This window comes from Pseudophryne corroboree, chromosome 8, assembly GCF_028390025.1.
Source record: "Pseudophryne corroboree isolate aPseCor3 chromosome 8, aPseCor3.hap2, whole genome shotgun sequence".
In the NCBI taxonomy this organism is placed as follows: Eukaryota; Metazoa; Chordata; class Amphibia; order Anura; family Myobatrachidae; genus Pseudophryne; species Pseudophryne corroboree.
In genome coordinates, this window is record NC_086451.1 from 219,740,324 (window position 1) to 219,884,502 (window position 144,179).

Below are 144,179 nucleotides of genomic sequence, written 5' to 3' on the forward strand. Positions count from 1 at the left end.
TATTCCACAATGTTTGTGGTACCGAAACCGGACGGTTCGGTGAGACCCATTTTAAATTTGAAATCCTTGAACACATATATAAAAAAATTCAAGTTCAAGATGGAATCGCTCAGGGCGGTTATTGCAAGCCTGGACGAGGGGGATTACATGGTATCTCTGGACATCAAGGATGCTTACCTGCATGTCCCCATTTACCATCCTCACCAGGAGTACCTATTTGTGGTACAGGATTGTCATTACCAATTCCAGACGTTGCCGTTTGGTCTATCCACGGCTCCGAGGGTCTTTACCAAGGTAATGGCCGAAATGATTATACTCCTTCGAAAGAAGGGAGTTTTAATTATCCCGTACTTGGACGATCTCCTGATAAAGGCGAGGTCCAGGGAGCAGTTGTTGGTCGGGGTAGCACTATCTCGGGAGGTGCTACAACAGCACGGCTGGATTCTAAATATTCCAAAGTCACAGCTGGTCCCTACGACACGTCTACTGTTCCTGGGGATGGTTCTGGACACAGAACAGAAAAAAGTGTTTCTCCCGGAGGAGAAGGCAAAGGAGCTGTCATCTCTACTCAGAGGCCTCCTAAAACCAAAACAGGTGTCGGTGCATCACTGCACGCGGATCCTGGGAAAGATGGTAGCTTCCTACGAAGCAATTCCATTCGGCAGGTTCCATGCAAGAACTTTTCAGTGGGACCTGTTGGACAAGTGGTCCGGATCGCATCTTCAGATGCATCGGCTGATAACGCTGTCTCCAAGGACCAGGGTGTCTCTGCTGTGGTGGCTGCAAAGTACTCATCTTCAAGAGGGCCGCAGATTCGGCATACAGGACTGGGTCCTGGTGACCACGGATGCCAGCCTTCGAGGCTGGGGGGCAGTCACACAGGGAAGAAACTTCCAAGGACTATGGTCAAGTCAGGAGACTTCCCTACACATATATATTCTGGAACTGAGGGACATTTTCAATGCCCTAAGTCAGGCAAGACCCCTGCTTCAAAACCAGCCGGTACTGATCCAGTCAGACAACATCATGGCAGTCGCCCATGTAAACCGACAGGGCGGCACGAGAAGCAGGACGGCGATGGCAGAAGCCACAAGGATTCTCCGATGGGCAGAAAATCACGTGTTAGCACTGTCAGCAGTGTTCATTCCGGGAGTGGACAACTGGGAAGCAGACTTCCTCAGCAGGCACGACCTCCACCCGGGAGAGTGGGGACTTCATCCAGAAGTCTTCCAACTGATTGTAAACCGTTGGGAAAGGCCACAGGTGGACATGATGGCGTCCCGCCTAAACAAAAAGCTAGAAAGATATTGCGCCAGGTCAAGAGACCCTCAGGCGATAGCTGTGGACGCTTTAGTGACACCGTGGGTGTACCGGTCGGTTTATGTGTTCCCTCCTCTTCCTCTCATACCAAAGGTACTGAGGATAATAAGGAGAAGAGGAGTAAGAACTATACTCATTGTTCCGGATTGGCCAAGAAGAGCTTGGTACCCGGAACTTCAAGAAATGATCTCAGAGGACTCATGGCCTCTGCCGCTGAGACAGGACCTGCTGCAGCAGGGGCCCTGTCTGTTCCAAGACTTACCGCGGCTGCGTTTGACGGCATGGCGGTTGAACACCGGATCCTGAAGGAAAAGGGCATTCCAGAGGAAGTCATTCCTACGCTGATTAAAGCTAGGAAAGAAGTGACCGCAAACCATTATCACCGCATTTGGCGAAAATATGTTGCGTGGTGTGAGGCCAGGAAGGCCCCAACGGAGGAATTTCAGCTGGGCCGTTTTCTGCACTTCCTACAGTCAGGGATGACTATGGGCCTAAAATTGGGTTCCATTAAGGTCCAGATTTCGGCTCTATCGATTTTCTTCCAGAGAGAACTGGCTTCACTGCCTGAAGTTCAGACTTTTGTTAAGGGAGTGCTGCATATTCAGCCCCCTTTTGTGCCTCCAGTGGCACCTTGGGATCTCAACATGGTGTTGGATTTCCTAAAGTCACATTGGTTTGAGCCACTTAAAACCGTGGAATTGAAATATCTCACGTGGAAAGTGGTCATGTTGTTGGCCTTGGCTTCGGCCAGGCGTGTATCAGAATTGGCGGCTTTGTCATGTAAAAGCCCTTATCTGATTTTCCATATGGATAGGGCAGAATTGAGGACTCATCCCCAATTTCTCCCTAAGGTGGTATCAGCCTTTCATCTGAACCAACCTATCGTGGTGCCTGCGGCTACTAAAGACTTGGAGGCTTCCAAGTTGTTGGACGTAGTCAGGGCCCTGAAAATTTATGTTTCCAGGACAGCTGGAGTCAGAAAGACTGACTCGCTATTTATCCTGTATGCGCCCCACAAGTTGGGTGCACCTGCTTCAAAGCAGACTATTGCTCGCTGGATCTGTAGTACGATTCAGCTTGCACATTCTGCGGCTGGACTGCCGCATCCAAAATCAGTGAAAGCCCATTCCACGAGGAAGGTGGGCTCTTCTTGGGCGGCTGCCCGAGGGGTCTCGGCTCTTCAACTCTGCCGAGCAGCTACTTGGTCGGGGTCAAACACATTTGCTAAATTCTACAAGTTTGACACCCTGGCTGAGGAGGACCTAGAGTTTGCCCATTCGGTGCTGCAGAGTCATCCGCACTCTCCCGCCCGTTTGGGAGCTTTGGTATAATCCCCATGGTCCTTACGGAGTCCCAGCATCCACTTAGGACGTCAGAGAAAATAAGAATTTACTCACCGGTAATTCTATTTCTCGTAGTCCGTAGTGGATGCTGGGCGCCCATCCCAAGTGCGGATTGTCTACAATACTTGTATATAGTTATTGTTTAACTAAAGGGTTATTGTTGAGCCATCTGTTGAGAGGCTCAGTTGTTGTCATACTGTTAACTGGGTATTGTATCACGAGTTATACGGTGTGATTGGTGTGGCTGGTATGAGTCTTACCCGGGATTCAAAATCCTTCCTTATTGTGTCAGCTCTTCCGGGCACAGTATCCTAACTGAAGTCTGGAGGAGGGTCATAGAGGGAGGAGCCAGTGCACACCAGTTAGACCAAAAGCTTTCTTTTAGTTGTGCCCAGTCTCCTGCGGAGCCGCTATTCCCCATGGTCCTTACGGAGTCCCAGCATCCACTACGGACTACGAGAAATAGAATTACCGGTGAGTAAATTCTTATTTTTTGGCACAGTGTATGTGATGTCATGCTGTCATTGCTGCTGAAGTGAAGAGGAGCCATGAAAAGGAGCAGGCTCTGTGCATCTTGAAGACAAAATGAGAGGCAGCTGGAGGGACAAGAGAGGTGGGGAAGCTGCTGGATGGACACAGACAGTGAACTACTGGAGTCACAGAGGCAGAAATGTGTATAAGGGGCACTAGTGTGGTCATTATGTGTAAGGGGGAACTACTACTGTGGGCATTTTGTATATAAGCGGTACTTCTATGTGCACTATGTGTATAAGTGGCACTACTGTGGTCATTATGTGTAAGGGGCACTACAACTGTAGGCATTATGTATAAGGGGCACTACTTCTGTGGGAATTGTGTATAAGGGGCACTACTGCGTGGCATAACATGTATAAAGGGTACCATTGTGTAGTGCAATGTTAATAAAGGGCACTACTGAGTGACGTAACCTGAATAAGGGGCATTACTATGTTGTGTAATATGAATCAGGGGCACTACGGGGGTAATTCCAAGTTGATTGCAGCAGGAATTTAGTTAGCAATTGGGCAAAACCATGTGCACTGCAGGGGAGGCAGATTTAACATGTGCAGAGAGAGTTAGATTTGGGTGGGGTGTGTTCAATCTGCAATCTAATTTGCAGTGTAAAAATAAAGTTGCCAGTATTTACCCTGCACAGAAATAAAATAACCCACCCAAATCTAACTCTCTCTGCACATGTTAAATCTGCCTCCCCTGCAGTGCACATGTGTTAGGTGCGGCGGTCTTCGGCCGTGCCCTGACTGAGCAGCGGTCACGGCCGCCGTGCCTCTCTCCTTCCCTGTCCCCCGCACGGCGCCTAGCAACGCCAGGACGCCGTGCGCACGATTGCCGCCGGGTCCCTGGCAACGCAGGACGCCGTGCGTGCAGGGCCGCCGGGTGCATAGCAACGGGGACGCCACAGGTGGACTGCGTTCCCCGTTGCTAAGAATAGTTAATTAGGTTGCTCGTGCAGCAGGGCAGCTGCACGGCAACTAGTAATTAGGGTCTGGGGGCTGGTCCTGCTGGCCCTCCTGTTATTGGCCAGCAGGGCCTTTTTATGTGAGCGAGCACACTGCAGCCCCGCCGGTGATAGCTTCTTGTATGCTGTTCCTGCCTTGCAGAACTCTGTTCCTGTCAGCCGTGTTTGGTGGATCTTGCTCCCTGCCCTTTGGTACTTTGGAGGTCCGAAGCCGGTCCTGGGAATCTTTCTAGTTCTTGTGAACCTGTTTGTCATCTGGGGTTCTCGCCCGGTTTCGTGAGTAGCGGCTGCTGCCGCGTGTTGCGGCCTATGCCGCTTAGTGTTTACTTTACTTTGAATTGGTGCATTTGCGGAGGTTTCCGCTTTCACTGTCCTCCCCGGAACTCGGCGGTGCCGTGTAGGGGAGTGGACAGTGGTTTCTTTGTAGTTCTTTTCCTTTGGCGGCGTGCCGCACATACGTTTAGTTTTTAGGTAGATTATAGCCCCTAGCGTAGTTGTTTCAGTTAGAGGTCCCCTTGTTATTACCCTGTCTCAGTTCACGCCTTGTCTCTCTTTAAGACCTGAGGGGGCATCGGAGTTGGGCAGACCTAATCCGCCCTTCAAACGCGGCTGCCATGGGCCCAAGAAACCATAGTCGTTCAGGCGTGAATTGATAACACGGGTAAGACAACGGAGGTAGGGTGCTAGGGGCTATTTCCTTCCCATTTCCCAATCCCAGCATTCCGTCTTGGTGCTCAGGACTCACTACATAAGATTTCCCCTGTCCTGAGCATCAGGATCGTAACAACATGGTTTTGCCCAATTGCTAACTAAATTCCTGCTGCGATCAACTTGGAATTACCCCCTACATGCGGTGTAATGTGAACAAGATTGTGCTACTGTGTGGCACTGGCTTCACTTAATGTAGGGGGGGGGGGGGGATTGGTGGTAGTGGTGGGTGGAGAGGTACTGTAAATCAGTTCCACCACATCTCCAGGACCACTTTAAGCCCTGTCTATAGTTATAGAGGTTTCTCTCCACAAGGCTAATTCTATCCACAGAAGCCAATAAAAGGTCTGTTACGAGATTGCTGTGGCATATTAAACTTCGGGAAAGAACAATTATATATATATATTCACCCATAGAGTTTTTTTTTTTGCTACTTTCTCTAAGATGTAATTCAAAGTATCTGCATCTTCTTAGTCATGTCAATTTTTATCCCAGTCTTCCATCATTTATACATGTATATCACTATTTAGTCACCTTTGATGACATAAACTAACTGTTTACAGTTATGCCAAAATAATAGGTTGATGTTGGCATGTTATATAACAAGTGTGGAGGTGGATAGATAAAGATGGACACACATCCTGTTATCTTACCAGTGCACAATTAGACTCGTCAAGATGCAATTTACAAAATAAATGATGTTTGTACATTGCTGCTAAGAAGCCATAACCCATCTGCCGCTTTTTGTTCCATCTTTGCACTCTCATTTCTCTGGAGGTGACAATAGCTCACCTCCCAGCACTGATGCATCTGAGCTGGAGAACAAAGCAGGAGGGGAGATGGATACACAGCATTCTATCTCTCATGTCTTTTTTCAGCATCAGATTATTGTTTCCGTCTATAGGTAAGTCCCCATGTTTGTACCAGAGCTGCTCCCATGTGTTTAATTAATTTAGAAACACTTAATACAATGTGCACATATTTGTTTGTTTGGATTTGATTTCCACAAGAGATAGAGAATAAAGCACAGCCAGGAGGATAACATATGGAGACAGACCATGAGAAAGATAACTCTGTGGGCCAAGCCTATTAGTGGATGCTGTTTACAAATATTGTTCATGAGCTTGTAAAGCTATTAAATGAAATGGCCTGCAATAACTTGTCTATAACAGCCCTTGTAAATCACCATGGCAGCTACAGCAGATGAGGATGGTGTGTGTAATACCAGCAGAGCTCTTTCCTCCTGGCTCATGAAATCTACTATTATAGCAGTAATGTTATTGCAGGACTGGCGGTGTAAGATTGGCAGGGGCACTGCTTCCCATATTGTAGCCTGCAATCTCATTCCATGTGCCTGAGACGACATGCATGATAATAGACAGAGGCTTGAAAAGCTGATATTATAAGGTGAAAGGACACGGTCCATAATGCTAACTGACAACTCACTTATAAATATTCACCAGGGCTTCCACTAAGAGGAAATGCTTGTTCATTTGAATATTGTGAATTCTACTTAATGCATCCTTCTCCACGGAACAAATCCTTACAAATATCACCAAAAATATATTTTTTTAAAATGTTATTCATTCTAAAAACTTAAATTGTCAGTCACCATGGATGATCTTTTTTAAGGTTGGGTGATAATGACACTATTGTGGAACTTGCCGCCTGGTTAAGCTTTATATACACACGGTACATGGAAATATCCCCTTTTCAGCCTTTGCTGACCCTATGAATCTTCCTCCTAAGCTTTATACTGATTACCGTCAACCAGTTGTCAATATTTAGTTTCTTGGCCATGGAGCCGTATAGTTAGTAAGTTATCACTTTTTCAAACCTAGCAATATTGTTAGCAACCTTGTTTATGCTAATGAAGGACAGAACATGATCATTCTGTCCTTCATTAAACTTGTTCCAGTGTGTAAATTCAATCTGGGCTCAAGGGCTTTTGTTCTAAACGAATGCCCGTCATTCCAGTGCATACCCAGCTAGAGTAGAGAGGTTCATGAAAGTTTAATTTCTAGTGGGAATGAGGGTACAACTGAGGAGAAACACTGATGGGTTGAAGATTGGAACAGGAGAGTATTACCCCTTTCACACTGCCAAAATAACCGGGGTTATTGCCGGGTCGACTCCGGTCGAGGTGCAGTGTGAAAGACCCACTTAACAAATTCCTGTGTCGACTGATCCGGCATTTCAACCAGCGATTAAAGCAGGGTTATACACGGGTATCATTCGGGTTGAAGCGTGAAAGGGACATCCTCGGGATATCAGGAAAAGGCGCTGACTGTCTGTTCCTGTGTCTCCCTTGGCTTAATAATGTCAGCAGCCATAGCCCTGACATCCATAGTGTTTACAGGGCTAAACCGGGTTCAGTGTGAAAGGAGAATAACCCATGCTGAACTGCAGTGTGAAAGGGGTCTGACCTGGGTTGATGTCGGGTCGGACCCGTGTTCAAATTCCTGGGTCAGACCCGAGTGTGTAATGTGAAAGGGGTATTAGTGTGTGGGAGTGGTGGAAGTGAATAAGGTAATTGTTAACTAGGCTTCAGAGGATAGGTGTTTTTTCGAAGACCATTTAAAGCTTTGGAGACTGGAAAATCTGGTGAATTAAATGACAAGGTAGTGGATCAAGAAAAGTACTATAGATGGGAGTGAGATGTGATTATGAGGGAGGAGAAGAGTTACTGTAGGACAGATGCCAACTGGAGAAGCAGACATTGTGGTGACATGGAACTGGAAGAACAGTCTTGCATCAGAATTTAAGATGAATTTAATTGAATTGAATTGGGGATAGATAGTGAGGGGAATGAAAACTAGAAGAAGGCTGCAGTAATGAAGAGGGAGGTGATGAGGAAGGGGATTACTATTTTACTTTCAGTAAGAAAGAGATATACTGTAGGCGTAGACAGGATATTGGAAAATACTGCATGTAAGGACTGAAAGAGACGACAGAGTCAAGGTTGACCGCTAAGCATTTCTGGGGCATTAATAATTTGTTCAACAATCTTATTTGTCAGATTGAGGACATTTAGGAAGTATTGGAAGGGTAATTCTGGGACAAGGGAAGGATTAAAGAGGATGGACAGCCATAAAGGAGCTATGTCACATTAGTAAACCGTGTGCAGGTGAAGAGGGTGATCAATGGCATCAGTAGCAGCAGAGAGGTCTATTAGTATGTGTAAGTGGATGTACTCAAAGCCATTGAGAGCAATGATGGGCCTGACGCAATGGGGAGATGATGACAAATCCTGGGGAGATGGCAACGCCCAAATAATAATGAAAACTGCATTCTACCCCCCCCCAGATAGCTTGCCCCTTAAACAATGCTATGCCAAGGTCATTATTAACCACAACCACCCCCAGCCTTTGCCATTTTGGCACCCCTGGATGGATGTCGGACTTTAAAATGAGTATAGCACTTTGATAGCAAGTCAAGAATGCTGGAGGTAGTATCGTGATTTCACATGGCCACAGGGGGAAGTGAAAGGAGATAAGAAGTAATATGCAAAGGTAGACAGCATATAATTAAATAGTTTGGAGGCAAAGGGGAGAAAAGAGATGGGCTGGTAGTTGTAGAGAGTTTGGGTAGGGTGATTATTTCATCAAGATTGGTGAGCTCATGTTTGCTGGAATTAAAGGTGAATGGATTGTGCTAGTACTGAGAGAAAGAGAATGAAGAGATGAGTGGAGGAGAACACAGAGAAGTTGCAATGGCAATGAGGGTGGAATAACCTTTTTACCGAAATTATTGTGAGAAACTCTTTAGCAATTGCCACATTCTCTGCTTTACCCTATTTGAGTCCTGCAGAAATGTGGATATATTTTATGTATTTGATTGTGATGGGAAATGCCTCCATATAAACACCTTACACAACCAATTGTCTGAGATGACATGATGGAATAAGATAGAACTTCACATTCCAGCATTTCATTGCCTTTGAACTACTCCCTTAAATTACAACTTTCACATTTATACCCTAAATACCACTTATCAGAGCCTCAATTATATTTAATTCAGTCAGGAGGGTAAAGGGACATCAAAGATGTATGTGTGTAATGTGTGACATTATTGTGTTAATGTTTATCATACATTGGTGTTTGTGCACATATAAATGCACTTTTAAGTATGCAAATGGTGTCTCGTCTACACTCATGCTAACAGCTTCTGGGCCCCCTGCAAGCTCACGTTCAACAGGGTCCCGCCCATCTTCTTCTTTTATGAGCTAAACTTTGTAGCCCACTAGTTACCCCAATACTGCTGCACTAATCCATGCACTTTCCATATACACAAGTGCAATTATGCAGAACCAGGCTAATGATGTCTTAGGACAGAAATGACACTGCAAATTCCTAACTGACAGTTTCGGTTTGACAACCTCCTGTAGTCATCAGTCTAGCAAAATACATATATCTACATATAAATAGTGCAGTCTATACAAGCATAGCAGTGCTGTCACGGATGCTGGGAAGGTGAGCTGGCAGAATGGAGGGCTCAGGGAAAATACATGTTTACTTTAAAGAAAAATAGACTGGAGGATACAATACAAAGGCATGGGTAGCAGCAGCCATTTATCAGAGTGTGAGGCTGGCAGGACAGAGCTTGCATCGGGATCATAAATCAGACACAGAGCTTCCTGTAAGAAAGATAGATGACTTGAGATGGGGGCTAATCTGTCCTCACCACATCCAGCCATGATAAACAAGGTTTACTGTATGTCTCTGGCAAAAGGCAAGCACATCAGAAAATACACAATATCATTCTCTACATGTCTATAGGGCACAGAACAGGAGCTACAGGCAGTGGACCCACACACACGCTGAATTAGATGAGTAATATTTAATGTTACTATTGAATATTGAAATACCATAGCAAGTTATTAAACTCTTGTACTTTGCTTGAGTAGGCATTTTGGTCTGTATGAATTTCCCAATGGTAGGTGATTAAACTTAGGGATTCCATGGCACAAACTGGAAACCCCTAGGACATGAAATTTCGTCATGATATAAAACTAACCTTGTTTTTGTCTTTGTCAATTAGTGACGAGTTTTCCAACAGTCGGAAAACTGGCACTAATTTGACCATTGGCAATTCAGTCGCAGGCATTTTCAACAGGTTTTTGCTCCGTTTTCGCCATGCCTTTTGGGTTTTCTTTTGTCGAATCGGCATGGGTGAAAACGGACCAAAAAAATCTAAAAAATGCACGCAAATTTGATAAAACATGTGGATCGATGGTGAATTCGCCGATCCATGTGGTTTTTGCCTGGAAGGGCGAAAAAAAACGGCACTAATTGAATACCCCCTTATAATGTTAAAAAAAAAAATGCACAATACACTAGCTGTGAAATTATCAACTGCCTTTGCTATTTTTTCACATTTTCTTACATCATGGAATGAAAATACTCTGCAATGTTAAATAAAAAAAGTATAACTCTTTATTTGTTTGAGAGCATTATGACAGTTTGTTCTGCATAGCTACTACCTGGTGTTACCCTCAAGTCACCCACTCAGAAGCTCATTCTCTCCTACCTCAGGATGTTGTGAGTCACTGTCAGTAACTGCATAGTAAGGGTTGGATAATAGGAGAGCAGAACAGAAGCCATGCAGATGCAGCAAATGGTAGCTAGATGGGTGCCGGCATCCCGATGCTCAGGATCCCGACACCTACTAGGTAAGGATGCTATCCCTAATCCCTAACCCTTCTTACCCGCAGCCTGACCCTAACCCTTCCCCCCACAGCCCAACCCTCCCCGGTGGTGCCTAACCCTAACCCCTCCCTCCCAGCAGCCTAAACCTAACCCTCCCCTGCAGCCTAACCCTAACTCTCCATGTTTGTGCCTAACCCTAACCCTCCTCACCACAGCCTAACCCTACCCCCCCTCCCCTGCAGCCTAACTCTCCCCGGTGGTGCCTAACCTTAATGCCCCTCACCACAGCCTAACCCTCCCCCCTCCCCTGTAGCCTAACCCTAACTCTCCCTGGTGGCGCCTAACCCTAACCCCACTCAACACAGCCTAACCCCACCTCCCCTCCCTCACAGCCTATCCTTACCCCTCCCACCAAAGCCTAACACCCCCCCCCCCCCCCCTTCCCGCACACATCCCAGCATCGGTATTCCGAGCAGTGTCGAGATTCCGGTGTCAGTATTCCGACTGCCGGGATCCTCACCGGATCCCAGCTAGATAAACTTGGTTGGATTAATAAATAATATCTATATATTATATACAGTCTCAATAAACGCAGTTGCATCTTGAGTTCACAAATGTATTAGTACAAATCACATTGCAGTAGAATTAATCACTTTGTTCAAAAGCTAAGACTGTACAGTATGTGCCCTGGGACTATCACTCTCACTGTACTTTCTCCTCCGACACTATGGCTTTTGGGCAGCTGATCTTCATTTTACTAAATCCTGCTTGTACAACTGTAGCTAGATGATCTTGCTGATTCCTTACTCGCTGACACATAACCTTAACCCCCACACAGATTCCAACTCAGGGCATGTTTTAGAGATGGTTGGTAATGCAGTCATAATCGCAGTTGCTCTCTCTCTCAATAGTGCTTGCGGAAATGGAATGCTAATCACTGCCTTCCCTTTGTGCTCCACTGTTTGATGGAGTGTATGGGTGCTAAGACGCCAACTTTTGTGGCTGTGTAATTGCAATGGAGTTCTTTTAAACACTTCAACATCGACGCAACATTGGTGGCACCATTGACATTTACGGGAGCCTGGGGTCTACTCTAGCTACTCTCCTCAAATCCAAATAAATATGGCCTCTGATGCAGTGGATTTGTGTTTGGGAATGCAGCAGCATTCCCAGACATGCCCGTGACACTCCCATAACACGGCCATGAAACGGGCCCTTTTTGCATTCACTTTAGGTCACCTTCCAGTCTCCACCTTTAAGTGCCCAGGTGCTGCAAACGCCTTCTTAAGCGTTATGCATTTGCGAACACCATCGGACACAGGTTTGCGCTTGCACTAAGGGTTTCCAAAACTTTTTGTTCATGTGCAAAAAATCTCTCAACTGCGGGACATCAACACTATGGGCCCAATTCAGATCTGATCGCAGCAGCAAATTTGTTAGCTAATGGGCAAAACCATGTGGTACTGGGACAGATATAACATGTGCACAGAGAGTAAATTTGGGTGGGGTGTATTCAATCTGAAATCTAAATTTCAGTGTAAAAATAAAGCAGCCAGTATTTACCATGCACATAAACAATATAATCCACCCAAATCTAACTCTCTCTGCAAATGTTATATCTGCCTCCCCTGCAGTGCACATGGTTTTGCCCATTAGCTAACAAATTTGCTGCTGCGATCTGAATTCTGAAATACCCCCAATTATGACCACTGTCTCTGAATCAGGCCCTAAATCTTAACTTGTGCTCATCCATAATAATTGCACAGGTAATTGCAATCTTAAATATCTCAGGTAGTCCTCTTTTTTTTTTTTTATCCTTTATTTATATGGCGCCACAAGGGTTCCGCAGCACCCAATTACAGAGTACATAAACAAATAATCAAACAGGAAAACAGCAACTTACAGTTGACGACAATATAGGACAAGTACAGGGTAAATAAACATAGCTACATCAGCAGATGACACTGGAATAAGTATCAGGTGGCAGAAGACTGCTGGATTTGGTGCAGCTGAAGATTATTAAAGTAAGAAAAGGGTAAGCACATGAGGGAAGAGGGCCCTGCTTGTGAGAGCTTACATTCTAAAGGGGAGGGGTAGACAGACAGGGGTGAGACAGATGGGGTACATAGAGAGCATGGAACAAAGGTTTAGGATGAGATTTGGCTGGGTTTGGTGAAGAAGTGGGTCTTGAGAGCCCGTTTGAAGTTTTGTAGAGAGGTGGAGAGTCTGAGGGGGAGAGGTAGGGAATTCCAGAGAAGTGGTGCAGCACGTGAAAAATCTTGGAGGTAGGAGTGGGAGGAAGTAATCCGTAGGCAGGAGAGTCGGCGAGCATTAGCAGAGCGAAGAGGATGGGTGGGAGTGTAAAGCGAGATAAGATCAGATGTTCTAAGCATTGATCATTGTAGCAGTTCTCTGTGCTATCATCTCATACAGTATGTTGCACTTGCTGTGCCCTCATATTCTTATCTTTATCTGTTTCGGGAACATCCCTGGCTCCTCTCTAATATTCTCATCACTGCTATCTTGATTTCTCAACCTCTATCCAAACTCAACTTTACTTAATAATTTAAAACTGGACAGTTTATTTGCTTGCACCAGTCTGCATTTACACTAACATTAGCCGAGGTGCAGAGTATAATAAGATCACTGTTGGGGCCGGATTAAGCCTTGGTGGGGCCTGGGGCACTTAACACAGGGGGGCCCGGGGGAAGGGAGTGTGTGTGGATGGGGAGGGAGGATGCTCTCTACCGGGACTTCCCTCTTAATATATAATTGACATCACCTGTGTTGAACTAGTTACTTGATAAGAATGGTATTTCAATACAGGTGATAGCAATCATAAAATAAGAGGGAAGTCCAGGTAGAAAGCATTTTTTCTCTCCGGGAATGGGTCATATTGGGAAGTATGGATTGTGTATTTAAAATTTAAACCATTGGTGCAATAGTTTAATAATGCCTGGGTACTGTTTATAGCTCCACATAATTGAGAGACAACTAATTTATAAAGTTTCTCTTACGTCCTAGAGAATACTGGGGTCCATTTAGTACCATGAGGTATGGACGGGTCCACTAGGAGCCATGGGCACTTTAAGAATTTGATAGTGTGGGCTGGCTCATTCCTCTATGCCCCTCCTACCAGACTCCATTTAGAAAATATGCCCGGAGGAGCCAGTCATGCTGAAGGTAGCTCATGAAGAGTTTTCTGCATTTTCTATGTTTGTTGTTTTCAGGGACTTAGGAGTGGGGGGGACAGGCCAACCTCTTGAAGGGTTAATGGTCCCGTTCCCAGCTGACAGGACACTGAGCTCCTGAGGGAGCTATTCGTAAGCCCCACCACGGCGAGCGTACATTCCCGCAGCACGTTGCCACCCCTAACAGAGCCAGAAGAATGAAGAGTGGTGAGTACTGAGCCGGCGTCCCGGTTAGCGGGGCGCCGGCCATTATGGCGGCATGAGGGTATGGAGACGCACGGCTTCTAAATGGGGTGGAATGCGTCTCCAGACACAGTACACAGCTGCGTCTCAGTACACTATACACAGTACATAGACAGGCAACACAGCCTTAAAACGGTTTCTCTCCATTTTAAGCACCAGATTCCTCAGCCAGTATAAAAAAAGTGGGAGGACCACACTTCATTGAAGGGGCGGGGCATCACTATGAGATGTCAAAGTCTAAAAATATTGTAAAACACACAGCACGTACTAACCACACACACATGCCCGCTGTGCGTGCACTTGTTCCGCCGTGCGTGCACATATCTGCAATTTGCGTATGATCGCTCCCGCGGTCCTGCGCGTGGTATGAGTATTTACGGCGGAGTTTGTGAGCGCATAGAGGGTTATCAAAACATTACATATTTAACACAAATAGTGCACATTGTACACATAGCCCCCCTGCACCACATCAGCAAGTATCAACAGGTTAAATGATTCCAGGACTAAGGGATTCGCCTTTGCATGATAGGAAGGGACAGACTAAGGTTATAAGGTGATGTCTAGTATCCAGCTGTAGGGTATTTTAAGGGTAACATTCCGGTGTTGGTTAGAGGAAGATCGCATGTTCCTGCGTATAGTTATGTGCAGAAGTAGAATATAGATATAAACTGTATTTACTGTATATTATGTATGCGGCGGGAATCCAGAGGAGACCACCCACAAGAGCAGTTGGGAAAGACATCGCCCACCTTTTCAAATCAACCTATGACCTCTCCTGTAATGTAAAGATGCATCTCTGTGTCCAATGGACAAAGGGATTACAGAAACCCTTGTATTGTTTATGGAAGTAGTGTACAAAAAGCCTGTTGCTGCCTGGCCGGTCAGAAGACTCTGAACGCTATCTACCTGATGAGCGGAGGACTGGTCCAGGTTGCGCAAGCGAATATTCTCACATATGTACATTGACTGTAGCCATTTTACTCTGTTGTATTTTGTAGTGTATAAATTGTATTGTTATCCCCTTCCAGATATATATGCTGCGGTTTCGGAGCCCAGTGTTTAACTACAAATCGGTGTTGTGTCCTCTTTTCCCTGCTAGGGTTTAAAGCGTATTACATTACCTAACTGTATAAGGTTTAAGAGTGTATTGATAAGGTTTGTACGCACTGCGGGTACTTTATACCATCAGCGCTGCGTAAGGTTTAAGGTGTCACATCATTGCATTGCATTACTAATAAGGTTTAAAGTTTATCAAGAGTGTGTGCGCGCGCTGTGTGTACTTTGTACCCCCAGCGCGGTGTTTGTACGCTAAGTCCGTACAAGGTACGGGACTCTGTACGCAAATAGCGTGCAAAGTGCGTAGCCTGTGTATTAAGTCTAGCGGCCGCAGCGGCTCCATGGTAAAAGAGTGTTTAAAGGTATAGCTTTATGGTTTAAGATAATATCGACATTATCAATTGGGGGCTCGTCCAGGATTTTCCTCATACCCACAACCTAGCAGGTTAAAGCAGACTTTATCTATCAGCAAAGGGCAGACAGGTATCCTACGTAAGCCTTTTCCTGGCCGTAGAATACACTGGTAAACCCTATCTCATTGCTGATAAGATGGCGTCTGCTCTGCATGGTTTGTAGGGATGCTGGTGGGATCCGTAAGGTAAATACGCTAAGCTATTTTAAAAGTCTGTGAATTCCTGTTTGGCGCCTAATGCGTACACAACACAAGCATACACCCGTACTTTGTATACCTGCTCGCATTGTTGCCATAAGTATTGATTATTAGATTTATTTTGACCTGTACTGAGAAATTTGTGGCTATTTAGTTAAGACATAGACTAGATATTAAGGAAGTAAACGTAAAACACAAATACAGTTTGGCCTAGTTAAACAGGTTTATACAGAAAAATACTGTGTTGTGTTAAGTAAACGATTATAGGTTATATGTAATATCGCTTACATTTATAGAAGTGTGGGATTTGTGCTATTGCGGACGTACGGTCTTTGTACACGTGTCTCGGACAAAGTACGGGACTGCGTACGCAACGTAAAGACATACGCACGGTCGCATGTTTACGCAACGTGCGTAAGGGTACAGCCGCTCAGTACAAATTACACAATAGCAGTGTTTAGTTTAGGCGCGGGACGGTAGCAACGCGACAATAGCACAAATTGCTCAGTTTCCAAGACTTAGTTTAAATAAATTATTTTTTACTGTATTACCTCTGGTACTAAGGCTGTTTATCTGAATGAAAGTTAATTTTCTGTACAGAAAAAAACCAAAGTGTATTTGAGTGAACGAACGTGAGTGTGCAAACATAATAAAGGTTTTGTGGACCCAGTGAATTCGGGATCCCGTAGGAGACCACACCAGTTGAGTGGAGACTTGGTGGCGTGAGAATAGCTAGCTCACGTTAATATAAATTGAAGTACAAAGGAGCAAGGTAGCAGATACAGCAGGCCAGAAGGTCAGCGAAGGTTTAGAGTACCGCAGACCAAAGGTCAGTGAGGTTTTAGAGTACCGCAGCCCAGGGGGTTAGCGAAGAAACCCATTTAGTTTTTGATTGATACGCTCCGGCTGAGGTTTCGCAGCCTGAAAAATCGATTCCATTGGTCGTACGGCGGATAAGTAACAGCAACAGTTACCTATACGCTGTGCGATTGGACCGCGCGTTCGTGGGTGCAATACTTAGCGCAACGTGATACCCTTTTACGAGCTTTGCGTAAAATCGCGGGATCATTAGCGCTGGATATAACATACGCAAGCGTGATTTGTGTATAATAAAGGGAGGTTTTGCTGGTCTCTCTCAGGAAATCTCCAACAACCAATATTTACTGGAAAGGGTAAGTCACTCCCAGATACTTCCAGTAAATAGAGGTTACGTGGGGGCCCTAGGTTCGGTACATTGCCTGCGCTATCAACAGTGTCTGGTAGTATTGGCCAACGGTGGCGTGAGTGGGTGAAAGCACTCGGAGAACTTTTCACCGTTGCCTTATATTGAGTATTTTGTTTTTTTGTGGGATTAGCTGAGAAGGCAATACCTGCAAAATATGGGGGCCAGTTGCTCAAGTAAGGGACGGTCAACCAGGGTTCAGGTTGACATTCCGCGGCCCAGGGGGTCGACGAGGTACATAATGTGTGAGAAGCATGGATCACACACTGAAGTTTTTTGCAATGAATGGGAACGTATGACTGCGGAAGATAGGGAACCATTCCCTAAGGTAGGCAGTTTTGAACCAGAGGTATTGCAGAATTTAAGGATTAGGATATGTCTGATAAAATCCCGAAAGCAAAGGGTCAGACACACAAACTGTTTAAATTTATGGCAGCAAGAGGGCGATATGCAAAGAGAACTAGCTCACGCAGCCGGTTCCAAACCTAGCAGGAAATTGATGGCAACCGCACCACCACCACCGTATATTGTAGGGGAGAAAGTGGCTACAGACAATGGCATATTGGTATCTGATAAGAGTATAGTTGATAAATGTACTAATGCTAACCCGTGCAAGTTGTATCCCATTTTAAACTTTCCTCAGGACTGCGAGCAAGAAGATGAGCCCAGCACGATATCGGCACTCTCTCTAGCAGCCACCATACAGAACACTCAGGTGGGCATGGCCCAACCAGTAAGATCAGTAGTAAAGGCCCCTAGCGGAGGGATAGGTGAGGTCGTGTCCACAGGTAAGTACGGTACCGTACATTATGCAGAGACAAGAGCACCTCAGATTGTGGAGTCAACTCAGAATGATGTAATTGAACTAAATCCTGTCAGGGTGATCGCAGTCCCCAATGGGAAGACTGACGCTCAGGGAGTCACTCCCATCAGGAACATTGCTATGCATTGTCCTTGGTCCCGGATAGAATTGAGGACAATTATGTCTGAATTTCCCGATCCCAGAAAGGATCTAGTCGCATGCCAGAGGTTTATTAAAGAATTAGGTAATGCCACCGAACCCACAAACAAAGATTGGCGAACAGTGCTACGGAAATGTTTACCCTCCAATATTGACCCCGCGAAATTCATTACTGATTGTAAATTAGATGCAGAAGTACCTCTCACTGATGAGTACACTCAGGAGAATGTACGACAGATCAATCTGCAATTAGGAGTATATTTCCCTACTATTGTCAAATGGAATAAAATCTTTTCCATAAGACAAAAAGAAGGTGAAACGGCATCTGAATATTTCCACCGAGCACTGCAGGAAATGGCTAGATACACTGGGGTCGAGGACATTAAGGAAAATGTACATCACAGGGAGGTAGCTGTGTCAGTATTAATGGACGGGTTAAAAGAAACATTGAGAACAAGGGTACAAACCTCTCTACCTAACTGGAGAGGTATCTCGGTGGCTGCATTAAGAGAGTCCGCTATCAAGCACGATTGAAACATCATTAAGCACAGGGAGTCACAGGGGGATAAGCTGATGACAGTAAGTATAAATGCCCTTACAACCAAATCACATCAGCCAAAATCCCAGACCCTTGATGGTAAGTCGCATGTAGTAGTATGCTATAACTGCCAGAAGGAAGGACATTTTGCACGGAACTGTAGTTATAAAGGCACACATAAGGTATATTGACCCCCTAGACCAGGATATGAACCACATTATAATACACATAATAGGGATCAGGGATCGCATAGGAGAAGTTATGAACCGCATGCAGGGGAAACAAGGAGGTACCCACCTAGGAGGGACTGGCAGACCTCTGAAAATTCTCAGCTACCCCCCTCACATATTGTAGCTGCCAGCGCGCTGCGGGAGGGTCACAATATACAATAGGGATTGGGCCACACCTGTAGTCTGCAGCCAGTGAAGTTGATTGCTAGCCTTGGTAGTGAACCTGAGGTCACAGTTGATGTAGCTGGTAGATCATTACCTTTTCTTGTAGATACAGGGGCGGCCAGGTCAGTGTTAAATTCGACGGTAGGTATGAAAACCACGGGTAAAACAATTTCGGCATTGGGAGTAACAGGAGTAGTACAACACTACCCTTTGAGTAGACCAGCGGAGATTACAATAGGGCCTTTGCAGACCAAGCATTCCTTTTTGCTGGCTGCATCGGCTCCGACTAATCTACTTGGGAGAGATTTATTGTGTAAAATGAGGTGTGTCATATATTGTACTCCTGAGGGTGTCTTCTTGGATATACCCGAGAATCACGTTCACAGAAGTGCAGGATATGTTAGACACCCCACAAAGGTTAATGTCACACTCTGCTGTTATAGACAGGTGTCCATCCAAGGTAGAGGCAATGATCTCCCAGATACCGGAATCCCTCTGGACCAAAGATGGACAAGACACTGGATTGATGGCGAATGTAGCTCCTGTAATAGTGCAAGTAAAAGATGGTAGGATAGCTCCAAAAATCCCTCAGTATCCTCTGAAACCAGAGGTGGAATTAGGAGTGTACCCAGTCATAGAGCGCTTGCTACAACAGGGCATCCTAGTTAGGACGTCCAGCACTGCCAATAGTCCCATCTTCCCTGTGAAAAAGAGTGGGGGGAGGGGTTACAGACTAGTGCAGGATCTAAGGGGGATAAACAAGATAGTGGAGAGCCAATTCCTTGTAGTGCCAAATCCAGCTGTCATCCTCATGCAAATTCCCCCTACTGCAAAAATTTTCACTGTCATTGAACTCTGTTCTGCTTTCTTTTCTGTCCCTCTGCACTCTGACAGCCAATACCTGTTTGCATTCACATACAGAGGAGTACAGTATACCTGGACTTGCCTACCCCAAGGTTTCATTGACAGCCCAAGTATTTTCTCCCAGGCTTTGCATGACTGTTTACAATCCTTTCAACCTGAGAGCGGATCAGTATTAATACAGTATGTAGATGACTTACTGCTGTGTTCTGATTCACTCGAATCGTCCTTGAAAGACACGAAGCAGCTTCTGTTTCACCTTTCTAATACGGGACACAAGGTTTCAAAGGATAAGTTGCAGTTGTGCTAGACCAAGGTAAAATATTTGGGACATTGCTTGACACAAGGACTTAGACACCTCACCGCTGATAGAATACAGGCGATTCGCGACATGACTCTGCCACAAACCCAGCAACAAATCCGCACTTTTCTTGGAATGTGTGGGTACTGCCGAAACTGGATCCCAGGGTTCTCCATACTGGCTTTACCTTTGCAAGAAATGGTCTCCTCGAACAAACCAGATCGGATCTCTCACACAGATGAGTCCGAACTGGCATTTGAGAGACTCAAACAATGCCTATCACAGGCACCTGCATTAGGCATGCCAGATTATGGAAAACCCTTTGAATTGTACGGTACGGAAAGTGCTGGGTGTGCGGCAGGTGTTCTAACCCAGAGACATGGTGATGCCAGCAGGCCGGTAGCTTACTACAGTGCACAGTTGGACACCGTAGCGCGGTCTCTCCCCACATGCTTGTGAAGTGTTGCAGCGATAGCTTTGCTAGTAAGTAAAAGCGAAGACGTAGTGTTAGGACACAACCTGACCATCCATACACCTCATGCAGTGTCAGCCTTACTGAACTCTGCACAAAGCAGACATCTCATCTGCACGGTTTACAAGGTGGGAATTAGCACTATTGGCCCCTGTAAACATCACCATAAAGAGATGCAGCGCACTAAATCCTGCAACTTATCTACCGGGTGTGCCTGGACAGGCATAGAGGGTGGAGGATGAAAATGATGGTGAAGGAGGATTTAGTGCAGATACTGACACGCATGATTGTATGGAATATCTGAACCAGACTTTCACTGCAAGACCTGACATTAGTGACAACCCACTGGAAGGCGTAGATTTTACTTTTTACACTGACAGTAGTTGCCACAGACAGACGGACTCGGGAGACTTGTGTACTGGATACGCAGTCGTAGACAGAGGTATCATAGAAGCTGAACCCCGGGGCCCACCGCACTCAGCACAAGTTGCTGAGCTGGTCGCCCTAACCAGAGCGTGTGAATTGGCCAAGGGAAAGTCAGCCAATATTTATACAGATTCTAGGTATGCCTTTCGAGTAGTGCATGATTTCGGGGCCCTATGGCGCCTCAGAAATTTCATGACGGCAGCTAGCACACCTGTAGCGCATGCATCCCACATAAAAAGGCTTCTAACAGCGATACAAGAACCAGACAGAGTGGCTGTTATCAAGTGCAAAGCCCACACTTACAGTCAAGACCCAGTGTCACTTGGTAACAGCCGGGCAGACGAAGCTGCTAAATCAGCAGCCAGCACCCCCATACAAACAGATATCACATCACTGAGGATATTCAACACAGTCAACACACAAAAATTAATTGAGATGCAAAATTTGTGTTCCCCACAGGAAAAGGCAGTCTGGAGGTCAAAGGGATATGGCCAGGAGTCCTCAGGACTCTGGACAGGGTAAGCCAGTGGCCCCCAGAGCATATCTTCCAAGCTAAGCTGAGGCGGCACACGGTCCGACTCATCTGGGTAAAGAGGGTATGTGTAAGCTGGTGAGAGCCTACTGGTGTGCTCCAGGATTCTCTTCTCATGCGGGTAAGAGAGCAATGACATGTCTTATTTGCTTGAGGAAGAATATTGGAAAGTCAATACCAACAGAACCATCCCATATCCCGCCAACAGACGGCCCTTTTCAGGTAATACAGATTGATTTTATACAGTTACCACCCTGCAGGAATTTAAATTATGTGTTAGTCTGTATTGATGTGTTTTCCAATTGGGTAGAAGCGTTCCCTGCTGCCACAAATGCTGCTACGTTCACTGCAAAGAAAATTGTGCAGGAATTTGTGTGCAGATATGGTATCCCTAGCATAATTGAAAGCGATAGGGGTACCCATTTTACAGGTGAAGTCTTTCAGGTTATGTGCAAACTGATGGGAATTAATAGCAAGCTGCACACTCCGTACCGCCCACAGGCGAGTGCGAAGGTGGAGAGAGTAAACAGCACTATTAAGAACAAGCTGAGCAAAGTGATGGCTGAAACTGGATTGTTGTGGCCAGAAGCTTTGCCATTAGTATTGTACAGCATCAGAACCACTCCCAGGTCCCCACTTAACCTATCACCCTTTGAGATTCTTTTTGGTCGACAACCCCATGTAATGATAGACCCCCAGGATGATTTGAAATGCAATAATGAGGTGACTGTAAAATATTTGGTTAAGATGAGCCAGCAGCAGAGGAATCAAAATAGAAATCTAAAGCTGGTGATTCCTGACCTACCGAACAGTAATTGTCATGACATTGAACCTGGGGATTATGTAATGATTCGAAATTTTCTACGCTCAGGTTGCCTCATTGACAGGTGGGAAGGACCGTACCAAGTCTTACTAACCAGCACGACAGCATAAAAGGTTGCCGAAAGAGAGACTTGGGTCCACTCGTCCCACTGTAAGAAGGTTGCTGACCCAGAGAGAACCCGTGACAAAGAGCAGAGTGTAGAGAACATCGTATCACTGGAGTGTCTGTTCCGGGAAGGCTGATGGTCAGTACCTGAGCACGGAGAACAACAAGACCAGAGGCGGTTGTCGCACCAGTTTTTCTTTTTATTATTTTCTCCATCTCCCACTACCCTCCTTCTCTCCTTCCCTTTTCCTCCCCCTTCTTGTTTCCTTGCTCTTCCCTTAACAAGATGGACTTACCCCAAGAGACTGCGTTCTGGGTTTTTCCTGTTAACCCTGTTGTTGACCAGAACAGTCTGTTTCGGTGAGAGTCCCAGAGAGGTCGAGAAAGGATCTGGAATGGGTTCTGATGGCAAGGACGGATTTATAGAATTCCAAGAGCAACACATCACTCGAGCAAAGCCGAATATCAGAAAACTATCTGGTAGTCAGGGAACTAGGAGGCACTGTGAAGGGTTATTGGCTGAGGAAAATTGCACTTGTAAAAATTGTGAGAACATAGTTGAGGATGTCAGCCCAGCCTTAATATCAACATGGACCGTCATCCATTGAGGGATTACCACTCACTAGTGGGTAAGGTTTTAAACCAAACAGAATGCTGGGTGTGCTCACAAGTACCTCAAGGTCAGAGCAAGTCAGGACTAGTACCGTACCCTTTAGCAATAGATGAGGTACTCGAATTACGGGGTGGGAGACCAGTGGACTAGAAATTTAATATTTCTAGGCCCCCTAGTTTGAAGCTCCACCAGTATCATGTAGAAAGATCCTTGTTATGTTTCAACATTTCCAATTCCCGAAAACCAGGAAATTGGGAGGTGACATGGAATAATCAAACCATGGCCTTTTCGCATAGAGCTGATAGGATACCCGTAGACTCTGAACTTATACGCCAAATAGCCAACAGTGGTAGGTATTTTCGTTATAGGTATACTCAAGGAAGCACAACCATGCGAGTTGGAGAAGTATAACCAGGGTACTGTGCGCATATCATACAGCCTGATACTTGTACTGAACAGATGAGAGAACTAGGGATTGGGTTTTCCACTTGGAAAGTTTGTAATATGGTAATGTCATATTCTGTCCCCTATGTTCTCCCCGATGATGCCTATTTCATATGTGGGAGGAAGGCGTATAAGTGGCTTGCCCCAAACTCAGAGGGATTGTGTTATGTTGGAAGAGTGTTGCCAAAGGTCATGACCATAACCCATGATAAGATGAAAGACGTTCACCGCAGTGCTCAGGCTCCTTATACTCATACTCACTATGAACACATCGTTAAGAGACACCTCATAGATAGGACAGAACACGTAGCCTCTGATTTGATCCACGAATCCACCGGGATTCAATTCCTTCTCGCATTAGACATCACCCGTACTGCCAGAGGAATTATAAATTATAGGTATATCCATGCGCTAGCAAACCTCATAGATAATATCACTGAGATGTATGACGACACCTTCAGGTATACGGGTAGGGAGTTGCAAGCTTACAAAACGGAACTGATCCAGCACAGGATGGTCCTTAATTATATCACAGCCGTGACGGGTGGGTACTGTGTCACTTTGGCAACTCAATATGGTGTGAAGTGCTGCACGTATATAACAAACAGCACTGATGACCCAACCGAGATCATCGATCAAAAGATGGACGATATCTTGCAGTTGAAGTGGGAGTTCCGAAGGAGACACAACCTTACCCTGACTGCTGTGAGTAATGAACTGACCGGCTGGGTCTCATGGTTGAACCCACGCAATTGGTTCTCAGGTTTAGGAGAATGGGCTCAAAATGTTATTATGAGTGTAGGAAAGTTTCTCCTTTGTATCCTGGGAGCCGTCATAATTTTTGGTTTGATATTTAGGTGTGTTCGAATTCTAATGCGGCGCAAGCATGGCACAAAATTGATGAGTTTAAGGAGCGGGGGCATTGTTACAGCAGCAGATTTAATTTATTTGCAAATGAATTCCATGGCCCGTTTCTTTCACCCGTTTTTCCTTTGTCTCCCCCTTTGCCCAGATACATCGATCCAGAAAAGACATCAACTACACCCAAGAATGATTACGAAAATGTTATGTGAATGTATTTTAGATATGTCTCTTATCTTCATCTCTACAACTTTCAGTTAGTGACACACATAGTCGACAGGTGATATCCACATATATTAGCACTCACATATGTTCCCCCTCCATGTATCATCAACTAAATGTGCACCCCATTTGTTGGAACAAGAAGCCGAAAAGAGCTCGGTAGTGTTTGTTGACCCACTTACAGACCCTTAATACGGGATAAGAAGGATTTAATGTATACTTCGCAATACCTCGAAGCTTATCTAGAACATATACGGAACGATGATACTTGCCCCTCAGACATGGATTCATACATACATGCTTTTACTATCCCACTAGGTCATACATTTCCCACCTACACCTCTCCTCCTACCATCCAATCATCTGTAGATATTGTATTGTATATTTTTCTGTTTAGTGTTTAGATAGTGGCAGTTATTGTTGACTGCCAAAGGGTGGACTGTCAAAGTCGAAAAATATTATAAACCACACAGCACGTACTAACCACACACACATGCCCGCTGCGCGTGCACTTGTTCCGCCGTGCATGCACATATCCGCAATTTGCATATGATCGCTCCCGCGGTCCTGCGCGTGGTATGGGTATTTACGGCGGAGTTTGTGAGCGCATAGAGGGTTATCAAAACATTACATATTTAACCCAAATAGTGCACATTGTACACATAGCCCCCCTGCACCACATCAGCAAGTATCAACAGTTTAAATGATTCCAGGACTAAGGGATTCGCCTTTGCATGATAGGAAGGGACATACTAAGGTTATAAGGTGATGTCTAGTATCCAGCTGTAGGGTATTTTAAGGGTAACATTCCGGTGTTGGTTAGAGGAAGATCGCATGTTCCTGCATATAGTTATGTGCAGAAGTAGAATATAGATATAAACTGTATTTACTGTATTTTATGTATGCGGCGGGAATCCAGAGGAGACCACCCACAAGAGCAGTTGGGAAAGACATCGCCCACCTTTTCAAATCAACCTATGACCTCTCCTGTAATGTAAAGATGCATCTCTGTGTCCAATGGACAAAGGGATTACAGAAACCATTGTATTGTTTGTGGAAGTAGTGTATAAAAAGCCTGTTGCTGCCTGGCCGGTCAGAAGACTCTGAACGCTATCTACCTGATGAGCGGAGGACTGGTCCAGGTTGCGCAAGCGAATATTCTCACATATGTACTTTGACTGTAGCCATTTTACTCTGTTGTATTTTGTAGTGTATAAATTGTATTGTTATCCCCTTCCAGATATATATGCTGCGGTTTCGGAGCCAAGTGTTTAACTACAAATCGGTGTTGTGTCCTCTTTTCCCTGCTAGGATTTAAAGCATATAACATTACCTAACTGTATAAGGTTTAAGAGTGTATTGATAAGGTTTGTACGCACTGCGAGTACTTTATACCGTCAGCGCTGTGTAAGGTTTAAGGTGTAACATCATTGCATTGCATTACTAATAAGGTTTAAAGTTTATCAAGAGTGTGTGCGCGCGCTGTGTGTACTTTGTACAATGTACGGGACTCTACGCAAATAGCGTGCAAAGTGCGTAGCGTGTGTATTAAGTCTAGCGGCCGCAGCGGCTCCATGGTAAAAGAGTGTTTAAAGGTATAGCTTTATGGTTTAAGATAATATCGACATTATCAGAGAGGATCCAGCAGCTCACCAGCGCCATTTTCCCTCTTCAGTGGACAAAGACGCTAACAGGACAGGGATGCGCAGCTCCTCCGGTGTGACTCCAGATTACCTCAGCGGTACCAGGGAGTCATAGCAGGGGGGAAACGACTATTAGTGTACTAAGTCCCCTATCAGGGTACTTAGTCTGCGATCCAGCTAAGCTTGGCATTAGCGAAAAGGGCACGGTAGGGGCTGGCTCCAAACAACTTTGTGTCTCCCTGAAGGGCTCTTTGTGGGTTAATTGTGCTCAACCTTTTCCTGTGTGTGTGTGCTGTCACATTTACATTATGTCAGGCAAAGAGTGTGTTTTTTGTACAGCGGAGTGTTCCTCTTCACCAGGGGGCTCACTACTGGGTACTCAGGGTTCACAAGCTGGCAGGGCTGAACGGGAGTGGGTTAATTCTCTCAAAGGAATGATTTCCACTCTTTCAACAAAATTGTCCTTCAATGAGAAAGAGATGCAACACTTAAAACAAACGGTGGATGAGTTTATGAACAGAGACTCAGTCCCCAAAAAAGCGTCTCAGTCCCCTCCCAATTGTCCGCAAATGCGATCTCTGGCCCATATCCTGCAATCTGACTCTGACGCTGATGAGTCAGACTTGGAGAAGGGTGTGGAAGACTAGGAGGGTGGGGGGGGGGGATGTGGCTCTGTCACAGGGAATAGAGGCTCTTATAGAGGCTATCAGAGATGTCCTGCATATTCCTGATAAGGTGTCAGAGGAGAGTGAGAAATCTTATTTTAATGTAAAGAAGAAGTCCTCAGTTACTTTTCCTGTTTCAAAGGAATTGAATACCCTGTTTGAAGAACCATGGGTTAATCCTTATAAGATGTTTCAGATCCCTAAAAGTTTGCTCTCATCTTTTCCTTTTCCTCTGAAAGATAGGGAAAAATGGGAAAATCCACTGATAGTGGATGCATCAGTTTCTAGGCTGTCACGTAAAAATTGTATTGCCTGCTCCTAGTGCAGCCTCCCTAAAAGACACGGCTGATCGTAAAATTGAGACTACACTCAAATCATTGTACACAGCTGCTGGGGTGGCCCAAAGACCCACTATTACATGTGCATGGATCACCAGAGCCATTGCGAAATGGTCAGGTAACCTAATTGAGGGGTTAGATTCCTTTTCTAGGGGGGATGTTGTCTTGCAGCATATACAGGACTCTGCAAAATTTATGGTGGAAGCCATAAAGTACACAGGCGTGTTTAACGCACGCACCACTGCTATGGCAGTGTCGGCACGCAGGGGCTTGTGGCTACGCCAGTGGACTGCTGACGCGGACTCCAGGAATGGCGTGGAATGTCTACCATTCACAGAAGAGGACTTTTTAGGAGATGAACTAGACCATAGGTCTGCAAACTCGGTCCTCATTACCCCACACAGTGCATGTTTTGCAGGTCTCCGCACAGAATCACAAGTGAAATAATTAACTCCACCTGTGGACCTTTTAAAATGTGTCTGTGATTATTTAATTCACCTGTGCACCTGCTGGGTTACCTGCAAAACATGCACTGTGTGGGGTAACGAGGACCGAGTTTGCAGACCTATGAACTAGACAAATGGATCTCCACAGCTACTGCGGGTAAGTCTACGTATCTTCCTTCCGCAGCTCCCCCGACCAAGAAGACTTATTCAGCTTCTAAGTTACAGTCCTTTCGGATGGCTAAGTTCAAGGGCAAATTCAGAGGTGCTTCTACGTCCTCCAGCGGCGCAAGAGGTAAACCATGCAAACCAGCAACTGCAGGTGCTCAGGAACAGAGCTCAGGCTCTGCTTCCTCAAAGACTTCAGCATGACGGAGGACCCCAATGCCTGGAAGGCTGTCAGGTGGGAGCCCGATTACGATTCTTCAGTCAGATCGGGTCAAATTCGTGCCAGGATCCCTGGGTCATAGCTCTTATTTCTCAGGGCTACAGACTGGAGTTCCAAGAGCTCCCACCTCACAGATTATTCAAATCAGGCTTTCCAGTTTCACAAGAGGCAAGTATAACTTTACAGCATGCCATCCAAAAACTGGTACAGACTCAGGTCATTGTTCCAGTTCCACCTCTTCTACTAAACAAGGGGTACTATTCCAACTTGTTCATAGTACCGAAGCCGGACGGTTCGGTAAGACCGATTCTGAACCTCAAGTCTTTGAACCCGTACTTACGAGTGTTCAAATTCAAGATGGAGTCTCTGAGAGCGGTGATCTCAGGTCTGGAGGACGGGGAATTCCTAGTGTCTCTGGATATCAAGGATGCGTACCTTCATATTCCAATCTGGCCACCTTGTCAGGCTTATCTATGGTTTGCACTGCAGGACTGTCACTACCAGTTCCAGGCCCTGCCATTTGGTCTCTCTATGGCACTGAGGGTGTTCACCAAGGTGATGGAAAAGATGATGTTTCTACTCCGCAAACAGGGAGTGAACATAATTCAGTACCTGGACGATCTCCTGATCAAAGCGCCGTCCAGGGAGAGGTTGCTGGACAGCATTGATCTCTCAACCAAACTCCTCTAGGGTCATGGGTGGATTCTGAACCTTCCAAAATCTCACCTAGAGCCAACATGGAGGCTCCCATTCCTGGGAATGATACTGGACACAGAGTCACAAAAGGTGTTCCTTCCATTGGAAAAGCCATTGGTTATCCAGTCAATGGTTCAGGATGTCCTAAAGGCAACCCGGGTGTCGGTGCATCTGTGCATTCGTCTTCTGGGGAAAATGGAGGCCTCTTACTAGGCACTTCAATACCGAAGGTTTCACGCAAGACCCTTCCAGTTCGATCTGTTGGACAAATGGTCCGGATTGCATCTTCATATGCACCAGAGGATCCATCTGTCGCCAAAGGCCAGGATCTCCCTTCTGTGGTGGCTACAGAATTCTCACCTCGTCGCAAGCTTCAGAGGTTGGGGAGCAGTCACTCAGGGGGTGCAGTTTCAGAGAAGATGGTGAAGTCAGGAAATCATCCTTCCAATCAACATTCTGGAACTCAGGGCCATATACAACACCCTTCTGCAGACCTCACATCTTCTTCAAGATCGGGCAATTCAGGTCCAGTCGGACAATGTGATGACAGTAACGTGCATAAACCAACAGGGCGGAAATGAAAAGCAGAGCAGCAATGTCAGAGGTGTCAAGAATTCTCCTCTGGTCAGTAAGAAATGCTGTGGCGTTGTCAGCGGTCTTCATTCCGGGAGTAGACAACTGGGAAGCAGACTTCCTCAGCAGACGTGACCTGCACCCGGGGGAGTGGGGCCTTCACCCGGAAGTGTTCAGGTGCTTGACAAGTCGATGGGGATATCCACAGATCGACATGATGGCCTCTCGTCTCAACAAGAAGCTCAGGCGGTATTGTTCCAGGTCGAGATACCCACAGTTAGTGGCGATAAGCGCCCTGACAAATCCATGGGTCTATCAGATGGTGTATGTGTTTCCTCCACTTCCTCTGATCCCAAGAATTCCAACCATATATAGAAAAGGATTGTCTCTTTGTTGGCGCACTGGTAAGAAGAAATTTGTATTTAAAATATAACTTTTAATATATCCAATTAAAAAGCCTCTCAATGTGAAAGCTGTACAAAGCAAAAATTATGCACTGAAATAAATTACCGTATATATCGAACTTATTAAAACATGGTTCACTGTGTGTTATTTCTTATTTCAATCTCAGTCGTTTTACTATGTTAATAATTATTACATAATGTCTATTGACAATTGTATACTAAATTGTCAATTAGAACCAGTGATGTATATTGCTGGAATAGCCCATATAGTATGACATATTGATTGTATTCATGGAACATTAAAGGTGAGCAGTAACTATATCTTACAATAATGGTGCAAACCAAAACAATAATGTCATATAATTCAATGGGACTCTGCTGACAATGGCCAAGTATTACCCAATCCTATAGCTGATTGAGCTTTTGCAAGTTAATAGGCCATGTCTATTACACAGGTCTATCCACTGCAGGATGTCCAGTATAGGGAAGAGACATTGGTTCCACAGGGACTATTGGCAAAAGTGTGCTTCCATATGCCACACATATAACTTTCTCCCTGTGATGATATATAATCTCTATATCCTATAGCCTCGGTAAGTGGTTAAAGGCTTATCTGGCTTTATATGTCACCACAATCCGTGCTAATCCTGCTATTTAGTTTCCACCAAAAAATAAATCAGTTACTACTGACAATTGTAATTGTATTCCCCAAATGGCCAATCTAATTTATATTTCCAATTACCACTGCTAGTCACCTTTATTTCAACCAAATGCCTCTTGTTACCAAGCTAATATTAGAAAGTAAAACTGCATTTTAAAAGCATATATTTGTTCCATTGATACATACGTTCTATGTAGATTGGCAACATTATAACAAGGTACTTCGTTTCAAGTTGTTATTTAATCCTCAGTCCGTGGTGAATGAGCTTTAGGGTGTGTACACACGGTGAGATTCGGACTTAACCGATTCTCACTGTGCGACAGGGGCCGGGTCGGCACTTAGCCAGTATCGCAAGCACATAATGAGTGTGCTTGCGATCCTGGTTCTGTGCGATTTTGGCTAAGTGTCAATCTTGACTATCTCTTCTATAGAGATAGTCAAGATTGACTTGCCTGCACAGTCTATTTTTTCTGCCGATGCCGACCGCGCATCGGCATCGAATCGGGATCGCAAGGTGACTGTCACCTTGCGATCTGCACTATCTTTTCTTCCGATTCTAACTATATAGTCAGAATCGGAAGAAAAGATCTCACCGTGTGTACACACCTGTAGTTATGACTCATCAGCTCTCTGTGCACTGATTTAGTAAACATCGTTCACAGTATTACCACTTTGTTATTATCACCTGGTAAACAGTATCAGTGCATATTATTGTGGGCAAAGATTAAAGGAAATTATGTGTCCAGCAAAATTGTTACTATATATCTTTATTGTGTAACGCTGGCTCATTGGTTTTGCTTGCAATCAGTGAAAACCTCACTAATTCTTTCCACATAATTCCTGATATTGTGTCATACTTTATAGGTAAATTTTTCAAATTAATTAACAAGTGTAACCTTGGATATTTGGGTTGGATGGCAGCATTTATGTGTCTACAGTATCTCTACAAATAATTGATGGAAATAATATTACTTCTTTATGTACAATATGAGTAGACACAGTATCCTAAGGCAGCGTCTATGTATCTATTATTTATAAATGTTATCACGGTGATAGCATTCCTGCTCTGTCCATATTCTATACACACTGCTTATGGCTGCATCTCTCACACCTAAGTGTTTTCACGGTGATAGCATTCCTGCTCTGTCCGTATTCTATATATACTGCTTGTAGCTGCGTCTCTCACACCTAAGTATTGTCACGGTGATGGCAATCCTGCTCTATCGGTGTTCTATACACACTGCTTGTAGCTGCGTCTCTCACATCCTTCCCATATCTCTCAATGCCCTATGGCAATCTTACTCATAATAAATCGGGTACAAGGTTATTCCATAAACATATTACGATTCTTAATATTTAAAAAATGTTAACACAGTGAACGAGCGGGCATATCATCTTACCATCAGCATTGAGGAAGATGGATCAATCTCGACAGATATTTACAGAAAGCAAACGGCAACCAATAGCATCTTATATTCAAGTAGCTCACACTTACCAACTACAATTAGGGGTATTCCCAAGAGTGAGCTACTATGTACTAAAAGAAACTGTTCCAATGCAACCAACTACTCAAGGAGGGAACAACAACTGGTGGAAAGACTAAAACAAAGAGGGTATAGTAATAGGATCATCAAAACAGCAAAGGGGATGTTAAAACATATGCCAGAGAATCTCTAATTGTACCTAAAAATAAAATTTTGAAAGAGGAACCAGTGAGGTTCATAAGTACATTTAATAATAAATGGCGTGAGATCAATACCATTTTACAAAGACACTGGTCAGTTTTGCAAACTGATGATGACCTAAATGAGATATTACCAAAAAGGGTTAAGAGTAGCCTGTGAAGGTCCTGGAACCTGAAAGACATATTAGTTAGGAGCCACTTACTATCCCTGAAGAAACCAATCCATCATAAGACAGGTTCTTTTTGCTGTAGGCAGTGTAAGGCCTGTCAATTTATGATCCCAAAAACTAACTATACTGACAGAAATGGTAAATGATGGGATATTGAAAGTTATATTGATTGTACTACATCAGGGGTGGTGTACCAATTAATTTGCCCTTGTAATAGGGTATATATTGGTAAAACCATTAGACCATTTAAAACAAGATTGCTCGAACATGTGGGCAGTATTAGAAATGCCAGGCAAGATAAAATGAGATTCAAATCACTCACCCCTGTAGCTAATCATTTTTTTATATACCATAATGGGATCTCAAAGGGTCTCCAAGCTTTTGGTATGAAACATTTTGAGACAAACATTCGGGGAGGAGATATTGATGGAGATCTCCTTAGGTTTGAAAGTAAAATGATCTTTTTGATGAATAGCCAACATCCAAGAGGACTAAATGAAAATAATAGCTACTTACCCTTCTTGTAAGTTTTCTCAGAGCGAAAGTATACTACTTTAATCATGATCCATATAAGAAATGCATATTTGTTGCTTCATGAATATTAATATTAGTTACTTATCTTTAATGAAACCTGTTGAGTTGTAACGACTTAATTTATTTGTATGCTATTTATTATCTCACATCCACCATCTTATGATGGCTCCATCTGTGTATATATTAAAAAAATCCTTTTTTGAATATCAATGATTCTATGTGGCATACATGAATTTATATTTATCACATGAATTTATCACATGAATTTATATTTATCACCTTGAAAATAAAATCTCAGCTATTTACCTCTCTATGCAATCTATTGGAATATTAGAATATATTGTGCTTTGTTTTGGATATCTGTCTAATCAAATTGAATGATAATGGTCTGCCCATCTTGTTAGATTAGGAGTATCGGTGATTCAGTCTAATCACACATTATATTATTTACAATTGACACTTTATATTGAAATACTGTATCCCAGAGTCGTAACAACTACCTTATCATGCACGGAAAAATATCTGCTATGCTATAAATAGTATTATGAGTTATTTACCTTTCTACGTGGCCTATTAGGATACCAATGATATAATGAATATACTTACCACATAACAAATTGTATCAGATATCTTGTGAATACAGTAAAATAATTACCCTATATATTAAAAATAATTTATGATAAATTGTAATGGGGAAGTGAGCTAAAAGATGGTGGAATCATACATAGATGTATATGAATCTGGGATAATGTATGTATGTAAACCTGATAATGGAACATCGGAAATAATTGATCTAAAATAAAATTTATATATTAAATGAAATGTGCGATATTATTTGCATATTTTGTATGTGGTATAAATGGGATAATAGGGATAATTAATTATACATTTGCACGTTTTGGCACTAATATAATTTTTTTTATTGATTTAATTTGAGTTTTCACTTTATGGTTTTACCACTTATTAATTAATTATCTATAATTGAACTTTATGCACAGAGTATAATATTATTCACAGGTTCACATATTATTTATATACATATTTAATAAAATAATTAATATTAGCCACATATGAACATACACATATGCATTGAACATGCATATTTATCACATCATTACTATGTTAGGGTCACATATAGGGATTTTCTTTATATAATTTCACATAATTTACTAAGCAATTTATTTTGCACTATTCACGTATAGGTTTAGTATCCCTTTAAATAAAGGATATAATAATAAAAAGAAAAAAGAATATATTTATTATGGTAACACAGAACTTACCCTGGTATACATACCCCCATTTTATATCATAACTAGTATAGCGAATAAATATAATGGGAATTTCAGTCAATTGAAAGTTATGCAATTTAAGATTGTAATTCAAGTTACAAAGTAGTACGTTTTTTTATTTTAATAGATGCAATATTACAGGAAGTACGGGATAATTGTGTGAGGTACCCGGACTCCATGATAGGTCTATATTAGACTCTGCACATTGAAAGATGTGTCCGGACGTGATAGGATAGGAAAGTCACATGATCGGCAGCTGATGAGTTTGCGGCTCACCGGGATGTGACAGTTAGAAGCGATGCAGTTCACTGGGATATAATCATTTGAATATTAATCACATAATGTGGCATTAGGTTGTGATAGGACTGTTTACTTGTTATAGTCATTCCACAAAGGGCAATCGAGTCCGCCTTGATAAAGCAAATGTGAAATGTGCACGTCAGCGTTTTGGAGCGGCGCTGATATGCCTGCTCGTTCACTGTGTTAACATTTTTTAAATATTAAGAATCATAATATGTTTATGGAATAACCTTGTACACAATTTATTATGAGTAAGATTACCAAAGGGCATTGAGAGATATGGGAAGGATGTGAGAGACGCAGCTACAAGCAGTGTGTATAGAACATGGATAGAGCAGGATTGCCATCATCGTGGCAATACTTAGGTGTGAGAGACGCAGCTACAAGCAGTATATATAGAATACGGACAGAGCAGGAATGCTATCACCGTGAAAACACTTAGGTGTGAGAGACGCAGCTACAAGCAGTATATATAGAATACGGACAGAGCAGGAATGCTATCACCGTGAAAACACTTAGGTGTGAGAGACGCAGCTACAAGCAGTATATATAGAATACGGACAGAGCAGGAATGCTATCACCGTGAAAACACTTAGGTGTGAGAGACGCAGCCATAAGCAATGTGTATAGAATACGGACAGAGCAGGAATGCTATCACCATGATAACATTTATAAATAATAGATACATAGACGCTGCCATAGGATACTGTGTCTACTCATATTGTATATAAAGAAGTAATATTATTTCCATCAATTATGTGTAGAGATAGACACATAAATGCTGCCATCCAACCCAAATATCCAAGGTTACACGTTTTAAATAATTTGAAGAATTTACCTACAAAGTATGACACAATATCAGGAATTATGTGGAAAGAATTAGTGCGGTTTTCACTGATTGCAAGCAAAACCAATGAGCCAGCGTTACACAATAAAGATATATAGTAACAATTTTGCTGGACACATATTTTCCATTAATCTTTGTCCACAACAATAATAATGAGGACTGAAGTAGAATTGCTTCAGTATAAATTACCGCTGACCGGGATGCCAGCCATCAGTATACTGACAGCAGCATCCCGGTCAGTAGTATGCCAGCAGCGGGGAAAGCAGTCGAAAGCTCCTTGCGGGCTTGCTGTCTTCGCCACGCTGCTGGCACGGTGGCTCGTTGTGCTCACCACAAGTTATATTCTCCCTCTATGGGTGTCGTGGGATCACAATCAGTCGATGGAGGAGCAGGAGCAGCAACCAAGTGCAATTGCTGTGGCTGCTGGCAATCATAATGATCGTGTTATTAGTATGTAGTACTTCAACATCAACTAAAGGCCATGTTCAAGGGCATATAGGGTTTAAGACAGGGCATCTGAAATCAAAACAATACTTCACAATGCTAAAGAAAAAAAACACCTCTAATAAAGGGAAAATTTACTGCCGCTAAATATAATATTGCCAGTACTGGAATCCACCATAATAGAAGTGTCTGTACTTTGTTATATTGCGTGGCAAAGGTCTACCTCCTAGAATTTGCTACATTAAATGCTTTTTTTCTGCAGTAGCTTGCATAAAACAGAGGATATTCTTCAGTGTGCTGGAGTAAGGTACATTCCCCCTCCTCTCCCTATGTTATAGCTTCTTGTGTAGGTTTTGATGGCTTGTTGCTATTCCTCATTTGCTAAAGCATACAAAAGGTGCAATTCCACCTGGCAAATGGAATGGTCCTTGCACTGCTGCAATCTTCTACATGTGGCTGCTGAATTAATGTGAAAATGTCCAGAAATTTTATTTAGGCCACAGACAGCATCTCCTGAATGCCCCTGTAATTTAAAAAAAAATTTTGAACCACCAAGTTTATTGTGTGGAAAAAACATGGGACATGTTTAAATTCACCCAGTTGTAATGGTCGTACAATGTTACATGAGCTATCGGAAATGTAAAATCCTCAAGAGAGTATTAGTGATGTAAGCAATCTTGCTAGGACATCCCTTAGTTTTTTTAACAGGTTGACACTTGTGTGCCTCTTAAGGTGTGTACACACGGTGAGATAAATCTGTAAGATTTTGACTATATAGTCAAAATCTTATGAAAAGTTAGTGCATATCTCAAGGTGTTAGGCAGCTTGCGATACAGATTCGATCCCGATGCGCGCTCCCGTGGGGTCGGTATCGTAAGGCTAGATAGACTGTGCAGGCAAGTCAATCTTGACTATCTAGTGTACTATCTAGTACAAAGTATAGTCAAAATTGGCACTTAGTCAAAATCGTACATAGACAAAATCTCAAGCACAGTTAGTCAAAATCTGTCCTATCTGTGCTATCTGGGCTCTGGGGGAGTTCAAGGGAAATCTCATAGTCAAAATCGAACATAGCAGGGATCTCACCGTGTGTACACACCTTTAGTGAAGCCAGTGATACAGAGAGTAGCTTGCCTGTGAATAATACCCCTTTCACACCACACAAGTAACCCGGTATCGACCCGGCATATTGCCAGGTCGGCACGGGTTGGTGTGCGGTGTGAAAGGGCCATGGTCAAATTCCCGGGTCACCTGACCCAGTAATTCAATCCAGGAATAAAGCAGTGTTATTCCCGGGTTGAATACCAGGCCAATGGCAGCTTGAACGGGTTCCTGGGTCGATGCAACCCGGGACCCATTCACTAGATAGGGAGAGATGGCGTGGAGATAAGCTTATCTCCCAGTGCCGCCTCTGCCCCCGCTGCCAGCTCTGCCCCCCGCTGATATGGCAACTGACCCAGCAAATTGCCAGGTGGAGAAGCCAGCAGTTAGGGTCCAATGCCGGATCCCACCTGGGAAGGACCCGTTTCCAATTCCCGGGTGGGATCCGGCAATGGCGGTGTGAAAGGGAAAAAACTGGCATTGTGTGCTAGATACTGCTGCTGATGCTGCTGAAGGTCATGTAATCTTTTGTTTGACCAGGTCCGCTAGTGGCTAGTGGGAACAATGGCATTTTGTAGGCCTAAATATAGATTTTCTGGCCATTTGTCAGAGAATATGAATGATAACTCACAAACTTTTCTTTCACTCATGGTTAGTGGTTGGGTGAAGCCATTTATTGTCAAACACCTGTGTTTAGTCTTTTTAAATCATAATGACAACAGAAACTACCCAAATGACTCTGTTCAAAAGTTTACATACCCTGGAGATTTTGGCCTGATAACATGCACACAAGTTGACACAAATGGGTTTGAATGGCTACTAAAGGTAACCATCCTCACCTGTGATCTGTTTGCTTGTAATCAGTGTGTGTGTATAAAAGGTCAGTGAGTTTCTGGACTCCTGAAAGACCCTTGCATCTTTCATCCAATGCTGCACTGACGTTTCTGGATTCTGAGTCATGGGGAAAGCAAAAGAATTGTCAAAGGATCTGCTGGAAAAGGTAATTGAACTGTATTAAACAGGACAGGGATATAAAAAGATATCCAAGCAATTGAGAATGCCAATCAGCAGTGTTCAAACTCTAAGAAGTGGAAAATGAGGGATTCTGTGGAAACCAAATCACGGTCAGGTAGACCAACAAAAATTTCAGCCACAACTGCCAGGAAAATTGTTCGGGATGCTAAGAAAAATCCACAAATAACTTCAGCTGAAATACAGGACTCTCTGAAAAAAAGTGGTGTGGTTGTTTCAAGATGCACAATAAGGAGGCATTTGAAGAAAAATGGCCTGCATGGTCGAGTCGCCAGAAGAAAGCCATTACTACGCAAATGCCACAAAGCATCCCACTTACAATACTCCAAACAGCACAGAGACAAGACTCAAAACTTCTGGAACAAAGTCATTTGGAGTGATGAGACCAAAATTGAACTTTTTGGCCACAACCATAAACGTTACATTTGGAGAGGAGTCAACAAGGCCTATGATGAAAGGTACACCATTCCTTCTGTGAAACACGGAGGTGGATCGCTGATGTTTTGGGGATGTGTGAGCTACAAAGGCACTGGAAACTTGGTCAAAATTGATAGCAAGATGAATGCAGCATGTTATCAGAAAATACTGGAGGAAAATTTGCACTCATCAGCCCGGAAGCTGCGCATGGGACGTACTTGGACGTTCCAACATGACAATAATCCAAAACACAAGGCCAAGTCGAACTGTCATTGGCTACAGCAGAATAAAGTGAAGGTTCTGGAGTGGCCATCTCAGTCTCCTTACCTCAATATCATTGAGACACTCTGGGGAGATGTCAAACGTGTAGTTCATGCAAGGCAGCCCAAGAATTTACAGGAAATGGAGGCTTTTTGCCAAGAAGAATGGGCAGCTTTACCATTTGAGAAAATAAAGAGCCTCATCCACAACTACCACAAAATACTTCAAGCTGTCATTGATGTTAAAGGGGGCAATACACGGTATTAAGAACTGGGGTATGTAAACTTTTGATCGGGGTTATTTGGGTAGTTTCTGTTGTCATTATGATTTAAAAAGAGTAAACACAGTTGTTTGACAATAAATGGCTTCACCCAACCACTAACCATGAGTGAAAGAAAAGTTTGTGAGTTATCATTCATATTCCCTGACAAATGGCCAGAAAATCACAAATTCTGCTAGGGTATGTAAACTTATGAGGACAACTGTATATATATATATATATATATATATATATATATATACAAACAGAAAGTTCAGCACTCACCATAGCAAGCTCACTTATCCTCACAACATCAATAAATAAATGATGGGGGTTTAGTTAGTGAATTGGCCAATGCACGGAAGCCTGCATACCGCCCGCCAAGGTACCCCACCTTCATGCAGGTCCTACACTATCACAAAGTCTCAAAAATTAAAACCTGGCAACTGTATCACACATAATATACTGCACACATGCCCACTAGGTTTAATGTGTATCTGCCATGCATCTTATGGCTTTTAAAGGTACACTAGTCACCTGACACTGGCTGATAAATTACTAAGGAGCAGCTGACACAGGTTTAGAACACGTGAGATTACACAGGGGTGCATGAAAAGGCCTGTGACCACGGTTAATAAGAGTTAACCAAAGATTAACCCCGTAATATACAAACAAATCTAGAAAACCACAGCACTCGCTACCCCGGAAGCGGGGTGCAATATCTGCACTCACCACTCATAGGGTGGGGTGCATGCAGCCCATGGCCACCAACCCATATATATACAAACAGAAAGTTCAGCACTCACCATAGCAAGCTCACTTATCCTCACAACATCAATAAATAAATGATGGGGGTTTAGTTAGTGAATTGGCCAATGCACGGAAGCCTGCATACCGCTCGCCAAGGTACCCCACCTTCATGCAGGTCCTACACTATCACAAAGTCTCAAAAATTAAAACCTGGCAACTGTATCACACATAATATACTGCACACATGCCCACTATGTTTAATGTGTATCTGCCATGCATCTTATGGCTTTTAAAGGTACACTAGTCACCTGACACTGGCTGATAATTTACTAAGGAGCAGCTGACACAGGTTTAGAACAAGTGAGAGTACACAGGGGTGCATGAAAAGGCCTGTGACCACGGTTAATAAGAGTTAACCAAAGATTAACCCCGTAATATGCAAACAAATCTAGAATACCACAGCACTCACCACCCCAGAAGCGGGGTGCAATAAATAATAAATAATACCTTGGCGAGCGGTATGCAGGCTTCCGTGCATTGGCCAATTCACTAACTAAACCCCCATCATTTATTTATTGATGTTGTGAGGATAAGTGAGCTTGCTATGGTGAGTGCTGAACTTTCTGTTTGTATATATTTGGGTTGGTGGCCATGGGCTGCATGCACCCCACCCTATGAGTGGTGAGTGCAGATATTGCACCCCGCTTCTGGGGTGGCGAGTGCTGTGGTTTTCTAGATTTGTTTGTATATATATATATATATATATATATATATATACATACACTTATTCTTTTTAACCTCCCAGTACAGGTGAGCAATCACAGTTCTGGTAAAATGGAATCAGGGCTGAATTTGGTAGTGTGGACACAAATGTCTAGTCAGATTGCTTAGATTTTTAACACGGACCTCTCCATGTGTGCCCCCCCCCCCCCTTTACTCTCCTATAGCTGTCAGATATAGAATGATAGATACACATGTATGCACATACACCAACACATGCATAAAGACAACAGGCAGGCATATATGCACACAGACATGACTATTGAAAATTATGTCAAGGTTATGCCTAAAACATCCTTGACAGATAATGGAATTTAATTATACTAAGTAGATAAAATATTATGCAGAGTCACGGGTGCCACTGGAAAAACAGATGCCTGTATATGTATGCGTACGGTATGTACCCATCGTTTTATCTGTTTACACTGTGTTCATTGTACAAGCTATGAAATCATGTTTAGATGAATGCAGGACCACATCACTGGCGTGTGATCCACGTGTTGGGCACAATAGCAGTGCATTGCACTGAAATTATGTGCTCTCAGGGGTCTCTTTGACAGTAATAATCTTGTGGTTTAAAATGTCACCAATCCACTTAGATGAATTATTCACCAGTGATTCACAGTAATCTCATCTGCCCGTCCCTTTGTTACTTCTCCTATCTGTGCTTTTCTAATCCCCTTAAGATGTCTCCATAAATACCAATGTTAGAAGGATGCTTGGCCGTCCTGCCTATTGAGTAAGTGTTATACGCTACTGAATACTTGCTCTCTAAGCAGAATACTCAGTATCTTATTACCATGGATACTTATACATAACAGAAGGTATAAATTACTGTCTGTCAAGCATCTCAAAACCCATTTGTGTAAACCTTCTATATAAGATAAAAGCTGTTGTGTTGTGAGGTTAACTTACACACATTAATATATGTTGTTTTTAAAACATACATCATAGAACTGTTCAGTTGACTGCATTAAAAGAGAAAGGCTTCAGTAAGCCAGGATTCAATCACTTCCTTATTGCCACACTGGCAGGGCATACCATACCTCCCAACTGTCCTGAATTTTGTGGGATAGTCCCGTTCTTTTTTGGACTGTCCTGCTGTCCCACCCGCGGGTCACAGATGGGAGACTCCCTGTCACTTGCTGCTCTGCTTAGCATGTGCACAGTGTTTATTCATGGGAGACAGATGGGCTTTGTATTTGTTTATTCATTTTCTATCAATGAGGACGATTTTCACAGGCTTTAGAGAGAATAGACACTCCTCCTGTATCCCGCCCACGTCTGCAACTGAAGTGCCCATGTCTTGACCGGTTCTGGTATGAATGGTCGACCATGTTTAGGTCGACATTCATTAGGTCAACCACTATTGGTCGACACAGACATGGTCGACATGGACTAGTAGCCGACACATGAAAACGGTCGACACAGGACCTGTCGACACATGCAAAGGATTACATGGATTTTCTAACTGTTTGTGGTGTCATTTTTTCCGTAACATGACCAGGAACCCCAATTAGTGTACCGCGTCCCCTTGCATGGCTCGCTTCGCTTGCCATGCTGTGGGCAAGGTGCCTCGCTCACTACCACTGCACTCGGCACAGGTCACCGTTACCAATCGTAGTCCACGTGAATGGTAAAGTATGAAAAATTAAAATACAGGTTGAGTATCCCATATCCAAATATTCCGAAATACGGAATATTCCGAAATACGGACTTTTTTGAGTGAGAGTGAGATAGTGAAACCTTTGTTTTTCGATCACTCAATGTACACAAACTTTGTTTAATACACAAAGTTATTAAAAATATTGTATTAAATGACCTTCAGGCTGTGTGTATAAGGTGTATATGAAACATAAATGAATTGTGTGAATGTACACACACTTTGTTTAATGCACAAAGTTATAAAAAATATTGGCTAAAATTACCTTCAGGCTGTGTGTATAAGGTGTAAATGAATTATAAATGCATTCTGTGCTTAGATTTAGGTCCCATCACCATGATATCTCATTATGGTACGCAATTATTCAGAAATACGGAAAAATCCGATATCCAAAATACGCCTGGTCCCAAGCATTTTGGATAAGGGATACTCAACCTGTATAATTTTTTTTTTTAAAGCCATGTTGACCTTTTCATGTGTCGACCTGACCTGTGCTGACCATTTTCATGTGTTGACCATATGTCCATGTCGACCAGTAGTGGTCGACCTAATGACTGTGGACCTTAACATGGTCGACCATCCAAACGGATACCGTCTTGACCACGATGATGCGATTTGTTGTTGTGAATCATAGTGTTACACCCACCCGGAGATCCTCGAATCTACCGGAGGTCATTTTAAGAACAGTGGGTAAGTATACTATCTGCAGTCTAAACCTAATTTGTGTGCAGTTCTGCTTATGGTTTAATCAAGACTTTTGTCTTAAATAGATTGACCACTATTATTGTTCTTACTTATTTTATGACTATATAGTTCTTACTTATGTTTTGGCTCTAGTATATCTGTGACTTTAGGAGAACGAAAAATGCGGTAAAAGTTACCTGTCTGCTGAAAGCACTGGGTGAGTACATGTAACTTTAATTGTCTGAGAGTTTTTTTTACATTTAATAGTTTGTGAGTGGAGATTAGTAGTAAGTTTGTAGCGCTGTATCAATTGAAAATATATTATATTAATTTTGTATTAGGATCAAGAGTTATTTATGTAAATTAGGTTAATAATAATGCATTTTTTTTTTGTTTTGTTTTTAATATACATAATTCTTTTTATTTTTTTATTTTTTACTTTAACATATATTATTACCAGGGCCGGCTCAAGGCACTTTCGACCAGTGCCGATTTTCTGCAGCCATATTCCTTTCTGAGGTCCCAAGAGGCTCATGGCCCCACAAAATCCACTACTACATAGAAACATAGAATTTGATGGCAGATAAGAACCACTTGGCCCATCTAGTCTGCCCCTTTTTTTTACCATATTTTTTATCTCACCTTATTTGATCCTTATTTCTTTGTAAGGATATCCTTATGCTTATCTGAGCCTCTACCACCTCTGATGGGAGGCTATTCGACTTGTCCACTACCCTTTATGTGAAGTAATTTTTCCTAATATTTCCCCTTAACCCCCCCCCCTCCAGTCTCAGTGCATGTCCTCGAGTCCTATTGCTTCTCTTCATTTGGAGAATGTTTCCCTCCTGGACTTTGTTAAAACCCTTGATATATTTGAAAGTTTCTATCATATCCTTTCCCTTCTCTGCTCCAAACTATACATATTGAGATTTTTTTAGTCTATCTGGGTATTTTTTGTGATGTAGGCCACGCACCATTTTAGTTGCCCTTCTTTGAACAGTTTCTTTGTACAGTCTCTAATGTATTAATATCCTTTTGAAGATATGGCCTCCAGAATTGAACACAGTATTCTAGATGAGGCCATACCAATGACCTATACAGTGGCATTATTACTTCTTTCTGCTGATGATTCCTCTCCCAATGCAGCCAAGCATCTGACTAGCCTTCCTCATTGCTTTGTTACATTGCTTATCTGCCTTTAAGTCACCTGAAATAGTGACTCCTAGATCCCTTTCCTCCTCGGTAGTTTCCAGTATAGTGCCATTAATACTATAATTAGCCTTTGGATTTTTGAGACCCAAGAGCATGATTTTGCATTTTTTGGCATTAAACTGTAATTGCCACACTCTTGACCATTCCTCATTTGTTTTACCCCACCTGGTGTGTCCACCCTGTTGCATACCTTTATGTCATCTGCAAAAAGGCATACTTTCCCTTTAATGCCATTTGCAATGTCACCAAGATATTAAAAAGCACTAGTCCAAGTACAGATCCCTGGGGTACTCCACTGGTAACATTTACCTCCTGTGAATGCACTCCATTTACCACAACTCTGTTTTCTATCCTGCAACCAAGATCTTATCCATTTAATAATCCTAGTATCCAATCCCACGTTTCCAAGTTTATTTAGCAGTCTGCGATGTGGAACAGTGTCAAAAGCCTTACTAAAGTCTAGATAAGTTATATCCACGGCTCTACCTTTATTCATCACTTTAGTCACACAGTCAAAAAAGTCAATAAGATTTGTTTGACATGATCTCCCCCCAGTGAATCCATGCTGTTTGGGATCCTGTAAATTGCTGGATTTGAGATAATCTACAACTCTTTCTTTTAAGAGTGTTTCCACCAATTTCCCTACTACTGATGTAAGACTCACTGGTCTGTAGTTGTTTGCCTCTTCCTTGCTTCCACTTTTGTGCAGTGGGACTATGGTGGTCATTCCGAGTTGATCGCTCGTTGACGTTTTTAGCAGAATAGCGATCAGGCTAAAAATGGGCGATTCTGCGCATGCGTTTTCACACAACACTATGCAATTTTACACAGGGCCGAGCGACGCTTTTCAGTCGCTCTGCTGATCGGTGAATGATTGACAGGAAGTGGGTGTTTCTGGGTGGTAACTTGCCGTTTTCCGGGAGTGTGCTAAAAAAACGCAGGCGTGTCAGGTAAAAATGCAGGCGTGCCTGGGGAAACGGGGAAGTGGCTGGCCGAATGCAGGGCGTGTATGTGACATCAAACCAGGAACCAAACAGTCTGCAGTGATCGCAATCTAGGAGTAGGTCTGGAGCTACTCAGAAACTGCAGGGAAATATTTAATAGCAGAACTGCTAACCTTTCGTTAGCAATTCTGCTAAGCTAAGATACACTCCCAAAGGGCGGCGGCCTAGCGTGTGCACTGCTGCTAAAATCAGCTAGCGAGCGATCAACTCGGAATGAGGGCACATGTTCACTCTTTTCCAGTCCTCTGGAATTACTTCTGCAGCTAATTACTGGTTGAATAATTCTGTTAATGGTGCTACCAGTCCTCTTTAAGTTCCTTTAGTGTCCTTGGATGTATCCCATCTGGCTCCATTGATTTATCCACTTTCAGCCTTGAGAGTTCTGTTAGGACCTTCTTCTCTGTAAATGCAACTTAACTGTGGCCCCTTCCCCTCTCTTTCAGTAGTGAATACTGAGCAAAAATAATTATTAAGATGATCTGCTATTACATTGTCGCCCTCAACAAGACTCCCAGTCTCTATCTTTAGTTTTATTATTCCGCCTTTTATTTTTCTCATTTTGCTTATATACCTAAAAAAAGTTTTGCCTCCTGTGGGGCATAATGTGTAAGGGGCACTACTGTGTGGACATGATGTGTAAGGAGCACTACTACTACTGTGGGTGTAATTTGTAAGGGTCACTACTACTGTGTGGGTGTAATGTGTAAGGGGAACTACTACTGTATGGCAAAATGTTTAAGGGGCACTACTGTGTGGTGTAATGTGTATAAGGAGTACTATTGTGTGGGTGTAATCTGTAAGGGGCACTACTATTGTATGGGCGTATTGTGTAAGGGGCAACCCACCTCTGTCTCTCCCCTGCATCACTATGTCCCCTTCACCTTCTCCTGTCACCCTCTGCATCTCCAATGCATCAACCTCTCCATGTCATACAGATACGGCATTTACTTTGAGGCTCCACCCCTTGTTGAAAGACCATGCTTACTTTTCCATGAGAGCTCCACCAAAGACACATATTGGGACTGATTCAGGTTTGTAAGCAAAGCAAAAAAAGCACGTAAAACCATGCTGCACTGCAGGTGGGGCAGATATAACGTGCAGATAGATTTAGATTTGGGTGGTGTGTGTTCAAACTGAAATCTAAATTGCAGTGTAAAATAGCTGTCTAACATTTGTGGGCTACATGCAAAAGCAGCCAGTATTTACCCTGGACAGGAAAAATATAACCCACCCAAAACTAAATCTCTCTGCACGTTACATCTGCCCCACCTGCAGTGCAACATGGTTTTGCCCAGTTGTGTGGTTTTTTGCTTTCCTTACAAACCTAAATCAGGACAATTGGGGGAAGGGGCTCCAAAACTTCTCGCACAGGGTGCTAGTAGGCCTGGAGTCAGTCCTGATTATTACATTTATATACATTTTTAGCTCTTTATTACTGCAGAAAGTTCATCTCCGAGGAATTAATGCAGATAGGAAATGATGCCTGTTTGCGTACTGTAAAATACAGTACAATTATTTGCAATGTGTATGCTCACAGAGCAGTGCTGTACTGTAGATTGCTGGGGCCCGGAGATAGATCCTTGAATAGAGCCCTTTGTAAGAAATACTTGTGAGAAAATGAAATTTTCTTTAGGAAAACACCTAAATATATACATATAGAAGATACAAAGCAGTCTATGCACAGTGAGAGCACGCATAGTGATAACAACACATCAGCTTAAGAATAAAAACATCTTTTTCTCAATTTCTTTGAAGCAAGTTCATCAATGGCTTTGCTGAAGTCTACAATTTGAGTTTAGATATTTCCCATAGACAACAGCTGTTCCTGAGCAATTGGCTACTGGAAATATTTATTATATATTGTCTTACCATTTATGCCAACGCCATCTACATCAAAGGAATACGTGGACTACATAGGTGATTACCTTTCACATACTCCCTACACACCAGCTTTCCTCTCACATACTCCATACTCACCAGCTATTCTTTAACATACTCCCTACTCACCAGCATTCCTCTAACATACTCCTCTACTCACCAGATTTCCTCTAACATATTCCCTACTCACCAGCTTTCCTCTCACATACTCCCTACTCACCAGCTTTCCTCTCACATACTCCCTACTCACCCGCTGTCCTCTCACATACTCCCTACTCACCAGCATTACTCTCGCATACTCCCTTCTCACCAGCTTTCATCTCACATTCCCCCTACTCACCAGCATTCCTCTCACATTGGGGTATATTTACTAAAATTCGTATTTGTCCCGATTTGGAGAGAGAATCATCACGAATGACATCGAAAGTGTATTTGTGCAACTTTTTGAATTTGTTACGCCTCATTTACTAAGCTGTCGTATTTGTTTTTTTCCTGTTGTCCGATGTCGATGTCATTCGTATTTTTGTTAGGTATAATGCGGCCGATTTAGTGGTTTGTCGGCCGTGTTCTGAGGTTTTTGTTACGACTGCGTCACATTTCGGTTACGGCAGTGTTTATCCGTTCCCTGCCGCGTTTTTTTCTAAGTTTCGATTTTGTCACTCGTCCGTGATTGGTTTGATTCGTGATGGAGGAGTGTCTGTGCTCATTACTATAAAAACGCCCCAAACCGGCCGCACCTCGTGGGATTAGCTAGTGGAGAGGAGAGAGGAAGGTGTGTTAGGAGTTGGTGAGTTTTGTGGAGTTTGTGGAGGATTTGAGACAGAGTTTTGCGATTGTTGAGTGCTGTACTGTGTGTGTAAGTAGTCTTGTCATACTAGTTGTGTAGTTATTTAAAAGTCTGTCTAGTTTTTTGTCTTTGATTTTTTTGTTACGTCTATTGTCATTGTTTGTGAGTGAGTGAGTGAGTGAGTGAGTGAGTGAGTGAGTGAGTGTGCGTGTGTGGTGTGTAGTGGTAGTGGAGGAGTGTGTTATTTGTTTTTTTTTCTCAGTGTTATTTGTTGTTTGTCCTGATTATGTCCCAGTCAGAGGTGAGTGTGGTGGAGGAGGTGAGTGAGGTGGAGGAGGTGAGTGAGAGGGAGGAGGTTAGTGAGGTGGAGGAGTTGAGTGAGAGGGAGGAGGTTAGTGAGGAGGAGGGGGAGGTTGCTGCAGCGGCTTCCACTAATAGTGATAGTGATGGTGTTATGGCTCCGCAGCCACGCACCACTACAAAGACGGGCCGCAATGTTAAGTTCAGTTACGCTGAAAATATGGCTCTGGTGCGGGAGCTGATGAGGCATCATCGCCAGTTGTTTTGGCCTGATGCTGCAAAGGTGTCGACACGCAGGAAGACTGTTCTGTGGGGGAAGGTCGTTGCGGCTGTTAATAGTGAGGGTGTGGTGAGGCGGACCGAGGACACCTGTCATAAGCGCTTCTACGACATCAAGCGCCGTGTGAAGGCGAAGATGGCGAAGGAGGCTAAATCAGCCCGCCAAACCGGGGGCGGACACCCCTTCCGAGCGTCTTATCGAGATTGGGAGGAGCCTGTTCGTACGCTGATTCCGCCTGAAGTGGTTGGTGCAACTCATGTCCGGGATTCGGATCGGCCAAGGCAGGATGGTGAGTTTGCTCATTTTTTAACATTATTTGAAACATCTGTGCTTTGTCCTTAGTTGTGTGAAATGTCTTTGCGCTAATTGTGTTTGTTATTTGGTTCTTTCTTCTAATGTGTTGGTGATGTAGTGCAGGCCTGGCCAACCTGTGGCTCTGCAGCTGTTGTAAAACGACAAGTCCCATCATGCCTTGCCACAGTTTTGATCTTAGTGAATGCCAAATGTGTTGGCGGGCATGCTGGGATGTGTAGTTTCACTACATCTGGAGAGACACAGGTTGGCCAGGGCTGATGTAGTGTTACTCTTAATTCTGTGTTTTTTGCCATTATGTATTGTCAATGTTTCTGGTTGTGTTGGTCTTTTTCTGGTGTCTGTTTTTCCAAGTAAATGTTAGTCGGTGTATTTTAATGAAGTGTGATTACTGTGTTTTATGCATATGGTTTTTTTTATATCTTTTTCAATGGATGTATGCTTATTTTGTGTTGTTCTGGGTTATCATTTGTGTTGATTATGTGTATTTTCATGCATTTGTTGTTTTGATGTTTTCATTTTTGTGCAGATATTCGTGGCTATTGTTTTCTTGTTAGCGTCTAAAATTGGTAACTGAGCATGCAATATTGTGGCTGTGTAAAGCTACGACGTATGTGTTTTAAGTAGTATAATATTGTGCATTATGCGCCTTTGTGTATGTATTGTTTGGTCAATTTGTTTTGCATTTAAAGTATACACACCCAATGTAGTCATGCATTCAAGGCTAAGCATCGCTTAGTTTAAGTCACAGCAGGTACCACATATGTTTACATCCCAATAAGTAATTGGCATAAACATATCAACCAAAGAGTATGTTCATATCGACATTCTTCATATTTCTACAGTACGCCAGAGAAGCAGTACAGCCAGGCCACAGCCAACACTGCCTAGAGCTGCAGATGGTGGCAATGCAGGTAAGATTTAACTGTAACCACATATTCTGCAAACACATAGAAACACAAAATGTTAATGAATATCTTATCACACAGGTTCTTCGTCTAATCCACCTCTACTAAGGGGCACATCACAGGGCTCGGTTACTGTGGCTCCGAGGCCACCCAATAGGCCCCGTCTTGAGGCTCAAGCTCCAGCACCAGCATCACCACCCCAACGGCGCATCTCCGCAGTGTCGGCCGTGCCACCACTCACTCTTTTGGCCAGCCCCCAAAGTGAGGATCCACAATCCCCAGAGTTGTCTGGTGAGTAAACCTAAAATTTAAGTGTAAATAAGTTAAAAAACAGTGGTGTAGATTTATTAACCTGGAGAAGGCATAAGGAAGTGAAAAAACACTGTTATGTGCAACATGATAAAGGCAGCAGTACAAAATAAACACAACTGTTAATGTACATATTGGAGCTGTTTGCCTTGTGCCTTTAGCACCTTGTACATATCACTGGTTTCTCACTTCCTTATGCCTTCTCCAGGTTTATACATCTGCACCACTGTTAGTACTGAAAAAACAAAAAACAAAATGACCAGTCATACTTGCAATAATAAACAACTACAAGCAGATGGTGTTAACGTATTTTTAGAAGGTTAATTGTCAAATTTGATGTTGGCCATATCAACACATTTTCGCAATAGTTTTTTTGGCCAAAAAAAAAAAAAAAAGTCACATCCAATTGTTTGGCATGGCCAAAAATACCACTTCTAAACATAGGGCACCTTAAAAATTTCTCAAACATTGTTAATGTGTACATTTTAGACCACTATATTAGTTAACGTTTTGGCCAGACCACTGACTGCCTTGAACAATGTATGAGTGTATTGGTCAACACATTTTTTGATTTGTGTGTGTTGTTCCAAAGGAAGCTTCATACACAAAATGTAAATGTAGTACTTTGAATTTGTTAGAGTTCATGGTGTTTAAACAGTAATTATGACTCTGAATCCTACTATTTCCACAAACTTTAAACAACTGAGTAGTGAACGTTTGAAGCCACATCATTTAAATAAAAGGTGACCAACATAGTTAAGTTTAGGCCACAATCTATTTAGCTATTACATTAATATTAAGAAGTAATGCATGTTGACGTAAAGCTATCGTAAGACCAATGCTACATATGTACTAAATAGTGGCTGTGTTCAACCCCATACAGACCCAGCCATCATGACCGAGGATGTCCAGCAGGACCGTGACCAGGAGACCTTCACACTCCACCTGCAGCCCATCGATCCGACACAGCCAAACATGCCTCAGGACATACCCCAACCACCCCAAACATCCCAAAGCCCCCAATTGAGCACAACACAAGGCTACACACAAATGGGCCCAGAGTTTTGGACCCGTTGGTCCTCACAACAGGCACAACACTACGCGTGCCTCACCACCCACAGCCAATACCTGTCAAGTCTGCCCCATCATTTGCCAAGACTGAGTCGCAACTCAGGCAGACTTATAGTGCAGGTGGGCCGAATTGCGAACTCCATGGAACAGATAAGGGCAGACAACACCCAAATGCAGGCAAACCTACAACGCATCTTGGATGATCAGCAGCGCCAGCAACAAACACTCATCTAGATGATCCAACATAATCAAATGATCAATGATAATCTGTCAAGAATGATCGCAAACAACACTGCCGCTAATACGCAGCTCACGGCAAGTTTGAACAATTTTAGCCAAAGTCTAAGTGTGTTGGCCTCACACCATGTGACCTCGAGCTCGGGGACAACAACACCAAGCCACACCCCAGTTCAATCCCCAGTTCGACGCTCAAGTCGAAGCCGCGCCCATGAGCCAGCACAATCCTCCGCACCCAGCACCCAAAAAAAATAATAATAATAATGCATGGCCAGAATATGGTGACCATTTAATTTTTTTCTGTTTCTGTTATGCCTAAATTGGTGTGTTCTAAAAAATAAATTGTTAACACAGAATATGTGTATTGCTTAATTAGCAACACAAACAACCTCCACATTAGTGTCTAGGGCCAGATGAGTATTGGTATAAATATATTGCCTGCCCCTAGGTGTCCTCAGCTCAACGTATGTCTAATCTATGACACCCAGCACATTGGCCATGGCCGCAAGATCACATAAAGCTACCCTGACTGCAGGCCACTGCGACTCCTGGGTAGGGAAGCAAAGAGAGGCATCTATGTAGCCAGCCAAGACATCCAAAACCTGAGTGGCCCTTCAAAAATTAAAGGTGAGTGTCATGACCTGTAAGTAATTCAAAACTGTGTTCAATTACATTACAGAAGCAACACTTAGACGTAGACGTGTATGTATGTTTTAACTCACCTGAATTACATATTTCTAGAAGGTGGCCTGTGAGATACTAATTACATCGGCAGTCACAGCCTGGAAGCTGCCAGTAGCCATAAAGTGCAACACAGGCAGGAGTTTGTGCAGGCCTGAGACAGAGCGAGAGCGTACTGTCTCGGGGTCTAGGTTCAGTTTGACCAGGTCATACAGAGTGAAAATATTATTTACATTTAGTCTGTTCATCTGTATAACATGGTCATCAGCAATTTTGTTATCGTTTAAACGGCCACTAAAAAAGCAAGCCATGGCCAGCCTACGCGGAACATGTACAACCTGCTGACCCTGTTGATTTTCCTGGCCTGGGTTTATTGTAGCCTCATGGAGCAGGGTCAGGTATCCCCCAGCAAACAATACAGCAGTACTACACACAGTAGCAGCCATTTCAGATTGAGAGTGTTGAAAAATGTGTTGGGGCCCCTTTTAAAGGCCAAAAAAGTCAGGTGTGAGTAATGTAGAATTGACAACACACGTAAACACGCTTCTCAAAAGCAGGTCTACTTTTTTGTAGGCTTTTTGTACGATTAGTAATTTTTAGCGGCCGCAAATCCATTTTCACGGTAGAAATTACAAATACGAATGCTTAGTAAATGACCGAGTTTTATATCTAAACAGCCGCGTTTGACCGATGGTGTATTCATTCGTACTTTTACTACACAGCCGTAATAAAAATACGAATGCCCTCATCACTGCCGTAATTTGAGTTTAGTAAATTCCCGAGATGACACTTTGAAGAAAAAACACCATCTCGGTCAAAATCGGGACCTTAGTAAATATATCCCATACTCTCTAATAGCCAGATTTCCCCTAACATACTCCCTACTCACCAGCTTTCCTCTCACATACTCCCTACTCACCAGCTTTCCTCTCACATACTCCCTTCTCACCAGCTTTCCTCTCACATAATTCCTACTCACCAGCTATCCTCTCACATACTCCCTACTCACCAGCTATCCTTTAACATACTCCCTACTCACCAGCTATACTTTAACATACTCCCTATTCACCAGCATTTCCCTCACATACTCCCTACTCACCAGCTTTCCTCTCACATACTCCCTACTCACCAGCTTTCCCCTCACATACTTCCTACTCACCAGCTTACCACTCACATACTCCCTACTCACCAGCTTTCCCCACACATGCTCCCTATTTACCAGCTTTTCTCTCACATACTCGCTACTCACCAGCTTTCCTCTCACATACTCCCTACTCACCAGCTATCCTTTAACAAACTCCCTACTCACCATCTTTCCTCTCACATACTCCATACTCACCAGTATTCCCCTCACATACTCCCTACACACAAGCATTCCTCTAACATACTCTCTACTCACCATCTTTCCTCTAACATACTCCCTACTCACCAGCTTTCCCCTCACATACTCCCTACACACAAGCATTCCTCTAACATACTCTCTACTCACCAACTATCCTTTAACATACTCCCTACTCACCAGCATTCCTCTAACATACTCTCTATTCACCAGCTTTCCTCTGACATACTCCCTACTCACCAGCTTTCCTCTCACATAATCCCTATTTACCAGCTTTCCTCTCACATACTCCCTACTCACCAGATATCCTTTAACATACTCCCTACTCACCAGCTTTCCCCACACATGCTCCCTATTTACGAGCTTTTCTCTCACATACTCCCTACTCACCAGCTTTCCTCTCACATACTCCCTACTCACCAGCTATCCTTTAACATACTCCCTACTCACCATCTTTCCTCTCACATACTCCATGCTCACCAGTATTCCTTTAACATACTCTCTACTCACCAGCTTTCCTCTAACATACTCCCTACTCACCAGCTTTCCCCTCACATACTCCCTACACACAAACATTCCTCTAACATACTCTCTACTCACCAGCTATCCTTTAACATACTCCCTACTCACCAGCTTTCCTCTCACATACTCCCTGCTCACCAGCATTCCTCTAATATACTCTCTATTCACCAGCTTTCCCCTGACATACTCCCTACTCACCAGCTTTCCTCTCAAATAATCCCTATTTACCAGCTTTCCTCTCACATACTCCCTACTCACCAGCATTCCTCTAACATACTCTCTATTCACCAGCTTTCCCCTCACATACTCCCTACTCACCAGCTTACCTCTCACATACTCCCTACTCACCTGCTTTCCTCTCACATACTCCCTACTCACCAGCTTTCCTCTAACATACTCCATACTCACCAGCTTTCCTCTAACATACTCTCTACTCACCACATGTCCCCTTACATACACCCTACTCACCAGCTTTCCTCTCACATACTCTCTATTCACGAGCTTTTCTCTCACATACTCCCTACTCACCAGCATTCCTCTCACATACCCCCTTCTCAGCAGCTTTCCCCTCACACACTCCCTACTCACCAGCTTTCCTTTCACTTACTCCCTACTCACCAGCTTTCCTCTCACATACTCCCTACTCACCAGCTTTCCTCTAACATACTCCATACTCACCAGCTTTCCTCTAACATACTCCCTACTCACCAGATGTCCCCTCACATACTCCCTACTCACCAGCTTTCCTCTCACATACCCCCTTCTCACCAGCTTTCCCCTCACACACTCCCTACTCACCAGCTTTCCTTTCACTTACTCCCTACTCACCAGCATTCCTCTCACATACTCCCTTCTCACCAGTTTTCCTATCACATACTCGCTACTCACCAGCTTTCCCCTCATATACTCCCTACTCACCAGCTTTCCCCTCACATACTCCCTACTCACCAGCTTTCCCCTCACATACTATCTACTCACCAGCTATCCTTTAACATACTCCCTACTCACCAGCTTTCCTCTCACATACTCTCTTCTCACCAGCTATCCTCTCACATACTCCCTACTCACCAGCTTTCCTCTCACATACTCGCTACTAACCAGCATTCCTCTCACGTACTCACTACTCACCAGCTTTCCTCTCACATACTCCCTACTCACCAGCTTTCCTCTCACATACTCCCTACTCACCAACTATCCTTTAACATACTCCCTACTCATCAGCTATCCTTTAACATACTCCCTACTCACCAGCTTTTCCCTCACATACTCCCTACTCACCAGCTTTCCTCTCACATTCTCCCTACTCACCAGCTTTCCCCACACATACTCCCTACTAACCAGCTTTCCCCACACATACTCCCTACTTACCAGCTTTCCTCTCACATACTCCCTACTCACCAGCTTTCCTCTCACATACTCCCTGCTCACCAGCTATCCTTTAACATACTCCCTACTCGCCATCTTTCCTCTCACATACTACCTACTCACCAGTATTCCTCTAACACTCTCTACTGGCCAGCTATCCTTTAACATACTCCCTACTCACCAGCTTTCCTCTCACATACTCGCTACTCACCAGAATTCCTCTCACATACTCCCTACTCACCAGCTTTCCTCTCACATACTCCCTACTCACCAGCTTTCCTCTCACATACTCCCTACTCACCAGCTATCCTTTAACATACTCCCTACTCACCAGCTTTCCCCTCACATACTCCCTACTCAACAGCTTTCCCCACACATACTCTCTACTCACCAGCTTTCCTCTCATACTCCCTACTCACCAGCATTCCTCTCACATACTCTCTACTCACCAGTTTTCCCCTCACATACTCCCTACTCACCAGCTGTCCTCTCACATACTCCCCACTCACCAGCATTCCTCTAACATACTCCATACTCACCAGATTTTCCCTCACATACTCCCTACTCACCAGCTTTCCTGTCACATACTCCCTACTCACCAGCTTTCCCCTCACATACTCCCTACTCACCAGCTTTCCCCTCACATACTCCCTATTCACCTGATTTCCTCTCACATACTCCCTACTCACCAGCTTTCCTCTCACATACTCCCTACTCACCAGGTATTCTTTAACATACTCCCTACTCACCAGCTTTCCTCTCACATACTCCCTACTCACCAGATTTCCTCTAAAATACTCCCTACTCACCAGCTTTTCCATCACATACTCCCTACTCACCAGATTTCCTATCACATACTCCCTACTCACCAGCTGTCCTCTCACATACTCCCTACTCACCAGCTTTCCTCTCACATACTCTCTATTCACCAGCTTTTCTCTCACATACTCCCTACTCACCAGCATTCCTCTCACATACTCCCTTCTCACTACCTTTCCTCTCACATACTCCCTACACACGAGCATTCCTCTCACATACTCTCTACTCACCAGCTTTCCCCTAACATACTCCCTACTCACCAGCATTCCTCTCACATACTCCCTTCTCACCAGCATTCCTCTCACATACTCCCTACTCACCAGCTATCCTTTAACATACTCCTTACTCACCAGCTATCCTTTAACATACTCCCTACTCACCAGCTTTTCCCTCAAATACTCCCTACTCACCAGCTTTCCTCTCACATACTCCCTACTCAACAGCTTTTCCCTCACATACTCCCTACTCACCAGCTTTCCCCACACATGCTCCCTACTCACCATCTTTCCTCTCACATACTCGTAACTCACCAGCTTTCCTCTCACATACTCCCTACTCACCAGCTATCCTTTGCCATACTCCCTACTCACCAGATTTCCTCTCACATGCTCCCTACTCACCAGCATTTCTCTTACATTCTCTCTACTCACCAGCTTTCCTCTGACATACTTCCTACTCAACAGCTTTCCTCTCACATACTCCCTACTCACCAGCTTTCCTCTCACATACTCCGTACTCACCAGCTATCCTTTAACATACTCCCTACTCACTAGCTTTACCCTCACATACTCCCTACTCACCAGCTTTCCTTTCACATACTCCCTACTCACCAGCTATTCTTTAACATACTCCCTACTCACCAGCATTCCTCTAACATACTCCTCTACTCACCAGATTTCCTCTAACATATTCCCTACTCACCAGCTTTCCTCTCACATACTCCCTACTCACCAGCTTTCCTCTCACATACTCCCTACTCACCCGCTGTCCTCTCACATACTCCCTACTCACCAGTATTACTCTCACATACTCCCTTCTCACCAGCTTTCATCTCACATTCCCCCTACTCACCAGCATTCCTCTCACATTGGGGTATATTTACTAAAATTCGTATTTGTCCCGATTTGGAGAGAGAATCATCACGAATGACATCGAAAGTGTATTTGTGCAACTTTTTGAATTTTTTACGCCTCATTTACTAAGCTGTCGTATTTTTTTTTTTCCTGTTGTCCGATGTCGATGTCATTCGTATTTTTGTTAGGTATAATGCGGCCGATTTAGTGGTTTGTCGGCTGTGTTCTGAGGTTTTTGTTACGACTGCGTCACATTTCGGTTACGGCAGTGTTTATCCGTTCCCTGCCGCGTTTTTTTCTAAGTTTCGATTTTGTCACTCGTCCGTGATTGGTTTGATTCGTGATGGAGGAGTGTCTGTGCTCATTACTATAAAAACGCCCCAAACCGGCCGCACCTCGTGGGTTTAGCTAGTGGAGAGGAGAGAGGAAGGTGTGTTAGGAGTTGGTGAGTTTTGTGGAGTTTGTGGAGGATTTGAGGCGGAGTTTTGCGATTGTTGAGTGCTGTACTGTGTGTGTAAGTAGTCTTGTCATACTAGTTCTGTAGTTATTTAAAAGTCTGTCTAGTTTTTTGTCTTTGTTTTTTTTGTTACGTCTATTGTCATTGTTTGTGAGTGAGTGAGTGTGTGTGTGTGGTGTGTAGTGGTAGTGGAGGAGTGTGTTATTTGTTTTTTTTTCTCAGTGTTATTTGTTGTTTGTCCTGATTATGTCCCAGTCAGAGGTGAGTGTGGTGGAGGAGGTGAGTGAGGTGGAGGAGGTGAGTGAGAGGGAGGAGGTTAGTGAGGTGGAGGAGGTGAGTGAGAGGGAGGAGGTTAGTAAGGAGGAGGGGGAGGTTGCTGCAGCGGCTTCCACTAATAGTGATAGTGATGGTGTTATGGCTCCGCAGCCACGCACCACTACAAAGACGGGCCGCAAGGTTAAGTTCAGTTACGCTGAAAATATGGCTCTGGTGCGGGAGCTGATGAGGCATCATCGCCAGTTGTTTGGGCCTGATGCTGCAAAGGTGTCGACACGCAGGAAGACTGTTCTGTGGGGGAAGGTCGTTGCGGCTGTGAATAGTGAGGGTGTGGTGAGGCGGACCAAAGACACCTGTCGTAAGCGCTTCTACGACATCAAGCGCCGTGTGAAGGCGAAGATGGCGAAGGAGGCTAAATCAGCCCGCCAAACCGGGGGTGGACACCCCTTCCGAGCATCTTATCGAGATTGGGAGGAGCCTGTTCGTACGCTGATTCCGCCTGAAGTGGTTGGTGCAACTCATGTCCGGGATTCGGATCGGCCAAGGCAGGATGGTGAGTTTGCTCATTTTTTAACATTATTTGAAACATCTGTGCTTTGTCCTTAGTTGTGTGAAATGTCTTTGCGCTAATTGTGTTTGTTATTTGGTTCTTTCTTCTAATGTGTTGGTGATGTAGTGCAGGCCTGGCCAACCTGTGGCTTTCCAGCTGTTGTAAAACGACAAGTCCCATCTTGCCTTGCCACAGTTTTGATCTTAGTGAATGCCAAATGTGTTGGCGGGCATGCTGGGATGTGTAGTTTCACTACATCTGGAGAGACACAGGTTGGCCAGGGCTGATGTAGTGTTACTCTTAATTCTGGGTTTTTTGCCATTATGTATTGTCAATGTTTCTGGTTGTGTTGGTCTTTTTCTGGTGTCTGTTTTTCCAAGTAAATGTTAGTCGGTGTATTTTAATGAGTGTGATTACTGTGTTTTATGCATATGTTTTTTTTTATATCTTTTTCAATGGATGTATGCTTATTTTGTGTTGTTCTGGGTTATCATTTGTGTTGATTATGTGTATTTTCATACATTTGTTGTTTTGATGTTTTCATTTTTGTGCAGATATTTGTGGCTACTGTTTACTTGTTAGCATCTAAAATTGGTAACTGAGCATGCAATATTGTGGCTGTGTAAAGCTACGACGTATGTGTTTTAAGTAGTATAATATTGTGCATTATGCGCCTTTGTGTATGTATTGTTTGGTCAATTTGTTTTGCATTTAAAGTATACACACCCAATGTAGTCATGCATTCAAGGCTAAGCATCGCTTAGTTTAAGTCACAGCAGGTACCACATATGTTTACATCCCAATAAGTAATTGGCATAAACATATCAACCAAAGAGTATGTTCATATCGACATTCTTCATATTTCTACAGTACGCCAGAGAAGCAGCACAGCCAGGCCACAGCCAACACTGCCTAGAGCTGCAGATGGTGGCAATGCAGGTAAGATTTAACTGTAACCACATATTCTGCAAACACATAGAAACACAAAATGTTAATGAATATCTTATCACACAGGTTCTTCGTCTAATCCACCTCCACTAAGGCGCACATCACAGGGCTCGGTTACTGTGGCTCCGAGGCCACCCAAGAGGCCTCGTCTTGAGGCTCAAGCTCCAGCACCAGCATCACCACCCCAACAACGCATCTCCGCAGTGTCGGCCGTGCCACCACTCGCTCTTTTGGCCAGCCCCCAAAGTGAGGATCCACAATCCCCAGAGTTGTCTGGTGAGTAAACCTAAAATTTAAGTGTAAATAAGTTAAAAAACAGTGGTGTAGATTTATTAACCTGGAGAAGGCATAAGGAAGTGAAAAAACACTGTTATGTGCAACATGATAAAGGCAGCAGTACAAAATAAACACAACTGTTAATGTACATATTGGAGCTGTTTGCCTTGTGCCTTTAGCACCTTGTACATATCACTGGTTTCTCACTTCCTTATGCCTTCTCCAGGTTTATACATCTGCACCACTGTTAGTACTGAAAAAACAAAAAAACAAAATAACCAGTCATACTTGCAATAATAAACAACTACAAGCAGATGGTGTTAACGTATTTTTAGAAGGTTAATTGTCAAATTTGATGTTGACCATATCAACACATTTTCGCAATAGTTTTTTTGGCCAAAAAAAAAAAAAGTCACATCCAATTGTTTGGCATGGCCAAAAATACCACTTCTAAACATAGGGCACCTTAAAAATTTCTCAAACATTGTTAATGTGTACATTTTAGACCACTATAATAGTTAACGTTTTGTCCAGACCTTTGACTGCCTTGAACAATGTATGAGTGTATTGGTCAACACATTTTTTGATTTGTGTGTGTTGTTCCAAAGGAAGCTTCATACACAAAATGTAAATGTAGTACTTTGAATTTGTTAGAGTTCATGGTGTTTAAACAGTAATTATGACTCTGAATCCTACTATTTCCACAAACTTTAAACAACTGAGTAGTGAACGTTTGAAGCCACATCATTTAAATAAAAGGTGACCAACATAGTTAAGTTTAGGCCACAATCTATTTAGCTATTACATTAATATTAAGAAGTAATGCATGTTGACGTAAAGCTATCGTAAGACCAATGCTACATATGTGCTAAATAGTGGCTGTGTTCAACCCCATACAGACCCAGCCATCATGACCGAGGATGTCCAGCAGGACTGTGACCAGGAGACCTTCACACTCCACCTGCAGCCCATCGATCCGACACAGCCAAACATGCCTCAGGACATACCCCAACCACCCCAAACATCCCAAAGCCCCTAATTGAGCACAACACAAGGCCACACACAAATGGGCCCAGAGTTTTGGTCCCGTTGGTCCTCACAACAGGCACAACACTACGCGTGCCTCACCACCCACAGCCAATACCTGTCAAGTCTGCCCCATCATTGCCAAGACTGAGTCGCAACTCAGGCAGACTTATAGTGCAGGTGGGCCGAATTGCGAACTCCATGGAACAGATGAGGGCAGACAACACCCAAATGCAGGCAAACCTACAACGCATCTTGGATGATCAGCAGCGCCAGCAACAAACACTCATCCAGATGATCCAACATAATCAAATGATCAATGATAATCTGTCAAGAATAATCGCAAACAACACTGCCGCTAATACGCAGCTCACGGCAAGTTTGAACAATCTTAGCCAAAGTCTAAGTGTGTTGGCCTCACACCATGTGACCTCGAGCTCGGGGACAACAACACCAAGCCACACCCCAGTTCAATCCCCAGTTCGACGCTAGAGTCGAAGCCGCGCCCACGAGCCAGCACAATCCTCCGCACCCAGCACCCAAAAAAAAAAAAATAATAATAATGCATGGCCAGAATATGGTGACCATTTAATTTTTTTCTGTTTCTGTTATGCCTAAATTGGTGTGTTCTAAAAAATAAATTGTTAACACAGAATATGTGTATTGCTTAATTAGCAACACAAACAACCTCCACATTAGTGTCTAGGGCCAGATGAGTATTGGTATAAATATATTGCCTGCCCCTAGGTGTCCTCAGCTCAACATATGTCTAATCTATGACACCCAGCACATTGGCCATGGCCGCAAGATCACATAAAGCTACCCTGACTGCAGGCCACTGCGACTCCTGGGTAGGGAAGCAAAGAGAGGCATCTATGTAGCCAGCCAAGACATCCAAAACCTGAGTGGCCCTTCAAAAATTAAAGGTGAGTGTCATAACCTGTAAGTAATTCAAAACTGTGTTCAATTACATTACAGAAGCAACACTTAGACGTAGACGTGTATGTATGTTTTAACTCACCTGAATTACATATTTCTAGAAGGTGGCCTGTGAGATACTAATTACATCGGCAGTCACAGCCAGAAGCTGCCAGTAGCCATAAAGTGCAACACAGGCAGGAGTTTGTGCAGGCCTGAGACAGAGCGAGAGCGTACTGTCTCAGGGTCTAAGTTCAGTTTGACCAGGTCATACAGAGTGAAAATATTATTTACATTTAGTCTGCTCATCTGTATAACATGGTCATCAGCAATTTTGTTATCGTTTAAACGGCCACTAAAAAAGCAAGCCATGGCCAGCCTACGCGGAACATGTACAACCTGCTGACCCTGTTGATTTTCCTGGCCTGGGTTTATTGTAGCCTCATGGAGCAGGGTCAGGTATCCCCCAGCAAACAATACAGCAGTACTACACACAGTAGCAGCCATTTCAGATTGAGAGTGTTGAAAAATGTGTTGGGGCCCCTTTTAAAGGCCAAAAAAGTCAGGTGTGAGTAATGTAGAATTGACAACACACGTAAACACGCTTCTCAAAAGCAGGTCTACTTTTTTGTAGGCTTTTTGTACGATTAGTAATTTTTAGCGGCCGCAAATCCATTTTCACGGTAGAAATTACAAATACGAATGCTTAGTAAATGACTGAGTTCTATATCTAAACAGCCGCGTTTGACCGATGGTGTATTCATTCGTACTTTTACTACACAGCCGTAATAAAAATACGAATGCCCTCATCACTGCCGTAATTTGAGTTTAGTAAATTCCCGAGATGACACTTTGAAGAAAAAACACCATCTCGGTCAAAATCGGGACCTTAGTAAATATACCCCATACTCTCTAATAGCCAGATTTCCCCTAACATACTCCCTACTCACCAGCTTTCCTCTCACATACTCCCTACTCACCAGCTTTCCTCTCACATACTCCCTTCTCACCAGCTTTCCTCTCACATAATTCCTACTCACCAGCTATCCTCTCACATACTCCCTACTCACCAGCTATCCTTTAACATACTCCCTACTCACCCGCTATACTTTAACATACTCCCTATTCACCAGCATTTCCCTCACATACTCCCTACTCACCAGCTTTCCTCTCACATACTCCCTACTCACCAGCTTTCCCCTCACATACTTCCTACTCACCAGCTTACCACTCACATACTCCCTACTCACCAGCTTTCCCCACACATGCTCTCTATTTACCAGCTTTTCTCTCACATACTCGCTACTCACCAGCTTTCCTCTCACATACTCCCTACTCACCAGCTATCCTTTAACATACTCCCTACTCACCATCTTTCCTCTCACATACTCCATACTCACCAGTATTCCCCTCACATACTCCCTACACACAAGCATTCCTCTAACATACTCTCTACTCACCATCTTTCCTCTAACATCCACATATATGACCACATTTAAAATAAATATAATAATTACTTAAATCCTGTGCCTCTGACTCAATATAAATGTCCGTTTAAGATTTTTATATAAATCCATCCATATATGTACTGCGGTAAGTCTATATCAACTTCTCATGAGGATATATTTGGCATCCAAATTATATAGTCTCTGTGACCCAGTTTCTTATAACCACATATGCTTGTGTGTCCACGGGGGAGAGCGCTGTGATGTTTAGATGTCTCCAGCGGTATGCTACGACCCCGAATTAGCAGTGTGAGCTGATGGATACTCACGGCAGCCGCAGCTGTGATAGTTAGATGTCTCCAGCGGTATACTGCGACCCCGGAATGATATAGCCGCAATGTGAGCTGATGGATACTCACGGCTGCCGCAGCTTGTGATGAGCGGGGAGCGTGCCTCTTTAGCCAGGTCACGCTTCAGCAATAACCCCGATGAGCGGCTCGCCGGCCAATGGTGCAGCCACAGAGGGAAGTAAGGAGTCGTCAGACAACAGGATTCAGGTGATGAGTGCCCTCCTTACGCGTTTCTCCGCCAGTAGGGCAAGCGGTTTCGTCAGAGATTTGTCATTGCAGTGTTGCTAGATCCTATTTAAACTGGAATCAACCAATCATCTTGTTGATTACCTTAATCATATACAGTTGTTCAAACCTATATATGTGGCATGCTGCAAACAATACTCAGCACAAAATCACTAGTGTTACCCGCAGCTGTGTAAATACTATTTCAATATAACATATTTAAATGGTCCATATTGGTTTACTTGGTGGTTTATAGATTTAAATGGTTTAATACCATTAACTAGCCATTTTATAATTTAAACATTGATAAAATAAAATTAATAAGATTGACCAGGAGACTGAAATATAAATCATCTACAATAGGCTTAAATCGTACCGAAAGATACATGGCTTCAGTAGCTCAGCGGATTTATTCAGTGCACACAACACCCAGAGTACCAGGGTTCAAATCCAATCATTTTGTTATTAGTAAAGCTATGGCACTGAAATATACATCGTCTGTAATAAAATCAGACTATACAGAATGAGATAAATAGCTTCAATAGCTCAATGGGTTTCTTCAGTGCACACAGCACACGGAGCACCAGGTTCAAATCCATACCCAATATTCATTTTAGTTTATCATCAATTTTAATGGTAATTCAATATACTTATATTTTCAACTGATAATATATTTATTTATTCCCAAGAAAAAGGGGAAAAGGAGGTGAAAACAAGGGGATGTAGAGGAGAAACATCTATTTCATTTACTTATTACTAGGTCAATAAAAGTATCTGTATAAATATAATATAGATATGATTGATGTTCTAACATTTTCATATATTTTTGTGTCATTAATAAAAAAAAAATATTTTTATTTTTTTTATTTTTATATTAATATTTCATTTACTTTGTTCTAATAATCATTAATATTTGCTTCGTATATTGTGATAGAGCAAGAATTGTATACCTCAAATTAACAACTTCCAATATTGTTTAGTTCGATATTCTCGTTCAGACCACCTGGAACAAACGAGAATATCCAGAAGGCTTCTCTGGTACATAGACGATTAAATCTGTCCCCTCCTCTCGGTGTGGGGGCTACATATTCAATCCCCTGGACCGTTAATACATCGATATTTCCTCCATGCTGATGGACTACATGTCTTGAGAGGCTATGTTTGAGGTTCTTCTTCATTACGTTCCTTCTATGTTCGAGAAACCTGGTGTTCAAAGACCTAGTGGTCCTACCCACATATTGCTTACCACATCTACAACTCACTAGATAAATAACATAGGTCTGTTGACAGTTGATAATAGTCTTTATATCGAAGGAAAAACCCAAACTACACGATTTGAAGTGTGTACTCCTATTAATCATAAAGGGACATGTAAGACAATTTTTTCTTCCACACTTATAACAACCACTCAGGGTTGTTAACCAGTTCTTAGTTTTAAATTTGGATATATCTTCTTTCTGTGCCTGAAAGTAACTAGGGGATATAAAGTTCTTAATATTCTTAGCTTTACGAAAGACCACTTTCGCTGTATCCCCCAGAGAGGGTTTGAGGGTTGTGTCCAGTTTTAGAATATCAAAGTTCTTGTTAAGTATACTTCTAATTTCATTGGAACAAACATTATATTTAGTGATAAATGGAAGGATTTCTCCTTCATTTTTATTCTTCAGTACCTCACTTCTCTCTTTTTTGTTAGTAGTCAGGAGTAGAGATGAGCGGGTTCGGTTTCTTTGAATCCGAACCCGCACGAACTTCACTTTTTTTTTCACGGGTCCGAGCGACTCGGATCTTCCCGCCTTGCTCGGTTAACCCGAGCGCGCCCGAACGTCATCATGACGCTGTCGGATTCTCGCGAGACTCGGATTCTATATAAGGAGCCGCGCGTCGCCGCCATTTTCACACGTGCATTGAGATTGATAGGGAGAGGACGTGGCTGGCGTCCTCTCCATTAGAATAGATTAGAAGAGAGAGAGAGAGAGAGAGAGATTGTGCAGACAGAGTTTACCACAGTGACCAGTGCAGTTGTTGTTAAGTTAACGTTTATTTAATATATCCGTTCTCTGCTATATCCGTTCTCTGCCTGAAAAAAATGATACACAGCAGTCACACAGTGTGACTCAGTCTGTGTGCACTCAGCTCAGCCCAGTGTGCTGCACATCAATGTATAAAAGCTTATAATAATTGTGGGGGAGACTGGGGAGCACTGCAGGTTGTTATAGCAGGAGCCAGGAGTACATAATATTATATTAATTTAAAATTAAACAGTGCACACTTTTGCTGCAGGAGTGCCACTGCCAGTGTGACTAGTGGTGACCAGTGCCTGACCACCAGTATAGTAGTATATTGTTGTATACTATCTCTTTATCAACCAGTCTATATTAGCAGCAGACACAGTACAGTGCGGTAGTTCACGGCTGTGGCTACCTCTGTGTCGGCAGTCGGCAGGCAGTCCGTCCATCCATAATTGTATTATAATATATACCACCTAACCGTGGTTTTTTTTTCATTCTTTATACCGTCATAGTGTCATACTAGTTGTTACGAGTATACTACTATCTCTTTATCAACCAGTGTACAGTGCGGTAGTTCACGGCTGTGGCTACCTCTGTGTCGGCAGTCGGCAGGCAGTCCGTCCATCCATAATTGTATTATAATATATACCACCTAACCGTGGTTTTTTTTTCATTCTTTATACCGTCATAGTGTCATACTAGTTGTTACGAGTATACTACTATCTCTTTATCAACCAGTGTACAGTGCGGTAGTTCACGGCTGTGGCTACCTCTGTGTCGGCAGTCGGCAGGCAGTCCGTCCATCCATAATTGTATTATAATATATACCACCTAACCGTGGTTTTTTTTTCATTCTTTATACCGTCATAGTCAGTCATACTAGTTGTTACGAGTATACTACTATCTCTTTATCAACCAGTGTACAGTGCGGTAGTTCACGGCTGTGGCTACCTCTGTGTCGGCACTCGGCAGGCAGTCCGTCCATCCATAATTGTATTATAATATATACCACCTAACCGTGGTTTTTTTTTCATTCTTTATACCGTCATAGTGTCATACTAGTTGTTACGAGTATACTACTATCTCTTTATCAACCAGTGTACAGTGCCGTAGTTCACGGCTGTGGCTACCTCTGTGTCGGCAGTCGGCAGGCAGTCCGTCCATCCATAATTGTATTATAATATATACCACCTAACCGTGGTTTTTTTTTCATTCTTTATACCGTCATAGTGTCATACTAGTTGTTACGAGTATACTACTATCTCTTTATCAACCAGTGTACAGTGCGGTAGTTCACGGCTGTGGCTACCTCTGTGTCGGAACTCGGCAGGCAGTCCGTCCATCCATAATTGTATTACAATATATACCACCTAACCGTGGTTTTTTTTTCATTCTTTATACCGTCATAGTCAGTCATACTAGTTGTTACGAGTATACTACTATCTCTTTATCAACCAGTGTACAGTGCGGTAGTTCACGGCTGTGGCTACCTCTGTGTCGGAACTCGGCAGGCAGTCCGTCCATCCATAATTGTATTATTATAATATATACCACCTAACCGTGGTTTTTTTTTCATTCTTTATACCGTCATAGTGTCATACTAGTTGTTACGAGTATACTACTATCTCTTTATCAACCAGTGTACAGTGCGGTAGTTCACGGCTGTGGCTACCTCTGTGTCGGCAGTCGGCAGGCAGTCCGTCCATCCATAATTGTATTATAATATATACCACCTAACCGTGGTTTTTTTTTCATTCTTTATACCGTCATAGTCAGTCATACTAGTTGTTACGAGTATACTACTATCTCTTTATCAACCAGTGTACAGTGCGGTAGTTCACGGCTGTGGCTACCTCTGTGTCGGAACTCGGCAGGCAGTCCGTCCATCCATAATTGTATTACAATATATACCACCTAACCGTGGTTTTTTTTTCATTCTTTATACCGTCATAGTCAGTCATACTAGTTGTTACGAGTATACTACTATCTCTTTATCAACCAGTGTACAGTGCGGTAGTTCACGGCTGTGGCTACCTCTGTGTCGGCACTCGGCAGGCAGTCCGTCCATCCATAATTGTATTACAATATATACCACCTAACCGTGGTTTTTTTATACCACCTAACCGTGGCAGTCCGTCCATAATTGTATACTAGTATCCAATCCATCCATCTCCATTGTTTACCTGAGGTGCCTTTTAGTTCTGCCTATAAAATATGGAGAACAAAAAAGTTGAGGTTCCAAAATTAGGGAAAGATCAAGATCCACTTCCACCTCGTGCTGAAGCTGCTGCCACTAGTCATGGCCGAGACGATGAAATGCCAGCAACGTCGTCTGCCAAGGCAGATGCCCAATGTCATAGTACAGAGCATGTCAAATCCAAAACACCAAATATCAGAAAAAAAAGGACTCCAAAACCTAAAATAAAATTGTCGGAGGAGAAGCGTAAACTTGCCAATATGCCATTTACCACACGGAGTGGCAAGGAACGGCTGAGGCCCTGGCCTATGTTCATGGCTAGTGGTTCAGCTTCACATGAGGATGGAAGCACTCAGCCTCTCGCTAGAAAACTGAAAAGACTCAAGCTGGCAAAAGCACCGCAAAGAACTGTGCGTTCTTTGAAATCCCAAATCCACAAGGAGAGTCCAATTGTGTCGGTTGCGATGCCTGACCTTCCCAACACTGGACGTGAAGAGCATGCGCCTTCCACTATTTGCATGCCCCCTGCAAGTGCTGGAAGGAGCACCCGCAGTCCAGTTCCTGATAGTCAGATTGAAGATGTCAGTGTTGAAGTACACCAGGATGAGGAGGATATGGGTGTTGCTGGCGCTGGGGAGGAAATTGACCAGAAGGATTCTGATGGTGAGGTGGTTTGTTTAAGTCAGGCACCCGGGGAGACACCTGTTGTCCGTGGGAGGAATATGGCCGTTGACATGCCAGGTGAAAATACCAAAAAAATCAGCTCTTCGGTGTGGAGGTATTTCACCAGAAATGCGGACAACAGGTGTCAAGCCGTGTGTTCCCTTTGTCAAGCTGTAATAAGTAGGGGTAAGGACGTTAACCACCTCGGAACATCCTCCCTTATACGTCACCTGCAGCGCATTCATAATAAGTCAGTGACAAGTTCAAAAACTTTGGGTGACAGCGGAAGCAGTCCACTGACCAGTAAATCCCTTCCTCTTGTAACCAAGCTCACGCAAACCACCCCACCAACTCCCTCAGTGTCAATTTCCTCCTTCCCCAGGAATGCCAATAGTCCTGCAGGCCATGTCACTGGCAAGTCTGACGAGTCCTCTCCTGCCTGGGATTCCTCCGATGCATCCTTGCGTGTAACGCCTACTGCTGCTGGCGCTGCTGTTGTTGCCGCTGGGAGTCGATGGTCATCCCAGAGGGGAAGTCGTAAGCCCACTTGTACTACTTCCAGTAAGCAATTGACTGTTCAACAGTCCTTTGCGAGGAAGATGAAATATCACAGCAGTCATCCTACTGCAAAGCGGATAACTGAGTCCTTGACAACTATGTTGGTGTTAGACGTGCGTCCGGTATCCGCCGTTAGTTCACAGGGAACTAGACAATTTATTGAGGCAGTGTGCCCCCGTTACCAAATACCATCTAGGTTCCACTTCTCTAGGCAGGCGATACCGAGAATGTACACGGACGTCAGAAAAAGACTCACCAGTGTCCTAAAAAATGCAGTTGTACCCAATGTCCACTTAACCACGGACATGTGGACAAGTGGAGCAGGGCAGGGTCAGGACTATATGACTGTGACAGCCCACTGGGTAGATGTATGGACTCCCGCCGCAAGAACAGCAGCGGCGGCACCAGTAGCAGCATCTCGCAAACGCCAACTCTTTCCTAGGCAGGCTACGCTTTGTATCACCGCTTTCCAGAATACGCACACAGCTGAAAACCTCTTACGGCAACTGAGGAAGATCATCGCGGAATGGCTTACCCCAATTGGACTCTCCTGTGGATTTGTGGCATCGGACAACGCCAGCAATATTGTGTGTGCATTAAATATGGGCAAATTCCAGCACGTCCCATGTTTTGCACATACCTTGAATTTGGTGGTGCAGAATTTTTTAAAAAACGACAGGGGCGTGCAAGAGATGCTGTCGGTGGCCAGAAAAATTGCGGGACAGTTTCGGCGTACAGGCACCACGTACAGAAGACTGGAGCACCACCAAAAACTACTGAACCTGCCCTGCCATCATCTGAAGCAAGAAGTGGTAACGAGGTGGAATTCAACCCTCTATATGCTTCAGAGGTTGGAGGAGCAGCAAAAGGCCATTCAAGCCTATACAATTGAGCACGATATAGGAGATGGAATGCACCTGTCTCAAGTGCAGTGGAGAATGATTTCAACGTTGTGCAAGGTTCTGATGCCCTTTGAACTTGCCACACGTGAAGTCAGTTCAGACACTGCCAGCCTGAGTCAGGTCATTCCCCTCATCAGGCTTTTGCAGAAGAAGCTGGAGGCATTGAAGAAGGAGCTAACACGGAGCGATTCCGCTAGGCATGTGGGACTTGTGGATGCAGCCCTTAATTCGCTTAACAAGGATTCACGGGTGGTCAATCTGTTGAAATCAGAGCACTACATTTTGGCCACCGTGCTCGATCCTAGATTTAAAGCCTACCTTGGATCTCTCTTTCCGGCAGACACAGGTCTGCTGGGGTTGAAAGACCTGCTGGTGACAAAATTGTCAAGTCAAGCGGAACGCGACCTGTCAACATCTCCTCCTTCACATTCTCCCGCAACTGGGGGTGCGAGGAAAAGGCTCAGAATTCCGAGCCCACCCGCTGGCGGTGATGCAGGGCAGTCTGGAGCGACTGCTGATGCTGACATCTGGTCCGGACTGAAGGACCTGACAACGATTACGGACATGTCGTCTACTGTCACTGCATATGATTCTCTCAACATTGATAGAATGGTGGAGGATTATATGAGTGACCGCATCCAAGTAGGCACGTCACACAGTCCGTACTTATACTGGCAGGAAAAAGAGGCAATTTGGAGGCCCTTGCACAAACTGGCTTTATTCTACCTAAGTTGCCCTCCCACAAGTGTGTACTCCGAAAGAGTGTTTAGTGCCGCCGCTCACCTTGTCAGCAATCGGCGTACGAGGTTACATCCAGAAAATGTGGAGAAGATGATGTTCATTAAAATGAATTATAATCAATTCCTCCGCGGAGACATTGACCAGCAGCAATTGCCTCCACAAAGTACACAGGGAGCTGAGATGGTGGATTCCAGTGGGGACGAATTGATAATCTGTGAGGAGGGGGATGTACACGGTGATATATCGGAGGGTGAAGATGAGGTGGACATCTTGCCTCTGTAGAGCCAGTTTGTGCAAGGAGAGATTAATTGCTTCTTTTTTGGGGGGGGTCCAAACCAACCCGTCATATCAGTCACAGTCGTGTGGCAGACCCTGTCACTGAAATGATGGGTTGGTTAAAGTGTGCATGTCCTGTTTTGTTTATACAACATAAGGGTGGGTGGGAGGGCCCAAGGATAATTCCATCTTGCACCTCTTTTTTCTTTTCTTTTTCTTTGCATCATGTGCTGATTGGGGAGGGTTTTTTGGAAGGGACATCCTGCGTGACACTGCAGTGCCACTCCTAGATGGGCCCGGTGTTTATGTCGGCCACTAGGGTCGCTAATCTTACTCACACAGCTACCTCATTGCGCCTCTTTTTTTCTTTGCGTCATGTGCTGTTTGGGGAGGGTTTTTTGGAAGGGACATCCTGCGTGACACTGCAGTGCCACTCCTAGATGGGCCCGGTGTTTGTGTCGGCCACTAGGGTCGCTAATCTTACTCACACAGTCAGCTACCTCATTGCGCCTCTTTTTTTCTTTGCGTCATGTGCTGTTTGGGGAGGGTTTTTTGGAAGGGCCATCCTGCGTGACACTGCAGTGCCACTCCTAGATGGGCCCGGTGTTTGTGTCGGCCACTAGGGTCGCTAATCTTACTCACACAGCTACCTCATTGCGCCTCTTTTTTTCTTTGCGTCATGTGCTGTTTGGGGAGGGTTTTTTGGAAGGGCCATCCTGCGTGACACTGCAGTGCCACTCCTAGATGGGCCCGGTGTTTGTGTCGGCCACTAGGGTCGCTAATCTTACTCACACAGCTACCTCATTGCGCCTCTTTTTTTCTTTGCGTCATGTGCTGTTTGGGGAGGGTTTTTTGGAAGGGACATCCTGCGTGACACTGCAGTGCCACTCCTAGATGGGCCCGGTGTTTGTGTCGGCCACTAGGGTCGCTTATCTTACTCACACAGCGACCTCGGTGCAAATTTTAGGACTAAAAATAATATTGTGAGGTGTGAGGTATTCAGAATAGACTGAAAATGAGTGTAAATTATGGTTTTTGAGGTTAATAATACTTTGGGATCAAAATGACCCCCAAATTCTATGATTTAAGCTGTTTTTTAGTGTTTTTGGAAAAAAACACCCGAATCCAAAACACACCCGAATCCGACAAAAATAATTCGGTGAGGTTTTGCCAAAACGCGTTCGAACCCAAAACACGGCCGCGGAACCGAACCCAAAACCAAAACACAAAACCCGAAAAATTTCAGGCGCTCATCTCTAGTCAGGAGGGAACCTCTATCTCTACTCTCTACTTTATCCAATGCTTCATTTAATAATTCTAGAGGGTAACCTTGGTCCAAAAAGGCCTCTGTGAGTATGGCAGTGTGTTTATGGAATTCATTCAACTCTGTACAATTTCTCTTCATCCTCAAGTATTGTCCAACTGGAATGTTGTCTTTCCACTTTTGGTGGTGACAACTCCCGTAATTCAAATAACTATTACAGTCAACTTCCTTTCTGTAAGTACCCGTTACTCGTGAGTATCCATCAGCTCACATTGCGGCTATATCATTCCGGGGTCGCAGTATACCGCTGGAGACATCTAACTATCACAGCTGCGGCTGCCGTGAGTATCCATCAGCTCACACTGCTAATTCGGGGTCGTAGCATACCGCTGGAGACATCTAAACATCACAGCGCTCTCCCCCGTGGACACACATGCATATGTGGTTATAAGAAACTGGGTCACAGAGACTATATAATTTGGATGCCAAATATATCCTCATGAGAAGTTGATATAGACTTACCGCAGTACATATATGGATGGATTTATATAAAAATCTTAAACGGACATTTATATTGAGTCAGAGGCACAGGATTTAAGTAATTCTTATATTTATTTTAAATGTGGTCATATATGTGGATTATATTTTAATAAAGCTGTACAAAATATATTTTTTATATCTGGTTTCAGCGCTCCTTGTTTGTTTATTGTATAATTGTCTGTTTCATTTGGTGGAACAGTACCACCATTAGGAGCTGCAAAAACCGGATATTAACTAATAGTGGTCATTAATTGATAATTTTATGGTTTGCTTGGTGGTTTAGTAAGCGCTGTGTTTTATAAGAATTTCCTCTAACATACTCCCTACTCACCAGCTTTCCCCTCACATACTCCCTACACACAAGCATTCCTCTAACATACTCTCTACTCACCAGCTATCCTTTAACATACTCCCTACTCACCAGCTTTCCTCTCACATACTCCCTACTCACCAGCATTCCTCTAACATACTCTCTATTCACCAGCTTTCCTCTGACATACTCCCTACTCACCAGCTTTCCTCTCACATAATCCCTATTTACCAGCTTTCCTCTCACATACTCCCTACTCACCAGATATCCTTTAACATACTCCCTACTCACCAGCTTTCCCCACACATGCTCCCTATTTACGAGCTTTTCTCTCACATACTCCCTACTCACCAGCTTTCCTCTCACATACTCCCTACTCACCAGCTATCCTTTAACATACTCCCTACTCACCATCTTTCCTCTCACATACTCCATACTCACCAGTATTCCTTTAACATACTCTCTACTCACCAGCTTTCCTCTAACATACTCCATACTCACCAGCTTTCCCCTCACATACTCCCTACACACAAGCATTCCTCTAACATACTCTCTACTCACCAGCTATCCTTTAACATACTCCCTATTCACCAGCTTTCCTCTCACATACTCCCTGCTCACCAGCATTCCTCTAATATACTCTCTATTCACCAGCTTTCCCCTGACATACTCCCTACTCACCAGCTTTCCTCTCAAATAATCCCTATTTACCAGCTTTCCTCTCACATACTCCCTACTCACCAGCATTCCTCTAACATACTCTCTATTCACCAGCTTTCCCCTCACATACTCCCTACTCACCAGCTTACCTCTCACATACTCCCTACTCACCAGCTTTCCTCTCACATACTCCCTACTCACCAGCTTTCCTCTAACATACTCCATACTCACCAGCTTTCCTCTAACATACTCTCTACTCACCACATGTCCCCTTACATACACCCTACTCACCAGCTTTCCTCTCACATACTCTCTATTCACGAGCTTTTCTCTCACATACTCCCTACTCACCAGCATTCCTCTCACATACCCCCTTCTCAGCAGCTTTCCCCTCACACACTCCCTACTCACCAGCTTTCCTTTCACATACTCCCTACTCACCAGCTTTCCTCTCACATACTCCCTACTCACCAGCTTTCCTCTAACATACTCCATACTCACCAGCTTTCCTCTAACATACTCCCTACTCACCAGATGTCCCCTCACATACTCCCTACTCACCAGCTTTCCTCTCACATACCCCCTTCTCACCAGCTTTCCCCTCACACACTCCCTACTCACCAGCTTTCCTTTCACTTACTCCCTACTCACCAGCATTCCTCTCACATACTCCCTTCTCACCAGTTTTCCTATCACATACTCGCTACTCACCAGCTTTCCCCTCATATACTCCCTACTCACCAGCTTTCCCCTCACATACTCCCTACTCACCAGCTTTCCCCTCACATACTATCTACTCACCAGCTATCCTTTAACATACTCCCTACTCACCAGCTTTCCTCTCACATACTCTCTTCTCACCAGCTATCCTTTAACATACTCCCTACTCACCAGCTTTCCTCTCACATACTCGCTACTCACCAGCATTCCTCTCACGTACTCACTACTCACCAGCTTTCCTCTCACATACTCCCTACTCACCAGCTTTCCTCTCACATACTCCCTACTCACCAACTATCCTTTAACATACTCCCTACTCATCAGCTATCCTTTAACATACTCCCTACTCACCAGCTTTTCCCTCACATACTCCCTACTCACCAGCTTTCCTCTCACATTCTCCCTACTCACCAGCTTTCCCCACACATACTCCCTACTAACCAGCTTTCCCCACACATACTCCCTACTCACCAGCTTTCCTCTCACATACTCCTAACTCACCAGCTTTCCTCTCACATACTCCCTGCTCACCAGCTATCCTTTAACATACTCCCTATTCGCCATCTTTCCTCTCACATACTCCCTACTCACCAGTATTCCTCTAACACTCTCTACTGGCCAGCTATCCTTTAACATACTCCCTACTCACCAGCTTTCCTCTCACATACTCGCTACTCACCAAAATTCCTCTCACATACTCCCTACTCTCCAGCTTTCCTCTCACATACTCCCTACTCACCAGCTTTCCTCTCACATACTCCCTACTCACCAGCTATCCTTTAACATACTCCCTACTCACCAGCTATCCTTTAACATACTCCCTACTCACCAGCTATCCTTTAACATACTCCCTACTCACCAGCTTTCCCCTCACATACTCCCTACTCAACAGCTTTCCCCACACATACTCTCTACTCACCAGCTTTCCTCTCATACTCCCTACTCACCAGCATTCCTCTCACATACTCTCTACTCACCAGTTTTCCCCTCACATAATCCCTACTCACCAGCTGTCCTCTCACATACTCCCCACTCACCAGCATTCCTCTAACATACTCCATACTCACCAGATTTTCCCTCACATACTCCCTACTCACCAGCTTTCCTGTCACATTCTCCCTACTCACCAGCTTTCCCCTCACATACTCCCTACTCACCAGCTTTCCCCTCACATACTCCCTATTCACCTGATTTCCTCTCACATACTCCCTACTCACCAGCTTTCCTCTCACATACTCCCTACTCACCAGGTATTCTTTAACATACTCCCTACTCACCAGCTTTCCTCTCACATACTCCCTACTCACCAGATTTCCTCTAAAATACTTCCTTCTCACCAGCTTTTCCATCACATACTCCCTACTCACCAGATTTCCTATCACATACTCCCTACTCACCAGCTGTCCTCTCACATACTCCCTACTCACCAGCTTTCCTCTCACATACTCTCTATTCACCAGCTTTTCTCTCACATACTCCCTACTCACCAGCATTCCTCTCACATACTCCCTTCTCACTACCTTTCCTCTCACATACTCCCTACACACGAGCATTCCTCTCACATACTCTCTACTCACCAGCTTTCCCCTAACATACTCCCTACTCACCAGCATTCCTCTCACATACTCCCTTCTCACCAGCATTCCTCTCACATACTCCCTACTCACCAGCTATCCTTTAACATACTCCTTACTCACCAGCTATCCTTTAAAATACTCCCTACTCACCAGCTTTTCCCTCAAATACTCCCTACTCACCAGCTTTCCTCTCACATACTCCCTACTCAACAGCTTTTCCCTCACATACTCCCTACTCACCACCTTTCCCCTCACATACTCCCTACTCACCAGCTTTCCCCACACATGCTCCCTACTCACCACCTTTCCTCTCACATACTCGTAACTCACCAGCTTTCCTCTCACATACTCCCTACTCACCAGCTATCCTTTGCCATACTCCCTACTCACCAGATTTCCTCTCACATGCTCCCTACTCACCAGCATTTCTCTTACATTCTCTCTACTCACCAGCTTTCCTCTGACATACTCCCTACTCACCAGCTTTCCTCTCACATACTCCCTACTCACCAGCTTTCCTCTCACATACTCCGTACTCACCAGCTATCCTTTAACATACTCCCTACTCACTAGCTTTACCCTCACATACTCCCTACTCACCAGCTTTCCTTTCACATACTCCCTACACACCAGCTTTATCCTCACATACTCCCTACTCACCAGCTATTCTTTAACATACTCCCTACTCACCAGCATTCCTCTAACATACTCCTCTACTCACCAGATTTCCTCTAACATATTCCCTACTCACCAGCTTTCCTCTCACATACTCCCTACTCACCAGCTTTCCTCTCACATACTCCCTACTCACCTGCTGTCCTCTCACATACTCCCTACTCACCAGCATTACTCTCACATACTCCCTTCTCACCAGCTTTCATCTCACATTCCCCCTACTCACCAGCATTCCTCTCACATTGGGGTATATTTACTAAAATTCGTATTTGTCCCGATTTGGAGAGAGAATCATCACGAATGACATCGAAAGTGTATTTGTGCAACTTTTTGAATTTGTTACGCCTCATTTACTAAGCTGTCATATTTTTTTTTTTCCTGTTGTCCGATGTCGATGTCATTCGTATTTTTGTTAGGTATAATGCGGCCGATTTAGTGGTTTGTCGGCCGTGTTCTGAGGTTTTTGTTACGACTGCGTCACATTTCGGTTACGGCAGTGTTTATCCGTTCCCTGCCGCGTTTTTTTCTAAGTTTCGATTTTGTCACTCGTCCGTGATTGGTTTGATTCGTGATGGAGGAGTGTCTGTGCTCATTACTATAAAAACGCCCCAAACCGGCCGCACCTCGTGGGTTTAGCTAGTGGAGAGGAGAGAGGAAGGTGTGTTAGGAGTTGGTGAGTTTTGTGGAGTTTGTGGAGGATTTGAGGCGGAGTTTTGCGATTGTTGAGTGCTGTACTGTGTGTGTAAGTAGTCTTGTCATACTAGTTCTGTAGTTATTTAAAAGTCTGTCTAGTTTTTTGTCTTTGTTTTTTTTGTTACGTCTATTGTCATTGTTTGTGAGTGAGTGTGTGTGTGTGGTGTGTAGTGGTAGTGGAGGAGTGTGTTATTTGTTTTTTTTTCTCAGTGTTATTTGTTGTTTGTCCTGATTATGTCCCAGTCAGAGGTGAGTGTGGTGGAGGAGGTGAGTGAGGTGGAGAAGGTGAGTGAGGTGGAGGAGGTGAGTGAGAGGGAGGAGGTTAGTGAGGTGGAGGAGGTGAGTGAGAGGGAGGAGGTTAGTAAGGAGGAGGGGGTGGTTGCTGCAGCGGCTTCCACTAATAGTGATAGTGATGGTGTTATGGCTCCGCAGCCACGCACCACTACAAAGACGGGCCGCAATGTTAAGTTCAGTTACGCTGAAAATATGGCTCTGGTGCAGTGGCTGATGAGGCATCATCGCCAGTTGTTTGGGCCTGATGCTGCAAAGGTGTCGACATGCAGGAAGACTGTTCTGTGGGGGAAGGTCGTTGCGGCTGTGAATAGTGAGGGTGTGGTGAGGCGGACCAAAGACACCTGTCGTAAGCGCTTCTACGACATCAAGCGCCGTGTGAAGGCGAAGATGGCGAAGAAGGCTAAATCAGCCCGCCAAACCGGGGGTGGACACCCCTTCCGAGCGTCTTATCGAGATTGGGAGGAGCCTGTTCGTACGCTGATTCCGCCTGAAGTGGTTGGTGCAACTCATGTCCGGGATTCGGATCGGCCAAGGCAGGATGGTGAGTTTGCTCATTTTTTAACATTATTTGAAACATCTGTGCTTTGTCCTTAGTTGTGTGAAATGTCTTTGCGCTAATTGTGTTTGTTATTTGGTTCTTTCTTCTAATGTGTTGGTGATGTAGTGCAGGCCTGGCCAACCTGTGGCTTTCCAGCTGTTGTAAAACGACAAGTCCCATCTTGCCTTGCCACAGTTTTGATCTTAGTGAATGCCAAATGTGTTGGCGGGCATGCTGGGATGTGTAGTTTCACTACATCTGGAGAGACACAGGTTGGCCAGGGCTGATGTAGTGTTACTCTTAATTCTGGGTTTTTTGCCATTATGTATTGTCAATGTTTCTGGTTGTGTTGGTCTTTTTCTGGTGTCTGTTTTTCCAAGTAAATGTTAGTCGGTGTATTTTAATGAGTGTGATTACTGTGTTTTATGCATATGTTTTTTTTTTATATCTTTTTCAATGGATGTATGCTTATTTTGTGTTGTTCTGGGTTATCATTTGTGTTGATTATGTGTATTTTCATACATTTGTTGTTTTGATGTTTTCATTTTTGTGCAGATATTTGTGGCTACTGTTTTCTTGTTAGCATCTAAAATTGGTAACTGAGCATGCAATATTGTGGCTGTGTAAAGCTACGACTTATGTGTTTTAAGTAGTATAATATTTGCATTATGCGCCTTTGTGTATGTATTGTTTGGTCAATTTGTTTTGCATTTAAAGTATACACACCCAATGTAGTCATGCATTCAAGGCTAAGCATCGCTTAGTTTAAGTCACAGCAGGTACCACATATGTTTACATCCCAATAAGTAATTGGCATAAACATATCAACCAAAGAGTATGTTCATATCGACATTCTTCATATTTCTACAGTACGCCAGAGAAGCAGCACAGCCAGGCCACAGCCAACACTGCCTAGAGCTGCAGATGGTGGCAATTCAGGTAAGATTTAACTGTAACCACATATTCTGCAAACACATAGAAACACAAAATGTTAATGAATATCTTATCACACAGGTTCTTCGTCTAATCCACCTCCACTAAGGCGCACATCACAGGGCTCGGTTACTGTGGCTCCGAGGCCACCCAAGAGGCCTCGTCTTGAGGCTCAAGCTCCAGCACCAGCATCACCACCCCAACAACGCATCTCCGCAGTGTCGGCCGTGCCACCACTCGCTCTTTTGGCCAGCCCCCAAAGTGAGGATCCACAATCCCCAGAGTTGTCTGGTGAGTAAACCTAAAATTTAAGTGTAAATAAGTTAAAAAACAGTGGTGTAGATTTATTAACCTGGAGAAGGCATAAGGAAGTGAAAAAACACTGTTATGTGCAATATGATAAAGGCAGCAGTACAAAATAAACACAACTGTTAATGTACATATTGGAGCTGTTTGCCTTGTGCCTTTAGCACCTTGTACATATCACTGGTTTCTCACTTCCTTATGCCTTCTCCAGGTTTATACATCTGCACCACTGTTAGTACTGAAAAAACAAAAAAACAAAATAACCAGTCATACTTGCAATAATAAACAACTACAAGCAGATGGTGTTAACGTATTTTTAGAAGGTTAATTGTTAAATTTGATGTTGGCCATAACAACACATTTTCGCAATAGTTTTTTTGGCCAAAAAAAAAAAAAAAGTCACATCCAATTGTTTGGCATGGCCAAAAATACCACTTCTAAACATAGGGCACCTTAAAAATTTCTCAAACATTGTTAATGTGTACATTTTAGACCACTATATTAGTTAACGTTTTGTCCAGACCTTTGACTGCCTTGAACAATGTATGAGTGTATTGGTCAACACATTTTTTGATTTGTGTGTGTTGTTCCAAAGGAAGCTTCATACACAAAATGTAAATGTAGTACTTTGAATTTGTTAGAGTTCATGGTGTTTAAACAGTAATTATGACTCTGAATCCTACTATTTCCACAAACTTTAAACAACTGAGTAGTGAACGTTTGAAGCCACATAATTTAAATAAAAGGTGACCAACATAGTTAAGTTTAGGCCACAATCTATTTAGCTATTACATTAATATTAAGAAGTAATGCATGTTGACGTAAAGCTATCGTAAGACCAATGCTACATATGTACTAAATAGTGGCTGTGTTCAACCCCATACAGACCCAGCCATCATGACCGAGGATGTCCAGCAGGACCGTGACCTGGAGACTTTCACACTCCACCTGCAGCCCATCGATCCGACACAGCCAAACATGCCTCAGGACATACCCCAACCACCCCAAACATCCCAAAGCCCCTAATTGAGCACAACACAAGGCCACACACAAATGGGCACAGAGTTTTGGACCCGTTGGTCCTCACAACAGGCACAACACTACGCGTGCCTCACCACCCACAGCCAATACCTGTCAAGTCTGCCCCATCATTTGCCAAGACTGAGTCGCAACTCAGGCAGACTTATAGTGCAGGTGGGCCGAATTGCGAACTCCATGGAACAGATGAGGGCAGACAACACCCAAATGCAGGCAAACCTACAACGCATCTTGGATGATCAGCAGCGCCAGCAACAAACACTCATCCAGATGATCCAACATAATCAAATGATCAATGATAATCTGTCAAGAATAATCGCAAACAACACTGCCGCTAATACGCAGCTCACGGCAAGTTTGAACAATCTTAGCCAAAGTCTAAGTGTGTTGGCCTCACACCATGTGACCTCGAGCTCGGGGACAACAACACCAAGCCACACCCCAGTTCAATCCCCAGTTCGACGCTCAAGTCGAAGCCGCGCCCACGAGCCAGCACAATCCTCCGCACCCAGCACCCAAAAAAAATAATAATAATAATGCATGGCCAGAATATGGTTACCATTTAATTTTTTTCTGTTTCTGTTATGCCTAAATTGGTGTGTTCTAAAAAATAAATTGTTAACACAGAATATGTGTATTGCTTAATTAGCAACACAAACAACCTCCACATTAGTGTCTAGGGCCAGATGAGTATTGGTATAAATATATTGCCTGCCCCTAGGTGTCCTCAGCTCAACGTATGTCTAATCTATGACACCCAGCACATTGGCCATGGCCGCAAGATCACATAAAGCTACCCTGACTGCAGGCCACTGCGACTCCTGGGTAGGGAAGCAAAGAGAGGCATCTATGTAGCCAGCCAAGACATCCAAAACCTGAGTGGCCCTTCAAAAATTAAAGGTGAGTGTCATGACCTGTAAGCAATTCAAAACTGTGTTCAATTACATTACAGAAGCAACACTTAGACGTAGACGTGTATGTATGTTTTAACTCACCTGAATTACATATTTCTAGAAGGTGGCCTGTGAGATACTAATTACACCGGCAGTCACAGCCTGGAAGCTGCCAGTAGCCATAAAGTGCAACACAGGCAGGAGTTTGTGCAGGCCTGAGACAGAGCGAGAGCGTGCTGTCTCAGGGTCTAGGTTCAGTTTGACCAGGTCTTACAGAGTGAAAATATTATTTACATTTAGTCTGCTCATCTGTATAACATGGTCATCAGCAATTTTGTTATCGTTTAAACGGCCACTAAAATAGCAAGCCATGGCCAGCCTACGCGGAACATGTACAACCTGCTGACCCTGTTGAATTTCCTGGCCTGGGTTTATTGTAGCCTCATGGAGCAGGGTCAGGTATCCCCCAGCAAACAATACAGCAGTACTACACACAGTAGCAGCCATTTCAGATTGAGAGTGTTGAAAAATGTGTTGGGGCCCCTTTTAAAAGGCCAAAAAAGTCAGGTGTGAGTAATGTAGAATTGACAACACATGTAAACACGCTTCTCAAAAGCAGGTCTACTTTTTTGTAGGCTTTTTGTACGATTAGTAATTTTTAGCGGCTGTAAATCCATTTTCACGGTAGAAATTACAAATACGAATGCTTAGTAAATGACCGAGTTTTATATCTAAACAGCCGCGTTTGACCGATGGTGTATTCATTCGTACTTTTACTACACAGCCGTAATAAAAATATGAATGCCCTCATCACTGCCGTAATTTGAGTTTAGTAAATTCCTGAGATGACACTTTGAAGAAAAAACACCATCTCGGTCAAAATCGGGACCTTAGTAAATATACCCCATACTCTCTACTAGCCAGATTTCCCCTCACATACTCCCTACTCACCAGCTTTCCTCTCACATACTCCCTACTCACCAGCTTTCCTCTCACATACTCCCTTCTCACCAGCTTTCCTCTCACATAATTCCTACTCACCAGCTATCCTCTCACATACTCCCTACTCACCAGCTATCCTTTAACCTACTCCCTACTCACCAGCTATACTTTAACATACTCCCTATTCACCAGCATTTCCCTCACATACTCCCTACTCACCAGCTTCCCTCTCACATACTCCCTACTCACCAGCTATCCCCTCACATACTTCCTACTCACCAGCTTACCACTCACATATTCCCTACTCACCAGCTTTCCCCACACATGCTCCCTATTTACCAGCTTTTCTCTCACATACTCCCTACTCACCAGCTTTCCTCTCACATACTCCCTACTCACCAGCTATCCTTTAACATACTCCCTACTCACCATCTTTCCTCTCATACTCCATACTCACCAGTATTCCCCTCACATACTCCCTACACACAAGCATTCCTCTAACAAACTCTCTACTCACCATCTTTCCTCTAACATACTCCCTACTCACCAGCTTTCCCCTCACATACTCCCTACACACAAGCATTCCTCTAACATACTCTCTACTCACCAGCTATCCTTTAACATACTCCCTACTCACCAGCTTTCCTCTCACATACTCCCTACTCACCAGCATTCCTCTCACATACTCTCTATTCACCAGCTTTCCTCTGACATACTCCCTACTCACAAGCTTTCCTCTCACATAATCCCTATTTACCAGCTTTCCTCTCACATACTCCCTACTCACCAGCATTCCTCTAACATACTCTCTATTCACCAGCTTTCCTCTGACATACTCCCTACTCACCAGCTTTCCTCTCACATACTCCCTACTCACCAGATATCCTTTAACATACTCCCTACTCACCAGCTTTCCCCACACATGCTCCCTATTTACCAGCTTTTCTCTCACATACTCCCTACTCACCAGCTTTCCTCTCACATACTCCCTACTCACCAGCTATCCTTTAACATACTCCCTACTCACCATCTTTCCTCTCACATACTCCATACTCACCAGCATTCCTCTAACATACTCTCTACTCACCAGCTTTCCTCTAACATACTCCCTACTCACCAGCTTTCCCCTCACATAGGGGTATATTTACTAAAATTCTTATTTTTCCGTTTGAGGTCAAAGTTCAATCACGATTGACATCGAAAGTGTAAAATTGCAACTTTTTTAATTTAGTACGACTAATTTACTAAGCTGTCGTATTCTGCACTTTCGGATTTACCGATGTCGATGTCATTAGTTTTTTTAGGCAGTGTTTTACGTGAGGGACTTGTAAAACACTGCCAACTTTAATACAATGAATCTCGGTGCTGGGCTTCATTGTGCACCTTTAAAAAAAATAAAATCAGTGTTAAAATCCAAAAAAAAATTGCGTGGGGTCCCCCCTCCTAAGCCAAACCAGCCTCGGGCTCTCTGAGCCGGTCCTGGTTGCAAAAATATGGGAAAAAAAATGTCAGGGGTTCCCCCATATTTAAACAACCAGCACCGGGCTCTGCGCCTGGTCCTGGTTCCAAAAATACGGGGGACAAAAAGCGTAGGGGTTCCCCGTATTTCTGAAACCAGCACCGGGCTCCACTAGCCAGATACATAATGCCACAGCCGGGGGACACTTTTATATAGGTCCCGGCGGCCCTGGCATTACATAACCAACTAGTCACTAGTGATGAGCACCGGAAATTTTTCGGGTTTTGTGTTTTGGTTTTGGGTTCGGTTCCGCGGCCGTGTTTTGGGTTCGAACGCGTTTTGGCAAAACCTCACCGAATTTTTTTTGTCGGATTCGGGTGTGTTTTGGATTCGGGTGTTTTTTTCAAAAAACCCTAAAAAACAGCTTAAATCATAGAATTTGGGGGTCATTTTGATCCCAAAGTATTATTAACCTCAATAACCATAATTTCCACTAATTTTCAGTCTATTCTGAACACCTCACACCTCACAATATTATTTTTAGTCCTAAAATTTGCACCGAGGTCGCTGGATGGCTAAGCTAAGCGACCCAAGTGGCCGACACAAACACCTGGCCCATCTAGGAGTGGCACTGCAGTGTCACGCAGGATGGCCCTTCCAAAAAACACTCCCCAAACAGCACATGACGCAAAGAAAAAAAGAGGCGCAATGAGGTAGCTGTGTGAGTAAGCTAAGCGACCCTAGTGGCCGACACAAACACCTGGCCCATCTAGGAGTGGCACTGCAGTGTCACGCAGGATGGCCCTTCCAAAAAACACTCCCCAAACAGCACATGACGCAAAGAAAAAAAGAGGCGCAATGAGGTAGCTGTGTGAGTAAGCTAAGCGACCCTAGTGGCCGACACAAACAACTGGCCCATCTAGGAGTGGCACTGCAGTGTCACGCAGGATGGCCCTTCCAAAAAACACTCCCCAAACAGCACATGACGCAAAGAAAAAAAGAGGCGCAATGAGGTAGCTGTGTGAGTAAGCTAAGCGACCCTAGTGGCCGACACAAACACCTGGCCCATCTAGGAGTGGCACTGCAGTGTCACGCAGGATGGCCCTTCCAAAAAACACCCCCCAAACAGCACATGATGCAAAGAAAAATGAAAGAAAAAAGAGGTGCAAGATGGAATTGTCCTTGGGCCCTCCCACCCACCCTTATGTTGTATAAACAGGACATGCACACTTTAACCAACCCATCATTTCAGTGACAGGGTCTGCCACACGACTGACTGAAATGACGGGTTGGTTTGGACCCCCACCAAAAAAGAAGCAATTAATCTCTCCTTGCACAAACTGGCTCTACAGAGGCAAGATGTCCACCTCATCATCATCCTCCGATATATCACCGTGTACATCCCCCTCCTCACAGATTATCAATTCGTCCCCACTGGAATCCACCATCTCAGCTCCCTGTGTACTTTGTGGAGGCAATTGCTGCTGGTCAATGTCTCCACGGAGGAATTTATTATAATTCATTTTAATGAACATCATCTTCTCCACATTTTCTGGATGTAACCTCGTACGCCGATTGCTGACAAGGTGAGCGGCGGCACTAAACACTCTTTCGGAGTACACACTTGTGGGAGGGCAACTTAGGTAGAATAAAGCCAGTTTGTGCAAGGGCCTCCAAATTGCCTCTTTTTCCTGCCAGTATAAGTACGGACTGTCTGACGTGCCTACTTGGATGCGGTCACTCATATAATCCTCCACCATTCTTTCAATGGGGAGAGAATCATATGCAGTGACAGTAGACGACATGTCCGTAATCGTTGTCAGGTCCTTCAGTCCGGACCAGATGTCAGCATCAGCAGTCGCTCCAGACTGCCCTGCATCACCGCCAGCGGGTGGGCTCGGAATTCTGAGCCTTTTCCTCGCACCCCCAGTTGCGGGAGAATGTGAAGGAGGAGATGTTGACAGGTCGCGTTCCGCTTGACTTGACAATTTTGTCACCAGCAGTTCTTTGAACCCCAGCAGACTTGTGTCTGCCGGAAAGAGAGATCCAAGGTAGGTTTTAAATCTAGGATCGAGCACGGTGGCCAAAATGTAGTGCTCTGATTTCAACAGATTGACCACCCGTGAATCCTTGTGAAGCGAATTAAGGGCTCCATCCACAAGTCCCACATGCCTAGCGGAATCGCTCTGTGTTAGCTCCTCCTTCAATGTCTCCAGCTTCTTCTGCAAAAGCCTGATGAGGGGAATGACCTGACTCAGGCTGGCAGTGTCTGAACTGACTTCACGTGTGGCAAGTTCAAAAGGTTGCAGAACCTTGCACAACGTTGAAATCATTCTCCACTGCGCTTGAGACAGGTGCATTCCACCTCCTATATCGTGCTCAGTTGTATAGGCTTGAATGGCCTTTTGCTGCTCCTCCAACCTCTGAAGCATATAGAGGGTTGAATTCCACCTCGCTACCACTTCTTGCTTCAGATGATGGCAGGGCAGGTTCAGGCGTTTTTGGTGGTGCTCCAGTCTTCTGTACGTGGTGCCTGTACGCCGAAAGTGTCCCGCAACTCTTCTGGCCACCGACAGCATCTCTTGCACGCCCCTCTCGTTTTTTAAATAATTCTGCACCACCAAATTCAAGGTATGTGCAAAACATGGGACGTGCTGGAATTTGCCCATATTTAATGCACACACAATATTGCTGGCGTTGTCCGATGCCACAAATCCACAGGAGAGTCCAATTGGGGTAAGCCATTCTGCGATGATCTTCCTCAGTTGCCGTAAGAGGTTTTTAGCTGTGTGCGTATTCTGGAAAGCGGTGATACAAAGCGTAGCCTGCCTAGGAAAGAGTTGGCGTTTGCGAGATGCTGCTACTGGTGCCGCCGCTGCTGTTCTTGCGGCGGGAGTCCATACATCTACCCAGTGGGCTGTCACAGTCATATAGTCCTGAGCCTTCCCTGCTCCACTTGTCCACATGTCCGTGGTTAAGTGGACATTGGGTACAACTGCATTTTGTAGGACACTGGTGAGTCTTTTTCTGAGGTCTGTGTACATTTTCGGTATCGCCTGCCTAGAGAAATGGAACCTAGATGGTATTTGGTACCGGGGACACAGTACCTCCAACAAGTCTCTAGTTGCCTCTGCAGTAATGATGGATACCGGAACCACGTTTCTCACCGCCCAGGATGCCAAGGCCTCAGTTATCCGCTTTGCAGCAGGATGACTGCTGTGATATTTCATCTTCCTCGCAAAGGACTGTTGGACAGTCAATTGCTTGGTGGAAGTAGTAAAAGTGGTCTTACGAGTACGACTTCCCCTCTGGGATGACCATCGACTCCCAGCAGCAACAACAGCAGCGCCAGCAGCAGTAGGCGTTACACGCAAGGATGCATCGGAGGAATCCCAGGCAGGAGAGGACTCGTCATAATTGCCAGTGACATGGCCTGCAGGACTATTGGCATTCCTGGGGAAGGAGGAAATTGACACTGAGGGAGTTGGTGGGGTGGTTTGCGTGAGCTTGGTTACAAGAGGAAGGGATTTACTGGTCAGTGGACTGCTTCCGCTGTCGCCCAAAGTTTTTGAACTTGTCACTGACTTATGATGAATGCGCTGCAGGTGACGTATAAGGGAGGATGTTCCGAGGTGGTTAACGTCCTTACCCCTACTTATTACAGCTTGACAAAGGCAACACACGGCTTGACAAATGTTGTCCGCATTTCTGTTGAAATACTTCCACACCGAAGAGCTGATTTTTTTGGTATTTTCACCAGGCATGTCAATGGCCCTATTCCTCCCACGGACAACAGGTGTCTCCCCGGGTGCCTGACTTAAACCAACCACCTTACCATCAGAATCCTCCTGGTCAATTTCCTCCCCAGCGCCAGCAACACCCATATCCTCCTCATCCTGGTGTACTTCAACACTGACATCTTCAATCTGACTATCAGGAACTGGACTGCGGGTGCTCCTTCCAGCACTTGCAGGGGGCGTGCAAATGGTGGAAGGCGCATGCTCTTCACGTCCAGTGTTGGGAAGGTCAGGCATCGCAAACGACACAATTGGACTCTCCTTGTGGATTTGTGATTTCGAAGAACGCACAGTTCTTTGCTGTGCTTTTGCCAGCTTGAGTCTTTTCATTTTTCTAGCGAGAGGCTGAGTGCTTCCATCCTCATGTGAAGCTGAACCACTAGCCATGAACATAGGCCAGGGCCTCAGCCGTTCCTTGCCACTCCGTGTGCTAAATGGCATATTGGCAAGTTTACGCTTCTCCTCCGACAATTTTATTTTAGATTTTTGAGTCCTTTTTTTACTGATATTTGGTGTTTTGGATTTTACATGCTCTGTACTATGACATTGGGCATCGGCCTTGGCAGACGACGTTGCTGGCATTTCATCGTCTCGGCCATGACTAGTGGCAGCAGCTTCAGTACGAGGTGGAAGTCGATCTTGATCTTTCCCTATTTTTGGAACCTCAACATTTTTGTTCTCCATATTTTAATAGGCACAACTAAAAGGCACCTCAGGTAAACAATGGAGATGGATGGATACTAGTATACTTATGGATTGACGAGCGACTGCCGACACAGAGGTAGCTACAGCCGTGGACTACCGTACTGCGTCTGCTGCTAATATAGACTGGATGATAATGATATAAAAAATATATATATATATCACTACTGCAGCCGGACAGGTATATATTATATAATGACGGACCTGCTGGACACTGTCAGCTCAGCACTGCAGACTCCTAAAGTAAGCTACTAGTAGTATCAAGAAGATAAAAAAAAAACACCACAGGTAGGTGGTATACAATTATGGATGGACGAGCGACTGCCGACACAGAGGTAGCTACAGCCGTGGACTACCATACTGCGTCTGCTGCTAATATAGACTGGATGATAATGATATAAAAAATATATATATATATCACTACTGCAGCCGGACAGGTATATATTATATAATGACGGACCTGCTGGACACTGTCAGCTCAGCACTGCAGACTCCTAAAGTAAGCTACTAGTAGTATCAAGAAGATAGGAAAAAAAAAAACACCACAGGTAGGTGGTATACAATTATGGATGGACTAGCGACTGCCGACACAGAGGTAGCTACAGCCGTGGACTACCGTACTGCGTCTGCTGCTAATATAGACTGGATGATAATGATATAAAAAATATATATACATATCACTACTGCAGCCGGACAGGTATATATTATATAATGACAGACCTGCTGGACACTGTCAGCTCAGCACTGCAGACTCCTAAAGTAAGCTACTAGTAGTATCAAGAAGATAGAAAAAAAAAATCACCACAGGTAGGTGGTATACAATTATGGATGGACGAGCGACTGCCGACACAGAGGTAGCTTCAGCCGTGGACTACCGTACTGCGTCTGCTGCTAATATAGACTGGATGATAATGATATAAAAAATATATATATATATCACTACTGCAGCATGACAGGTATATATTATATAATGACGGACCTGCTGGACACTGTCAGCTCAGCACTGCAGACTCCTAAAGTAAGCTACTAGTAGTATCAAGAAGATAGAAAAAAAAAAAAAAACACCACAGGTAGGTGGTATACAATTATGGATGGACTAGCGACTGCCGACACAGAGGTAGCTACAGCCGTGGACTACCGTACTGCGTCTGCTGCTAATATAGACTGGATGATAATGATATAAAAAATATATATATATATCACTACTGCAGCCGGACAGGTATATATTATATAATGACGGACCTGCTGGACACTGTCAGCAGAATGCGTTTATAGAATAAAAACACCACACGACGAGTGTTTAACTTTTTCAGGCAGATAATCACAATATACTGGTGGTCAGTGGTCACTGGTCAGTCACACTGGCACTGGCAGTGGCACTCTGGCAGCAAAAGTGTGCACTGTTAAAATATGTACTCCTGCTATAACTGCTCCCCAGTCTCCCCCACAATTAAGCTGTGTGAGCAGTGAGCACTCAGCACAGTCAGATATACAGTATTACATAGATGATGCAGCACACTGAGGGCACACTGAGGCTGAGCACAGATATGGTATGTGACTGTGTCACACTGTGTATCGTTTTTTTTCAGGCAGAGAACGGATTAATTAAACTGGTGGTCACTGGTCACACTATCAGCAAGTAGTACTCCGTCCTAATATGCTCCCCAAAATTAGTAAATCAAGTGTCTCTACTCTCTACTACTCTCTAGTCTACTCTAAACGGAGAGGACGCCAGCCACGTCCTCTCCCTATCAATCTCAATGCACGTGTGAAAATGGCGGCGACGCGCGGCTCCTTATATAGAATCCGAGTCTCGCGATAGAATACGAGCCTCGCGAGAATCCGACAGCGGGATGATGACGTTCGGGCGCGCTCGGGTTAGCCGAGCAAGGCGGGAAGATCCGAGTCTGCCTCGGACCCGTGTAAAAAGCGTGAAGTTCGGGGGGAGTTCGGTTTCCGAGAAACCGAACCCGCTCATCACTACTAGTCACCCCTGGCCGGGGTACCCTGGAGGAGTGGGGACCCCTTCAATCAAGGGGTCCCCCCCTCCAGCCACCCAAGGACCAGGGGTGAAGCCCGAGGCTGTCCCCCCCCATCCAAGGACTGCGGATGGGAGGCTGATAGCCGTTTTGTAAAAAAAAAGAATATTGTTTTTAGTAGCAGTACTACAAGTCCCAGCAAGCCTCCCCCGCAAGCTGGTACTTGGAGAACCACAAGTACCAGCATGCGGAGGAAAACCGGGCCTGCTGGTACCTGTAGTACTACTACTAAAAAAATACCCCAATAAAAACATAAGACACACACCTTGAAAGTAAAACTTTAATGCATACATCCACACCTCCAACTTTGTGGTCAGCGGTTGACCGAAAGAAACCTCACCGCTGACCGCAAAGTTCCCACCATTGGTTACAATGGAGCGCATTGGCGCTACATTGTAACACTGCCGGGTGCTGCCTGTCATACAGTACAGGAGCACACAGCCAATCAGGAGGGTGCCACAATGTGGCGCTCCCTGATTGGCTGATGGAACCCTCTTAGACATAAGTCAGAGGGGGTTTCTGGCATTCGGGGAAAGGGGTCCCATGTGAAAACATGGGGCCCCTTTCAGTGCGAGGTTGGGTGTCCGTTTTGTTATTTTGCCAAGTACCTGGATTACAAATGGATTACAAGAGGAGCCTTCTACACTGGATTTTGTGAGTATAATTTTTTCAACAGGTACACCATGGATTCTACATGGAGAAGAGGACCGACCCTCGTGTGAACATAGGTAAGTATGTGTATATGGAGGTGTGGATGTATGCATTAAAGTTTTACTTTCAAGGTGTGTGTCTTATGTTTTTATTGGGGTATTTTTTTAGTAGTAGTACTACAGGTACCAGCGGGCCCGGTTTTCCTCCGCATGCTGGTACTTGTGGTTCTCCAAGCTTGCTGGGACTTGTAGTACTGCTACTAAAAACAATATTCTTTTTTTTACAAAACGGCTATCAGCCTCCCATCCGCAGCCCTTGGATGGGGGGGACAGCCTCGGGCTTCACCCCTGGTCCTTGGGTGGCTGGAGGGGGGGGACCCCTTGATTGAAGGGGTCCCCACTCCTCCAGGGTACCCCGGCCAGGGGTGACTAGTTGGTTATGTAATGCCAGGGCCGCCGGGGCCTATATAAAAGTGTCCCCCGGCTGTGGCATTATGTATCTGGCTAGTGGAGCCCGGTGCTGGTTTCAGAAATACGGGGGACCCCTACGCTTTTTGTCCCCCGTATTTTTGGAACCAGGACCAGACGCAGAGCCCGGTGCTGGTTGTTTAAATATGGGGGAACCCCTATAATTTTTTTCCCCATATTTTTGCAACCAGGACCGGCTCAAAGAGCCCGAGGCTGGTTTGGCTTAGGAGGGGGGACCCCACGCATTTTTTTTTCTAAAAAAAAACACTTTCCCATCCCCTTCCCACTGATAAACATGCACGGATCTCATGGATCCGTGCATGCCTATCCAAACACGGGGGGAAAAAGCAGGTCTGTTTTTTTTTAGCACTTTTTCACGAATTGTATTTCAGCACGGCAGTGTTTGGCTATTGTCGGCAGTGTTTGTGATTTGCACTTTTTAGTAAATTACCGATTTCTACCAAATTGCAGGCGTATTTGACCGATGGTGTATTGATTCGTGTTTTTTTCCTAGGACTTCCAAAATATTACGAATGTTCTCATCACTGCCGAGATTTTTGCTTAGTAAATTCCCGACATGACACTTTGAAGAAAAAACGTCATCTCGGTCAAAATCGGGACCTTAGTAAACATACCCCATACTCCCTACACACAAGCATTCCTCTAACATACTCTCTACTCACCAGCTATCCTTTAACATACTCCCTACTCACCAGCTTTACTCTCACATACTCCCTACTCACCAGCATTCCTCTAACATACTCTCTATTCACCAGCTTTCCTCTGACATACTCCCTACTCACCAGCTTTCCTCTCACATAATCCCTATTTACCAGCTTTCCTCTCACATACTCCCTACTCACCAGCATTCCTCTAACATACTCTCTATTCACCAGCTTTCCCCTCACATACTCCCTACTCACCAGCTTACCTCTCACATACTCCCTACTCACCAGCTTTCCTCTCACATACTCCCTACTCAACAGCTTTCCTCTAACATACTCCATACTCACCAGCTTTCCTCTAACATACCCTCAACTCACCACATGTCCCCTTACATACACCCTACTCACCAGCTTTCCTCTCACATACTCTCTATTCACGAGCTTTTCTCTCACATACTCCCTACTCACCAGCATTCCTCTCACATACCCCCTTCTCAGCAGCTTTCCCCTCACACACTCCCTACTCACCAGCTTTCCTTTCACATACTCCCTACTCACCAGCTTTCCTCTCACATACTCCCTACTCACCAGCTTTCCTCTAACATACTCCATACTCACCAGCTTTCCTCTAACATACTCCCTACTCACCAGATGTCTCCTCACATACTCCCTACTCACCAGCTTTCCTCTCACATACCCCCTTCTCACCAGCTTTCCCCTCACACACTCCCTACTCACCAGCTTTCCTCTCACATACTCCCTACTCACCAGTTTTCCTATCACATACTCGCTACTCACCAGCTTTCCCTTCATATACTCCCTACTCACCCGCTTTCCCCTCACATACTCCCTACTCACCAGCTTTCCCCTCACATACTATCTACTCACCAGCTATCCTTTAACATACTCCCTACTCACCAGCTTTCCTCTCACATACTCTCTACTCACCAGCTATCCTTTAACATACCCCCTACTCACCAGCTTTCCTCTCACATACTCGCTACTAACCAGCATTCCTCTCACGTACTCACTACTCACCAGCTTTCCTCTCACATACTCCCTACTCACCAGCTTTCCTCTCACATACTCCCTACTCAACAGCTTTCCTCTCACATACTCCCTACTCACCAGCTATCCTTTAACATACTCCCTACTCATCAGCTATCCTTTAACATACACCCTACTCACCAGCATTTCCCTCACATACTCCCTACTCACCAGCTTTCCTCTCACATTCTCCCTACTCACCAGCTTTCCCCACACATACTCCCTACTAACCAGCTTTCCCCATACATACTTCCTACTCACCAGCTTTACTCTCACATACTCCCTACTTGCCATCTTTCCTCTCACATACTCCCTACTCACCAGTATTCCTCTAACACTCTCTACTGGCCAGCTATCCTTTAACATACTCCCTACTCACCAGCTTTCCTCTCACATACTCGCTACTCACCAGCATTCCTCTCACATACTCCCTACTCACCAGCTTTCCTCTCACATACTCCCCACTCACCAGCTTCCCTCTCACATACTCCCTACTCACCAGCTATCCTTTAACATACTCCCTACTCACCAGCTATCCTTTAACATACTCCCTACTTACCAGCTTTCCCCTCACATACTCCCTACTCAGCAGCTTTCCTCTCACATACTCCCTACTCACCAGCTTTCCCCTCATATACTTCCTACTCAACAGCTTTCTTCACACATACTCCCTACTAACCAGCTTTCCCCACACATACTCCCTTCTCACCAGCTTTCCTCTCACATACTCCCTACTCACCAGCTTTCCTCTCACATACTTCCTACTCACCAGCTATCCATTAACATACTCCCTACTCGCCATCTTTCCTCTCACATACTCCCTACTCACCAGTATTCCTCTAACACTCTCTACTGACCTGCTTTCCTCTAACATACTCCATACTCACCAGCTTTCGCCTCACATACTTCCTACTCACAAGCATTCCTCTAACATACTCTATACTCACCAGCTATCCTTTAACATACTCCCTACTCACCAGCTTTCCTCTCACATACTCCCTACTCACCAGCATTCCTCTAACATACTCTCTACTCACCAGCTTCCTCTGACATACTCCCTACTCACCAGCTATCCTTTAACATACTCCCTACTCACCAGCTATCCTCTCACATTCTCCCTACTCACCAGCTTTCCCCTCACATACTCCCTACTCACCAGCTTTCCCCTAACATACTCCCTACTCACCAGCTGTCCTCTCACATACTCCTACTTACCAGCTTTCCTCTCACATACTCTCTATTTACCAGCTGTCCTCTCACATACTCCCTACTCCCCAGCATTCCTCTCACATACTCCCTTCTCACCAGCTTTCCTCTCACATACTCTCTACTCACCAGCTATCCTTTAACATACTCACTACTCACCAGCTTTCTTCTCACAAACTCCCTACTCACCAGCATTCCTCTAACATACTCCCTATTTACCAGCATTCCTCTAACATACTCTCTACTCACCAGCTTTCCTCTAGCATACTCCCTACTCACCAGCTTTCCTCTAGCATACTCCCTACTCACCAGCATTCCTCTAACATACTCCCTACTCACTAGCATTCCTCTAACATACTCCCTACTCCCCAGATTTCCTCTAACATACTCCCTACTCACCAGCTTTCCTCTCACATACTCCCTACTCACCAGCTTTCCTCTCACATACTCCCTACTCACCCGCTGTCCTCTCACATACTCCCTACTCACCAGCTTTACTCTCACATACTCTCTATTCACCAGCTTTCCTCTCACATACTCCCTAATCACAGCATTCCTCTCACATACTCGCTTCTCACCAGCTTTCATCTCACATACCCCCTATTCACAAGCATTCCTCTCACATACTCTCTACTAGCCAGATTTCCCCTCACATACTCCCTACTCACCAGCTTTCCTCTCACATACTCCTTACTCACCAGCTTTCCCCTCACATACTTCCTACTCACCCGCTTTCCTCTCACATACTCTCTATTCACCAGCTATCCTCTCACATACTCCCTACTCATCAGCATTCCTCTCACATACTTCCTTCTCACCAGTTTTCCTCTCACATACTCCCTATTCACCAGCATTCCTCTCACATACTCTCTACTAGCCAGCTTTCCCCTCACATAGTCCCTACTCACCAGCTTTCCTCTCACATACTCCCTACTCACCAGCTTTCCTCTCACATACTCCCTACTCACCAGCTTTTCTCTCACATACTCTCTACTCACCAGCTTTCCTCTCACATACTCCCTACTCACCAGCTTTCCTCTCACATACTCCCTGCTCACCAGCTTTCCTCTCACATACTCCCTACTTACAAGCTATCCATTAACATACTCCCTATTCACCAGTTTTTCTCTCACATACTCCCTACTCACCAGATTTCCTCTCACATACTCCCTGCTCACCAGCTTTCCCCTCATATACTCCCTACTCACCAGCTTTTCCCTCACATACTCCCTACTCACCAACTTTCCCATCACTCTCTACTCACCAGCTATCCTCTCATACTCCCTACTCACCAGCATTCCTCTCACATACTCTCTACTCACCAGCTTTCCCCTCACATACTCCCTACTCACTAGCTGTCCTCTCACATACTCCCTACTCACCAGCTTTACTCTAACATACTCCCTTTTTACCAGATTTACCCTCACATACTCTCTACTCAGCAGCTTTCCTCTCACAAACTCCCTACTCACCAGCTTTCCTTTCACATACTCCCTACTCACCAGCTTTCCTTTAACATACTCCCTATTCACCAGCTTTTCCTTCACTTACGCCCTACTTACCAGCTTTCCTCTCACATACTCCCTACTCACCAGCTTTCCCCTTATATACTCCCTACTCACCAGCTTTCCTCTAACATACTCCCTACTCACCAGCTTTTCCCTCATATACTCCTTACTCACCAGCTTTCCCCTCACATACTCCCTATTTACCAGCTGTCCTCTCACATACTCCCTACTCACCAGCTTTCCTCTCACATACTCTCTATTCACCAGCTTTCCTCTCACATACTCCCTACTCATCAGCATTCCTATCACATACTCCGTTCTCACCAGCTTTCCTCTCGCATGCTCCCTACTCGCCATCTTTCCTCTCACATACTCTAAACTCGCCAGCTTTCCCCTCACATACTCCCTACTCACCAGCATTCCTCTCACATATTCCCTTCTCACCATCTTTCCTCTCACATACTCTCTATTTACCAGCTATCCTTTAACATACTCCCTACTCATCAGCTTTCCTCTCACATACTCCCTACTATCCAGCTTTCCTCTCATATACTTCCTACTCACCAGCTTTTCCCTCACATACTCCCTACTCACCAGCTTTCCCATCACATACTCCCTACTCACCAGCTTTCCTCTCACATACTCCCTACTCACCAGCTTTCCTCTCACATACTCTCTATTCACCAGCATTCCTCTCACATACTCTCTGCTAGCCAGCTTTCCCCTCACATACTTCCTACTCACCAGTTTTCCTCTCACATACTCCCTACTCACCAGCTTTCCCCTTATATACTCCCTACTCACCAGCTTTCCTCTAACATACTCCCTACTCACCAGCTTTTCCCTCATATACTCCCTACTCACCAGCTTTCCCCTCACATACTCCCTATTTACCAGCTGTCCTCTCACATACTCCCTACTCACCAGCTTTCCTCTCACATACTCTCTATTCACCAGCTTTCCTCTCACATACTCCCTACTCATCAGCATTCCTATCACATACTCCCTTCTCACCAGCTTTCCTCTCACATGCTCCCTACTCGCCATCTTTCCTCTCACATACTCTAAACTCGCCAGCTTTCCCCTCACATACTCCCTACTCACCAGCATTCCTCTCACATATTCCCTTCTCACCATCTTTCCTCTCACATACTCTCTATTTACCAGCTATCCTTTAACATACTCCCTACTCATCAGCTTTCCTCTCACATACTCCCTACTCACCAGCTTTCCTCTCACATAATCCCTATTTACCAGCTTTCCTCTCACATACTCCCTACTCACCAGCTTTCCTCTCACATACTCCCTACTCACCAGCTTTCCTCTCACATACTCCCTACTCACCAGCTTTCCCCTCATATACTCCGTACTCACCAGCTTTCCCCTCACATACTCCCTACTCACCAGCTTTCCCCTCACATACTCCCTATTCACCAGCTTTTCTCTCACATACTCTCTACTCACCAGCTTTCCTCTCACATAGGGGGTCATTCCAACCTGATCACACGCTGCCGTTTTTCACAGCGTAGTTATCAGGTCACTACTGCGTATGCTTGTGCACCGCAATGCGCAGGCATGTCATACGGGTACAAAGCGGATCGTTGCTGTGCAATGGATTTAATGAAGAATCCATTCGCACAGCTGATCGCAAGAAGATTGACAGGAAGAAGGCGTTTATGGGTGTCAACTGACCGTTTTCAGGGAGTATTTGGAAAAACGCAGGCGTGTCCATGCGTTTGCAGGGCGGGTGTCTGACGTCAATTCCGGGACCGGACAGGCTGAAGTGATTGCAGCGGCTTAGTAAGTTCAGACCTACTCAGAAACTGCACAAACTGTTTTTGTACTGCTTGGCTGCACAAGCGTTCGCACATTTGCACAGCTAAAATACACCCCCCTGTGGACGGCGACTATGCATTTGCACGGCTGCAAAAAGTAGCTAGCGAGCGATCAACTCGGAATGACCCCCATACTTCCTACTCACCAGATTCCTCTCACATACTCCCTACTCACCAGCTTTCCTCTCATACTCCCTACTCACCAGCTTTCCTCTAGCATACTCTCTGCTCTCCAGTTTTTCCTTCACATGACCCTCTGCCTAACATCTTTTTTACTCACATGCCCCTCTGAACACCATCTTTTCCTCACCTGCCCCTCTGCTCACTAGCTTTTCCTTACATGCCTCCCTCTGCTCAATAGCTTTTTTCTCAAATACACATTTGCAAACCAGCTTTTCATCATATGCCCCTCTGACCAGTAACTTACATGCACAACTGCTCACCAGCTTCTCTCTCATATGCACTCCACTGCCCACCAGCCTTTTTCTCACATACCTCATGTTGCCTACTAGCATTTTTCTCACAAATCCTATAACAATGTTAGTCCTTACATGCTGCTTGTATATCTACTTTTACCTTACATGTTCCTCTGCCCAACAGACTCTCACATACCACTCTGCCAACAGTTTCCCTTAACATGCCTCTATGCCTCTAGATTTCGCTAACATGTCCTTATGCCCCACCAGGTTTAGATTAGCATGTCACCATCTGCCCGCAGTGTCAACAAGAGGGTGAGGGGGTACTAATTTGTTGCCGGGAAGGGGTGTACTAATTACCCTGGCCTGATGGAGGGGCCAAGTGTGGACCCGAGTCCAGTACTTGCCCTGCCCCCCCTCGTCCCCGTTACCTATCAGTGACTGCCTGTCTCCCTAGTCCAGCACACACTACTATGTGCTGGGCTGCAGTGGTTGCAGGGAGTCTGCTCCCGCTAATCTGGCTGTGCCGTGATCAGCTCCTAGCTGAGGGGCACAATGGTGCCCCCCTGTGGAGCATGCAGCGTCACTTACTGACTCTGCAAATACATTTTTGGCTGTCTTTTAAGGTGGTGTGACCACGCCTTTTTTCATTAGGCCATGCACTCAAGTACCCAGCTTGGCCTCACTCTCTATGGCCCTGCCTGTCCATATATTATCTCCACATTGTTCTTTTATTTAACTGAATCCACGCCATCACTGCTCAGGAACAGTGAGACAATATCCCAAAGTTTCATTTTCTCTCTACGTAGAAATGGTGTGATACCCATTGAGGTATAATCAATTTAAATATCCACCATAAATTGCATAAATGACAGATAACGACTGTAGCGCTGTCAGGAGGTCTGCAGAACAGGTGGTAATAATAACTGAAAGAACGTGACTGTCCTTAATGTTAGATCCTCAGACTACTCAATATTTTGCATAAAAGTATTAAATAGTTTATATAACATCTATTTTTTACACAGAACTTTATAAAGAATATTTACTCAGTCACATAAGAGCATATAAGTTTCACATAGATAGGGCCCTGCTCGTAATTGAACCCACGCTCCCAGAGCTGTGATGCAGCAATGTTAACCACTGTGCCACTGTGATGCTCATTGATTGCATTATAGTGTAAAGGGTATGGGGGGGGGGGGGTAATTCAGACCTGATCGTAGCAGCAATTTTGTTAGCAGATGGGCAAAACCTTGTGCAGTACAGGGGAGGCAGATATAACTTGTGCAGAGAGAGTTAGATTTGGGTGGGGTGTGTTCAAACTGAAATCTAAATTGCAGTGTAAAAATAAAGCAGCCAGTATTTACCCTGCACAGAAACAAAATAACCCACCCAAATCTAACTCTCTCTGCACATCTTATATATGCCTCCCCTGCAGTGCACATGGTTTTGCCCAACTGCTAACAAAATTGCTGCTACGATCAGGTCTGAATTAGGCCCATGGTTAATGAAAAGAGATATTTGAAATTCATCTCGCTCTTCTGTTAGCCTAGATATTTGAATGTCTTCACTTATGGTTTGAAAAAATTATTCTGTGCAAAGGACAAAGAGCAGAGGAGATAGAAAACAGCTTTGGCAAGTGCTACTATGGATTGGAATTTGGAAGTGGTCTGATAAACACCTGTGACATTCAATTTTTACAATAGGTTTAACGTGGAAATATAATTGATATTTAAGCAGCGCCGGCCCTAACCAATATGATGCCCTATGCAAGATTTTGGCTGATGCCCCCTAGCACCACCACTGGTTCCGCCTCTGACCTGACACCTCTTTCCCAGCACCATCACCCCTTGCCCATAGCAGTCCTTATTTTGGTGTTTGTACCCCCTATATTTCAAATAGGAACAGTTTGCACATTTGGCGCACAGCCCAAAAAGGGGTGTGTGTTTGCTGGCAAGGGGCATGGCCACACAATAGTAACCCCAATTTCAATTACGCCACCCAGTACTGCAACTTCATTCACATTTGAACATGCGATAGTGTCCATAATTCATATTTCTCTGACGTCCTAGTGGATGCTGGGTACTCCGTAAGGACCATGGGGTATAGACGGGCTCCGCAGGAGACTGGGCACTCTTAAAAGAAAGATTAGGTACTATATCTGGTGTGCACTGGCTCCTCCCTCTATGCCCCTCCTCCAGACCCCAGTTAGTATCTTTGCCTGGCCAGAGCTGGATGCACCCTAGGGGCTCTCCTGAGCTTCCTAGAAAAGAAAGTATTTGTTAGGTTTTTTATTTTCAGTGAGATCTGCTGGCAACAGACTCACTGCTACGTGGGACTGAGGGGAGAGAAGCGAACCTACCTGCTTGCAGCTAGCTTGGGCTTCTAAGGCTACTGGACACCATTAGCTCCAGAGGGATCGAACACAGGCCCAGTCCTCGGTCGTCCGGTCCCGGAGCCGCGCCGCCGTCCCCCTTGCAGAGCCAGAAGAACGAAGAGAAGTTGAAAATCGGCGGCTGAAGACTCCGGTCTTCATTAAGGTAGTGCACAGCACTGCAGCTGTGCGCCATTGCTCCCTTAGCACACCACACACTCCGGTCACTGATGGGTGCAGGGCGCTGGGGGGGGGGGCGCCCTGGGCAGCAATTAGATTACCTTACTTGGCGAAAAGCACATAATACAGTCTGATAAACTGTATGTGTGCATTAACCCCCACCATTAAAGTACATGAAAGGACAGAAGCCCGCCGCTGAGGGGGCCGGGCCTTCTTCCTCAGCACACCGGCGCCATTTTCTCTTCACAGCTCAGCTGGAAGGAAGCTCCCCAGGCTCTCCCCTGCAGTATCCTGGTACACAAAGGGTAAAAAAGAGAGGGGGGGCACATAAATTTAGGCGCAAAACTGTGTATATAAGCTGCTATAGGGGAAAAATCACTCAGTATAGTGTACATCCCTGTATTATATAGCGCTGTGGTGTGTGCTGGCATACTCTCCCTCTGTCTCTCCAAAGGGCCTGGTGGGGGAACTGTCTTCAAATAGAGCATCCCCTGTGTGTGTAGTGTGTCGGTACGCGTGTGTCGACATGTCTGAGGTAAAAGGCTCCTCTAAGGAGGTGATAGAGCGGATATGTGTGTGGGAGGGTGTCTCCGTCGACAACGCCGACACCTGTTTGGATATGTGTAAGTGCTGAGGTAAAATTATTGCACAAAAGGTTAGGGAACAGAAAGGAAATCTACCCTGGTCTGTCCCTATGTCACAGAGTCCTTCAGAGTCTCTCTATGTTCACTATCCAAAATAACAAAGTATCGACACGGAGTTTAACTCCACTGTCGACTACGATAATGCAAAGTTACAGCCAAGAGGGCTAAAAGATATTCAATATATGATTATTGGAATAAAAGATGATTTGCATATCACTGATGACTCATCTGTCCCTGACACGAGAGTACACATGTTAAGGGGAAGAATGCTGAGGTAAATTTCCCTCCTCTCATGAGGAAAAAGAGCGGGAATCTCCAGACAAGAGACGGCAGCTTCCCACAAGAGAATTCTCAGGCTGTATCCTTTCCCCACTAGGGCCAGGATGTGTTGAGAATCTTCCCCTTCGGTGTCCTATTTGCACTAGCTATTCTCAGGGATCCTGCAGATAGTGTGCACATTCTAGTATACTACCCAGACCGGCGATTGTGTCGGCATGGGTTTATAGCGCTGTGGCAGCGTGGACAGGTACCTTATCAGCAGAGATTGAGACCCTAGTATGCATATAAATATTTTAAGATGCTGTCTTAAGTGATAGATATATAATTATAAAGCATGCCCAAAGGGACATGAGTATACTGGGTCCTAGAGACAAAAGCTATTTCGATTTCTGCTTGACGAGTCCTGTAGAATATACATTGGACAGATGTTGCCGACTTAAAAGGCATATGGAAGGCTGAGGATTGTGTGGAGAAAGGCTCTCGGGCCTGGTCTCAACAGCTATAGCTGGTAATTCTGATAGTTTGCCTTATATTCCTGCACAGCCTAGGAAAGCACGACATTATTAAATGCAGCTTTTCGAATAAAGAAACAAGAAAGTCTGAGGTGCGTCCTTTCTTGTCAGAGCCGGGGGCAGAGGAAAGAAGCTGTACAACAGCTAGTCCCCAGGAACAGAAGTCCTCCCCGGCCTCTACAAAAATCCACCGCATGTCGCTGGGGCTCCACAGGCGGAGCTAGGCCCGGTGGGGACACGCCTTCGTAAGTTCAGCAACAAGTGGGTTCACTCCCTGTTAGATCCCTGGGCAATAGAAATTGTATCGCAGGGATACAGGCTGGACTGTGAGAAGATGCCCCCTCACCGAGGACCCGGCGGGCTTCCCCCCAAGAGAGGGAGCCAGTGTTAACTGCAATTCGTAAATTGTATCTTCAACAGGTGGTGGTCAAGGGTCCCCTCCTTCAACAAGAGGGTATTATTATTCGACCATGTTATAATCCCGAAACCAGACGGTTCGGTTAGACCCATATTGTATTAAAATCCCTGAACATATACCTGAAAAGGTTCAGGCTCAAGATGGAATCGCTAAGAGCGGTCATTGCAAGCCTGAAATTAATCGGGACATAAGGGATGCATACCTTCGTGTCCCCATTTATCCACCTCATCAGGCGTACCTCAGAATTGCGGTACGGGATTGTCATTACCAATTTCACCAAGGTAATGGCGGATATGATGGTGCTCCTGCGGAAGCAAGGTGTTGCTATTATCACATACTTGGATGATCTCCTCATAAAAGCGAGATCAAGAGAGCAGTTGCTGGACAGCGTATCACCTTCTCTGGAAGTGAAACGGCAACACGACTGGATTCTATATATTCCGAAGTCGCAGTTGGTTCCTACAGCTCATCTGCCTCGCCTAGGCATGATCCTAGACACAGACCAGAAGAGGGTTTATCTCCCGATAGAGAGAGCTCAGGAGCTCATGACACTGGTCAGGAATCCATTGAAAACCAAAACAGGTGTCAGTGCATCACTGCACTCGAGTCCTGGGAAGGATGATGGCATCATACGAGGCCATCCCCTTCGGGTGGTTCCATGCAAGGACAATGGAACTTACTGGACAAGTGGTCCGGATCACATCTTCAGATGCATCGGTTAATCACCCTATCCCCCAGGGCCAGGGTGTCTCTCCTGTGGTGGCTGCGGAGTGCTCACCTTCTCGAGGGCCGCAGATTCGGCATTCAGGACTGGGTCCTGGTGACCACGGATGCAAGCCTCCGAGGGTGGGGGGCAGTTACACAGGGAAGAAAATACCAAGGTTTGTGGTCAAGCCAACAGACTTGCCTTCATATCAATATCCTGGAACTAAGGGCCATATACAACGCCCTAAGTCAAGCGGAGTTCCTGCTTCGCGACCAACCGGTTCTGATCCAGTCAGACCGCAGGGGCTCATGTAAACCGCCAGGGCGGCACAAGGAGCAGGGTGGCGAGGGTAGAAGCCACCAGAATTCTTCGCTGGGCGGAGAATCAAGTAAGCGCACTGTCAACAGTGTTCATTCCGGGAGTGGACACGACCTCCACCCGGGAAAGTGGTGACTTCATCAGGAAGTCTTCACGCAGTTTTGCAAATTTATGGAAACTGCCTCAGGTGGACTACATGGCGTCCCACCTCAATAAAAAGATAAAAAAGGTTTTACGCTGGGTCAAGGGACTCTCAGGCGATAGCTGTGGTCGCACTAGTAACACCGTGGGTGTTCCAGTCGGTCTATATATTCCCTCCTCTTCCTCTCAGACCCAAGGGCTGAGAATTGTAATAAACGGAGGAGTGTGAACAATATTCTTTGCTACTGATTGGCCAAGAAGGACTCGGTACCCGGCACTGCAAGAAATGCTCTCAGAGGACCCATGGCCTCTGCCTCTCAGTCAGGACATGTTGCAACAGGGACCCTGTCTGATCCAAGACTTACCGCGGCTGCGTTGGACGGCATGGCGGTTGAACGCCGGATCCTAGCGGAAAAGGGCATTCCGGATGCAGTTATTCCTACGCTGATAAAGGCTAGGAAAGACGTGACAGCAAGACTTTTTCACTGTATATGGCGAAAATAGGTTGCTTGGTGTGTGGCCGGGAAGGCCCTACAGAGGAATTCCAGGGGGGTCGATTCCTGCACTTCCTACAGTCAGGAGTGACTATGGGCCTAAAATTAGGATCCATAAAGGCCAAGATTTCGGCCCTATCCCTTTTTCTCTCAAAAAGAACTGGCTTCACTGCCTGAAGTTCGGACGTTGTTACAGGGGTGCTGCATATTCAGCCCCTTTTGTGCCTCCAGTGGCACCTTGGGATCTTAACGTGTGTTGGATTCCTAAAATCCCACTGGTTTGAGCCACTTAAGACCGTGGAGCTAAAATATCTCACGTGGAAAGTGGCCTTTTGGCCTTAGCTTGGACTAAGCGTGTGTCAGAATTGGCGGCTTTGTCATGTAAAAGCCCATATCTGATCTTCCATATGGAAAGGGCAGAATGGAGGACTCGTCCCCAATTTCTCCCTAAGGTGGTATCATCGTTTCATTTGAACCAACCTATTGTGGTGCCTGCGGCTACTAGGGACTTGGAGGATTCCAAGTTGCTGGACGTAGTCCGGGCCCTGAAACTTTATGTTTCCAGGACGGCTAGAGTCAGAAAAACTGACTCGCTTTTTATCCTGCATGCACCCAACAAGCTGGGTGCTCCTGCTTCAAAGCAGACTATTGCTCGCTGGATCTGTAGCACGATTCAGCTTGCACATTCTGCGGCTGGACTGCCGCATCCTAAATTAGTAAAAGCCCATTCCACGAGGAAGGTGGGCTCTTCTTAGGCGGCTGCCCGAGGGGTCTCGGCTTTACAACTTTGCCGAGCTGCTACTTGGTCGGGTTCAAACACTTTTGCAAAATTCTACAAGTTTGATACCCTGGACCTTGAGTTTGCTCATTCGGTGCTGCAGAGTCATCCGCACTCTCCCGCCCGTTTGGGAGCTTTGTTATAATCCCCATGGTCCTTACGGAGTACCCAGCATCCACTAGGACGTCAGAGAAAATAAGAATTTACTCACCGGTAATTCTATTTCTCGTAGTCCGTAGTGGATGCTGGGAGCCCGTCCCAAGTGCGGACTCTCTGCAATACATGTATATAGTTATTGCTTAACTAAAGGGTTATTGTATGAGCCATCTGTTGAGAGAGGCTCAGTTATTGTTCATACTGTTAACTGGGTATAGTTATCACGAGTTGTACGGTGTTATTGGTGTGGCTGGTATGAGTCTTACCCTGGATTCCAAATCCTTTCCTAGTAATGTCAGCTCTTCCAGGCACAGTTTCCCTAACTGGGGTCTGGAGGAGGGGCATAGAGGGAGGAGCCAGTGCACACCAGATATAGTACCTAATCTTTCTTTTAAGAGTGCCCAGTCTCCTGCGGAGCCCGTCTATACCCCATGGTCCTTACGGAGTACCCAGCATCCACTGCGGACTACGAGAAATAGAATTACCGGTGAGTAAATTCTTATTTACATCCCACAGTAGTATCACTTTACCTTATAAACATTACTCCTCACAGTAGAGCCCCTTATTCACAATACATCACACTGAATTGCTCCTTATTCACATTACACCACACCCTATTGCTCTTTATTCACATTAGATGACACAGTAGTGCCTTTTCTATATGCAACGCCACATAGTAGAGCACCTTATACACATAATGCCACACATTAGTAATGCATTTATACACATAATTCCACACAGTAATGCCCCTTACACATATGAGACACACTGTTAATGTCCTTATAAACATAATGCGCCTCACACATTATGATATCCTTTATTAATGCCCTTTTACACATAATGTCCCTTACACATATGCCGCACATTATTAATGCACTTATACACATAATGACAACATAGTGCCCCCTACACATTTGCTGCACATTATTAGTGCCCCTATACACATAATGACACACATACAGTAGTACCCTTTTACACATATGCCGCACATTATTAATGCCCTTATACACATAATGACACGCATAGTGCCCCTTACACATATTCCGAACACTACTGTACAACCAACCCACTCACATGCACACAGCAATCACACTGCCACTAACACTGTGACCTCTGCCTCTGCTTGGATACAGGATGTCTAGGATGTCCTCCTAAATCTTGCCTCAATGCTAACGTCTGGCACCTTTTTTTTAATCAAAATGCATCTTATTTTGGCTAGGATGCCCAAGCAGCTTCTACTGATTAAAATGATATGCAGCATGCCTATATACTGTGTGAGACTGTGGCTGTGTCTGCATATGAAATGCGACACACAGAATATAGGCATGCCGCATATCATTTTAATCAGCAGAAGCTGCTGATGCCCCTAGGTATATCAAATGCCCTAGGCAATTGCCTAGTTTGCCTATACCTATGGCCGGCTCTGTATTTAAGAGGAGCAGAGATCTGCCTTAGGAACTACAGCATAACAGTTGGCTCTAGGCATTGCGAACATTAAGTATTAGTGACGCACTATGGGCCTAATTCAGATCTGTTCGCTCACTAGCTATTTTTTGCAGCGCTGTGAACAGATAGACGCCGCCTATAGGGATGTGTATTTTAGCTTTGCAAGTGTGCTAACGCATGTGCAGCCAAGCAGTACAAAAACAACTTGTGCAGTTTCTGAGTAGCTCTGTCCTTACTCAGCTGCTGCGATCACTTCAGCCTATTCGAGCCCGGAATTGACGTCGGACACCCGCCCTGCAAATGCCTCGACACGCCTGCATTTTTCCAAACACTCCCTGAAAACGGTCAGTTACCACCCACAAACGCCCTCTTCCTGTCAATCTCCTTGCGATCGGCTGTGCGAATGGATTCTTCGCTAGAACCAGTGCACAGCAACGATCTGCTTTGTACCCGTACGATGTGCCTGCGCATTGCGCAGTAGTTACCTGATCGCTGCGCAGCGAAAGATGCTAGCGAGTGAACAGATCTGAATTAGGCCCTATGAGTCATGTTATAGCAGGGCATAGCTAGTCTCTGATTTGGATGGATAATGGAAAGTAGACAAGTGTTAAGTCTGTTTGCCAATATTTTGACATAGAGCATTATATCATTTTTAACTACAGTTGTGTCCTCATACACCCAGCCTCAATACGCAAGGTGGCGTGAGATGCCTAGTGCGAGTAAGCCACCAGGTCCCATGTGACTCATCTTTAATGCTGAATTGCGTCTGAGTTGCAAATGGATGCAACAAGCGCTTCACGAGATTGCACTGATTAATTTGATATGTGACACTTGTTTATCTCTATGTGTCTGAGTCTGTATATGAAGCAAATGGAACTTAGCGTGAATAAATGCTGCAGGTGCTGCAATGTAGGACTTCAAATACAGATTCTGACTCAGCTGAGAAGGGCTGTTGGGCGCTATTGCAGCAATAGTGTATGAGGACACATCTATACACTTAAAGGCGGATCACTTGAAAGGGTTTTCTCTTACATCCTAGAGGATGCTGGGGTCCACATTAGTACCATGGGGTATAGATGGGTCCACCAGGAGCCATTGGCACTTTAAGAGTTTGATAGTGTGGGCTGGCTCCTCCCTCTATGCCCCTCCTACCAGACTTCATTTAGAAAATGTCCCCGGAGGAGCCGGTCACAGCTAGGGGAGCGCTACAGAGCTTTTCTAGAAAAGTTTAATTTGAGAGTTTTTTTATTTTACAGGGGGGCTGCTGGCAACAGCCTCCCTGCAGCGAGGGACTAAGGGGGGAGCAGTGTCTGCCCTGCGGGGTCTGAGCCACTGTCTCCGCTGACTGGACACTGAGCACCAGAGGGGTCTGATCACTCCCAACCACAGGGGATTGCTCGCCCCAGCAGCATGCCGCCAACCCCTTACAGAGCTGAAGAAGTGGCAAGTGAGACACCGACCCCCCTAGCAAGTGGAGGGGGGGGGCGGTGTGAAGATGGCGGCAGTGGGGAGGGAGCGCAGTATTCACTGCGCTCCTGGGAAGGCTCAGCGGTACATGGTGCAGTTCTGTGAGGGGCGCCCTGGGCCAGCGCTTACTCCCTACACTGGTCCAGAAGCCTGTCGGGGTCCTCAGATCTCAGCCAACATTAATTCCTCAGGCCAGTATAATCCATGAAGAGCGGGAAGACAGCGCCATTAAGGGGGCGGAGCTTCTCAGAGCGGACCTAGCAGCGTTTCAGCGCCATTTTCCTGTCTGCACAGCGCTGAGGAGAACAGGGGTCCCCAAAGCAACTCCAGCTATCTGTACACGGTACCAAGGGGTTGTAGAAGAGGGGGAGGCTGTAATACGACTGTGTGTCCTATTAAGGTGCACAGTCAGCGCTGGTAAGGGGTCTCCCTTTGGTAAAAGTGCTGTGTGTGGGTTGGCTCCAATCTCTGTGTCTCTCTTGCCATTCTTGGGGGGGAAACTCTGTCTGCCCCCACGTGTGTGTGTGTGTGTGTGTGTGTGTGTGTGTGTGTGTGTGTGTGTGTGTGTGTGTGTGTATAGAGTGTTTGGTGGTCTCCTTTAGCTATGTCCAGGGACACTCAAGTTGATCACAGCAGGATTTTTGTTAGCAATTGGGCAAAACCATGTGCACTGCAGGGAAGGCAGATATAACATGTGCAGAGAGAGTTAGATTTGGGTGGGGTGTGTTCAATATGCAATCTAATTTGCAGTGTAAAAATAAAGCAGCCAGTATTTACCCTGCACAGAAACAAAATAACCCACCCTAAATCTAACTCTCTCTACACGTTATATCTGACTCCCCTGCAGTGCACATGGTTTTGCCCAATTGCTATCAAAAATCCTGCTGCGATCAACTTGGAATTACCCCCACTGTGTCATATGCTGCAAAGGATTTATCCTCCCAGGATGATCCCATTCCATGTAATCAGGATAGCACTGGTTTAGCACAGATACCAGCAAGGGAGCCTGAGTGGTTTTTCTCTATCAAATCTTGGATTTCTCAGATTTCAGACACGGTTGCAAGTACTGAATCTGCAACCCAGGTATTACAGAGCTCTATGGCAGTATGAGCGGTTTCTGGTACCTCAGGATGCTCCGCTATATACCCCCATAAGCGCGCGCTTGTGCATGTCACACAAGACGACACGGATACCGATTCTGACACCACAGACGGTGATGGGGATGTGTTGCTGGGGTCCGCATCTCTTGCAAAGGGGGTGCAATTGTTGATAGAGGTGTGAATGCTGATTATTTTACAGGACAAAAAGCAATACCTTATTTCACCTAAGTTCAAGCCGCTGCGGCCGCTGTATATAATCCTTAACCTCTGTGCTGTTTACACACCTTGCGTACACAAGATCGTACTGTGTGCGCACTCTGCGTACCTACGCCAAACTGGCATAGTAAGTACTCAATTTGCGCACACAGGCCTACACGCTGTAAGAACAATGCAGCAGCCCGAGTGGTTGTAAATACACTTTAAACCTTAGCAGGAAAAGGGACACGACACCAATTGTATTTAAAAATATGTTGGGGTCCAACTCACCAACGGTTATTAACTAGCAGGGGGTTACAACAATAATACAATACAATAAGACAAGAGGCTACAGTCAATGGTACATACGTTTGTTCGCCTGCGCTACCCGGTACGGTCCTCAGTCAATCAAGGTAGATGACCTTCAGAGAATGTGTGTGACCGGGCATGCAGCTGGCTTTTTATACATTTGTCCAAAACCTAATACAATGGAAACTGTAATCTCTTCACCTATAGGTCACTGGGATGGTCATTTACAGTACAGGAGAGGTCATAGGTCAGTTTAAATAGGTGGGCGATGTCTGATCCAGGTGCACTTGCAGCTGGTCTCCACTGGGTTCCTGCCGAATATCAGTACAGTAAATACAGTTGATAGTAATATTCTGCTCCTGCACATATCTATTCGCAGGAGCATGCTATCTTCCGCAAACTGATACCGGAATATTTCTCTTAAAATACCTTACAGCTGGATACCAAACACCACCTCCTAACCTAATTCTGTCCCCTCATATCCTGTAAAGGTGAATCCCTTTGTTATTATACCCTTTAAGCAAGTGTAACTCGCTGGTGTGGTGCATGTAGACTATGTGTAAATTATGCGCTATGTGTATTAAATATGAAATGTGTCTTTGTGGCTTTTCCATGCGATTACAAATGCTATCGTAATTACTCATACCACGCGCTAATACGCACTACCACGTGAGCGGCTATACGTAGCTTGCGACTATGCGCACGCACTGCAGAACAATTACGTGCACGGAGGCCATCTGTGTGGAGTTTGTCCATGATGTGTATGGCTGTAATATTTTCGACTTCGACAGTCCACCCCTTTGGCAGTCACCAATAACTGCCACACTTGACTACTAAACAGAAAATATTATCTATACAATTTATACAAGTTTGGATGATCGGGGGAGAGTTGTAGGTGGGAAATTTATAGCCTAGTGGGATAGTAAAAGTATGTATGTATGAATCAATGTCTGAGGGGCATGTATCATTGTGCCGTATATGTTCTAAGTAAGCTTTGATGTATTGCGAAGTATACATTAAATTCTTCTTATCCCGTATTAAGGGTCTGTACTTGGGCAAACAAACACTACCGAGCTCCTTTTGGGTGAAGGCTTTTGACACTCACCTTTTCGGCTTCTAATACCAACAAATGGGGAGCACATTTAGTTGATGATACATGGAGGGGGAACATATGTGAGTGCTAGTATATGTGGATAACACCTGTCGACTATGTGTGCCATTAACTGGAAGTTGTAGGAATGAAAGTAGACACATATATAAAAATACATTCACATAAACATTTGGGTAGGGCTGACCTCTTTTCCAGTTGGATGTTTCTGGGTAAAGGGGGAGACAGAGAAAAATGGTGAAAGAAACAGGCCATGAAATTCATTTGCAATCCTTATCATAACACTGTCTCTATGGATGGATCATAAACCAAATCTGCTGCTGTAACAATGCCCTCGCTCCTTAGACTCATCAAATTTGTGCTGTGCTTGCGCCGCGTCAGAATTCGAACACACCTGAATATCAAACCAATAATTATGATGACACCTAGGATACAAAGGAGAAACTTTCCCACACTCATAATAACATTCTGTGCCCACTCTCCTAACCCTGAGAACCATTTGCGTGGGTTCAACCATGAGACCCAGCCGGTCAGTTCATTACCCACAGCCGTCATGGTAAGATTGTGTTTTCTCAGGAACTCCCACTTTAACTGTAAGATCTCATCCATCTTTTGATCGATAATCTAAATGGGGTTGTCAGTGCTATTCGTAATATACGTACAGCACTTCACGCCATATTGAGTTGCCAAAGTAACACAGTACCCACCCGTCACAGCCGTGACATAATTCAGGACCATCCTGTGTTAGACCAGCTCCATCTTGTAGGCTTGTAACTCCCTGCCCGTATACCTAAAGGTGTCATCATACATCTCAGTGATATTATCTATCAAGTTCGCAAGCGCATGGATGTACCTAAAATTTATAATTCCTCTGGCAGTATGGGTGATGTCTAATGCGAGAAGAATTTGAATCCCGGTGGATTAATGGATCAAATCGGAGGCTGCGTGCTCTGCCCTATCTATGATGTGTCTCTTGATGATGTGTTCATAGTGGGTATGAGTATAAGGAGTCTGAGCATTGCAGTGAATGTCTTTCATTTTATCGTGCTCTAAGGTCATGACCTCTGGTAGTACCATTCCAATGTAACACAATCCCTCAGAGCTCGGAGTAAGCCACTTGTACGCTTTCTTCCCACATATGAAATAGGCATCATCTGGGAGAACATAGGGGACAAAATGTAACAACACCATATTGCAAATCTTCCAGGTAAAGAAACCAATCCCCAATTCTCTCATTTGCTCAGTACAAGTATCGGGCTGGATGATGTGGGCACAATATCCCTGTGATACCTTTCCAACCCACATGGTCTTGCTCCCACGTGTATACCTGTACCGAAAATACCTCCCACTGTTGGCTATCTTGCGTACAAGTTCAGAGTCAATAGGTATCCTATCGGCTCTGTGTGAGAAGGTCATTGTCTCGTTATTACAGGTTACTTCCCAATTTCCAGGTTTTTGGAAATTGGAGACATTAAAACATATTAGCGATCTATCTACATGGTACTGGTGGAGCTTCAAGCTAGGGGGCCTAGATATATCGAATTTCTTGTCCACCGGTCTCCCTCCCCGTAATTCGAGTACATTATCTAATGTTAAAGGTGTAAATGCTGATTTACATACAGGACTAAAAGCAACACTTTAAAAAGATATTTCATACACTTTAAATGGAGCCGCTGCGGCCGCTATACTTAATCCTCAACCTACGTACTTATTACACCATTAGCGTACAGAGCCCTGTACCGTGTACGTACTTTGCGTACAAACGCCGCATTGGCTGTACAAAGTACACTCAGCGCGTACACACCCAAAGAAATACTGTGAACCCTTAACAGCTATGCATGCGATAGTAATACACTTTAAACCTTAGCAGGGAAAGGAAAACACGACACCAGATTGTTTTTTAAATGCCGGGTTCTGACACCACAACATATTATTACTGAAAGGGGGTTGCAATAACAAAGCAATACAAAAGAATAATGGCTAGTCAATGTACATACTTGTTTGGTTTTCACCGCGCTACCCAGTCTGGTCCTTGGTCATCTAGATAGATAACTTTTAGAGTCTTGTGTGACCAGGCCTGCAGCTGGCTCCTTTTATACAATCTTCCAAAATTTAACACAATGGATACTGTAATCTCTTTGTCCATTGGACACAGGGATGGTCATTTACAGTACAGGAGAGGTCATAGGTTGATTTGAATAGGTGGGCGATGTCTGTTCCAGATGCACTTGTGGGTGGTCTCCTCTGGGTTCCCGCTGCATACCTAATGTACAGTAAATACAGTTTATATCTTTATTCTGCTCCTGCACATAACTATTCACATGAACGTGCGATCTTCTGCAAACCAACACCAGAATGTTACCCTTAAAATACCCTACAGCTGGATACCAAACACCACCTTATCACCTTGTTCTATCCCCTCCTATCCTGTAAAGGTGAATCCCTTTGTTCTGATACCATTTAAACTGTTGTAACTTGCTGTTGTGGTGCAGGGAGACTATGTGTACATTGTGCACTATTTGGATTAAATATGTAATGTGTTTTGATGGCTTTTCCATGTGTTCACAAACTCTACCGTAAATACTCATACCACTCGCTAATGTGCAGGACCGCGGGAGCGACCATACGCAAATTGCGAATATGCACACGCACGGCAGAACAAGTACACGCACGGAGCCCATCTGTGTGTAGTTTGTACGTGATGTGTGTACTGCAATATTTTTCGACTTTGACAGTCCACCCTTTGGCAGTCACCAATAACTGCCACTACCTAATCAATAAACATAAAAATATCTATACAATATCTACAGAAGCTTGGATGGTCGGTGGAGAGTTGTAGGTGGGAAATGTATGACCTAGTGCGATAGTAAAAAGCATGTATGTATGAGTCCATGTCTGAGGGGCATGTATCATCGTGCCGTATATGTTCTTTATAAGCTTCGAGGTATTGCGAAGTATACATTAAATCCTTCTCATCCCGTATTAAGGGTCTGTAAATGGGCCAACAAACACTACCGAGCTCTTTTCGGCTTCTTGTTCCAACAAATGGGGTGCACAAAGTAGCGGATCTTGCCACGGGCAAGCAGGACATTTGCCCCGGGGCGCCACCTTCCGGAGGGCGCTGGCGCCATCTGGAGGGTGCCGCACCATGGCAAGATCCGCCACTGCTGTGCCCTCCGCTGCCCGCTGTGTTCCCCATCTGTGCCTCCTGTGAAGGGAACTATACGCGTAGCGTCTAGTTTCCCTTCGTGGAGAGGACCTTTGCTGAGCGGTGCGCGATGACGTCATCGCGCACAGCACAGCAAAGGTTCTCTCCACGAAGAGAACTAGATGCGTAGCATTTAGTTTCCCTTCGTGGAGAGGACCTTTTGCTGTGCGGTGCGCGATGACGTCATTGCGCACCGCTCAGCATTTAAGCGGCGCTACTACTGTACAGGGGGGCGTAACTGACCACGCAAATGACCCCTAACACACCCCCCGGGCAACTAAGGAGTGGCTCCGTAAGAAGCATTTCAAGGTCCTGGAGTGGCCTAGCCAGTCTCCAGACCTCAACCCAAAAGAAAATCTGTGGATGGAGTTGAAAGTCCGTGTTGCCCGGCGACAGCCCCAAAACATGACAGATCTAGAGAAGCTCTGCATGGAAGAGTGGGCCAAAATACCTGCTACAGTGTGTGCAAACCTGGTCAAGAACTACATGAAACATTTGACCTTTGTAATTGCCAATCGAGGTTATATTACAAAGTATCGAGTTAAACTTTTTGATTGTCAAAATATTTATTTTCCGCAAGAATATAAATTGTTTAAAAAAATAAATTGTTTAAAAATCATACAATGTGATTTCCTACAGTAGTTTATTTTTCAGATTCTGTCTCTCACAGTTGAAGTGTACCTATGATGGAAATTACAGAGCTCTCTCATCTTTTGAAGTGGGTCAACTTGCACAACCGGTGGCTGTCCAAATATTTTTTTGCCCCACTGTATATATAAATATATATATATATATATACACATATACAGAGAACCCTGCACTCTCCTTAGCAGCTTCATTCACCTTAATGCTTTAGTATACATCTGAATAAACAATGGGGTTTTGGTATGAATTGTACAGTGCATGTAAGCTTGCTCCACGGGACCCCATTTCACCAAAAGTCCTACTCTATCACAAACTTTCACATAGATTATTTAGGAACCAGGCTACTGCTGTCTCATAGGGGAAAATGTGCTTGCTTGGTTTAAAGCTTACCTGCCACAGCTTTTAAAAGCTTACATGCATTGTATAATTCATAAACCAAAACTCCATTGTTTATTCAGATGTATACTAAAGCATTAAGGTGAATGAAGCTGCTAAGGAGAGTGCAGGGTTCTCTGTATATGTATATTTGAGTTCGGTGGTCACAGCCCACCGCACCCCAACCTAGGTGTGGGGAGTACGTGAGTGCACCCCTCTCCTGGGAATGGCGAGTGCAGTGGATCCTCGTGTGTGTATATATATATATATATATATATATATATATATTGTTCCTGTCCAGCCCAAAGTAAAACTTATGGGGTCTGATGGATAAGCTACCAGAAATGAAAAGGCGGAGTAATCAGTGATTTCTCTGATTTTCAAGTAATTAAATACAGAGAAAATAAATGGATTTTTATAGTTTACTAAATAGACCTTGAAAAGAGAGGTGGTACACTGGGATAGAAACATTGGGCCTTATTCATGTTTGTTAGCAAACCAAAAAAGCACACTAATGGGCAAAACCATGTTGCACTGCAGGTGGGGCAGATGTAACATGTGCAGAGAGATTTAGATTTGGGTGTGGTGTTTTCCAACTGAAATCTAAATTGCAGCGTAAAAATAAAGCAGCCAGTATTTACTATGCACAGAAACAATAAAACTCAACCAAATCTAAATCTTTCTGCATGTTACATCTGCCCCACCAGCAGCACAGTGACACAACACACACAACCATTCATCTCCAGCAAACCAGCACCTCCCCATCGACAGTGTCTCTCTGGCTCCAGCACAAACAACTACTCTCCCTCACCACCCTTTCTTTCCAGTTGAGGCCCTTTACTTACTGTATCTCATCTGTCTTCTGCTGCTCCTCTTCCCATCAGTAGCATGGCTTGACATCACTGCGCTGCGCCATAAAAACAACAACTTTATTGCTCTGCTCTGACAGCTGGGGTGGGAGCGGGTGGCTCTATCTGACATTTCTTGCCTGTGCACGACAGGCAGGTGACAGAGCAGGCAGATACCGGGCTGGACCCTGTGTACTCCTAAGTGGCCGGGGACCCTCAAAGTCTCAAGCATATGGGGGGTGTCTGACATTAGAATGTGCTTGTGCACACAAGGCACCCCCTGTGTGCATGTCCATGACTCCTCCCCTAATAATAATATACACTCTAGCCCTCAGATAACTGTAGACTGTGTACACTGCGCAGCTCCAGAGGTGAAGCATGGCAATAGGGGACAGTGGGGTATAGGAAAGGAGGGGCATGGACTAGGAGAGGAGAAAGACAAAGAAAGGGCCTAGGAGAAAAGGGGACAGGGCCTTAGGGTGAGGAGGAAAGTGATAAGGAAATGTGAAGAGGCGGGGACTAGGGGGGAGGCAGTGACAATGAGTGACATCAGGGCAGCCCAGCATACTCCCTGCAGCACATTAAGATTTTTAAAGTGGCCCGCCTCCATGAAAAGTCAGTCTGCCATGCCGCCCTCAGCAGGAGGTACCCCTAATGGAAAATCCCCCACTAGTAAGTACCCCACATTATGGGAAGAGAAGGTCAGAGCTGGGCTGTGCAGAGGCTGCAAGTTCGGAGGGCACAGATCAGTCCCACAAAAAAGGGGGCTGGACTGTAGGTGGAGAAGCCAGACATGGAGCATGTCCCTTGGGAGAAGAAAAGACTGTCCATAGCAGGTGTGAGGTGAAGTTAGAGACAGACACCTCTGTCATTGCAGCTGCACCTTCAGGGAGAGCCAGAGTCCAGAAGCCAGCCAGCTGGTGAGAGAAAACTCCCAATTCATGAGTACTGACAGTGTCAGAAAAAGTAGAACCACGCTATGGGGGGAAATCAATTACAGTAGGTGCAAGTTTTAATTACATGTCATTATTTGGATTAAAATATATTAATGATAGGCCTCAAATTACCTCAAAATCAACTGTGTCATTCATTTATGCACCCCATGTTTAATTAAAGTATTTATTTCAATTAAAAATAATAGCTTTTTATTTTTTTACAGTACTGTCAGATCACCTGTTTTTTTACTTTTTTTTTTTTGCATTTTTCATTTCATTCCTTTGTAATTAAACAAAATTCATAAACTTTTTATATTATTTACTTTTTGTGCAAAAAATGCACAAATCAGCCATCTGACACCTTTCCTTATGTCCACTAATAGCCTTCTACTGTATATGGTCCTGCTGACAAATATGTCACTTTTTTGGATTGGACAATATCTGGATAGAATTGGATGGAGACACCTTCTATCTTTTTTAATCCTGTGAGGTTTTATTGTGGACTCATACCACCACATCCCTTGTGGGAATGTTCACAAACCCTGTGTGCTTAGTAAACCTCAATGACAGAATAGAATAATAGAATAATAATTTATTGTCACTGTACATGGACATGTATAGCGAAATTACATACAGTTCTCATGTCATATACACCAGATAAAATACATCACATAAGTCACATAAGTTTAGCAAAGTTGAGAATTCAAACCAAATATCACAGAAGGGAAGAAACTATTCCTTAACCTAGTGGTACGACATCTTAAACACCTATAAAGTCTCCCCGATGGCAAAAGGGAAAAAAACATATTACAGGGGTGACCCCTATCTTCAATCATCTTGATTGCCTTCGACAGACTCCTCGCGGTGAGTACATCCGCCAACCTAGGTAAAGGTTGGCCAATGATCCTCTCTGCAGATTTAATCACTCTTTCCAAGGCAACAAGATCCGAACACTTGGCATTACCATACCACACCGTGATCGCGTAGGTCAGCAAGCTCTCAATCACACAGCGATAAAAGTTAACAAGAGTAGATTGCTGCAGACCTGCTACTCGCAGCTTCCGTAAGAAAAAAAGACGCTGCTGAGCCTTCCCGACCACTGACGTGGTATGCAAGGACCATGATAAATCCTCCGTGAATTTGATCCCCAAAAATTTCACATCGGTGACCCTTTCCACCTCCTCACCATTCAAAATCAATTTCCTAAAATCTATCACAACCTCCTTAGTTTTCTTACCGTTTAATAACAGGTTGTTTTTTACCCTCCACTGTTAGGGTCTCCTGCCCTGTGCTGCCACGTCGTCATGGCAACCGGGAGACAAGTGCTAGCGGAGTAACCTGAGCGCAGCTGATACTCCGGTTCGGGTCTTTTGTTGTGCAGTGGTTATAGGCTCTGTGCATGGCAGGGGATCCGGTGCTGGTTTTTGTGCTCACAGTCTGTGAGGTCTGAGTGGGGCGTGGACAGCACCTGCTTTATAAGGCCTCTTTTCAGGGTAAGCAGATGCTGCTGAATCTTTGTTGGTTAGTCAGTTTCTGAAAGTTAGCCAGTACTGTGTAGCTTTGTATTTGTTTGTTGCTTACTGCAAATAGGCCTGGGGATTTGGTATTACACTCTGCCAATCCAGACCTAGCAGTAAGACTGGAGTCAGTCGTTTAGCTTGCTGGGGTTCTGTTACTACTCTGTGAACTTAGCAAGTTTGCGGCTGTATTCTAAGACTTGCCTGTCTAATCCTGTCTCACTGTGCTAGGTGTCAGGGGTCAGTTTAGTGGCAGTAAACCGAACCTGTGCACTGCAAGTGAGAATTAGGATTGTGGAGAATCTCCTTGTGTCTATCATTCCATCTCTGACCAAGGAGTTTACTGCCACACCCGTTGGTAACCCTTTAGGGTTTTGCTGTTGCCCTTAGCAACAGCATTTCGGGTTTTCTATGTATTAAAACACAACATCTTGCTTTTCACATCTGAGCAGTTCTAATACAAGGGAGATACCCAGTTCCTTAGCCTCCGGGCTTCTCTGTTCACGTTGTGTGTATTTTGTTACCCTACCACCTTCTGTGTACGTTATGTCATATTCCCTAGTCTGTCTGTGAGTCCGTTTTGCATAACAGTTCAAACACCAGTACATTCCTGCAGGCACTGGAGTGCATAACAGTCCTGACACCAGTACTTTCCTGCAGGCACTGGTGTGCATAACATCCACTCAGCGAGCCTTCTCACTTCCTCTCTATAACCACTGTCAAAGTCGAAAAATATTGCAGTACACACATCACGTACAAACTACACACACAGATTGCCTCCGCGCGTGTACTTGTTCTGTCGTGCATGTACAAATTCACAATTTGCGTATGGTCGCTCCCGCGGTCCTGCGCATTAGCGCGTGGTATGGGTATTTACGGTAGAGTTTGTGAATGCATGGAAAGCTATCAAAACACATTACATATTTAATCCAAATAGTGCACAATGTACACATAGCCTCCCTGCACCACATCAGAAAATAACAGCAGTTTAAATGGTTTCAGAACAAAGGGATTCACCTTTACATAATAGGAGGGGACAGAACAAGATTATAAGGTGGTGTTTGGTTTCCAGCTGAAGGGAATTTTAAGGGTAACATTCTGGTGTTGGTTTGAGAAAGATCGCATGTTCCTGCGGATAGTTATGTGCAGGAGCAGAATATAGATATAAACTGTATTTACTGTACATTATGTATGCGGCGGGAATCCAGAGGAGACCACCCACAAGAGCAGTTGGGAAAGACATCGCCTACCTATTCAAACCGACCTATGACCTCTCCTGTACTGTAAATGTGCATCCCTGTGTCCAATGGACAGAGATTACAGTATCTATTATATTGCTTTTGGAAGAATTGTATAAAGAGAGCCTGCTGCAGGCCTGGTCAGACACAAGACTCACAACGTTATCTATCAGATGACGGAGGACCGGACCGGGTAGCGCCAGCGAATCCACTCACGTATGTAACATTGACTGTAGCCATTTACTCTGTTATATTGTATTGTATTGTTTGTATTGTAACCCCCTTTCAGCAATAATACCCTGTGGTGTCCGAACCCAGCGGTTTAATTACAATCTGGTGTCGTGTCTTCATTGCCCTGCTAAGGTTTAAAGTGTATTATCATTGCATTGCTGTAAAAGGTTTAAAGTGTATCTCTGGGTGTGTACGCGCTGTGAGTACTTTGTACCGTCAGCGCGGCGTTTGTACGCTAAGTCCGTACACAGCACGGGACTTTGTACGCTAATAGCGTACAAAGTACGTAGAGTGTGTATTAAGTACAGCGGCCGCAGCGGCTCCAGGGTAAAGTGTTTTTTAGGTTTGTTTAAGGTATAGCTTTCATTCCTAAGGATAAATCAGCATTATCAATTGGGGGCTCCTCCGGTTTTCCACATACTTACTACCTAACAGGTCACAGCAGACTTCATCTATCAGCAAAGGGTGGACAGAAAGTTATCCTACGTATCCTTTTCCTGGTCGATGGATGCACTGAAAACCCTACTTGATTGCTGATTAGATGGTGTCTGCTCTGTATGGTTTGCAGAGATGCTGGTAGAACTCGTAAGGTAAACAGGAAAAAATCTATTTCAAATCTGTGAAAAAAAATTTGCCGCCAAGAGCGTACACAGCACCCATACTTTGCATACTCTCTCACATTGTTGCCATAACATTCAAATTGCTAGATTCATTTAGACCTGTGTGAAACCGGAGATATTTGTTGCTACATAGTTAAAAATAAAAAAAAGTATTTAAGGAAATAAGAGTAAAATCACAAAACGCATTTCTGGCCCAGTAGTAAGAGGGTTAAAACGGAACAAGTGTGTGTTGTGTTTAGTGGGCAATAGTAGTTTTATTGCTCACATTTATAGAAGTTGTGTGATTTGTTTTATTGCATACGCACATTGGTACACGTGGTACGGAACGTGAGGACAGCGTACAAAAACGTGCACGTGGCGCAAGGCCACACACATGGCATAGAGGTACGCACGGTTGCGTAATTACGCAAGCTTGCGTAGGGTTGTGTGCGCATAATAAAACCACACAATAGTTCGTTTAGTTTAAAGGTGGGACAGTACCCACGCTACAATAGCACCAAACTACCCGGTTTCTAAAGAAATTTAGTATAAAAACAAAATTTTGTATAAATATATATTTTTTTAAATTGCCTCTGTGGATAAAGCTGCCAACTTGAATGAATCCTAATTTTCTGTACAGAAAAACAAAGTATACCTGAGTGAGCGAACGTAGGAGTGAGTGAAATTCGAACCCAGTAAATCAGGATCCCGTTGTTTGGTACATCAAGTGAGTGGAGACTTGGTGGCGTGAGAAGGCTGACTCACATTAGTATAAGGTTTAATACGTAAGTCATGAGGAGACTTACAGGAGCGTGGTAGGGAATTGTGAATTGTGTTGTGACCCATATAGTTTTTTTTTTATACGCTCCGGCTGAGGTTTCGCAGCTTGAAATTCGATTCCAGTGGTCGTACGGCAGATAAGTAACAAGTACCTATATGCTGTGCAATTGGACCGCGCGTTTGTGGGTGCGACATATAGCGCAACGTGATATCCTTTTTACGAGTTTTTGCGTAAAATCGCGGTATCATCAGCGCTGTATTGCATACGCAAGCGTGATTTGTGTATAATAAAGTGCATAGGGAGTTTTCGCTGGTCTCTCTCAGGAAAATCTCCAACGGCCGATACTTTACTGGAAAGGGTAAGTTATTCCTAAAAACTTCCAGTAAATATAGGTCACATAGGGCCCTAAGTTGGGTGCATTGCCTTCGCTATCAACAGTGTATGGTAGTACTGGCCAACATGGGCGGTGAGCGGGTGAAGAGCGCTCGGAGAACTTTCACCGTTGCCTTATATTGAGTATTTTGATGTTTGTGGGAAAAGGCCCACAATTATGGGAGCCAGTTGCTCAAGTAAGGGACGTTTTGTAACCAGGGTTCAGGTTGAAGAGCTGCGGCCCAGGGGGTCAGCGAAGTTTAAAGGAAAAAGTATTGAAAACTTTTTGTCTGAATGGGAACGTGTGACTGACAATGATAGGGAACCATTCCCTAGGGTGGGCAGCTTTGAACCAGAGGTACTGCAGAATGTAAGCAGTAAAATATGTCTTCTTAAATCCAGAAAACAAAGGATTAGACATAATGATTGTTTAAAATTATGGCAGCAAGAGGGGGATATGCAAAGAGAACAAATTCGCAAAACAGGTTCAAAACCAATCGGGAATGAGAACACAAACACACCATTGTCGACACAGGTCGAAGGGGAAGAGATGGCTACAGTCAATGGTATATCCGTAAATGATAGTAGTATGCAAAAACAATGTATTAACCCTAATTTTTGCAAGATGTATCCTGTTTTGAAGTCTTTTCAAGGTTATAGGTCACAGGAAGATGAAGGATCCAGCCAAATCGCAGCTCTCCTCCAAGCAGTCACTTTGCAGGAAACTCAGGTGGGGCCTGTCCAACCAGGTAGAGCAGTAACAATATTCCCCAATGAAAGAACTGGTGAGACAACAACACCTCACAGTAAACAGATTAGGAACGGAATGGTAGAATTACACCATGTCTTGGAGATAGTAACTCCCAATGGGGGAACCGATAGTCAGGGAGTAATCCTCACCAGGAATAATGCAATGTATTGCCCGTGGCCCAGAGATAAGCTGAGATCAATCATTTCAGAATTCCCCAACCCTCGGAAGCATTTAGCCAGATGTCAGAAATTTATCAGAGATCTGGGTAATGCATATGAACCGACAAACAAACACTGGCGGATATTTTTGAAAGCGTGCCTACCCCCTAATATTGACACCCAAAAATTTATCACTGATTGTAGGTTAGAGTCGGATAGTCTTATGACTGACAAACACAATCAGGAGAACTTAGAACGAATTAATAGACAACTAGAGTTGTGTTTCCCCATTAATGTTAAGTGGAGTAGAATTTTCTCCATAAAACAGAGGGAAAATGAAATGACATCTGACTATTTCCATCGGGCACTGCAAATAATGGATAGATACATTGGGGTATCAGATACAGGGAACGATGCAAATTATAGGGAAGTGGCTGTCTCTGTGCTAATGGACGGACTCAATAAGACAGTAAGGGACAGGGTACAAACATCTTTGCCTAATTGGAGAGGGGTCAAAGTAGCTTGTCTTAGAGAGTGCGCAATTGTACACCACAAAAATATTGTTAGGCGTAGAAAACAACAGGAGGAGAGGCTGAGGATTGAAAGTATACAGGCTCTTACACCAAAGTCTCATCAGCCTAAACCCCAGATCCCTAATGGTCAATAATATGTTACACTTGTAGGAAGGAAGGGCATTTTGCCAGAGATTGTAGGTATAGTAGAACACATAGTCAATATAGACCCCTAGACAGAGAAAAGAAGCCATGTTATTAAACACATAGACGGGATGAAGGGACATATAGTAAGGAATCATGAGCCATATAAAAAACACAGATTCGGTTAATGGGAAGAACAGAATAAATGCAAATTTACTCTTTTGACAGAACTTACTGGGGTTAGGAGGAGGTCTCTAAACTTCTGCTTCTCTCTCTAGCAGAAGTGACCTCTAATTAACTTAACAGGAGTTTTGTTAGAGATGGTATACATATATAGTGCTCCCACCTAGGAAGCACAAAGTATGTGGGATACCCACGAAGACTAACGTTGCATTTCACTGTTCTAGATGCATGCCCATCACAGGTAGAGGAAATTATCTCAAAGATACCGGGTTCCCTATGAACTTAGAATGGACAGGACACTGGATTGATGGCTGGGATAGTCCCAGTAGAGATATAACACACATAGAATTTCTTTTAGGGGAGCAGACCGAGTAGAGAATCATTCCCCCGTAGTGCCCAATCCAGATGTCAAATTTTGTAAAATATTCTTTGCCTCTACAAAATTATCTGTTACTAAACTCTATGTGATTTGTCTTCAAAGTTTCCTCTTCATCTCTTATGTTCACCGACAGGATTACAGTTCAAACGCCACATGCCTACTCGGTCTTTCAGATCTCTGCCCAAATACAGTATATCTCACCAGCATAGGGACACCAGTATTAACGCAGTGTGCCTGGTCATGCACAAAGGGTGATGAATGAGAATACTGGTGAAGGGAGACTGTGCATAGACACCGATATGCATGATGGTGTGACAGCCTGATGGTGAACGCAAATCTGATAAATTTTATTTTTTTATTATTTTCCCTCTCTTTTCATTTTCCACAGACGGTTTACTTCACACAACTGATAACACACAACAGTTAAACACAATTGAAATGCAAGATTTGTGTTCATTACAGGAAAAGGCAGTCTGGAGGTCAAAGGGATATGGCCAGGAATCCTCGGGACTGTGGACAGGTGGACAAGGTAAGCCAGTAGCCCCCAGAGCATATCTTCCAAGCTTAGCTGAGGCGGCACACGGTCTGACTCATCTGGGTAAAGAGGGTATGTTTAAGCTGGTGAGAGCCTACTGGTGTGCACCAGGATTCTCTTCTCATGCAGGTAAGAGAGCAATGACATGTTTTACTTGCTTGAGGAAGAATATTGGAAAGTCATTGCCAACAGAGCCATCCCATATCCCTCCAACAGACGGACCTTTTCAGGTAATACAAATTGATTTCATACAGTTACCACCCTGTAGGAATTTAAAATATGTGTTCATTTGTATTGACGTATTTTCTAATTGGGTAGAAGCGTTCCCTGCTGCCACAAATACTGCTACATTCACTGCAAAGAAAATTGTGCAGGAATTTGTGTGTAGATATGGTATCCCTAGAATAATTGAAAGTGATAGGGGTACCCATTTTACAGGTGAAGTCTTTTAGGTCATGTGCAAACTGATGGGAATTAATAGCAAGCTGCATACTCCGTACCGTCCACAGGCGAGTGCAAAGGTGGAGAGAGTGAATAGCACTATTAAGAACAAGCTGAGCAAGTTAATGGTTGAAACTGGATTGTCGTGGCCAGAAGCTTTGCCACTAGTGTTGTACAGCATCAGAACCACTCCCAGGTCTCCCCTTAACCTATCACCCTTTGAAAATCGTTTTGGTCGACAACCTCATGTAATGATAGACCCCCAGGATGATTTGAAATGTAATAATGAAGTGACTGTGAAATATTTGGTTGGGATGAGCCAGCAGCTGAGAAATCAACAAAGAAATTTAAATCTGGTGATTCCTGACCTGCCGAACAGTAATTGTCATGACATTGAACCTGGAGATTATGTGATGATTCGAAATATCTTACGCTCAGGTTGCCTCATAGACAGGTGGGTAGGACCGTATCAAGTCTTGTTAACCAGCACAACAGCATTGAAGGTCGCCAAAAGAGAGACTTGGATCCACTCGTCCCACTGCAAGAAGGTCGCTGACCCGGAGAGAACTCGTGACAAAGAGCAGAGTGTAGAGAACCTCGTATCACTGGAGTGTCTGTTGAGAGACAGGACTGTTGAAGGGCATCTAAGCACAGAGAGTAACAAGAGCTAGAACGGTTGTCGTACCACTTTCTTTTTTCACCTCCCCCTGCATTCTTTTCCTTTCTTTTCTCCTTCTTATTTTCCTCCTTTACCCTAACGAAATGGATCGATCACAAGAGACTGCGTTTCGGGTTCTATTAGTAATTCTGGTTTTGATAAGGACAGTTTGTTTTTGTGAGGGTCCCAGAGAGGTCGAGCAGGGATCTGGAATGGGTTCTGATGGCAAGTATGAATTTGTAGGATCTCAGGATCAGCACATCATTTTGGTAAAGGCAGGCATCAGTAAGCGCTCTGGTAGTCAGGGAGCTCAGAGGCACTGTGAGGGGTTATTGTCTGATGAATATTGTATTTGTAGGAATTGTGAGAATATAGTTGAGGATGGGTGCATCCAGAGATGTCAGTCCAACCTTAATATCGACATGGACCATCCTCCGCTGAGTGATTATCACTCACTAGTGGGTAAGGTCTTAAACCAGACAGAATGCTGGGTGTGCTCACAGGTACCTCAAGGTCAGAGCAAGTCAGGATTAGTACCGTACCCTTTAGCAATAGATGAGGTACTCGAATTACGGGGCGGGAGACCGGTGGACAAAAAATTCAATATTTCTAGGCCCCCTAGTTTGAAGCTCCACCAGTATCATGTAGACAGATCCTTATTATGTTTTAATATTTCCAATTACCGAAAACCGGGAAATTGGGAAGTGACGTGGAATAACCAGACAATGACCTTTTCACACAGAACTGATAGGATACCCATAGACTCTGAACTTGTACGCCAAATAGCCAACAGTGGGAGGTATTTTCGGTATAGGTATACTCATGGAAGCAAGACCATGTGGGTTGGAAAAGTATCGCCAGGGTATTGTGCTCATATCATCCAGCCCGATACTTGTACTGAGCAGATGGGAGAACTAGGGATAGGTTTCTTTACTTGGAAAGTTTGTAATATGGTGATGTCATATTTTGTCCCCTATGTTCTCCCAGATGATGCCTATTTCATATGTGGGAGGAAGGCGTACAAGTGGCTTGCCCCGAGTTCAGAGGGATTGTGTTATATTGGGAGAGTACTACCAGAGGTCATGACCATAACCCATGATAAGATGAAAGACGTTCACCGCAGTGCTCAGGCTCCTTATACTCATACTCACTATGAACACATTATCAAGAGACACCTCATGGATAGGACAGAGCACGCCGCCTCTGATTTGATCCATGAATCCACCGGGATTCAATTCCTTCTCGCATTAGACATCACCCGTACTGCCAGAGGAATTATAAATTATAGGTATATCCATGCGCTAGCGAACTTGATAGATAATATCACTGAGATGTATGACGACACCTTCAGGTATACGGGAAGGGAGTTACAAGCTTACAAGAAGGAACTGGTTCAGCAGAGGATGGTCCTAAATTATATCACAGCCGTGACAGGTGGGTACTGTGTTACTCTGGCAACTCAATATGGGGTGAAGTGCTGTACATATATTACAAACAGTACTGATGATCCAACGGAGATTATCGATCAAAAGATGGACGATATCTTGCAGTTGAAGTGGGAGTTCAGGAGGAAACACAACCTTACCTTGGCGACTGTGAGTAATGAACTGACCGGCTGGGTCTCATATATTGTATTGTATTGTTTGTATTGTAACCCCCTTTCAGCAATAATACCCTGTGGTGTCGGAACCCAGCGGTTTAATTACAATCTGGTGTCGTGTCTTCATTGCCCTGCTAAGGTTTAAAGTGTATTATCATTGCATTGCATTGCTGTAAAAGGTTTAAAGTGTATCTCTGGGTGTGTACGCGCTGTGAGTACTTCGTACCGTTAGCGCGGCGTTTGTACGCTAAGTCCGTACACAGCACGGGACTTTGTACGCTAATAGCGTACAAAGTACGTAGAGTGTGTATTAAGTACAGCGGCCGCAGCGGCTCCAGGGTAAAGTGTATTTTAGGTGTGTTTAAGGTATAGCTTTAATTCCTAATGATAAATCAGCATTATCACAACTCTCTTCTGCACCGGTTTTCAAACCCACCAAAGTGATATCATCCGCAAACTTAATTACAGAGATTGTCTCCCAATTAGACTCACAGTCGGAGGTATACAAAGAATATAAGAAGGGACTTAAAACACAACCTTGCGGAACTCCTACATTTAACACCAGTTCCGAAGACAAGTCAGACCCAGTCTGACTGTCTGTGGGCGATCTGTCAGGAAATCCAACAGCCAATTACATATGGCCGTATCATATCCGATCTTTAAAAGCTTTTTTACTAACACCGCCGGCACTACCGTGTTAAAGGCGGAACTATAATCGACAAACAGCGGCTTAAGTTAATAGCAGACGGCCACAGGCGGTAAAATATTATATTGCCCCCCCCATTGGCCCAGTTCAGTTATACATGCACACGTATACACACACTTACATATATACAAATACACACCCAGCCACATATACACACAGCCATATACACACACACACACATACATGATACCACCAATACACACACAGCCACATATCTACATACAGCCACAGATACACACACAAACACACACAGCCACATTACACACACACACACACACACACACACACACACACACACACACACACACAGCTATATTTACACACACACAACACACACACACACACACTGCCCCCACCCTGACACTCTCCGCCATCAGTTCCCTCTTCTCACCTGTTGCCGGGCAGCTGTGGTGTCAGCATGTGGGAGCTGGAGCCGGGCAGCTGCTCTGTTTGGTGGGAGCCGGCCAGCCATGGTCCAGAAGTGGGAACTGGGCTGCTGCTCTGTAGGGGGCGAGAGCCAGGCAGCCGGGGGGGTTTTGCGGGAGCCGGGCGTGTCATGCAGGAGCTGGGCAGCCGATGGTGATATGCAGGAGCCCGGGCTTATCATGCGGGTGCCAGGCAGCCGGGGGTGTCTGGCGGGAGTTGGGCTGCCGGGGGTGTCATGCGGGAGTTGGGCAGCCAGGTGTGTCGTGGGAGCCGGGCACACAGGGTGTTTTGCAGGAGCCGGGTAACCAGGGGTGTCATGCGGGAGCAGGGCAGCCGCACTGTCACCAGAGGCAATGGAGAAGGTGCACCCTTCAGTGCTGGAGCCCGGCGGCAGCCGACTCCATTGCCTCCCGGACTTCCGCCACTGTCCACAAATAACAATCTAGCATAGGTGTCTCTATTTCAAGATGACAAAGTACTCTATGAAGCACCATAAGAGCTGCGTCGTCAGTTGATCTGTTCGACCGATAGGCAAACTGATTAGGGTCAAATCCCGATGGAATGACACTTTTAGATGGACCAAAACAATTCTCTCAAAACATTTCATAATCAATGAAGTGAGAGTAATCGGCCTATAGTCGTTCAGACCAATGACCGATGCAGTCTTAGGAATTGGAACAATTATTGAAGTTTTAAAACACCGTGGAACAGTGCATTAACTCAATGAAAAGTTAAAAATCTTTGTAAAAATGCCTGCCAGCTGCTCAGCACACGCCTGTATACTCTGTCTGGAATACAATCTGGTCCAGGAGCCTTTCTTACGTTCGTTCTGCTGAAACAATCCCTAACCTCAACTTCAGTCAGGGTCAAAAAACTATCTGAGTGGAATCTAGAGGAATTACCAGTAGAAAAGCCAACCTCTTCAAAGCGTGCATAAAAATGATTTAGCTCATCAGCCGAAGGACCGCCTGTCCTGGCAGAAGTAGAACTTTTGTAATCAGAGAAGCATTTAATTCCTCTCCACATTGTTCTTGCATCACCTGATTCCTTAAAATGGTTTTCAATCTTACTCGAATAAGCTTCCTTAGCAAGGCGAATACCTTTTTTTAAGTTAGAATGGGCAATCGTATAAGCTAATTTATCTTTTACTCTAAACGCCCTATCCCTAGCTCTCAATAGGGAACGAACCTCAATAGGTGAATGTGGGAGAGGGGTGAATGTGGGAGAAGGAAGGATAAAAATTCCATAATTTAGGTTGAGAGTGAAATCATCAATTCTAAGACTTACATGTGTGAATGTGAGCTGCTGAAATCATAGCTTCAAAATATTTGTAAGGATTCTCTAGGATGATACTTCTAATAACAGGAGTAGCGCCATTTTTTCCTTCCCCTGTCTCCGGGCTGTGGGGAAAATCAACATCCTAATACATAGTAAATGAAGGATGGCACCAAAAAAATCAGATGCATCAGGTCCTTTTTAGCTTTTGAAGATATCCTTTAGGGGTAGATTTGTCTAACATGGGTAGTTATAAGAATATTTAACAGTTTAGATGCTGCTGAAAGGTAATAAATTCTCCGTAGGAGACAACAGATCTCTCAAAACACCTGTTTACTATGCATAGCGGTCAGGCCATTCCCTGGAATATTTTATTTTTAAACTAACAAGATATTTTCTGAGTCAATCTCCTCCCTTTAATTTGGATACAATGCCGCTAGTATAAGTGAGAAGCAAAAGAGAAGGAGGCAGGTAGAAACTAAAAAGGTAAAAACTGTTTTGGAATTTCTTCAGTTGAGGCCACTGAAAGTAAAACATTTAAATATGTTTTATATCTAATCTACCAGAATTAATTATGAACACATCGGTAGGTTAATATTAGTTTGTGGGGTAGAGAATTGAAACTATAATCTCCACTGGGGCAGGGACTGATGTGAATGATTAAACACTCTCAGTTAAGTGTTGCGTAACGTGTTGGTGCTATATAAATTCAATTAAAAGAAGTGAAGGTATTGGAGATAAAATTTAATAGGACAGGGATTTTTACTATACAGGCTTCCTGTTCATAATTACATTTAAAGGACACCGTGAGAAACCTTTTGACAGCTAATGTATAATCAAGTGAGGGATGAAGGTAACATGCTTATTGTACATACTGTATATAGTACTGTATGTCAACCATCATTATTGTTACTGCCATGGGAATGTTTACATACAGTATATACATGGATGTTGCAAGACGTATTTTCATATTAGATTTACTATATTTTTGTTTCATTTAATGCTATTGTCATTTTCTACGTCACTCTAAAAATATATTGAAAATAGACAAATAGGAAAAAATTGTAATACAGTATTTAAATTTTTTTATTTTACAATATTTTGAAAGCGTAAAAGGTATGAAATAAAGAAATTATGCATTTGTATTTTACCAGCATAATCTGATAAAAACGTTATACTTTATTAAATAAGCAAGTAAGCGGTTAGTTTATTCATTGTATTTGGGCTAGCAATTTTATCTATTTATCCCAATGGATCACTGTGGTCTTGTTCAGGAATTTATGAGAAAAAATAATTTCTGGCAAAAAGTTGATCTCAGAGGGAAGAATTAATCCACATTCAAGGTGTATTCAAAATCACCCTAATTTTGAACCATCAATCATATGCTAAACGTTTTGTGGATACATACAAAATTTGAAATAGACATAAAGATTTATTAACAAATGTCATAGAAGGGAGGTTTACTGTTCATGAGAACTTCGGCAGAATATTCCTACAATTTATTCCTGGATACTTATCACCAGTATTAACACCAGGGCCGGAAACAGAAATCTTGGGGCCCGGTACAGTGATATCTCTGGGGCCCCCTCAAATTATCTACAAATAAATATATATTTATTTATTAACAGTTTCTTATATAGCGCAGCAAATTCTGTTGCGTTTTTATATATATATATATATATATATATATATATAAAATAGCAGAAACCTAGGCGCTTCAGTACAGATGTGCAGTGTTAAATTGTTGTGAGTAACACTCCTTAGCTCTTTTAAGAGTAGCTGCTCATAATACAGAATAAATGTAAGGTGTACACTTAAAAACAAAGATAAGTAGTGGAGAAAATAAGCGCTTGGGAGTGCAATAACGAGTTTTAAAAGGGGAAACAAAATCAGGTGGGTATAATTAAAACCAAGAGCACTTATCTGGTTTTATAAGAATTTCCAACGATTGTTGATCATTTGAGATTCACATGTAAAGAAAAAACATAGCAAAGCATAGTGTGTACTGTTTTCACAAATAAATGTCATTTAGCAGTAAAGGGCAATGAATTAGGGAACGTGCTTATTCCCAATTATATCAATTTGATAGCCCAGACATTTTTAAAGGTAAACAAAATAACAATTTAATATAAAAGACATACAAATGGCTACACTAAAAACGTACAAGATAAAAAGGTATATTGAGGCTTATCTGTCCATCTAAAAAGGACTCAGCAGCAGACTGTCCCGATACATATAAAATAGCCAGAATACATGCGTACAGGAGTTTAAAAGTTCAACCGCTTATCTGTCCATTAGAGGAGTTACAGCAGCAGAGTAGTCCCAACGCGTTTCGTCCGTTCAAAAGCCTGGACTTCTTCAAGGGGATATGAAGAAGTCCAGGCTTTTGAACGGACGAAACGCGTTGGGACTACTCTGCTGCTGTAACTCCTCTAATGGACAGATAAGCGGTTGAACTTTTAAACTCCTGTACGCATGTATTCTGGCTATTTTATATGTATCGGGACAGTCTGCTGCTGAGTCCTTTTTAGATGGACAGATAAGCCTCAATATACCTTTTTATCTTGTACGTTTTTAGTGTAGCCATTTGTATGTCTTTTATATTAAATTGTTATTTTGTTTACCTTTAAAAATGTCTGGGCTATCAAATTGATATAATTGGGAATAAGCACGTTCCCTAATTCATTGCCCTTTACTGCTAAATGACATTTATTTGTGAAAACAGTACACACTATGCTTTGCTATGTTTTTTCTTTACATGTGAATCTCAAATGATCAACAATCGTTGGAAATTCTTATAAAACCAGATAAGTGCTCTTGGTTTTAATTATACCCACCTGATTTTGTTTCCCCTTTTAAAACTCGTTATTGCACTCCCAAGCGCTTATTTTCTCCACTACTTATATATATATATATATATATATATATATTTTGACACTGACCTAGGTTGGGGATGTTGTGAACTCGGGGGTTCTCCCGATGGTAGGGGAGAGGAACCACAGTTGGGTCGGAACAGGGATGGCTTGATATAGGTCTTCCTCATACAGGACTCTGACAGTAAAGCTTGGTGAAAATATTAAAGGACTTTATTGCAGAAAGAGAGCAACACAATGTCACATAACAGAGAAGGAGCGTATGGAGAAATGTCCAGGAAGTACTTGTGAGTGATGGCAAAAGACACTGGTGACTGAAGAACTTGAGAGCGGTGGTTAAAAGACACTGATGATTTGAAGAACTTGGGAGCGGTGGTTAAGACTCTGATAATTTGAAGAACTTGAGAGCGGTGGTTAAAGATACTGATGATTTGAAGAACTTGAGAGCGGTGGTTAAAGACACTGATGATTTGAAGTACTTGAGAGCGGTGGTTAAAGACACTGATGATCTGAAGAACTTGAGAGCAGTGGTTAAAGACACTGAGGATTTGAAGAACTTGAGAGCGGTGGTTAAAGACACTGATGATTTGAAGAACTTGAGAGCGAGGGTTAAAGACACTGAGGACTTATATAACTTGAGAGCGAGGGTTAAAGACACTGAGGACTTGTATAACTTGAGAGCGATGTTTAACCTGCAGCCCACGCTGACTCCCAGAAGCACTGGTGACTAGAGCGCAGTGGAACCCAGCAGCGGCTGGGAACGCTGGAAGCTGTGCAACGACTGACACCTGGAAATGCCGGAGACACTGGGGTATGCTGCAGAGAGATCCACCGAGGACAGAAGCACTGGCATCCACTTCAGGGGAAAAGACGATACTCAGGCGCCGAGGCGCTGCCCGGCGTCTGCCTTTGAATCTCCCGCCTCCGCTGGATTGGCGGAACAGTCTGATGACGTCACCTGCTCTCTGCCCACGTGATGCCGGGTGTCATGGCGGCGCCCCTGCTCCGGGGAACCGCCGGGGGCCGCGCCAGCCAGGTGCCGGAGCCCATGGACCACCGAAGGCAGAGGCCGCAACACAGACCAGCAGGTACGCAGGGGTAAGCGCGGTGAACGCCGCCTATGGCGTGTGACAGTACCCCCTCCTCCAGGAGTGGCCCCCGGACACTTTCCAGGTTTTGTTGGATGTCTGGAATGGAAAATCCGCACCAGTCAGGGAGCCATAACTCCAGTAGCCTTGACCTAGCTCCTCTCCTTGGGGCCAAAACCTTTCCACTCCACCAAATACTGTAGATTCTTGTGAATATAACGAGAGTCAAGAATAGCTTTGATTTCAAAGTCCGTTCCATCTTCAGACTCTGCAGAGGTTGGCCTCGGGGACTTTAAATGGAACCGGTTTAAAACAAGGGGGCGAAGGAGAGAGACATGAAAGGAGTTTGGTATCCGGAGGTGGGAAGGCAATCCCAATTTGCAGACAACCGGGTTCAGGACTTGTAACACGGGGTAAGGACCAATAAACTTTGGGGCGAACTTCATAGTGGGCACCCTTGACCGGAGGTTGCGGGTGGAAAGTCATACCCTGTCACCAACCTTGTATTGGGGAGCTGCTCGTCGCTTCCTATCCGCAAAGGACTTATAGCAGCCGGAAACTCTCTTGAGATTAGCATGAACTCGACTCCAAATTTGGCTGAAGTGCCGAAGAGCAGAGGCTGCAGCAGGAACATCCTCCGGAGGACAAATGGGCAATTCAAAGAACTCGAGGATGGAACCCATAATTAACGAAAAATGGGGACTCACCAATCGAAGAGTGGTACAGATGATTATGGGCAAACTCGGCCCATGGCAACAGTTCCACCCAATCACCTTGCGAAGGAGAAAGATAAACACGGAGAAAAATCTCTAAATCTTGATTGACGCGTTCAGTTTGCCCATTGGTTTGTGGATGGTAAGCGGATGAAAAGTTTTATTTGTAAGGCCGTACAGAGAGCTCTCCAGAACCTTGCAGTGAATTGTACCCCCTGGTCAGAGACAATTTCCTGAGGTAAGCCGTGCAGGTGGAAATGTTCTCGGATAAATAACAAAGCCAACTTGGGAGCTGATGGTAACCCAGTCAAAGGTACAAAATGAGCCATCTTAGAGAAACGGTCGATAATTACCCAGACAGTATTGTGACCCTTGGAGAGGGGCAATTCGGTGACAAAGTCCATAGAGATATGGGTCCAAGGCCTCTGATGAATGGACAGTGGATGCAATAACCCCGCAGGAGGCATCTTGTGCTGAGCACACTGAGGATATGAGTTGACATAATCTTGAATATCCTTCTTCATAGTGTCCCACCAGTAAGACCTTCGTAGAAACTCCCACATCTTTTGAACTCCAGGATGACCGGAAAACTTGGAAACATGAACCCACTGCAACAACCTTGGTCGAAATTTAGCTGGCACAGACATTCTCCCAGGAGGAGGACCCAAAGCGGTGGGAGCCGCTGACATAGAAACTGGACTGAGAATCAAAGCCTTCTCAACGGAATTCTCCTCATCCGAAGCTGTTAAGGAACGGGATAAAGCATCAGCCTTGGTGTTAAAAGTCCCAGCCCGGTAATACAAACGAAAACCGGGTAAAGAAGAGCGCCCATCTAGCTTGACGGGGATTCAAGCACTGGGCCGTCTTGAGGTACAGCAAATTCTTATGATCAGTGAAAATTGTAATTAGGTGTTTAGCACCTTCCAAAAGATATCTCCATTCCTCCAAGGCAGATTTTATTGCCAAAAGTTCTTTGTCTCCAATGGTGTAATTCTGTTCCGCAGGAGAGAATTTGCGAGAATGGAAACCACATGGATGTAACTTCCCATCTGGAGCGTACTGCGAAAGCACGGCACCTATGCCCACCGAGGAAGCATCAACCTCCAAGAAGAATGGTTTTGAAAAATTTGGTTGTTGAAGGACTGGAGCGGACATAAAGGCTGCCTTTAACTGAGCGAACGCTGCTACAGCTTCGGAGGACCAATGACTTGGGTCAGAGCCCTTCTTGGTTAGGGCAGTAATAGGTGCCACGATGGTAGAGAATCCCTTTATGAATTTCCGGTAGTAATTTGCAAAGCCCAGAAATCGTTGTACCGCTTTCAAGGAAAGAGGCTGAGTCCAGTCCCGGATGGCAGTGAGTTTCTCTGGATCCATACGAAGCTCTGTGCCCGAAATGATGTAACCAAGAAATGGAATAGAAGGAACCTCAAAAGTACATTTGGAAATCTTGCCATAAAGATGATTCTCTCGCAATCGAAGAAGTACCTCTTTGACCTGTATTCTGTGCTCTGTGAGATTTTTAGAAAATATCAGAATGTCATCCAAATATACCACTACACTTAGGTATAGCATATCCCGAAAGACTTCGTTAATGAATACCTGGAAGACGGCAGGGGCGTTGCTGAGGCCAAAAGGCATTACCAGATACTCGTAATGCCCGTCCCTGGTATTGAAGGCCGTCTTCCATTCGTCCCCCTGTCGGATACGTATCAAATTATAAGTTCCCCTTAATTCAAGCTTGGTGAAAACTCGGACTCCGCGAACTCTATCAAAAAGCTCCGTAATGAGCGGCAAAGGATACTTATTCTTAATGGTAACATCATTTAGACCATGATAGTCAATACATGGTCTCAGCCCTCCGTCCTTCTTCTTCACAAAAAAGAAACCCGCCCCCGCCGGAGAAGTAGATGGGCGGATGAATCCTTTCTGTAGATTAGACTTGATATAGTCCGACATAGCTTGGGTCTCGGGCAAAGATAAGGAGTTTCTTCTAAACCTTCTCCGCCAGTGGATTGTTTACTCTCCGTGTCTCTGTTCTCCGAGTCAATTGCCAAACCCGTTAAGGCTCTGCTGGACTCAGGGGCTGCAGGGAATTTTATTTCCCTTTCCCTTTCCTGTGCCCAGGATCTGGGTTGTCAGCTACGGTCGGTCGAACAACCTATTCCGTTGACTGCTATCAATGGTACCCAAATTTCTAACGGTCTGATTTCAAGTTGTACAGTACCAATCAAACTGCAAGTGGGAGCTCTGCATCAAGAACACCTAGAGTTCCTAGTGATTTGGGAGATGCCCCACGATCTGGTCCTTGGCCTTCCTTGGCTTAAACTTCACAACCCTCACGTCGACTGGAGTTCGACACAAATAATATCTTGGAGTTCTTTTTGTCATTCAAATTGTCTCACCCCAGCCTATCCGCTTCGTGTATCTTCCAGGTCAGATGAAGAGCTTATTCCGGAGGCCTATCGGGAGTTTTCTGACGTGTTCTCGGAGCAAGCGGCCGATCAGCTACCACCGCATAGACCCTGGGACTGCCCCATTGAGCTCATTCCTGGAAAAATGCCACCTCGGGGTCGCACTTATCCCTTATCATTATTCCAGCACAGTTCTGAGGCTATGGTCTGAAAATTAATCACATACTGTCCCACTGAACGAGAGCCTTGTCGGACACGAAGCAAGTCTGCAGAGGCAGCGGTCGTCCTGCCGGGCTCATCAAAGATCCTCCGGAATGACGTAATGAAATTGGTGCAACTAAAAACCAATGGATCAGATCGCTCCCATAACGGAGACACCCAATCCAACGCTGAACCCTCGAGCAAAGAAATAATGTATGCCACCTTGGACTGATCAGTAGGGAAGTTATGTGAAAGCAGTTCAAAATGTACCTCGCACTGAATGAGAAAACCACGGCAATTCTTTGGATTCCCATTATAGCGAGAAGGAGTAGGGAGCTGAAGACGTGACCTGGTTCCAGAGGAGGATGGAATATTACTAGAGACAACCACTGGAGCGGGTATTGGAGCTGGGGCCGGTACTACTGAAGCCAGAGAAGTCTGAATTTGATCCAGCCGGCCAGATAATTCCTGGAGAAAATGCATCACCTGGCCCTGTGCTGCTTCCTGACTTTGTACTCGAGAAATCAAGTCCTGAATGGTACTTGTCTCTGGGTTCCGATCCCCCGGGTCCATGAGGCCTGAGTATACTTTCACTGACCTAGGTTGGGGTGTTGTGAACTCGGGGGTTCTCCCGATGGTAGGGGAGAGGAACCACAGTTGGGTCGGAACAGGGATGGCTTGATATAGGTCTTCCTCATACAGGACTCTGACAGTAAAGCTTGGTGAAAATATTAAAGGACTTTATTGCAGAAAGAGAGCAACACAATGTCACATAACAGAGAAGGAGCGTATGGAGAAATGTCCAGGAAGTACTTGTGAGTGATGGCAAAAGACACTGGTGACTGAAGAACTTGAGAGCGGTGGTTAAAAGACACTGATGATTTGAAGAACTTGGGAGCGGTGGTTAAGACTCTGATAATTTGAAGAACTTGAGAGCGGTGGTTAAAGATACTGATGATTTGAAGAACTTGGGATTGGTGGTTAAGACTCTGATAATTTGAAGAACTTGAGAGCGGTGGTTAAAGACACTGATGATTTGAAGAACTTGAGAGCGAGGGTTAAAGACACTGAGGACTTGTATAACTTGAGAGCGAGGGTTAAAGACACTGAGGACTTGTATAACTTGAGAGCGAGGGTTAAAGACACTGAGGACTTGTATAACTTGAGAACAACGTTTAACCTGCAGCCCACGCTGACTCCAAGAAGCACTGGTGACTAGAGCGCAGTGGAACCCAGCAGCGGCTGGGAACGCTGGAAGCTGTGCAACAACTGACACCTGGAAATGCCGGAGACACTGGGGTATGCTGCAGAGAGATCCGCTGAGGACAGAAGCACTGGCATCCACTTCAAGGGAAAAGACGATACTCAGGCGCCGAGGCGCTGCCCGGCGTCTGCCTTTGAATCTCCCTCCTCCGCTGGATTGGTGGAACAGTCTGATGACATCACCTGCTCCCCGCCCATGTGATGCCGGGTGTCATGGCGGCGCCCCTGCCCCGGGGAACCACCGGGGGCCGCGCCAGCCAGGCACCAGAGCCCGTGGACCACCGAAGGTGGAGGCCGCAACACAGACCAGCAGGTACGCAGGGGTAAGCGCAGTGAACGCCGCCTATGGCGTGTGACATATATATATATATACACAGTATATGTAATATATATATATATATATATATATATATAATGTCTATTTGAAGCAGCACTCCTGGCGTCTTAATAAATCACTCTTGAGCCACAAATAGCAAAGGCAACGTTCAAAGGCAACGTTCGTCAGGTAGGCAAAGGCAACGTTCGTCAGGTATCACAGAGTAAAACAAATACACTTACCTAAATAGACCCACACACCCGTGACCAGCACCATTCCGTTGGCGGGACACGCTACCAGACGGCCGCGCACCTGGAGTGACGTCATTGGTCGATGAGTCATCACTGTGCTCCCCATCACCATAGCTACACAAATACAAACAATGAAAACATAGCAGGATGTGGCGTAATTGCTGGAAAACTTTACACAATCTGATAGCGAGTCTGTTTACATATAGATCGGTCAGGCTTCCTATATATTATGAAATATAATAAAATATATCAAATGTAGTTCAACTGTATGTTAACTGTTAAGCCCAACTGACTTGTAAAACTATATGTCAAAAGATTAACCCGCTCTTACTTGATCAGATTTAGAGAGCACATAGCTTTTCTGATTTATAGATAACAGTTCATACCCAGGTGATAATTTAAACCCCTTGGGGTTAGCGTACCAAGTTGGTGTATCCACCATGTCTCCAATTGGAGCAACCTAAGGCCTCTATTGCCACCCCGTATGGAGGGCGGCCCATAATCAATCATACGACATCTTAATGACACCAATGGGTGTCTAGCTACTGCAAAGTGTCTAGCGACCGGTTGGTCGCTGTGCCCAGTATTGATTGCTGCCTTAATGGCCAACCTACGGGCTGCCATACACTCCTTGAACATACGCTCAGTCTTACCTACGTATGACAGCCCACAGGGGCATATCAGTTGGTAGATAATAAATCTTGTGTACATGTTAATCAATGTCTAATCACATGGGGTTTCCCTGTAAGTGGATGTTGAAAATGATCACCAGCTATAAGGTACTGACAGGTGGTGCAAGTGCACCTAATACACCCTTTCTTGGTACTCAAAAAGGTAGTGTCATCTCTAGTACTAGTGACGTCAGCTTTGACTAGTCTATCTCTTAAATTACGATTTCTGGTATAGCAGCACATGATCCTAGTGTCACCAGGTTATAAGTCTACATCAAACTGTACTACAGGCCACAACTTATGTACTGTTTGCTGAATGCCTCTACTCTACGGGTTATATTGGTTCACCCAGGGCATAATTTTACCTGCTTCTTTCTTCCTAGTGGGGGCCAACAATTGTTGGCGGTCCATAGCTAAGGGCTTTTGTTTAGCTGCTTGTAAGACTTCAGCATGGTATCCTCTCTCACCAAATTTAACTATCATAGCATCCATTTGGGCCTCAGCCAATACCGGATCAGACGTAATGCACCTGATCCGTAGAAGCTGTGAATACGGAAGCTCCCGTTTCAACGGCTCTGGATGACAGCTTTGATAATGTAAGAGGTTATTCCTATCAGTTGGCTTTGTATACAGGGAGGTAGTAATGTGTCCCTCAACTAGATTAATCTGTACATCTAAGAAGTTGATAGTATTATCACTGACTGTATAGGTGAATTTAAGTGGATGCTGTTTACTGTTGTGATTATCGATCACTGATATAAACGATTCTTCCGTTCCTTGCCAAAATATCTGCAGATCGTCTATATACCGATAATAGAACACAATCCTTTCACTTATCTCAGGGTCATAGAAGAACACATCCTGCTCCACCTCGAACATGTACATATTAGAGTACAACGGGGCGCTGGACCCCATCGCACAATGTCTACACTGTAGGTAAAAGTTACCATCATAAAGAAAGACATTTTTAGTTAAGGTCATCTTTAACAAATCCATGCTGAAGTCAAGTTGAGGGCCATTATATACCGGGCTATTGCTCAAGAACCTCCTGGTCGCCTCCAATCCCATGTTATGTGGGATAATGGTATAAAGGCTCTGCACATCTACACTACAAAGTAGCGTAGGCTTGGAGAGCATGGGCAAATCATTAATTTTCCTAAGCAGCGTACTGGTATCCAACAAATATCTAGGCTGACTCTGTATACTAGATTGGAACAATGAATCCAGGTACAGTGAAATAGGCTGAAACAACGATTGTTTAGCTGATATTATTGGTCGGCGAGGTGGCCGCACCAATGATTTGTGTATCTTTGGAGTTGTGTAAAGCAATGGGACCAAGGGGTAACTTGGTATCAGTGCCATACGCAAGGAGTCATTAATGATACCACACTCAACCGCATGACTCAAATAATCTGTTAATTCTTTAGTGTATAAAACAGTCGGATCTTTGGGTAGGTGCCGATAAGTCTCAGTGTCACTGAGTTAACTGTAAATCTCGGCCTTATAGTCACTCAAATTTTGTATAATCAAGGCCCCGCCTTTGTCGGACGGTCCAAATACTAGATCTTTGTTGGCTGCCAGTTGATCCAATACCTGGGCTTCTACTTTGGTTAGGTTATACCGAGGTTTAGTTGCTTTATGAGCCAATTTAACCATGTCTTGTTCCAGTAATCGCATGAATGTTTTAATTAAAGCATTTGTAGACTGCGGTTCAGAAGTTGATCTTGGTTAAATTTTCTGTAACTGTATAGGTATTGAAGAACTAGATGGCCCAGTAGTTGGAGGATTTTTGGCAAAATGTTCCTTTAATTTAAGTTGTCTGTTCAACTTGTATTTCTGAATCTTCCACCGGAGTGGGTTGGCCATGCTGGTTGGCACAAAAGATAATCCTTTTGCAAGGATTACTTTTTCTACAGCATTAAGATCATAATCAGACAGGTTAATTATTTGGTTTTCAGGTTCTTTGGTGGCCTCCCTACTCGCCTTTTGCCTTTGCCACTGGTGTCCTCGTCTAGTGTAGGCTCTCCATCGTCGCGCCCTCGGGTGCGCGTGGCTACCCTTAAAGGGCCTCGGTTGCCTTGAGGGTTCTGTATGGTCTCTGAGTCACTGGTGGTGGGTGTAGGGTCATTAGAGGACTCCAAGTCTCTAGTGCACTGCGATCTGCGCCTGAAAAAATTTTTTTAGAATCCCTTCTGGATTGATTCTCATTCCACCGATATACATTGTTGTGCTCGTAATCCATGTCAACCTTATTCTTTTTTTCATTTTTGAATTTTATAAGGTTGCGTTTATATGTCTGTATCTGGCTGTTGAGTTTTTCATACCACTTCGTCGTGGCGTCTGCTTCCAGATTAGATTTATGCATTGCCTCCAGTGCTGCTATTTTATCTTTAAGGAGGTTAATTTATTTCGTGGATTGCTCAATTATGAGCAGCATGAGGTCCAGTGAACATCTGTTCATAATGCCCACCCACTTGCGGCAATATGTAGGATCGTTCCATCCTATAGTGGGGGAGTTCCTCATTTGTAGCCCTCTAGGTATTTTTTTAGAGCGATAATAATCGCTCAACGACAGGTAATGGTAGTAATAGTCCATTTCTTTCCGTTTCCATTTTAATAGGTTACGTTATACTTGTTCCAATGATGATGCCTACTCCTGTTCATTGAGCCCTTCCTTGTATAGGATGCCCTCTGCTTCAGATTCTGAATGGCCATGAGTGTCACCCAACGGGTATACCATGTGCGTATAGCCACTAGCATCATCATGCACCTGCTGTTCCATCATACTGTATCCAGTATAGGTGAGAATAGTGCCCAAGTTAAAAAAGTACACCAAAGTGTAATGAAGTTCCTAGGAACTAATAAAAACAATACTGAATTCCCATCAACTGATCCAAGCAGCGACCGTCACTGCCTGGAATAAAAAACCTGAGGGGAGATGTTCACTGGTGTGTGGACAAAAAAAAAAAAAAAATATATATATATATATATATATATATATATAAATATTTGCTGCGCTATATAAGAAACTTAATAAATATATATATTTTTATTTATCTATACACATATATAAATAATAATCATTTTATTTATATAGCTGTCTTTCCACAATAGGACTCAAGGCACTTAACAGACAGGTACCATGTGGCCCTCACACCCCACCAGAAGAGACCAGCGCAGGCACGGGAGTCCTGGTCAGTGAAGCTGCTGCCATGTTCCATAACTGCCTGCAACAGAGCTGGACCCGGAAGAGCAGTTGCACACTTAAGCTGCACAATCACTGTGTGTGAGAGGCTCCAGCCACACCGCCTACAGCTTGCTGCCTTATTTGGACAACATGGCTCACATCCCTATTGGGCACTAAGTGGCATATCCTTGGGGCCCCCCATATCCTTGGGGCCCAGTACAGGTGTCCCCTTTGACCCCCCCTGTCGCTGGCCTTGATTAACACCAGCATCATTTTTTGTCACATTGATTCTAAGTCATGTTTACCATGAATATTTTTAAATATTGGTAATGGTTCATTTGTGTTTTTCTACATAATTTCTTCCTAACCTAAAATGTTGGCAGTTATATTGAAAAATATGTCCATTTGAAAATCTATAGTTATTCCCAAAACAAATTCAATAAAAATATTCTGTTTTGATTAGTTACAACAAAAGAGTTTCAAAGAGCCTTCTTTAGAGAGTGCTATGAATCCTCGGCCAAAATCATCACGAATTATCTTTTGATCTTATATGATTATGTACTAGTCATAAAAAAAGTCAGATTTTATAATAAAAATAAACCTTCTTTCATAAAAACAGCTTATCTGCACTGCATTTTGTCAGGAGTTAAAGTTGAGCTTCTTTTACATCTTACTTTGGTTTAATATACAGTGCATGCGTAAAGGATTCACAGCGCTTCACTTTTTCCACATTTTGTTATGTTACAGCCTTATTCCAAAATGGAATAAATCTATTTTCCCTCAAAATTCTACACACAATACCCCATAATGACAATGCGAAAAAGGTTTTTTTTAAAGTTTTGTAAGTTTATTAAAAATAAAAAAACGAAGAAATCACATGTACATAAGTATTCACAGCCTTTGCCACGAAGCTCAAAAATGAGCTTAGGTGCATCCTCTTTCCACTTATTATTCTTGAGATGTTCTTACAGCTTAATTGGAGTCCACCTGTGGTAAATTCAGTTGATTGGACATGATTTGGAAAGGCACACAACTGTCTATATAAGGTCCAACACTTGACAGTGCATGTCTGAGCACAAACCAAGCATGAAGTCAAAGGAATTGTCTGTAGACCTCCAAGACAGGATTATCTCGAGGCACAAATCTGGGGAAGGGTACAGAAAAATAGCTGCTGCTTTGAAGGTCCCAATGAGCACAGTGGCCTCCATCATCCATAAATGGAAGAAGTTCTGAACCACTAGGACTCTTCCTAAAGCTGGCCGGCCGTCTAAAGTGAGCGATCGGGGGAGAAGGGCCCTAGTTAGGGAGGTGACCAAGAACCTGATGGTCACTCTGCTAGAGCTACAGCATTCCTCTGTGGAGAGAGGAGAACCTTCCAGAAGGACAACCATTTCTGCAACAATCCAGGCCTGTATGGTAGAGTGGCCAGACGGAAGCCACTCCTTAGTAAAAAGCACATGGCAGCCTGCCTGAAGTTTGCAAAAGTGCACCTGAAGGACTCTCAGCCCATGAGAAACAAAATTCTCTGGTCTGATGAGACAAAGATTGAACTCTTTGGTGTAAATGCCAGGCGTCATGTTTGGAGGAAACCAGGCACCACTCATCACCAGGCCAATGCCATCCCTACAGTGAAGCATGGTGGTGGCAGCATCATGGTGTGGGGATGTTTTTCAGCGGCAGCAACTGAGAGAATAGTCAGGATAGAGGGAAAGATGAATGCAACAATGTACTGTACAGAGACATCCTGGATGAAAATTTGTTCCAGAGTGCTCTTGACCTCAGACTGGGGCGACGGTTCATCTTTCAGCAGGACAACGACCCTAAGCACACAGCAAATATATCAAAGGAGTGGCTTCAGGACAACTCTGTGAATGTCCTTAAGTTGCCCAGCCAGAGCCCAGACTTGAATTTGATTGAACATCCCTGGAGAGATCTGAAAATGGCTGTGCACCGACGCTTCCCATCCATCCTGATGGAGCTTGAGAGGTGCTGCAAAGAGGAATGGGTGAAACTGCCCAAAGATAGGTGTGCCAAGCTTGTGGCATCATATTCAAAAAGACCTGAGGCTGTAATTGCTGCCAGAGGTCCATCAACAAAGTATTGAGCAAAGGCTGTGAATACTTATCTACATGTGATTTCTTAGTTTTTTATTTTTAATAAATTTGCAAAAATCTCAAAAAAACTTTTTTCATCTTGTCATTATGGGGTATTGGGGCTGATTCAGACCTGATCGGGGCTGTGCACAGCAGCGACCAGGTCTGAACTGCTCTTTGACAGGCAGAGGCGGTCGCTGGGCGGCAGGGGGCGGTCCGGCGGCGTTCAGCCGCCATTTAGGGTGCGCGGTCCGGGCAACGCAGGTGTACCCGGACTGTTGGAGGGGCGGGATGCTGCGGCTGCGTGACGTCACACGCAGCCGCTGCGACCCGGGCAGCGACGAGTAGCTCCCTGCCAGCACGCAGGAGCTGCATTGGCTGGGAGCTGCACTGGCTGGGAGCTACTCCTGTAGTACAAAAGCTTCACCGCTGTGCGATGCTGTTGTACTTATGCGACGCGGCAGGGGC